Here is a 144179-nt window from a genome sequence, read left to right on the forward strand (position 1 = left end):
AATGGTGTTGGAGTTGTGCAGTTGTGGGTGAACAGGTAGTACAGGAGGGGACTAAGCATACACCCCTGAGAGGCCCCCGTGTTGAGGGTCAGTGTGGCGAATGTGTTTTTGCCTACCCTCACCACCTGGAGAGTGGCCCGTCAGGAAGTCCAGGATCCAGTTGCAGAGGGAGGTGTTCAGTCCCAGAATCCTTAGCTTACTGATGAGCTTGGAGGGCACTATGGTGTTGAACGCTGAGCTGTAATCAATTAACAGGATTCTTACATAGGTGTTACTCTTGCCCAGGTGGGAGAGGGCTTTGTGGAGTGCAATAGAGATTGTGTCATCTGTGGAACTGTTGGGGTGGTATGCTAATTGCAGTGGGTCTAGGGTGGCTGGGATGATGGTGTTGATGTGAGCCATGACCAGCCTTTTAAAGCACTTCATGTGGGTGCCATGGGGCGATAGTCATTTAGAGAGGTTACCTTGGCATTCTTTGGCACAGGGACAATGGTGGTCTGCTTGAAACATGTACAGTGGCTTCAGAAAGTATTCACACCCCTTTACTTTTTCCACATTTTGTTGTGTTACAGCCTGAATTTTAAACTGATTAAAATGGGATTTTGTGTCACTGATCTACACACAGTACCCCATAATGTCAATGTGAAATTTTGTTTGTAAGAATTTTTCTAAATTAATAAAATAGGTAAAGCGGAAATGTCTTGAGCCAATTAGTATTCAACTCCTTTGTTATGGCAAGCCTAAATAAGTTCCGGAGTCAAAATGTGCTTAACAAATCGTATAATAAGTTGCATGGACTCATTCTGTGTTCAATAATAGTGGTTAACATTATTTTTGAATGAGTTCCCCATCTCTGTACCCCACACATACAATTAATTGTAAGTTCCCTCAATCGAGTAGTGACTTTCAAGCACAGATTCAACCTCAAAAGACCAGGGAAGTTTTTCAATGCCTTGCAAAGAAGTAGATAGTAGATATGTAAAAAAATATATAAAATCAGACACTGAACATCCCTTTGAGCATGCTGAAATTTTTATTTGGCTTTGGATGGTGTATCAATAAACCCAGTCACTAGAAAGATACAGGCGTCCTTCCTAACTCATTTGCTGGAAAGGAAGGAAACTGTTCAGGGATTTCACCATGAGGCCAATGGTGATTTTAAAACAGTTACAGAGTTTAATAGTTGTGATAAAAGAAAACTGAGGATTGATCAACAACATTGTAGTTACTCCACAACACTAACCTAAACGACAGAATGAAGAGAAAGAAGCCTGTACAGAATACAAATATTCCAAAACATGCACCCTGTTTGCAACAAAGCACTACACAATACCCCATCCTTAACATATGTGAAATGGCGCGTTTCTATGTTTTGTAGTCAAAAAGAGAGGAAGATAGTGTTTCCAATTACATCATCAACCAATTAGTAGACAATTAATAACTGGTTAAAAATCACATGATGCACACATTTGCACACATGCACAGTTTGGAAATAAATCTTCCTCTATATTTGTTCATACAAAACATAGAGAAGTACCATTTTCACATATGTTGATGTTGGGCTGGTGCTGGAGATGATGAATATGAAGTAGAATGTTTTTTACATTTCCCTTTAAGTAATACTGCAAAAAATGTGGGCAACAAACTTTTTTGTCCTGAATATAAAATCCTTATGTTTGTGGAAATTCGAACACAACACATCACTGAGTACCACTCTTCATATTTTCAAGCATGGTGGTGGTTGCATCATGTTATGGATATGCTTGCCATCAGCAAGGACAAGGGAGTTTTTTGAGGGGATAATAAAAAACGGAATACAGCTATAAGTACAGGCTAAATCCAAGAAGAAAACCTGGTTCTGTCAGCTTTCCAACAAACACTAGGTGACAAATTCACCTTTCAGCAGCATAATAACCTAAAACACAAGGCCAAGTATACACTGGAGTTGCTTACCAAGACAACATTGAATGTTCCTGAGTGGCCGAGTTACAGTTTTGACTTAAATCGTCTTAAAAATCTATGACTCTCTAGCAATGATCAACAATCAATTTGACAGAGCTTGAATAATATTTTAAAGAATAATGGCAAATATTGTACAATCCAGGTGTGCAAAGCTCATAGAGACTTACCCAAGAAGACTCACAGCTGTAATCACCACCAAAGATGCTTCTATAAAGTATTGACTCTGGGGTGTGAATACTTATGTAAATTAGACATTCTCAACACATTTGCCAAAATGTCTAAAAACATGTTTTCACTTTGTCACTATGGCTATTGTGTGTAGATGGGTAATTTTTATTTTATCCATTTTGAAATCAGGCTGTAACACAACAAAATGTGGAATAAGTCAAGAGGTATGAATATTTTCTGAAGGCGCTGTAAGGATTACAGAGGAAGAGGTTAAAATGTCAGTGAAGACACTTGTCAGCTGGTCAGCACATGCTCTGAGTACGCATCATGGTAATCCGTTTGGCCCTGCGGCCTTGTGAATGTTAACCTGTTTAAAGGTCTTACTCACATCGGCTACTGATCACACAGTCGCCCGGCAACAATCACTGCTCTCATGCATGGTTCAGTGTTGCTTGCCTCGAAGCAAGCATAGAAGGCATTTAGCTCATCTGGTAGGCCCTTTTCACTGGGAAGCTCGTGGCCTGGTTTCCCTTTGTAATCAATGATAGTTTGCAAGCCCTGCCACATCCGATGAGATTCATCTGCATAGTACGATTCGATCTTAGTCCTGTATTGATGCTTTGCCTGTTTAGTGGCTTAGTGGAGGTCGAAACAGGATTTCTTATAAGCGTCTGCATTAGTTTCCCACTCCTTGAAAGCAGAAGTTCTAGCCTTTAGCTCAGTGCGGATATTGCCTGTAATCCATTGCTTCTGGTTGGGAAATGTACGTACGTCACTGTAGGGACGACGTCGATGCATTTATTAATGAAGCCGGTGACTGATGTGGTAAACTCCTCAATACCATCGGATGAATCCCAGAACATATTCCAGTCTGTGCTGTGCTACCGAAGTGCCAGCATCGGTTTGTAGTAGGAAAGGAAGGACTCTTAGTACTTCAATATGAGATCCTGTTATTGTTGGTTTTTTTCTTTCACCCATTCTAAGGCTTCATTACTCAGAAAAACAGGGAAACTTGACAATCTTGAGAAAGAATCCAGGGTGAGGTGATGCATTTGTATGGGTGGGAGCTTTTCTTCACAGGCTCGCACCCCAAAAAATGTAAACAAAATGGACTGAAACGTCAGCCCCACATTGAGTAAGGGCAACAATGCGAGGCTACAGTGAAATGGCAAGAATAAGCATTTTCTGAGAGCACCATAAGTGTTCTGAAAACACAGGGAAGGGGCTACTTGTGTGTCTTTTGGACATATATGGGATTGACCACAAGCCCCGAAAGAGTAAAACACACAAATATTTCAGGACCTTCGCAGTTCAGTTCAAATAAAGAAGAGTGTTTATACTTTCAGTAGTACTCTATACATAAACATTATTTCTCTAAATAGGAATATGTGCCAGCGGATTACCATCATTACATCTGTTTTCTCTTACTGCACTATTCTTTATTTTGTAAAATTATGCCTCAAAAAACATGAGCTCCTCACTAATCCTCTCACTTTCCACCTGGTGAATATGACCCAAATTCACATTTCCCCTGTGCGGCCAGTAGACCGGCTTTTTATTGAAGCCTACATGTAACAGAGCCCACTGACCTTGCAATGTACTTTGACTTGGGAGAGAAAAAGAGGGTAAATTCATCTTCATTCAGGACAATAACTATTCTTCAAACTTCGCTGTTGTGTTTTCTGCCTTTTCTATTTGCTAGAGTAGGGTACTCATTGTTTAGGGTAGTAATGCATATTTTTTTCTGTAACTAGGCAAGTCAGTTAAGAACAAATTCTTATGTACAATGAAACCCGGACGACGCTGGGCCAATTGTGCGCCGCCCTATGGGACTCCCAATCACAGCCGGTTGTGACACAGCCTGTGCCAGAGTGGTGTATGCTGTGTCAAAATGCACTATTAAGGGAGCCTGTAGTTTTGTTGTTTCATTTCATGTTTTAACAAACACTATTTCTATAAATAGTGGAAAGTAATGGTGCATAAACTGTACAGTATATTAATAATCGGCAGTGTGATACCACGGTCAAAGGGAAACATACCTGGGAATTCTGGGAAACTGAACAAAATGACTATAAATCTGCTGAGTTCAATCCAGCTGACGGATATAATTTCCCCTCCAGTGCATCCATTGTTGTCCATAATGACTACAAGACATATACAGTTCACATTTGATGTTCCCACATAACAAGGTCATAAAACAACAGGGAATTACAATTTCTTGCCTGTAATCCAAAACGACATGTTGTCATCAGAGGACTTGCTCTGGGGGTTATGCATTGCAGTGACTCTGTGGTCATGTTGATAGCGTATACATACATAGCTGGTAAATGTATATAAACAGGTAGACAAACAGTTCCTATTGGCCTGTGGGTTACTAGAGGGATGCTTTTTGGTTTGTGTTGAAGTTGGATGTGTTTCGATGTGATGGCTTCTTGTGCTTGGCTGGCTTGCTTATGTAACAGAGTTAAGGACCTGCTGTAAGTTCACTCCACAGCTAGCTTGAAATGTCGCTGATAGAGCTATCCAATCGGTACCTTTTGTATAGCTGATTTGGTTTGCACGTTGTCAAGAAGGGCAGTCACGTGTGTTGCAGAGGATCACTGGTTTGAGCCCTGTACGGAGACAGGGACAGCGGAGGAAGCTAAACTGTGATGTCGTTTAAACTTATGTTTTTCCATGAGCAGTGGCCCCGTACAATCTCATTAAAGGTAGACTCCGCGATATGACGTACATGCAGAAAGTAAACAGCATAGTGGGTCCATTTCTGCAACAACTAAGAGCGTTGAAGTGCGAGGCTCAACTTCGCTGTTTTGGTCCCCTGGTTCCACACTGAAACAGTGTGAAGCAAACCCATACAACATGCATAGATACTGTGTGTGACTGTGTGAGAACTAAGTTTTGCAATTCGCTCATCTCAATATCTGCGGTGCTGCTCGTAACGCCATTTTGCTGAGTCTACCGTTAACTTCCTGGTGTGGCTTTTACACCTTTATCCAGATTACTCATCAGGTCCAGCTGAAATGATAATATAATAACAGAGCTGCATTTTCCCTTTTCCTGTTTTTCTTTAGTAGTGACAACTCCTGTTGTGAGAATGAGTATGAACCTACTGAGTGCCATAATAATAGCCCACTTTGAAATAAATGACATATTTCACAAACCCATATATTATACACGTGTTTAGATTAATCTTGAAATCTGTAGGCTATTTGACAGTCCCTGTTATCACTATCAATATCCAGCTACCAGCTCCTGCCTTTAGGGGCCCTATTCTTCATAGACAAATCCTATAGAAAACGGCTGAAAGCACCAGACACCAGTCCCTCCCTGCCTTTTTGCATGATCCGCGCCAGGTTTTAGGGTGGCCCATTGAAAGCCAGCTGTTGCAGAGCGGGGAGCCGGCCCAACGTTTCTCCTCGTATTTTTTGGTTTAGGAGTCCGACTGGCGCTGGCAGAGCGGTGTGTGATTGGAGCAACGCAGAGACTGCCTGGAGCACAAGCCCGACGCACAGACACAGGCCCCCGAACTATAGTCGCATTGTAGACTGTTTTAGCATTGTATTGGCGACTTTCCGAAAGGCTTGACATCGTCGTGGAATACGACTGCATGTTTTATTTTTAGGATATGTGCTGATATGCTTCTCATTCGCCTCTTTTAGGTCTTTTAGGCTACAATAACCGTGCAGTTTTTGAATTCATTGTGTCCAATCGAAGGGAAAATGTGGATGCGTGCGAGGGGGATATGGGAAAAAAACTATTGATTAATAGTTCCGATCAGCATCTCGCTAAGGAACCGTTTGTCCGGTCCTTGGGGACGCATGGACTTGGAGAGAGAGAGAGATACCTGCCACAAGAAACAACACGATCTGTCCCTCGTAATTGGAGCATGCATCGGAACCACGTACGTCTTTGTGTTGCCCGCTGCGTATTCCGAGCTTGAGGGGGGCCTCTAGCCTGCTGAAGGGGTGACCACTCTCTCCGTGTTCGTTCAATGCCAAACTGAAATATTCGTCAAACACCATTTAGGACTGACTGTTCACCTCAAATGTAAGTATTCAAACATTGGCATAGCATTCCATCATCGCGTTTGTACACTTGTGAGCCTACTTGTGAGCCTACTTGTGAGACATGTGTGAGTTTTTAGAGGCTAAGTTGAGAAAATAGACACTTCATTCCTTACGATATCGGTGTGGTACAAGTCACTAACTGACATTTTACCGAATTTCACTCCATTTTAAAAACACTTACAGATTGCTTGGCATTGACATCGCTTGAAAATAAACCAGTCTCTGTGAAAATGAGGTCTGTCTGCTACTGCATTCTATAACATACCAGCCTAAAGATTGGACATTCTGAGAAAATGAAATAATTGCATTTTACCAGACATCAGTGGTTCTCACATTAAGCGACTCCGGGCCATGGGTTTTATATATATAAAAGTTGCATGAGGCTTATCCAGATGTGGTTTCTTCAACGGCCATCGTTGCTCTGAATTGGATTCAATTCGAACTATTGTGATGAGAAAAAACATCTAGGCTAGTTATACAATGACATGCAATTAATGAATGGATGGAGAAGAGGGCTACTAACTGAAATCTAGTATTATGTGTTTATTATGTCTGTCTCGGAATGAGGGGTTCTCATTCTCTCGGTTTTGATCATCAGAATAGATCTCACCTGTGATGCTGAGGTGTTGGGTGATTCACTGTAAAAGAGACAGTAGCATAGTCACCTTGGATTTGAAAGAAAATGACAATTTATGTGCATTATGGTGACTTGGCTATAATTCTTTTTCTAGGTAACACGCTTTCAATTACAGAAGTGCAGTGATACTGTCAAATAAATGTAACATCGCCCATTACATGTAATCCCGTGGACACAACGACCTAAGTCAGGTGCTGTCTTCATCGACCTCTCCACTCCACGGCAGTAACATGAGATAATTTCACTGAACATGTATAATTCACAGATATCTAAGCCAACCATGTGTGATGACACGCACACACACACGCCAGTGCCTTATCTTATTGCCCCTGAGAGCTCAGCATCTCAGGGCTTGTAAGTAAGCATTTCAGTGTAAGGTCTACACCCGTTGTATGTGACAAAAAAAATTAGATTTGATGTGCTGCCGTGAATAGAGAGAGGCCTAGGCTACTGAAGGCATCAAATACAGCATTCATTTAAGGGACAGGTCGAAATTTAGTTGGGGAGGGGAGGGGGGAGCTGGCCCAACTCAAGGTGTCATAAAAAATTGCACCCCCCCAACATTACAAATATTTTCACATGACCCTCCCCTTGTACTGTAAAATAAATTGGACACCCTCCCCTCCTCATAGAATGAACTCAAAAATAATGTTTACTACCGCAAATAACAATAACTGTAGCGACCCTGTTATTAAACCTGAATATTGACTTTGCCACATCAGCATGCACGGAGGAGTTCACTCTCCCTGCCTGTTTCATCACACTACGATCAGAGCCGGCTGCAGACAATTATCAGCTAGGGGGAAATCAGATTTTCAACATTTTGATGCCATATTTATAAATGTATAGAATATATGCAACACATTTTCCACCAACAGGTTTCTGTGCCAATGCACTACACAATCAAAGTACAAAGCATACCGATTTTGGGCACTTCAATATAATGTTTTACTTGTCCTACACCACAATAAGTAGACTATTCCAATCACGACAAACATAAAATATATCTCTCCCTACCTTGTAGGTTTACCCAGTATCGAAGGCTTAGTTTGACAATCTCCGAGTGTCATTCAACTTTTTGGTGTTCTGTAACAGATGTCTCTTTCCATGGCCGCTGCACAGTTTGGATTTTTTATTTAATTATTTAACCTTTATTTAACTAAGCAAGTCAGTTAAGACCAAATTCTTATTTACAATGACGGCCTACCCCGGCCAAACCCTAACGACACTGGGCCAATTGTGTGCCGCCCTATGGGACTCCCAATCACGGCCGGTTGAGGTACAACCTGGAATCGATCCAGGGTCTGTAGTGACCCCTCTAGCACTGAGATGCAGTGCCTTAGACCGCTGCGCCACTCGGGTTGATTTTATTTGTCAGAACTTTTTTTTATGCACAGTACAAAGATTTTTTAAGTCATCTGGATTGAACAATAAAGTCAAGGACTTATTTACATTGTGGTCCAATTTTTTTTTTTTTACATAAATACATATACAATTACAGAGATGCAGATAAAAAAATTCTCAACCTCCAGATGAGTATGAGGGGGAATTTTAGGGACGATTCTTCCAAGCTTGTTTTGGCTGGTCTGTAGCTTATTCTTTAGATGTTTAGGGCTGCTGTTGAACCATGATGTGCAGGCATAATCACAGTGACATTGGACTAGCGCACTTGCCAGAGTCTTTAGGGTGTCTATGGGTTGGGTTTCCATCCAGTTGGGTTTCCATCCAATTTTGGCAGATTTTAATGTGAATATTCTAAAATCTGCATAGAAACAATATATATGCGCAAGAAAATAGCCGCTCGGTAGGATAATTGTATTGTCCCTAAACAAGATCAATAGCAGAGCTTTTTAAGCTGAATGTCTCATGTCTTCGCTGTTCTTTCATGCGCAATGATGCACCTGCCCTCTCTGCTGCCTATCAGCTATTCCTATTTGTTCTTGTGGATTCAAATTGAAAATTGATGTGGCTTTTATGTGTGGTATGATTGCTAGTTAGCCTATTGCAAATCTGGACAAATGATCTACCAACCACTATTGTCATTATGAATGATGGATAGACAGGTAGACTATACTGACCTGTGGAATAGTAAAAGTTAGCGTGTGGAAAAGCGTAGTTTCTAAATGATTAGTCTAATAAACTATATATAACAGAGGTGATGCAGTAGCTTACCTGTAGACACAACACTCAACTCACTACAGGGAGTAAATGTTGTTTGTGTTGGCCCATTCCATTTTCTACACTGGTGATGTGGCCTATTTAACTTAGTCAAATCAGAATGGGGAACGCACTTGAAAATATAAGCATTTTTAACAAGGTTATTTGATAAAATACTGGAATGGCCTATAAGTGATGGTAAAATGGAAATCCTGTCTAATTTGTTTTCAATACCGGTCTAGAAACCGCAGGAGCATCGTTTACTCATGTCAGAGTTGGGATGGGGAATTCACTGGGACAAATGTCCCGTTGCCCCCCCCCCCCCCTTCTCCCTACTCCTCCGCTCCCCCGCCCCAGACGCTATCTCTGTAGGTTGGTCCATTTGTCCAGGCCCGGGGTCCCCAGGGGAAGTGCCGTCTCATCTCACATCGGCTTGAGTGCAAATGGCTTCCATGTATGCTAGTGTGATTTCTCCTGGTTTTTCGTAACTATCAATTTACATATCAAAGTGGCTGCATTTCAATGGCAAGAACTTGAGCTACCTTCCCCCAAACAGTTTTGTCCGGAGAGGGGATGGGTGGCGGTGTGCTATAGAATAAGAATGGTGTTGTTTATTGCAGACAACTGGACAACATCAATATTCTGTGTGTGTGTGTGCGTGTTCTTGTGTTGGATTGCAAATGCATATTTAGTTAGGATTGACAGAGTTGGTAGGCCGCCATAATTCAATCCAAAATCCCCAAAGTAAGTAGCAAAAATAGACGACTACTCGTTGCCGTGTTCACTTGGGGATTTTGGAAGGAGCTTATTTAAATATGTTGACTTGTGATTAATTTTTACAAAAAATGTTAAAACTAGAACATGATTTAAAATGAAATTAATTTAAACCTTTACAGCTCACTTTTAGTTTGCTATTTCCTCACATAATAAAAGTATAAAGTAGGGTTATACTTGGGATAAACACCAGAACCCCTCTCCTCAGCTCTTTAATAAAGATAACTCAAGGTGAAACTACACAATAGGCCTACATGCTTTAAGTGGCATGTTGTGTAATTAGTTTAGTAAAATAATAATATAATAATAATAATTCACGCTAAAAGGTCAGTAGATTTATATTTCAGGGCTGCTGTGTAACGAAACACAGTTTTTGTTAATTACACGTTTTACTGTAAATCAATACAGATTTCTGGATGCCTCTTCGAGAGCTTTGTGTAAAGCACTGTTTTGAGCAACCAATGGCCTCTAATGTTTCTCTGTTAAAGAGATCATGTTTATTTTCAATGCAATGCAGCTGTTGCTCTTCTGTGAAAGAATGCCTTGCTGAGTGTGGTCTTGCTGTGGTTATTATTTTGAAAATGTTTCTTTAATATCTTATCAAACATTACCTAATAGGGATGTCGAACACAATTAAATTGGGAAGAATCAGCACACACACACACACACACACACACACACACACACACACACACACACACACACACACACACACACACACACACACACACACACACACACACACACCTCCTCACAAATGGGTAACAATATATGACAGTCAAGAAAGAGGAAAAGCCTCTTCCCCTCCCTCATTCTTTCCATTTTCTTTCTTCCATTTCTTCTGGAATTTACATAGCTCAAACCCATTATTTGCAGCTCAGGTTGCTATAAATCAGGGTGGCCTATAGAGGAAGGAAGGTCCTAAAAATCGACCCAACTCGTGTAAAAATCAAATATACTGTTCTCTCAGCTACCGCACGGCGAGCGGTGCCGATGCACCAGGTCTGGAACCAACAGGTCCCTGAACAGCTTCTACCTCCAAGCCATAAGACTTGTAAATATATAGTAAATCTCTTTAGCTATTTTGTTAACTATTTAACTATCTGCATTGACCATTTTCTTGCACTAACTTGTATGTCTCATCACATATGCTGCTGCTACTCTTTATTATCTGTCACTTTATTCGTAGTTATACTGAACAAAAAACAAACACAACATGCAACGATTTCAAAGATGGGTGGGCCTATGCCTGGCAGCCAGGCCCACCCACTGGGGAGCCAGGCCTCACCAATCAGAATGGCTTTTTCCTCACAATATGGCTTTATGACAGACAGAAATACCCCGACACACACACAACCTCAGACAAACGCGCAGGTGAAGTAGTCGGATGTGGAGGTCCTGGGCTGGCGTGGTTATGCGTGGTCTGTGGTTGTGAGGCCGGTTGGACATACAGCCAAATTCTCTGAAACCAAGTTGGAGGCAGCTTGTCATAGAGAAATTAACATTCAATTCTCTGGCAACAGCTCTGGTGGACATTCCTGCAATCAGCATGACAATTTCATGCTCCCTCAAAACTTGAGACATCTGTGGCATTGTGTTGTGCGGCAAAACTGCACATTTTAAAGTGGCCTTTTATTGTCCCCAGCACAAGGTGCACCTGTTTAATGATCATGTTGTTTAATCAGCTTCTTGATATGCCACACCTGTCAGGTGGATGGATTATCTTGGCAAAGGACAAATGCTCACTAATAGGGATGTAAACAAATTTGTGCACAGCATTTGAGAGTAATACGTTTTTTGTGCGTATGTAAGATTTTATGCAATTTTTTTATTTCAGCTCATGAAACATGGTACCCACACTTTACATGTTGCGTTTATATTTTTGTTCAGTACATGTACATACCTACCTCAATTACCTCGTACCCCTGCACATCGACTCGGTACTGGTAACCCGTGTATATAGTCAAGTTGCTCATTGTGTGTTTATTACTTTTATTATTACATGTTTTACCTTTTCTATGATTTCTCTATTTTCTTTCTCTCTGTATTGTTGGGAAGGACACGTCAGTAAGCATTCCACTGATAGTCTACACCTGTTGTTTACGAACCATGTGACAAATACAGTTTGATTTGATTGATAGGACCTCAATCCGCAGTTGCTACAACCATTTTTTTTCACTTATAAATGAATGATATGTACCCATTGATTCATGAAGAATATAATGTATAAATGCCTCATTAACTTAGTTCAATTGTCGTACCCCATCAGTACCCAAAATATAAGTTTGTTTTACTCCAATGTTTGTAAACCAAGGTAAATGTGAAGAAACACTATATACAGTGCCTTCAGAAAGTATTCACACCACTTGACTTTTTACACATTTTGTTGTGTTAGACTGAATTTAAAATGTATTAAATTGAGACTTTGTGTTACTAGCCTACACACAACACCCCATAATATCAAAGTGGAATTATGTTTTTTGAATTTTTTAAACAAATTAATTAAAATGAAAAGCTGAAAAGTCTTGAGTCAATAAGTATTCAACCTGTTTGTTATGGCAAGCCTAAATCAGTTCAGGAATAAAAATGTGCTTATCAGGTTGCATGGACTCACTCTGTGTGCAATAATAGTGTTCAACATGATTTTTGAATGACTACCTCATCTCTGTACCCCACACATACAATTATCTGTAAGGTCCCTCAGTTGAGCAGTGAATTTCAAACACAGATTCAACCACAAACACCAGAGAGGTTTTCCAATGCCTCGCAAAGAAGGGCGCCTATTAGTAGATGGTTAAAAAGAAAATGCAGACTTTAAATATCCCTTTGAGCATGGTGAAGTTATTCCACTTTGGATGGTGTATCAATACACCCAGTCACTGCAAAGATGCAGGCTTCCTTCCTAACTCAGTTGCCGGAGATGAAAGAAACCGCTCAGGGATTTCACGAGGCCAATGGTGACTTTTTAAAACAGTTAAAGTTTAATGGCTGTGATAGAAGAACAACAACAACATTGTAGTTAATCCACAATACTCACCTAAATGACAGCCGGAAAAGATGGAAGCCTGTCAGAATCAAAATATGCATCATTTTTGCATTAAGGCACTAAAGTAAAACTGCAAAAAATGTGCCAAAGAAAATGCTTTGTCCTGAATACAAAGTGTTATGTTTGGGGCAAATCCAACACAATAAACGGAATAGAGCTAAGCACAAAATCCTAGAGGAAAAACAGGTTCGGTCTGCTTTCCAACAGACACTGGGAGACAAATTCACCTTTCAGCAGGATAATAACCTAAAACACATGGCAAAATATACACTGGAATTGCTTACCAAGATGACATTAAATGTATGGCTGTCTAGCAATGATGAACTACCAACTTGACAGAGCTTGAAGCATATAAAAAAGTATCTTAGAGACTTACAGAGGGATTCAAAACTGTAATTGCTGCCAAAGGTGATTTCTAACAGGTATGAATGCATTCTGAAGACACTGTAGCCTCAACATGGTTAAAACTATACTTTTGATATCATGTATGGTCAGTCCTTGCTTCCAACCTTGCATCCACAGATCTGTCTATGAATTTGAGAGTGGTTAGCTTTTTACAGAAACAGGGGCGGGGATTTCACCTTATTGTTTCAACTGCTGATTGCCAGTTTAATAGTGAAGAAGCCTTGCTGGCTGTTGCTCTGTGTGCCTGTTGATGTGGCTGGTCACAGAGACCCTGGTTAAGTCCCAAATGGCACCATATTCTCTATATAGTGTACTACTTTTGACCAGGGCCTATAGACCTCTGGTCAAAAGTGAACTAAACTCAGCAAAAAAAGAAACGTCCCTTTTTCAGGACCCTGTCTTTCAAAGATAATTAGTAAAAATCCAAATAACTTCACAGATCTTCATTGTAAAGGGTTTGATTAATGAACCATAAGCAATTAATGAACATGCACCTGTGGAACGGTTGTTAAGACACTAACAGCGTACAGACAGTAGGCAATTAAGGTCACAGTTATGAAAACTTACGACACTAAAGAGGCCTTTCTACTGACTTGGAGACAGGACGGACAGACCAAGTGCAGTGGCAGACCACGTGTAACAACACCTGCATAGGATCGGTACATCCGAACATCACACCTGCGGGACAGGTACAGGATGGCAACAACAACTGCCCGAGTTACACCAGGAACGCACAATCCTTCCATCAGTGCTCAGACTGTCCGCAATAGGCTGAGAGAGACTGGACTGAGGTCTTGTAGGCTTGTTGTAAGGCAGGTCCTCACCAGACATCACCGGCAACAACGTCACCTATGGGCACAAACCCACCATCGCTGGACCAGACAGGACTGGCAAAAAGTGCTCTTCACTGACGAGTTGCGGTTTTGTCTCACCAGGGGTGATGGTTGGATTCGCGTTCATCGTCGAAGGAATGAGCGTTACACTGAGGCCTATACTCTGGAGCGGGATTGATTTGGAGGTGGAGGGTCCGTCGTGGTCTGTGTCACAGCATCATCGGACTAAGCTTGTTGTCATTGCAGGCAATCTCAACGCTGTGCGTTACAAGGAAGACATCCTCCTCCCTCATGTGGTACCCTTCCTGCAGGCTCATCCTGACATGACCCTCCAGCATGACAATGCCACCAGCCATACTGCTGGTTCTGTGTGTGATTTCCTGACAGGAATGACAGGAATGTCAGTGTTCTGCCATGGCCAGCAAAGAGCCCGGATCTCAATCCCATTGAGCACATCTGGGACCTGTTGGATCGGAGGGTGAGGGCTGGGGCCATTCCCCTCAAATGTCCGGGAACTTTCAGGTTCCTTGGTGGAAGAGTGGGGTAACATCTCACAGCAAGAACTGGCAAATCTGGTGCAGTCCATGAGGAGAAGATGCACTGCAGTACTTAATGCAGCTGGTGGCCACGCCAGATACTGACTGCTGATTTTGATTTTGACCCCCCCTGTTCAGGGACACATTATTCCATTTCTGTTAGGCATGACTGATTAATTAGGGCCGATTTCAAGTTTTCATAACAATCGGTAGTCTGCCTTTTTGGTCGCTGATTATGTCCTATTACATTGTATTCCATGAGCAAACTGCGTGGCAGTCTGACCACCTGTTACGTGAGTGCAGCGTCAAAAGGACTTTGTGGCTGCAATGAGCCAAGTTAAATTGCTAGCTAGCATTAAACTTATCTTAAAAAAACAATCATTCTTCACGTAGTTACTAGTTAACAACACATGGTTGATGATATAACTAGGTTAACGAGCTTGTCCTGCGTTGCATATAGTCAATGCCGTGCCTGTTAATTTATCATCAAATCACAGCCTAATTCAACTTCGCGAAAAAAGCACATTCGTTGCACAAATGTACCTAACCATAAACATCAATGCCTTTCTTGAAATCAATACACGGAAGTATATTTTTTTAAACCTGCATATTTAGTTAAAATAAATGCATGTTAGCAGGCAATATTAGCTTGGGAAATTGTGTCACTGTTCTTGCGTTCAGTGCAAGCAGAGTCAGTGTATATGCAACAGTTTAGGCTGCCTGGCTCGTTGCGAACTGTGTTTCTTCCTAACAAAGACCGTAATACATTTTCCAGAATTTTACTTAATTTTGCCATAACATTGAAGGTTGTGCAATGTAACAGCAATATTTAGACTTAGGGTTGCCACCCTTTCGACAAAATACGGAATGGTTCCGTATTTCACTGAAAGAATAAGCGTTTTGTTTTTCGAAATGATAGTTTCCGGATTTGATCATATTAATGACCAAAGGCTCGTATTTCTGTGTGTTTATTATAATTAAGTCTATTATTTGATATTTCATAGAGCAGTCTGACTGAGCGGTGGTAGGCAGCAGCAGGCTCGTAAGCATTCATTCAAACAGCACTTTACTGCGTATGCCAGCAGCTCTTCGCAATGCTTGAAGCACAGCGCTGTTTGACTTCAAGCCTATCAACTCCCGAGATTAGGCTGGCAATACTAAAGTGCCTATAAGAACATCCAATAGTCAAAGGTATATAAAATACAAATGGTATAGAGAAAAATATTTGACGCGTCATAATTCCTATAATAACTAACCTAAAACTTCTTAACTGGGAATATTGAAGAACTGGGAATATTGAACCACCAGCTTTCATATGTTCTGAGCAAGGAACTTAAACGTTAGCTTTTTTACATGGCACATATTGCACTTTTACTTTCTTCTCCAACACTGTGTTTTTGCATTATTTAAACCAAATTGAACATGTTTCATTATTTATTTGAGACTAAATAGATTTTATTTATGTATTATATTAAGTTAAAATAAAAGTGTTCATTGTTCATTCAGTATTGTTGTAATTGTCATTATTACAAATATATATAAAAATTGCCCGATTAATCGCTATCGGATTTTTTTGGTCCTCCCAATAATCGGTATCGGCGTTGAAAAATCCTTTTCGGTCGACCTCTAGTTTATATAGGGAATAGCAAGCCATTTGGGACGCAACTCCAGAGGCAGTGGATGTAAATGCCAGGGGTGGCGTGTAAAGCGGTGCGTCTGTTTAGGGGTCAGTGGCCCTGATCATCCTGTCTCCCGGTCGTAAAGTGAACCCAGCACTCCACACACACACACACACACACACACACACACACACACACACACACACACACACACACACACACATACACATACACATACACATACACACACACACACACACACACAGAGAGAGACTCACCTGCCATCTTCAATCACAAGGGGCCGGTTTGACAGCTGTCTTGTTATGTTTCTCTGACACACTCACTGTCAAAAGCTAGGAACAAACAGATGGAGACTGAGCAAACGGGAGGAAATGAAGGAGAGAGGGGTGTGAGGAAGAGGAGGAAGATGGGTTTGTTTGATCAGTATTTAGTCTTAATCGCGAATGCCCATCATAGCTTTTTCATCATCTGTCTTCCTCCTTTTTATATCCACTTAGAAAAATGGACTGAGACTGGAACAAATTGCATTGTGTTAGGTTAGCTGACCAATTCGATTTAACGTATTCCTTTGGTATTTCTATTGAGAACAGGGCATCGGAAAGGGTCAAAATCTCCCTCACCACCCTCTGTGCTTTAAATGACAGTTAACTTTCCCCCACTGCTTCTTAAATGGATGTTTAATGATATGTTGAGGCCCTGGAGCTGAGCTATAGAGCAAATGAGCCCTGGATATGTTCACACCAAACAGCTCCCTCCTTACTTACCCTCCCTAGTCCTTTCAATACGGAACGCTTTTCCCACTGTTAAGAAAGCAAACCCCCTTGGTGTTGTTGAAGTCCTCATCTTCCAGAGGGGAGCAGAGGGGCTGGTAGTTCTTTGAGTGATGGATGATTTTTGGGTCCGTGTTTAACCCTTTGGAGTGTGTAAAGCTGCCCCAGTGGGATACGTGTCGCCGGGGTGTGATGGATGGGCAGGTGTCCTGAGGCTCCGACTATCAAGAGATTAGCAATGACCTGTGAGTTGCCTGGACCACCTTCAGAGATGCTCTTTGATGCTGTACCACCACTGGACTGGACGTTAGAATAAGAAGACACTGCTCTGAGACTTGTCTCAGGGGAATGGACACGTGATGTGCTTTATTTGGCGGTCTGACATACCTTCAGGTCACAGGAAGTGTTGCCCTTATACAGGTCAAGTGGTATGCTTTTGTCTTGGTAGGGTGGATTAGGCTGAGGCAGATCTGAGGCCTGCGACTAATTATGTTTTTTTTTGTTATCAATGATTTCTAGAAATGGCAAGTTTAGAATTTACAGGTCCCACGCAATTGGAGTCATGTTTCCCTTTCCTTTTTGAAGGATTGTTCATTTGATTGAACAGACAGACTTACATAAAACTGGACTTGAAGTGTCTTCTCCCAGGATTCTGCATGATTATCTTTGTTAATTTTGGCCATCGCCGTCGTTCTTTGCCATCACCATCCACACAGGTTTTAACATGCATCATAACTGGAAATTAGTCTAAACATAAATCAAAAATGCATTGATATTGTAATGCGATGCTTACTGGCGGCAGAGAAGTCAGGCGCAGGAGAGCGAAAACTGATTTACAATGGTTGTGTTTAATAACCATAAACCACCGTCAACAGAACAATACAATAAATGGGTCAAACAAAACCCGGTAAATACCAGCATACCGTGCACAAGCACTACAACAAACAATTACGGACAAGGACATGGGGGGGGAACAGAGGGTTAAATACACAACATGTAATTGATGAAATTGGAACCAGGTGTGATGGAAGACAAGACAAAACCAATGGAAAGTGGATCGGCGATGGCTAGAAGGTCGGTGACGTCGACCGCCGAACGCCGCCCGTATAAGGAGAGGGACCAACTTCGGCGGAAGTCGTGACAGATATGAACATGTATGCGTAAATCATTAGCATAAATTCTCTCATCGCATGAAGGTTTGTTATTTTAATATCTGCATACAAGTAAGACAAAGAATTTGCTTATCTGAGAGCCATTCACACTCCATCAAACCAATGTTATTCCTTTGAATTCATCTCTGGGGCCTGTTCTCATGATAGACACATTGCATTTCTTTGTAAAATTGTTTCAGAGGATTTGAGCAAATAACTGTCGGACTATACTTTTTTAACAGATGCCATGGGCTTTCTGGTCACTGATGACACATCACCATAATCCACATTCAGATATAATTACTTTTGGGATCTGTTTGAGAATTGTAATTTTTTTGTTATTTTAATTGTTGCGCTTCATTCACACATTGCATAATAAACTCAGCAAGAAAAGAAACGTCCTCTCACTGTCAACTGCAATTATTTTCAGCAAACTTAACATGTGTAAATATTTGTATGAACATAAGATTCAACAACTGAGACATAAACTGAACAAGTTCCACAGACATGTGACTAACAGAAATTGAATAATGTGTCCCTGAACAAAGGGGGGGTCAAAATCAAAAGCAACCGTCAGTATCTGGTGTGGCCACCAGCTGCATTAAGTACTGCAGTGCGTCTCCTCCTCATGGACTGCACCAGATTTGCCAGTTCTTGCTGTGAGATGTTACCCCACTCTTCCACCAAGGCACCTGCAAGTTCCCGGACATTTCTGGGGGGAATGGCCCAAGCCCTCACCCTCCGATCCAACAGGTCCCAGATGTGCTCAATGGGATTGAGATCCGGGCTCTTCGCTGGCCATTGCAGAACACTGACATTCCTGTCTTGCAGGAAATCACACACAGAACCAGCAGGATGGCTGGTGGCATTGTCATGCTGGAGGGTCATGTAAGGATGAGCTCGCAGGAAGGGTACCACATGAGGGAGGAGGATGTCTTCCCTGTAACGCACAGCGTTGAGATTGTCTGCAATGACAACAAGCTCAGTCCAATGATGCTGTGACACACCGCCCCAGACCATGACGGACCCTCCACCTCCAAATTGATCCCGCTCCAGAGTACAGGCCTCGGTGTAACGCTCATTTCTTTGACGATAAACGTGAATCCGACCATCACCCCTGGTGAGACAAAACCGCAACTTGTCAGTGAAGAGCACTTTTTGCCAGTCCTGTCTGGTCCAGCGACGGTGGGTTTGTGCCTGTAGGTGACGTTGTTGCCGGTGATGTCTGGTGAGGACCTGCCTTACAACAGGCCTACAAGCCCTCAGTCCAGCCTCTCTCAGCCTATTGCGGACAGTCTGAGCACTGATGGAGGGATTGTGCGTTCCTGGTGTAACTCGGGCAGTTGTTGTTGCCATCATGTGCCTGTCCCGCAGGTGTGATGTTCGGATGTACCGATCCTGTGCAGGTGTTGTTACACGTGGTCTGCTACTGTGAGGACGATCAGCTGTCTGTCCTGTCTCCCTGTAGCGCTGTCTTAGGTGTCTCACAGTACGCACATTGCAATTTATTGCCCTGGCGACATCTGCAGTCCTCATGCCGTCATATCGTCTGTAAGCTGTTAGGGTCTTAACGACCGTTCCACAGGTGCATGTTCGTTAGTTGTTTATGGTTCACTGAACAAGCATGGGAATTAGTGTTTAAGCCCTTTATAATGAAGATCTGTGAAGTTATTTGGATTTTTACGAATTATCTTTGAAAGACAGGGTCCTGAAAAGGGGACATTTATTTTTTCGCTGAGTTTATAAGCAGAGAGAACTATTTTTCTATTCCTTGTAGGTGGAGCGGAAGCTTATTTACTTTGTTTGTGCATTGTCCAAGTCCCGAACATAAATGTCAAGATATTGCTGGCATTTGACGTGAGGATTTTTTTCCATCAGAAGACTGTTATTGCCAATTTCAAATATAGTTTTTAGGGGTGGAAAACAATGCTTCCATAGACACAGCATCACTATCACCTGTGGTCTTCAGAAACCCCCCTTTCCTCTCCCCACCATGTCTAATGTCCATTTTGCTGTCTGTTTGTGCCACACATGGGGCTCGAAATGGAACCATTATGTTTCCAATGTGAGGGAGCCATTGTCAAAGTCCTTGAACGTTTGATTGGCAGCCCCCTGTCTGTCACCCAATCTGAGATACTATGAGCACCAGGAAATGATGGGAAGGCAACAAATGGAACCGATTATCCAGCTGGTGAGTTCACACTTTTAGTCTTTCATACGGCGCTGTCCATTTTTCTGTCTTTTACACAGCACTGTCTATCTTGGTCCATGATAGTGGTTGTTAGCCTGCACTGCACTGAACTAGAATGGCCTGATAGACAGCTCTCTCACTTGATATTTATTGAATGAATATTGTTCACTGCCCAGGTTTTCTGTGTTTGTGTTAATCCAATGACACTGTTTTTCAGAAATTTTGCAACCATTACCGCCAACAATCAGATGATATCATCTATCTTATTTTGCGCTGATTATTTGCCGTGGGTTGTTGTGGCCTGACTGGCCTCATAACAAAGAATTCACTCTTAATTCTATGTACTTGTCTCTGCGTCTGCATCTGCATGATGTTTGGAAAGAATAACATCCCAACCCAAATGGCATACTGAACAAACCGAACAAACCAAAGCAATTCTCCCATTCAGAGTCAGAGCCAGACTCCTTCATCCCCCCCCCCCTTTTTCCCTTCCTTGAGTTGTGATGATTTGTTCCATTTCAAAAGCGTCCTGAAGACCGAGCGGCTGCAGGCAGAGAGAGATGAGAGGGAAAATGAAAGAGAGAGGTGGTAGAGAGAGAGAAAGAAAGGGAGGGAGAGAAAGAAAGAGCTAGCGAGAGCAGGGCTCTGTTGTTGATCAGCCAAGCAAATCAGATCTTGATGATATTTGGAGAACAGAGTTGTGATTGCTGATTGCTCTGGCAGTTTTAATTAGAGAGTCGTAAGCAGCCTGTCTTCTCTCTGCTGAACACAGTTAACTATCAAACATACTTAAATGGAACAAATAATTACTTTGTTGATGGTTAGAGTAACAGAAAAAAGCGGAAATGTTTTTTGGCAATAGGCCCTAATTAAATATTTAATTTTATGTGATTGCAAACAGGATTTTGTAAAAGGTTTTGAGTAAATGATGTACTTGATGTACAGTATATGCCATTTACCTCATGGGCATGCCGCATATGATGTGCTGTATCTAATCCTACCCTACCCATCTTAATGAGGGAAATAATGTCATATCAAGAAGAAAAAAACGATGTGAAGAAACATGAAAAGATGTCTTTGAAGTTTAGCATACCATACACCATGCCTATAGGAAACCTGAGCTGAATCTTAAACCCAAACCCTTTCCAACCAATCCTTGCTTGCTATAGATTGAACAAGGCTTATTTTCAGCATGCGGGTTTGTGTCATGCGCTCCTGGACCTTTTGTTAGGACATTTTAATTACAGCCGAGCCTGGGTGTAATTGATCTGGGCTTAAAGGGATTTCTCTTTCCACTGAGAAAGGCCTAGTTGTTAATACAGGCCAGTGAATGCTTCCACCTCCACTTACAGCCTATACTTCAACTGTTATGGTGCAAACAAAGAGACGCACCGCAATAGGCTGATCATTCATTCACTTCCAGTGCCGTTATGTAGTTTAATTTAGTTACTCCTCCAGTGGGTAGCTAGCTTAGCAGTTAAACCAGACTAGAAGGCTGCACAGCGTATGGCTGGCTAGCACATCAGAGTACATTCACTTTACGTTTGTTTAGTAAGGCAGATTCTGTGCTTGATGTGTAATGAGTAAATTGGCCTCAGAGGAGTAGGTAACCCATCAGAGTACCGTTGGAAGTGAGACTTCGCCTTCGCCCAGTTCATTTCTAACTGCAGCAGTGTCACATCTGTAAAGAATGAGCTTCCTCTTCCTTTGCCACCTGCAGTGTCCTCCTCTTACGTTCCTTCTCTTACGGCGCACTTCTTCGCGGTTTCCGTGTTGTCACCCACCATTTTAAATGTTTCATCAGCCTGTTAGATAATGCTTCCCGATGACGGTGAATTATTGATGGCCTTGTTCCTATGAGTGAGACAGGGCAGGCTTTTAACTCTCTGAGCTGCCTGCCGCTGCCGACCTGCTGGGTGTCTTCAGAGGTAACTAAGGGACACTATACAAACACCCAAAGGAATGATGTAGGCCTAATGGGGGAGGAGGAGAAAAAAGAAAAATCTGAAGAGGGGGAGCTGAAAATAAAATTAAAAGAGGGCAGGACGTCTTCTGTTCCAGACCCAGTCTTCTATTCCAGTATTGGACTTAGCTACAGAATAAGACAAACTTTGCAGCGAAGAAAAAGCTTTGTATCCACTGCAGGTCTCTTGCTTTGTTTGAAGCATTGAGAAGGACTATAGCTGTTTCTTATTTCTCGATTTTGTCTGTTGTCTGAATGGAAGACACATTACATTTTTTTGCGATTCAAAAGATTTACATGTGTGAGAACCTCAACTTACAGTAAAAAATATCCATAAGAAAATGGGCTGGTTTAAGTATGACCCAGCGGTCTCTTGTAGGAATCTCTTTGAAAGCGAGAATTACATTATTAGCCAACAGACAACAGAGTAAACAGGTCAAACCAGTTTCTTATTTCCTCTAGGAAATGCATATGTTTTATACAGGAGGGTTCAGGATTGGCAATGAAATACAGCAGCTCTAACTTTTCCCTCCCCCAGTTAACTAGCTAGCTCCAGTGTTACTAGTTTACATTCAATAGATACAGTGAGGGAAAAAAGTATTTGATCGCCTGCTGATTTTGTACGTTTGCCCACTGACAAAGAAATGATCAGTCTATAATTTTAATGGTAGGTTAAAATTGTATAGAAAGACACCTGTATAAAAGACACCTGTCCACAGAAACAATCAATCAATCAGATTCCAAACTCTCCACCATGGCCAAGACCAAAGAGCTCTCCAAGGATGTCAAGGACAAGATTGTAGATCTACACAAGGCTGGAATTGGCTACAAGACCATCGCCAAGCAGCTTGTTGAGAAGGTGACAACAGTTGGTGCGATTATTCACAAATGGATGAAACACAAAAGAACTGTCAATCTCCCTCGGCCTGGGGCTCCATGCAAGATCTCACCTCGTGGAGTTGCAATGATCATGAGAACGGTGAGGAATCAGCCCAGAACTACACGGGAGGATCTTGTCAATGATCTCAAGGCAGCTGGGACCATAGTCATAAAGAAAACAATTGGTAACACACTACGCCGTGAAGGACTGAAATCCTGCAGCGCCCGCAAGGTCCCCCTGCTCAAGAAAGCACATATACATGCCCGTCTAAAGTTTGCCAATAAACATCTGAATGATTCAGAGGACAACTGGGTGAAAGTGTTGTGGTCATATGAGAGCAAAATGGAGCTCTTTGGCATCAACTCAACTCACCGTGTTTGGAGGAGGAGGAATGCTGCCTATGACCCCAAGAACACTATCCCCACCGTCAAACATGGAAGTGGAAACATTATGCTTTGGGGGTGTTTTTCTGCTAAGGGGACAGGACAACTTCACCGCACCAAAGGGACGATGGACAGGGCCATGTACTGTCAAATCTTCGGTGAGAACCTCCTTCCCTCAGCCAGGGCATTGAAAATGGGTCGTGGATTAGTATTCCAGCATGACAATGACCCAAAACACGCGGCCAAGGCAACAAAGGAGTGGCTCAAGAAGAAGCACATTAAGGTCCTGGAGTGGCCTAGCCAGTCTCCAGATTTTAATCCCATAGAACATCTGTGGAGGGAGCTGAAGGTTCGAGTTGCCAAACGTCAGCCTCGAAACTTTAATGACTTGGAGAAGATCTGCAAAGAGGAGTGGGACAAAATCCCTCCTGAGATGTGTGCAAACCTGGTGGCCAACTACAAGAAACGTCTGACTTCTGTGATTGCCAACAAGGGTTTTGCCACCAAGTACTAAGTTATGTTTTGCAGAGGGGTCAAATACTTTAGAAAATGTCACGTTACAGCACAGATGCTGTATTTTCGATAGAGATGCTACAGAAGGACGACAAATTGTCAGACAAGGCACTTCCTGTATGGAATCTTCTCAGGTTTTGGCCTGCCATATGAGTTCTGTTATACTCACAGACACCATTCAAACAGTTTTAGAAACTTTAGAGTGTTTTCTATCCACATCTACTAATTATATGCATATTCTAGTTTCTGGGCAGGAGTAGTAACCAGATTAAATCGGGTACGTTTTTATCCGGCCATGAAAATACTGCCCCCTATCCCAAACAGGTTAAAGGGATATTCAATAAATGCCGGTTCTTTGCGAGTCGTTTGAAACCCTCCCTGGTCTTTGTGATTGAATCTGTGGTTGAAATTCACTGCTTGACTGAGGGACATTACAGGTATGTGTTTGGTACAGAGATGAGGTAGTTATTCAAAAATATTTTAAACATTATTATTGCACACAGCGTGAGTCCCTGCAACTTATTATGTGACTTGTTAAGCAAATGTTTACTCCTGAACTTATTTAGGCTTGACATAACAAAGGGGTTGAATACTTATTGACTCAAGATGTTTTTGATTTTGAATTCATTTGTAAAAGATTCAAAAACATAATTCCACTTTGACATTATGGGGTGTGTAATGCCAGTGACACAAATGTAATCCATATTAAATTCAGGCTGTAACGCAACAAAAGGTGGAAAAAGTCAAGGGGTGTGAATACTTTCTGAAGGCACTGTATATTTAACCTTAGTAGGTGTGAAGTTCCTACCACGTTACTTGCAGGGGAATCTATCTGTTCATGTCCTGCAGCCAATGTTCTCACCATCTTTTCACATTTAGCAAACGATTGTTTGTGTGTGTGTACATGTGCGTTAATGCCCGCATCCGTGCGTATGTGGAGGAGTGCGTGAGCGAGAGAACGAGAACAAGGCGTGGAGGAGGAGTAGAGGAGGAGGGTGTATTTTAGTGTGAGTATATGAAGAACTGACTGATTGAAAAGAAGAGCTCTGTGTGACATTTCAGGGGTTGAGATGCTGCTCCTCTAACTGACCTTCACTGTTTAACTCACTGTGGGAAGGTCAGCCTCTTAATTTCACTACCAAGCTGGAGAAGGAGGGAGGGAGGGAGGGAGAGAAAGAGAGAAAGAGAGAAAGAGAGAAAGAGAGATCTAGTATTGGATAATGAAACTGACATTTAAAGGCTTTTTCCACTTTTTGATTCTGATTATTTGATTCTGATTCTTCCTGGGACAGAGAGAGGGGTGTAGTATTGGTTAAGGAAACCATAGAATTAGAATACTGGAATGAACATTAACTTTCTTATGATGGTCCAAAGGTCAACCTTGGTTTGCCAGAGCTGTGATAAGATATTGTGTAAAACAATGAATGTGAAGAATGTGTCTGCACTGTATGTGTGTTAGCTAGCTAGCCAGACAGTTTTGGATGAATGATTCCAAATTAACTACCAATATGCCAACATTCCATTCAAACAATGCAGTCAATCCACAGCCATACACTGGTTCAAATCAGTTGATGATAGGACATAGACAAGTTGTAAATACAACAAGTACTGAAATTGTATCATATAATAGCACTCAAAGCTTTCCAAGAAAACAAAATCTGAGACATGTGTGGTCTGTTTAAATATATTTTAGGGGCTATTTATACAGAAAATTGGTATATAACCCGTATAAACTGTATTTATAATTATATTATATTTTCGGTTGACTATAATTTCATTACACAATTTCTGATACATCACATGCCTTACTTTTATTTTCCTGCATACGTAAAATCAGGAAATGCATCACCTATGCCTCTTCTGCCATTCATTCCAATTAGACTAGTTTAGAATTTCTCCCTGGCCAAGATGGCTGCCATTTTCACCCCATTATGGAGCTTTGAGGGTTAATGACATATGCCCCTCTAGTAATTTAATAGAATCTCTATGAATGAAACTGACATTTAAAGGCTTTTTCCCCTTCTGATTATTCTGATTATTCTTTTTCTTCTTCAAATTCACAGATTACATTGGGCTCATTAAGCCCCTGTAACCTTTTATAAATGGGTCTGGAGGAGAAGCTAAAGGCTAAAGATGAGGAGGAATATTTTTAACAGGACATTTTTAAATGTAACCTAAGTCGATGTAATGTCAAGACAGGTTCCGAACTTAGTAATTAGGCAATGATCATTCTGATGGGTAAATATTGTAGTAGTGATGGTGGAAATTATGATGATGAGGAATAGTCTTTTCACAGTTCCCACACTTGTTTCTGCTCATTCAGTACAATACAATTCATACTCCTCTCTGCCTTTCGTACATCAATTTCCCACTCCTATTACTGACAATTATTTTTAATTTGTCCACTTTCTGCTAACCACAATATTTGACTTTGCTGTTTTCTAGTCTTTTTCTAAAGGCCACCTCTCTCCTCCCTCTCAATTTTGCCATCCTTCCCTCAATTTCACCATCCTTCTCACCATCCTTCTCACCAATCTTTCTCTTTCACTCTCTCTTTCTCTCTCTGTGCCCGTTGGCACTCTTTATCTATCATTTCAATCTGTTGGCAGAGAGCCTTGAAATTCACCAACCAACTGTCGTCGACCCTATGAAAACCATGCAGCTACCTGTTCATGTTTTTCACCGCTCCCCCCTTCCTGCCCCTGCCCCTGTCCCAAAAATATCTTATCAGCTCCACAGTGCTGAACCCTCCTCCCACCTGACTGTCATGCCTGACGAGCGCCTATCTCCATCACTGGCAGCCATGACAAGTGCTCTGTCTGCACCACTGACAGAGCTAAGGAAGTGACATAATTTCCCTTAGGAGAGGGGGAGGTGTGGGGGTAGCGGGGGTAGCGGGGGGAGGGAGGAGCGCAGCCCTAACCCTGACAGACAGGGACAGTTAAGACAAAGTGTTCCTGGGTAGCGTTGGGGTGCATAGAGGACAAATAATTATCTGGGGATCTTTATTTTATCAGTCAGTCCCTGTAGATCCCAACTAGAACACAAACTAACCTATTGTTGTCACGATACCAGAATTTTGACTTCTATATCGTTACCAGGGTTTAGTATCATGATACTCGATACCAAAATGATAGCACGGCATAAAAGAAGGCATATTCATCCAGATTGATGTTTTATCATTACATTTTAAATGTTTGATTTTTGAATGTGTCCATTAATTAAGGAATTATAAAATCATGCAATCACTTTGACTTGTCTAGCAATCTAACTACATAACATAATGGTAATCATTTATTTGAATGGTAAATCTCTTGATAAATTGGGTAAATCAAGATGTAGCCTATAGGCCTATTCACAATACAGGTGAATGCATATTCAGTAGGCGTGTAGGTGTGTGTGTGCATGTGTTGAGTTATTGAGATTGTTTTGGCTGATTCCATGGGGCTACAGATGAAAAACAATCTGTTTTCCTTCCATTTGGGACCGATTCTGCGTTTGGTTAATGATGTTTGTCCCCCATGAGACACTGTAGACGCGGAAGCCTATTTCACTTCCTCAATATCCCCATAATGAATCTAAGATAACTCAAGAAATCTGTAGTTCATTTTGATGTTTTGGCCGAGGATGTTTTAGTTGCACAATTTTATATCTAACTAAGGTTTTTGGTGCAGTATGTTTTCTTATGTAAACAGTCGGAGCTGCAGGGCAGGCCTGTCTCACTGTCAATGCTATTGGATAGAGAGAAATCACCATAGCTCTTCACCCCATGTTAGTGGGCAAATGGACATCATCTAATCAAAACCTAACCCTAATTTTACATGGTGTGACCCACGGGTGTTCCAAACTCTGCTTTAGACAAAACTGACTTTAAGACCCAAATGATCCTATTTACACTTTGTAGTGTAACATTTGGACACTAGAATAACTGTTTCGGACTCATACCGATGCCCCATAGCCGTTTTTCAAAGGGATTTGTTGCTTTTTGAAGTCAGTCACTCTTTAAGACTCAGCAGCATACCACCCTGCATCCCACTGCTGGCTTGCCTCTGAAGCTAAGCAGGGTTGGTCCTAATCGGTCCCTGGATGAGACTAGATGCTGCTGGAAGTAGTGTTGGAGGGCCAGTAGGAGGCACTCTTTCCTCTGGTCTAAAAACAAAAATATCCCAATGCCCCAGGGCAGCGATTGGGGACATTGCCCTGTATAGGGTGCCGTCTTTTGGATGGAATGTTAAACGGGTGCCCTGACTTTGGTCACTAAAGATCCCATGGCACTAGGGCCTCCTGAGTGGCGCAGCGGTCTAGGGCACTGCATCGCAGAACCCGGGTTCGATCCTGGGCTGTATCACAACCGGGCGTGATCGGGAGGCCCATAGGGCGGAGCACAATTGGCCCGGCATTGTCTGGGTTAGGGGAGTGTTTGGCCAGGGGGGGGGGCTTTACTTGGCTCATCACGCTCTAGCGACTCCTTGTGGCAGGCCGGGTGCCTGCAGGCTGACCTTGGTTGTCAGGTGAACAGTGTTTCCTCCGACACATCACTTAAGCAGCGCGGTTTGGCGGGTCATGTTTCGGCGGACGCATGACTCAACCTTCCAACCTTCGCCACCCGAGCTCGTTGGGGAGTTACAGTGACCAGACAAGATCGAAGTTGTGGATTAAAAGGGAGTAGGGGTGTTAACCCTGGTATCCTGGCTTTATTCCCAATCTGGCCCTCATACCATCATGGCCACCTAATCATCCCCAGCTTCCAATTGGCTCATTCATCCCCCTCCACTCCCCTGTAACTATTCACTAGGTCGTTGCTGTAAATGAGAATGTGTTCTCAGCCAACTTACCTGGTAATATAAGTGTAAAAAAAAAAAAGAAGAAAAAAAGACCCATGACTTCACTCAAAGTCAGTTCGAGGTTCGACCAAAGATGATCTTGACTGGGAGAGATGTGAGGCGGGGGAGACTAAGTGAATTAATTACGTTTTTGGCGACAATCAGCTTTCAAATCAGCAATATTTTGCATTATGGTTTGCATATTATCACACGAGAAAGTACTGGGTAGTGAATTGTTAACTTCAGCTGTAAGCTAGCAAGCAAAGTTAGCCTACAAAGCTGGAATATTCCGGTGTCTTCTAGCAATGTAAAGTGTTGTAGCCTATAATGGTCATTAATCTGCGAACAGTAATTAACAGTTTCAACATTTCTACATGCCGTGTTGCATTAGTCAAGTGTGTTAACTTCTGTGCAGTATAAGTGGTGATGTAGCCCGGACTCCCAGTGAGACTTGATCCTCTCTCAATCAATAGACGACGTGAGACACATTTGAAGTACCGAAAGTAACAACGATTCTAGATCCACACCATTTATCATGTTCTTGTTTATATAAAGTACCGAAGTTTCAGTATAGCTGCAACACTACCCAACCCAAAGCACCTCCTCTTCCACCATCTTCACATGTTGGCCTTTTTGTCTTGAACGTAGGCTGTTGTTGTGGGGTGGGGTGGACAGTTCCCCAAATGAGTTAGTCAGAGAGGGCTAAAGGACCGAAGCATTGTGCCTGTGAGGTCCAGACTGGAACACAGACAGAACACACATGCCCACATCTTTATTTCAACTTAAAGCTTCAAGCTTACACCAGTCCAGGACTACTTACTTGCTCTAGTTGTGTCCCAGTCTCACTTGATATGTATATATGCACTCTTTATTTCTCTCCCCTTCCCTGGCACTAACAATTGAACATAAATTAACATTCCTGCGGCTTTATTTTGTCCTTCTCTAAGCCTGTTGAGAATACTGGGGGGGGGGGGGGCGAACCCAGCAGGTCAAGCCATACTCACAAGCTGTCAATCATTCCCAGTGACCCTCCCACCCATTTCTTTTTCCTCCCTTCCCATTCTTCTCTCCCTCTCCTCGCTCTCTCGCTCTCTCTCCCATCTATTCAGTTACTACTTTCTTAGAAAACCCTGGACCCCCACTCTCGCTCTCTCTAGATTCTCTCTCTCTCTCTCTCTCTCTCTGGGCTACTCTTTTGCCGGTCGCCTCCAGCTTGAGGCAGCCACAAGCTTTGTCAAAGAAGCTTCACATTCATTCAGCCTGCTGCTGCCCCAAACAGCCTCGTATTTCATGCTAGGACATGTGGCCTGTCTCTTTCCATCCATTTATTCTAATTACATTTTAATTGCTTGCCTTCCCCTTTGAAATGCTTGCTTGTTTTTTTTTCTATCATTCCTCTGATAACATGAAACATTTGTTTGCACTGTGGTGTTTTTTCTCGATCCTCCAGACTGATGATACATTTGTCTCCTCGCTCTTCTCGCTGTCTATGGGTGGGGAGAGAAAGAAAAACAGATGTTCTAGATGTTTGTACGTCATTTTTCATCCCCTGTGATGGATTCTGGGTGTCTGGGATGATATACTGTTAATACAGGAAGAGATTCATTCCTATAGTTCCTTTATGGGGGAACATTGAGCAAAAAAAAGTACAGATGATGAGTTAATAACTTCTAATGATTCTAGAATATTTCAGGATTATTAAACTGTCAAGCCATAAGTCGGTTAAGGTTAATGTAGCTGGTGACAGTAAGTCATAACTGGGTTTGGTATACAATTATAACTATAGCTACTGCCATGGCGATGATGGTATTAGAAAGAGATGTGATTATTCCTTCCTGGTCGAGTAACAAGTAACCTCAATAATTCCCTCGCTGCTTGGAGGAGCTGTGCTGTAGATAATTTGTCCACATAAACACACTATCTCCCAGGGGTTAACTATGCCTCACTTACCTCTTTAAGTCATTTTCTGCTTGAGGAAGCCACCCAGCACCTACCACAATCTTCCCTTCCTTCCCCGACGTAAAACTATGATACGTCTGTCAGCACTCGCGGAAACCGTCTTCATGTTAATCGGCTAATCCTTTTATCTCAAGTCTGACCAAATCCAGTCCAGAAACCCCGCCAAACAAAACGGCTGGTTGGGGAGGGGGGGATGAGCTCCTCCGCTAGCTTAAGGGAGAAAGGGAACATGTTACTCAGCGGGGCGACGGTGCGGGTGGGTCTGAGTAGTACTGAGCACTGAGCAGGAGGAGAAAGGGGCCTCGGGGCAGGCTGTGCGGGAGGCAGGGAGGGAACCCCAGGCCCTGCAGGCCCTTCGCCCCCTGGTGTCTAGTTGGGATCAGCGGTTGAGCCAGCCCAGCAGGGCAGAGGGGTTAGTGGGTAGGGGGTATTGGGGAGGGGTGTACCCTCTACCCCATAAACCCCCTGTCTCTCCAGTCTCCACCGGTCAACCACCATGCGTCCTCCATTAAAGCCCCCCTTCCTTAAACCCCCTGCCTCCAGGACTCATATTTGCGGATGATAAATGTGTAAAACGCTAGGGGAGGGCGGCACAGTCACGTGTGTGTGGGGGGGGGGGGTGTATTTGAATGGAAACCATTTTTCTGCTCTCCTGCCTTAAATGCATCTGCAGGGTGACAGGACAGCCCTCACACGTCACTCAGACACCAGAGTACCAGCGATTATTAGCAAGGCTCATGTTGTTTTGGGCCGCTCTGAGACGGAGTAGCGTTTTCACTGCCGCTCCACTGTGTTATCTGATCTGGTGGCCTACTGCGGCTAGATAAGTAATTTCCGGACAAATAATCACATCTCACTCTCTCTATCTCTGTCTCTGTGTCTGAAAGCACCACCTATCTTCTAACTGATATATCATCATAGCCTCGTGTGTGTTAGCTTGGCGCCGCGCCGTACAACAGTTTGTGGCAGATTTGACCTCAAAGCAAGATAAATTACCCTTGGGTCTGTAGGCTATGTGCACTCTGTTTAGTTAGCCTGTTCAAAACAGGACTCTCCAGTCACCCATAGAGCCATTTTAAAGAATGAATCCATAATGGAGATTTAAATGATGACTCTGTATGCTAATGCATATAGAAGCTCCCAACACAATGTTTTCTGTGTGTGTGCTGCCATAAATATATCTTAGCAGTGCATTAGTGGAGCCCAGAGAGTGATCAGAACCAAGTGTTGCTCCGCTCAAATTTAGGTTCATTATAAAATAATCAAGGTAGTTGATGAGCGTCTCTGGAGAGGAGAACACAGAAACGCAAATGATCCTCTCGTGGCGCCTACCACGCTTCAAGGTGTAAAATGCTGCGTACTGTGTTCATGATGACATGTCTATATGGACAAGGTCACATTCTGGAAGTTAAATATAGATAGTACATCTTGAACTAGGTTAAGTCATGTGTTCCGGATAGTAGTCTCTTTGGTGTGTTTGTTTTGTTTTTGTGCAGGTGAAAGTGTGTGTATATGTATTTGCTTGCGTGTGTGTGTGTGTGTGTTCTTGTTTGCTAATGATGTTCACTACCGTTCAAAAGTTTGGGGTCACTTAGAAATGTGCTTGTTTTTTAAAGAAAATAATATTTTTTTGTCCATTTAAAATAATATCAACTTGATCAGAAATACAGTGTAGACATTGTTAATGTTGTAAATGACTATTGTAGCTGGAAACGGCAAATTTTTTATGGAATATCTACATAGGGGTACAGAGCCCATTTATCAGCAACCATCACTCCTGTGTTCCAATGGCACGTTGTGTTAGCTAATCCAAGTTTATCATTTTGAAAGGCTAATTCGATTACAGGCTCAAATTGGCAAGAAACAAAGAACTTTCTTCTGAAACTATTCAGTCTATTCTTGTTCTGAGAAATGAAGGCTATTCCATGGAAGAAATTGCCAAGAAACTGAAGATCTCGTACAATGCTGTGTACTACTCCCTTCACAGAACAGCACAAACTGGCTCTAACCAGAATAGAAAGAGGAGTGGGAGGCCCCAGTGCACAACTGAGAAAGAGGACAAGTACATTAGTGTCTAGTTTGAGAAACAGACGCCTCACAAGTCCTCAACTGGCAGCTTCATTAAATAGCACCCGCAGAACACCAGTCTCAATGTCAACAGGCAACTCCGGGATACTGGCCTTCTAGGCAGAGTTGCAAAGAAAAAGCCATATCTCAGACTGGCCAATAAAAATAAAAGATTAAGATGGGCAAAAGAACACAGACACTGGACAGAGGAACTCTGCCTAGAAGGCCAGAATCCCGGAGTCGCCTCTTGTGTTTTGGGGTTACTATTTAATGAAGCTGCCAGTTGAGGACTTGTGAGGCGTCTGTTTCTCAAACTAGACACTCTAATGTACTTGTCCCCTTGCTCAGTTGTGCACCGGGGCCTCCCACTCCTCTTTCTACTCTGGTTAAAGCCAGTTTGCGCTGTCCTGTGAAGGGAGTAGTACACAGCATTGTACGAGATCTTCAGTTTCTTGGCAATTTCTCGAATGGAATAGCCTTAATTTCTCAGAACCAGAATAGACTGACGAATTTCAGAAAAGTCTTTGTTTCTGGCCATTTTGAGCCTGTAATCGAACCCACAAATGCTGATGCTCCAGATACTCAACTAGTCTAAAGAAGGCCAGTTTTATTGCTTCTGTGATCAGAACAACAGTTTTCAGCTGAGCTAACATAATTGCAAAATAGTTTTCTAATGATCAATTAGCCATTTACAATGATAAACTTGGATTAGCTAACACAATGTGCCATTGGAACACAGGAGTGATGGTTGTTGATAATGGGCCTCTGTACGCCTATGTAGATATTCCATAAAAAATCAGCCGTTTCCAGCTACAATAGTCATTTACAACATTAACAATGTCTACACTGTATTTCTGATCAATGTGATGTTATTTTAAATGGACAAAAATGGGATTTTCCTTCAAAAACGAGAACATTTTTAAGTGACCCCAAACTTTTGAACGGTAGTGTACATGTGACATGGCCTCCATCCGGCGTATTTGACTTGTATTCTAACAAGTCTCTCTGGTGTGTGGAGGGCGTCTTCTGGGAGTTGAGCCTAACCTTAGCCGAGGCTGTTTGTGGTTCCCTTCGAGATAAGGAAGAAGCAGACAAAAGTACCTCACAAAGAAGCTGTGTCTCTAATGGTGTCCTGTCTGAGTCTGTGTGAGCGCGTTGCCTGAGCAACAGGGTCCTCTCTTGTGGGTATAAGGCAGTAGAGCTCTGGGGAGGAGATCGAGGGAGGCAGGGAGTGGAGGGATAAACGGGGTGAAGGTAGTCAGTGTAAACACTAATTCGCTACATGGAAAAGATGAGCCTATAGCCCAGGGATGAGTGCTCTGTCATCCTCTCTTCTACCCAAGAGTATTTCCTGTCAGAAGCGAATAATAAACACTAATGGTAGTCTTGATAGACTGAATAGCTCCAGTATTTTGTCAAACCTCTCCATTTGCCTGTCTGCATGGACTGAATATCTCACTATCTGACTGGTTTGACTGATGAATGTTTGTGGTCATTTTGGCAGATGCATATATCTGAAGTGACTTACTGTTATCACACATTTTCAGTATACATTTGTCTCACCATGAATATTCACCATTTGTACTGTGTGTTGAATATTCATGGTAATGCATCGCTCAAACCCATCTTGAAAGATGGCAGCAGTGATGACATAGGCTTTGTGATGATGATGTTGTCTCGATTTGCAGCAGTAGCTTTTTTCCCCCCTCTTTTTCACCCCAATCTTCCTCTCTGTATTTTCAGATGAGAAGATGACTGGTGAGGCTTCTCCTAAAACCACAGATCGCTGACTACTCCCAAGACTCCTCTGCTTTGTCGATTCTATAACCACAGTTGTTAACTAGAGGGCATCTGGAGACCTCTCCACACCCAGCAACAATGGCTCCTGCAGCGTGGAGGTGTTTAGTTCTCCATTGTCTACTGCTCACCCTAATTCATTTCCATTGTTCAGAAGGTAAGTCCTTACATGTCTGGATTTGAGTCCGATACATGGTGTGTGTGTGTGTGTGTGTGTGTGTGTGTGTGTGTGTGTGTGTGTGTGTGTGTGTGTGTGTGTGTGTGTGTGTGTGTGTGTGTGTTCCATGAAAGTATGTTTGCAGTCTTCTAATGGGAGTGAAGAGTTGTGTTATATGGTGAATTCACTTCCAAGATATTTTATCGTTGAAGGTTCACAATAGCACAGGGACTCAGTTGTAGATCTGAGTGCAGTGCACCGAGGCTTTTGTAATTCAGAAAAGTCCATTTGTTTTTATATGCAACTTGATAGGATGATTCTGTTCAGTCCTTGCACCTGGAGGCTTCAATCAAAGGAGATGGCATTTTGCCTAACAGAAGAGTTTTTGGAAAGAACTACTACCGGTTTTGTGTGTGGTTTTTAGGCATCTTGGGATTTTTTTTCTTTTTCATTTCCATGCCTTACTTTAGATTAGTACGTTTGGCTGTCATTACAAGTTTGTCAAACTATTCTCTCTGATATGTTCCCATCGGATGCATTAATATCGGTTGGTTGGTATTTCTGCTTAATGACAATCATTACATGTCTGTTCGGATTTACTCTCATTGTACTCAAAATCACATGCTAGCGTGCCAAACATTGATTACAGCCAAACGTCAAAGCATATCAACTGCTGAGATTTCTTTTGAATTAAATATCTCTTTGTCGTGTTTTTATTTCACACTTTCATAGATTTCAATAGTTTTTGGGGTTTTTTATATTTAAATCTGACTGTGAAAGATGATTTGTTAACTAAAAAGAGATGGGAATGGAACAATCGAAGCAGGCACAAGCATTCAGAAGGAGATAGACTCACTTTGTAGATGTATAGCATTTGAAGACGATACTAAATAACTCAAATCTTTATCCCAAGGAAAAAAGGACCTCAGAAAAGTTTGAAGAATGGGGCTCTGATTTGAGCTGCGAGATGGTCTGGGCTGAACGGTCCCGGTGATTTTCTTTTCAGGGAGTTCCTGCTTTGGTATGCAGCAAGTCAAGGTTTTGGGTTTCACTTGATGAAGGCGAGGGCTCTCAGGCCTATGAATGCATATTTGCCCATTTTTATCAAAGAAGGAATGTGTGTGGGTTTTCACATTGAAAACTATGTCGGATCCATCCATCCGCCACTCACCTTCACCCTGTGTGTGTGTGTGTGTGTGTGTGTGTGTGTGTGTTTGTGTGCCATTTTTTTAAGCATAAATCACATTTCCATGGATGTCCAACCTACAAAAGGCCCCCCTCTTAAAAATGACTTCCTCTCTTCAGTGAGGAGGAGATAGTATTATGACGTGGCCATGTACACCCAAAACAAAAACATTCCTTGTGCTTTGAAAATCTTTAATGGGTTATTGAATGCTTATTCTAGGTTTTTGTAACTAGAGGAATGGAGTCAGCGCAAATACTTGTGACTGTCCCCTCATTCCATCGAGTTAATTAACGTTTATGAAAAATGCCATTTGGTGGGTTTTCTAATTAGCATAATAGGGACATCATTGAATGCACATCATTGGAAACCATGGTTCAGTGGATGTGATTTTTATATTCAAATATATCTCTCTGTTTCTCTCTCTATTTATGCGCAATGGTTTCTAAAAGTTCTAGTAATGACTTCCGTTCTATATTCTTTATTGCTGCTTTTTCAAATTGTTATCTAACTTGTATGGCCATATATTGACTAAGTATATCATTCCTGGAGCAGCAAACTGGGTCAGGGATGGTATCATGTTACTGAAGGTTGGTTTTAGACCGCCCAGCCTGTAGATATGAAGATAGACGTTGACAACCAGATTCAGAGCAAGCCAAGCGCCAACCCTACAAAGGTAAGGCCAAGTTCCTCTCACAATGGCAGTTATTATGAACTTCAAAGAAAAGAAGCCAAGATTTGGGGGGGATTATGTTCTGCGGTTTATTTTGTGTAGATATTGTGTAGACGTTGTTCTGTTGTTAATACCAGGAGTGGAATAGGCCCCTCAACCGAAACATCCAAACATGTATGAAACAGAAAGAAGAAGATAAAGTCGTTTCTCTTCTGTGTCTGTGTCATCTCTTTGTGTAGAGGGGGATTAAGGATAATTCAGGAAACACTGTTTGTTTTGTTCCCAACAAGTGTTTGGATTGCAGGCAATATACAGTTTCTACACCAGGTTCTGTGTATTTGACAAGCATATTAAACTGAGGTGTCAATGTTTTGTCTATTCAAATACCAGCCTTTGTGAAAAGTGCCTAAGGGCTAAAGCAGACAGTGGTGTAATTATTTTTGACCTAGTTTATTCACATGACCCTTGTACATATTGAGAATTAGAGACTAACCTTTTCAGTCAGTGAAAATTGCCAAAATGTAGGCACTCTTAGTAGACATGGAGGACTTCCATTTTTACTTAAACTATTTGCACATCATTTTAAATTTCACATACATTAGATTGCATTGCTTTCAATAGCAGATCTTGCCTAAAAGTTATTATATTATTCTATCAACTCCCATACTTGAGTGATTTTATTCTATCAAGATGGTTATAAGGGTCAACTATAGGTCCCAACTCATCAAAATGATTGGACTCAAGCCATAATAAGCCATGGCTGTGAATTGATGGAATGGTCTCCCATGTGCCACACTGGTATTTCCAGTTGTCAGAGTGGAATGAATGGAAAGAAAGCATCGGGCCTCGATTCTCCACACTGGCCTCCAGCCATAAACGTCCAGTCTGTCATCTGACTGATATGCTTGGTTTGGTGTTTTTATAATTCATATCTGAACGGTACGGGTCTATGGCGGGGCTATCATGAATTATCAGTCGAGCCCTGGGAGATTCACAGATGACTGGCGAGACTGCGTGCTGTGAACATGCACACAGAACGCCCTCTGATTTATCCCTTTCCCATGGCACGTTCGGGCCCAAATGGAAGTCTTCCGTGAAACAAGACGGGTTTTATCGTTTGGACTTTCATCTAGCCGTGACCGCATGGGGGGTGTCGCTGAGAGATGGATCTTAACCATCACATTCTCAAATTGTTTATTATACTGCAGTCATCATTAGAATTCAGTCAATATTGGCTACAGCATATATAGCAATCCTTTCCCACACAATCCTTTCCCTCACAATGCTTTCTCGCTATGTCCATCTTTAAGATGAAATGTGTCTTTTTGAATGTAACCTTGCAGAATTTCCCATGAATAGGAGAAACTGGTAAACCTAGATACGATTTGTCCCCCCAAAAATGTATTAAAATGAGAAAAAGCTATATTGAACAGCACAGGATTCAGCATTTCATTCTGCGAAACAAAACACAATATCACCCTTGATGGGGTAATTTAGATTAGCAGTGATTTCCTGAGTGGGTCTTGGGAAACCAAAAGCAGCAACAAGAATGTTCCCATCTGTCCGTACGCGCAACTATGATTTAAGAGTGCAGGCCTTTGGGAGAGGAGAGGCCTAGCTTGCTTTTATTGTGTATTTAGATGTGATTGTAAAACTCCCTGTTATATGGCCCTATGATGAACAGACACTCAATCTATTAGGTTGGGAGCTAAGCCTCCTGACAGGTTGATTTCATTTGCTTAGCATGCCCCTAAATCTTGTTTGCTGGCAGCGACACAACCCAGCTCAATTCACACCCTCAATGTCTCAAGTGGATATAAACACACTGGACCAGATCCCTGCCTCACTTTTTCCACTCAAATGTGAGATCTAGAGCTAAAGTAAATGGAAGTTCCTCAGACTCAAACAACCCAACTCAAATAATGGTGGTGGCAAACTAATATTGTTCCCTGTGGTGTATACAGTGGAGAGGAGTTTCAGTTTAATTGAACACCCCTGCTTAAATGTAAATTCTTAGAGTCGGTTTTCACAAGTCACTTCCTTCCCAGGGCTTACAAATGTCATGACAAAGTAATGCATTTAATCAAACGTTCATGTCTGTAAAAACACGTAGGCTGTCTTTTTTTATATTCAGCATTAATCATGTATGAGACTTTAGAATAAGGAAGACGATTGAAGGTAATAACAATATGTCCGATTTTATTACAGTATAATTTCCAGTTCATATGGTAATATTTACATAGAGATGAATTGAAGCCAAGAGTATGTCATATTGAATCAACAATATACACAACATATAGCAAATACTAGACAACAAATAAGAACAAAGAAGATGTATTACAGGTGAGAACAAAGGCAAGAATAGTGATGATCAGTGTAAACAATGCAATCTGTCCTATTGCGGCATGACTATTTCTACCTGTGCTATTGAATATTTTAACTTGGCATTGTCAGCAATTTTCTCCTTCATCATGACATAGATTTTATTGTGTCCGGGAGAGTTTAGTTTAGAAAACATCATGTTTTTAAAAGGCAATTCTCGTAAGGCGCTTGTTGGATGCTTGTTTGATGGGGATGGCGCCGGAGGGGAAGGCAGCCGTCTTATCGGCTCTTAACTAACCATGCCATTTTGTTATTTTTTTTGCGTTGTTCGTAACTTGTTTTGTACATAATGTTGCTGCTACCGTCTCTTATGACCGAAAAGAGCTTCTGGACATCAGAACTGCGATTGCTCACCTCAAACTTCTTCAATTAGTCAGACGGGAGGGATATAGTACAAACACCCGACCAAGCCCAGATCCCCGTTATTCGCTAGAGAAGGAAACCGAGATTTCATGGAAAGAGATCCGGGTGCCTTGTGAGGATCAGGCGACGAGTGGCTAATCTGCCCTTGCCTTCCGTCCTGCTAGCTAATGTTCAATCGCTGGAAAATAAAAGGGACGAACTGAAAGCACGTTTATCCTACCAACGGGACATTAAAAACTGTAATATCTTATGTTTCACAGAGTCGTGGCTGAACAACGACATTAAGAACATACAGCTGGCGGGTTATACAGCTGGCGGGTTATATCTGCAGGACAGAACAGCAGCTTCTGGTAAGACACGGGCCGGGGGCCTATGCATTTATGTAAACAACAGCTGGTGCACGATATCTAAGGAAGTCTCGAGATTTTGCTCACCTGAGGTAGAAGTATTTCATTATAAGCTGTAGACCACACTATCTACCAAGAGAGTTTTCATCTGTATTGTTCGTAGCTGTCAACATACCACCACAGACTGATGCTGGCACTAAAACCGCCCTCAATGAGTTGTATACCGCCATAAGCAAACAGGAAAACGCTCATCCAGAGGTGGCGCTCCTAGTGGCCAGGGACTTTAATTTACGGAAACTTAAACCAGTTCTACCTAATTTATATCTGCATGTTAAATGTGCAACCAGAGGGAAAAATATTCTAGACCACCTTTACTCCACACACAGAGATGCGTACAAAGCTCTCCCTCGCCCTCCATTTGGCAAATCGGACCATAATTCTACCCTCCTGATTCCTACTTACAAGCAAAAATTAAAGCAGGAAGCACCAGTGACTCGGTCTATAAAAAAGTGGTCAGATGAAGCAGATGCTAAACTACAGGACTGTTTTGCTAGCACAGACTGGAATATGTTCCGGGATTCTTCTGATGGCATTGGAGGAGAACACATCAGTCACTGGCTTCATCAATAAGTGCATCAAGGACGTCGTCCCCTCAGTGACTGTACATACATACCCCAACCAGAAGCCATGGATTACAGGCAACATTCACACTGAGCTAAAGGGAAGAGTGACCGCTTAAAAGAAATCCCGCTATGCCCTCTGACGAACTTCCGATGAACCAAAGCATCAATACAGGACTAAGATCGAATCGTACTACACCGGCTCCAACGCTCGTCGGGTGTGTCAGGGCCTGCAAACTATTACAGACACAATCCTACTAGACGAGCTAAATAACTTCTATGCTCGCTTCAAGGCAAGTAACACTGAAACATGCATGAGAGTATCAGCTGTTCTGGACGACTGTGTGATCAAGCTCTCCGCAGCCGATGTAAAACCTTTAAACAGGTCAACATTCCCAAGGCCGCAGGGCCAGACGGATTACCAGGACGTGTACTCCGAGCATGCACTGACCAACTGCCAAGTGTCTTCACTGACATTTTCAACCTCTCCCTGTCTGATTCTGTAATACTAACATGTTTCAAGCAGACTCCCATAGTTCCTGTGCCCAAGAACACTAAGGTAACCTGGCTAAATGACTACCGACCCATAGCACTCACGTCTGTAGCCATGAAATGCTTTAAATGGCTGCTCACATAAACACCATCATCCCAGAAACCCTAGACCCACTCCAATTTGCATACTGCACCAACAGATCCACAGATGATGCAATCTCTATTGCACTCCACACTGCCCTTTCACACCTGGACAAAAGCAACACCTATGTGAGAATGCTATTCATTGAGTGCCCTCAAAGCTCATCACTAAGCTAAGGACCCTGGGACTAAACAGCTCCCTCTGCAACTGGATCCTGGACTTCCTGACAGGCCGTCCCCAGGTGGTAAGGGTAGGTAACAACACATCCGCCACGCTGATCCTCAACACGGGGGCCCCTCAGGCGTCCGTGCTCAGTACCCTCCTGTAATCCCTGTTAACTCATGACTGCACGGCCAGGCACAACTCCAACACCATCATTAAGTTTGCTGATGACACAACAGTGGTAGGCCTGATCTCCGACAACGATGAGACCGCCAATAGGGAGGAGGTCAGAGACCTGACCGTGTGATGCAAGGACAACAACCTCTCCCTCAACGTGATCAAGACAAAAGAGATGATTGTGGACAACAGGAAAAGGAGGACAGTGCACACCCCCATTCTCATCAACGGGGCTGTAGTGGAGCAGGTTGAGAGCTTCAAGTTGCTGATCTATGCATAGTAACTTTAATAACTTTACCTACATGTACATATTAACTCAATTACCTCGACACCAGTGCCCCCGCACATTGACTCTGTACCGGTACCCCCTGTATATAGCCCTGCTAATGTTATTTCAACCCTCTCTTCAAAGGGGGTGACACTCTAGACCCAAACTGTTATAGACCTATATCCATCCTGCCCTGCCTTTCTAAAGTCTTTCGAAAGCGAAGTTAATTAACAGATCACTGACCATTTCAAATCCCACCGTACCTTCTCCGCTGTGCAATCCGGTTTCCGAGCTGGTCACGGGTGCACCTCAGCCACGCTCAAGGTACTAAACGGTATCAATACCGCCATCGATAAAAGACAGTACTGTGCAGCCGTCTTCATCGACCTGGCCAAGGCTTTCGACTCTGTCAATAACCGTATTCTTATCGGCAGACTCAATGGTTTCTCAACTGACTGCCTCGCCTGGTTCACCAACTACTTCTCAGACAGAGTTCAGTGTGTCAAATCGGAGGGCCTGTTGTCCGGACCTCTGGCAGTCTCTATCGGAGTACCACAGGGTTAAATTCTCGGGACGACTTTTCTCTGTATATATCAACGATGTCTCTCTTGCTGCGGGTGATTCCTCGATCCACCTCTACGCAGACGACACCATTCTGTATACATCTGGCCCTTCCTTGGACACTGTGTTAACTAACCTCCAAACGAGCTTCAATGCCATACAACACTCCTTCCGTGGCCTCCAACTGCTCTTAAACGCTAGTAAAATAAATGCATGCTTTTCAACCGTTCGCTGCCCGGACCCGCCCGCCCGACTAGCATCACTACCCCGGACGGTTCTAACTTAGAATATGTAGACAACTACAAATACCTAGGTGTCTGGCTAGACTGTAAACTCTCCTTCCAGACTCATATTAAACATCTCCAATCCAAAATTAAATCTAGAATCGGCTTCCTATTTCGCAACAAAGCCTCCTTCACTCACGCCGCCAAACACACCCACGTAAAACGGACTATCCTACCGATCCTCGAATTCGGCGATGTCATTTACAAAATAGCTTCCAATACTCTATTCAGCAAACTGGATGTAGTCTATCACAGTACCATCCGTTTTGTTACCAAAGCGCCTTATACCACCCACCACTGCGACCTGTATGCTCTAGTCGGCTGGCCCTCGCTACATCTTCGTCGCCAGACCCACTGGCTCCAGGTCATCTATAAGTCTATGCTAGGTAAAGCTCCGCCTTATCTCAGCTCACTGGTCACGATAACAACACCCACCCGTAGCACGCGCTCTAGCAGGTATGTCTCACTGGTCATCCCCAAAGCCAATACGTCCTTTGGCCGCCTTTCCTTCCAGTTCTCTGCTGCCAATGACTGGAACGAATTGCAAAAATCGCTGAAGCTGGAGACTTATATTTCCCCCCACTAACTTTAAACATCAGCTATCTGAGCAGCTAACCGATCGCTGCAGCTGTACACAGGCCATCTGTAAATAGCCCACCCAATCTACCTACCTCATCCCTGTATTGTTTTTATTTACTTTTCGGCTCTTTTGCACACCAGTATTTCTACTTGCACCTCATCTGCTCATCTATCACTCCAGTGTTAATTCGCTTAATTGTAATTGTAAATGTAAATGTAAAATGTAAATGTAATGTAAATGTAATTACATTGCTACTATGGCCTATTTATTGCCTTATCTCCTCACACCATTTGCACACACTGTATATAGACTTGATTTTTTTTCCTATTGTGTTATTGACTGTACACTTGTTTATTCCATGTGTAACTCTGTGTTGTTGTTTGTGTCGCACTGCTTTGCTTCATCTTGGCCAGGTTGCAGTTGTAAATGAGAACTTGTCCTCAACTAGCTTACCTGGTTAAATAAAATACAAATAAAAAATGTACTGCTGCTCTTTAATCATGTGTTATTCTTATCTCTTACTTTTTTAAAGGTATTTTCTTAAGTCTGCATTGTTGGTTAAGGGCTTGTAAGTAAGCATTTCACTGTAAGGTTGTATTTTTTTTTATTTTATAGGAAGAAAGGGGATCTTGCCTTTATCAAAGGGAAAGTAGGCATATATTGCATCCGTAGTGTCTGAAGAAAATTATTGCAATTTAGAGAAGAATTTGTCGCTGACGTTCACTTTACACTGCAGGCGATTTTGTAGGTGTTTATCATTCATTTTTTGGCAGCATTGAATATGATATACACCCCAGATGTTAATTATTTTTAAAAATGATATCAGCGGAGGAAAAATTAAAAGGAGTGAAGTAATTCAAATGAATTATGATAGGGTGAGTGTGTGTGTGCGTGCGTGCGTGTTTGCTTGCATATTTCTGTCAGTGGTGTATTTGTGTGATAACCTGTGCAGGATAGGTTAGTCTACATACTGATTACTATTCTGTGTGTGTGTGTATTTGCGTCTCATTGGGCTTGGTTTATTTCCATTATGTTTTATTAGCAGCAGCGCTCTTGTTTGTGTACCTCTGTCTGTCTGCTAGGTCTGTATACTCAAGATGGTGAACGAACACCACTCTGTAGCATGTAATAGTAAATCCCCCAAGGCTAGGGAGGCTGTGCCATGGAGCATGACCACATTTTCTTTCCAGGAATTAAATGTCACCTCGGGGTGGGTCACCTGCAAACAAAAGGGCTGCTGGGCGATTTGCAGGTATAAACAGCCCAAGATAAGGAACCCTTCTACTGCTGTGCAGGAAATTGAATAAGTGTGGTTAGAGATGGAATAAACTCCCCCGAAACAGGGGACTGAGAAACAGAGAGACTGAGAGAGAGAGGCACAAAGAGCGTTTTTGTTTGCCTGGTACGTTATCAGCATATTCCTCCGTTGAGTGCGCAGGGCTGCCAGCCCGCAATGGCTCCTCATCGAAGTGAAGGAGGGGGGGGGCAGGGAACCAGGAAGCTGTCTGTCATCAAGGTCTCCCCATCTGGCCAATCTCTTATCAGTGGCCAGGCTGCTTGTTGCTCGTATTGACCGGTGGAGGAGTGGAGGGGGCAAGGTCATCACAGTCATCACACTCTAGTCAATCAGTGGTCAGTCAGACAGTGTTCCCGAGATAGTCAGGCTGTCGGGTTGGGCTACTGCATTGGAATGTGTCTGGATTCTGTTTGTCTCTCACTTCCTTGACCAAACTCTAAAAGGGTCACCTACAACGACCTTATATGGGATGTTGGAATGTTATTTCTATAAAATGATTATACAACGGGTGGGTCTAATCCTGAATTCTGATTGGTTAAAAGTGCATTCCAGCCGGTGTCTATTGCACAAGTTACCACTGGCTAAATCTATGACATTAAAAGGCCTATTTACTCTGTTCCATCTGACTGCGCATCTCATCAGCCCAGGCAGGGAAGTTAAAATCTTGATCTCCTCTATAAAAAGCATCTAGACATTATCTCACATTTCTTTTAGACAAACATTTAGTTTTCAACAGTGGAGAATTGTATAAACCTTGCTGTCTGTCTCTCAGACATTTGCAACAATGTTTCAATATTCAAATTCAATCTCCAACTATCCCATAGTAATGAACGTGTGGGGTTCGGGAGACCAGAGAGAGAGGCAGGCAGCGTTTCTCAGCCTGTCGAAATCATGAATCAGCTGACATCATTTTATGGATATATACAAAGAAATGTAAATTGAAAAAAGGTAAAATGAAGCGAAGCGCAGCTAGTTTGTAGTCTTTCCAGCTTCAATTTGAAGTTATTGTGTTAGCTGTGTTGTTTCCTAGCTCCTCTGAACAACAGTGTCCTAACGAAAGAGCACATTTTCCATGCCAGGCGAAATCGTGCCTTATTAGCTCCTTGTTTTTGATGTATCCAAATAAATGTCACTAGAAAACAGCTTAAACAAATGCAGCTACTGTTGTTATTCTGTCTGCGCTGTTTGACGTGACTGTAAGTTAGCCGTAGTTGGCTTGCTAGCATGCAAGGGATAAGAACTTGCCAGCCAGTATGGCAATGGAACATTTAGAATGAACGACTGTCCATAGATACAGAACAAAAAGACTGAACGACTGGGTCTTGTCTCTGGCAACCGAACCAATTGAACGAACGACAAGCCGGCTTGGGTAGCAACCCTAGATTTGTTTCGGGACTATATCTTGTGGAAGGATGAAATGGTATGGATAAATTAATCAAAATAACGTTTTTAATTAAAATATGTACAGTTGAAGTTGGAAGTTTACATACACCTTAGCCAAATACATTTAAACTCTGTTTTTCACAATTCCTGACATTTAATCCTTGTAAAAATTCCCTGTCTTAGGTCAGTTAGGATCACCACTTTATTTTAAGAATGTGAAATGTCAGAATAATAGTTGAGAGAATGATTTATTTCAGCATTTATTTCTTTCATTACATTCCCAATGGGTCAGAAGTTTACAAACACTCAATTAGTATTTGGTAGCATTGCCTTTCAATTGTTTCACTTGGGTCAAATGTGTCGGGTAGCCTTCCACAAGCTTCCTACAATAAGTTGGATGAATTTTGGCTCATTCCTCCTGACAGAGCTGGTGTAACTGAATCAGGTTTGTAGGCCTTGTTGCTCGCACACGCTTTTTCAGTTCTGCCCACACATTTTCTATAGGATTGAGGTCAGGGCTTTGTGATGGCCACTCCAACACGTTTACTTTGTTGTCCTTAAGCCATTTTGCCACAACTTTGGAAGTATGCTTGGGGTCATTGTCCATTTGGAAGACCCATTTGCGACCAAGCTTTAACTTCCTGACGGATGTCTTGAGATGTTGCTTCAATATATCCACAGAATTTTCCTTCTTCGTGATGCCATCTATTTTGTGAAGTGCACTAGTCCCTCCTGCAGCAAAGCACCCCCACAACATGATGCTGCCACCCCCGTGCTTCACTGTTGGGAGGTGTTCTCCAGCTTGCAAGCCTCCCTCTTTTTCCTCCAAACATAACAATGGTCATTATGGCCAAACAGTTATATTTTTGTTTCATCGCACCAGAGGACATTTCTCCAAAAGTACGATCTTTGTCCCCATGTGCAGTTGCAAACCGTAGTCTGTTTTTTTATGGCGGTTTTGGAGCAGTGACTTCTTCCTTGCTGAGCGGCCTTTCAGGTTAAGTTGATGTAGGACTCATTTTACTGTGGATATAGATACCTTTGAATCTGTTTCCTCCAGCATCTTCACAAGGCCCTTTGCTGTTATTCTGGGAATGATTTGCACTTCTCGCACCAAAGTGCGTTCATCTCTAGGAGACAGATCGTGTCTCCTTCCTGAGTGGTGTTTATATTTGAACCAGACTTGTGGACATCTACAATTTCTTTTCTGAGGTCTTGGCTGATTTCTTTTGATTTTCCCATGATGTCAAGCAAAGAATCACTGAGTTTGTAGGTAGGCCTTGAAATACATCCACAGGTACACCTCCAATTGACTCAAATGATGTCAATTAGCCTATCAGAAGCTTCTAAAGCCATGACATCATTTTCTGGAATTTTCCAAGTAGTTTAAAGGCACAGTCAACTTAGTAAACTTCTGACCCACTGGAATTATGATACAGTGAATTATAAGTGAAATAATCTGTCTGTAAACAATTGTTGGAAAAATGACTTGTGTCATGCACAAAGTAGATCCTAACCGACTTGGCAAAACTATAGTTTGTTAACAAGAAATTTGTGGAGTGGTTGAAAAACGAGTTTTAATGACTCCAACCTAAGTGTGTGTAAACTTCTGACTTCAACTGTAAATCATTATTTGAATATGTTGGTAACCCGTTGTATAGAAGTGATAATGCCCTCAAAGCCGGTGTTTGGAAGATATGCCTAACAACACCCGTGCCAATATATCCTCCAAACACCAGCTTCGAGGGCGTTATCACTTAATTGTACTCTTTCAGGAGTTGAATGTAACATGATTGTACTGTATGTCAGGAGTTGAATTGAGCCTTCACTGTAATGATATGGTAACACATTAGTATTTGTTATCATTAATATATAGTGTACGGCTTTCACGGCTGTGTTTCTGCATGTATGTGCATGTGGCGTATTTGTGCGAGCGTGTGGGCGCGCGTGCATGAGAGTGTTCCCCTATCATCTGTGTCTTTTCCTTATCCAGCGAGCGATGCACAGAAGTGGGTTAAGTGCCTTGCTCAAGGGCACATCGGCGGATGTTTCACCTAGTTGGCTCTGGGATTCGTACCAGAGAGCTTTCGGTTATTGGCCCAACGCTCTTAACCGCTTGGCTACTTGTAGTCCCCCGGTTCTGGTTAGTCCCCAGTCAGCCCTACTGTTCCAGCCTCATTATTAAGAACCGATTTAATCCCTGTTCCAGTCACAGTTCCTCCTGACATACTCTGTCAATGTGCCGTACTGAGGGAGCCTCTTGGGCCGGGCTCAGAACACACAAACACACACACGTACGCACACACGCATGCAGGGCCATGTGATGAGGAGGGGACCCCCCTTAGGGAAGCACCTGACTGGTTCCGGGACTTGAAGCAGAAAGCCCAGCTGGGGTTTAAATGTGAGGGGTTAGGAACGGGGCTTTGGCTTTGAGGACGTTTAAGGATGCAGCACAATCATTCAGGGGAGATAAAGAAACTACGCCCTTGCTACACACAGGGGAGATTTTCCTTCTATATTCTCCTCTTTCTGTGTGTTTCATCAACTCTGTGGAAAAAACATGCAATAATATGCTAGGCCAGCTTGCAGCAGTGAACTAATTATTGATTCTCTCCCTTGTGTATACTGAATAGGTTTTTCATAAACTCTCAACCAAAGCCTTTTGCGATTTTAATGTTTAACGCCTGTGACACATATTTGTGTCTTTGGACGCTGAGACTCTTTGGACGCTGAGACTTCACTTTAAAATGTTTACCAGGCTTCCCGGGTGGGTGGCGCAGTGGTCTAATCTCTGTTGTGCCACCAGAGATTCTAGGTTCGAGCCCAGACTCTGCCGTGACCGGGAGGCCCATGGGGCAGTGTACAATTGGCCCAGCGTCGTCCGGGTTAGGGAGGGTTTGGCCGGCAGGGATATCCTTGTCTCATCACGCACTAGCGACTCCTGTGGCGGGCCGGGCGCAGTGCACGCTGACCAGGTCGCTAGGTGTACGGTGTTTCCTCTGACACATTGGTGCGGCTGGCTTCCGGGTTGGATGTGCGTTGTGTCAAGAAGCAGTGCGGCTAGGTTGGGTTGTGTTTCGGAGGACGCATGGCTCTCGACCTTCGCCTCTCCCGAGTCCGTACGGGAGTTGCAGCAATGAGACAAGACAGTAGACACCATCAATTGGATACCACGAAACTGGAGAGAAAAAGGGGTAAAAGATTTTAAAAAATAACAAAAATGTATACCAAACAAAAACCATTGATTTCAAAGTTTAACAAACCATAACTCTATGCACAAGGATTACTTTTAACAATTTCCACTGAACATTTTACAAAAACACATTTACAGGTAGAACTGTGCAGATAGAAAGTTTGGTAACAGAATAAAACAGAGGGAGATTTTATCGTAATTATGTTACTAAAATGTGCATCATTGCATCTAAATGTTTTGTTTTATTTATTTACTGTGTAAATGTTTTAACGTTGTCATTGTGCATAGAGTTGTATGGTTTGTTAAACTTTGAAATCAATGGTTTTTGTTTGGCACACTGTTGTAAAATGAAAAATGGGAGTCTCAGCGTAATTCTGTCACTGTGGAATTGTAATTCTGTCACTGTGGAATTTCCTTTACAAAAAAAAACCGTTTGATTTGCCAAGCTCTAATAATCCAACAGGCGTTTGGTTTGGATAACGATCGACAAAAGGAGACATTTTTCTAAGACATGTTTTTAACATGGTGTCATCTCTGTCATGAAGAGCTAAATTAATGGCTGACCCTGCGTTGGCCTCAGAGGATTAAATGCGTTAGCTATGTAATGATGTTGCTCCCCGTTCTTAAATGGCTTCCTTTTGATGTGTCTTAAAGGTCAGAGGTCAGGGCAGTCCCATTGACAGAGAAGATGACCTCAGTTTAAACAGGGCATGTTCGATAGTTAGTTGTAAACAAAGAAATAGAATTTCACCCATCACAGACCCATTGGCTTGATTGGAAATTCCCACTCTTGTAATTCTAGTTATATGGTTATACTCTTTCACTTTCCCTCATAGCTTGGAAAATCAGATGTCATCGAGGGATGTCTTTAGCTTGAGTTGAGCCTGCTGCTGTCTTTGAAGAACCCAAACAGTCTTTCGCCTAGATGCTACACTGAATTTGTGAACTGTCTGGAACTGTCATGTTTTGCCATTGCTGACTTTGAAGACAACAACAAAATCAGGTTAAGCACTAAAGGGCGCTTGGTGTAAAAAATAAGGACTATAGGAACATCACTCACTCGTGCGTCACTTTTGTAGTGGATTTGAGGTTTAGGTTGGGATTTAAAGGAGGCTTGCAAGTTAGCATGCCTGGAGCACCTGGGCTTGTGAGCAGGAGAGAGAAAATAGGGACGAGGGGAAATGAGGATGAGAAATGCCACATGAGCGTCTGCCGTGACAGGGTCTATCTCAGTCACACACATGTACACACGCCCACACAATATCTCCAATATCTCCAATATTTCCAAGCGCTTAAAAGATGCCACCGGGGGGGGGGGGGGGGGGGGGGGGGCTGACTCTATCATGCTTTAGTCCCAGTGATATGACAAATCCTTCCCCTTTAGTTCTCCAGAATGAGACACGCATCAACATCCCGTGCATGTAATGCTCTCCTGCTCTCCTGCAATGCCCACCCACTGTTTTCAGAGGGGGAAAAAATATAGAAAACACAGTCTAGGAGATGAATGGCCACGGTCATGAATACCAAGAGTGATTTTTGGAACCTGAAGCACCACCATTGTATTTCAGCCATATTAAAGAGAGAAATTCCTGAGAGCATGGCTTTCACCACAAAATGGACTAAGTGACTTATCCGGTTCTATTTTCGAATGCTTACGGTATATTGGAACCTGGAGGTGTTTGATAGCAGTTATTTGTCTGGGAAAGTAGCGTTTAGCCTTTGGGGTCTGCTTTGCGGTCTTGTCTGACATTGTCTTTAGAAACTATTCCCAGCAAGCTAGAACAGAGACGGAAAGAGAGAGAGGGGGTGAGTGTCATGGGAGATGGTGCCATATGTCCTTGTCGATTGTATTATTGCAGTTTTGGTGGTTGTAATGAAATATGGGCCTGTTGTAGCGGGGTCATGCCTGTACAGAGTATCTCCTGTGCAGATGTTATTTTGCAACTCCCCAAATCTCCTTCCTCATCTCTCAACTCACTCCCATGTGTTTTAATGTGTGTCTTCCTTTTGGATAGCATTTGGGAGATTGTATCACAGATAGCAAATGGCAGACACCAGCAGCTACGCTATTTATTGTATGCTACCAGACACCAGCAGCTACGCTATTTATTGTATGCTTCCAGACTCTAGCAGCTATGTAATTTATTGTATGCTACTGAGGGATATGAAAAGAGACTTGTATGAAATATTTTTTCAAAATATAATACTTTTCTGTCAGCTTAAGAATGTTGTGTTTACAATTTGAGACTAGTATTATTTAATAAAGAAGGGGTTAATTGCAAGTGCCCTTTAGAAGACACCATGATTTTCTTCATAAAAGTACTTTATTTCGAAATGAATTCAGCCTATTGTTTTTTAAATCCTTCCTTGGCCTGCAATCAACAACTTCCATTGAACAGATTAGAAATACTGCAGAGGAGTACAAAGAGAGCAGAATTTGTTTAAAAAAAAACATGTTGCCGCTTTGTTCTCACTTGTTAAGTATTCAAATATGCTTTCGATTTTTTTTTTCCTTCTTCTTAATTCCCTTTGGAAAATCGTGACTTCATCTTTGGAAAACATACTGTATGCTCGCTTGCCCTCTACTCTCGCTCCGGATATTAGATTATGGAGGCATCCAGCGCAGTTGGGAGGAATGCTTGACTTTGGAAGATTCCCTCTTTCTTCCCGAGACGTAGGCTACCAGTAATATTGAAGAATAAAACGACCAAAAAAGGCAAACAATTTTGAAGGACTCACGCTGTGTCAGCGGTGGGGCCACTCTTATTCTTCTAAAGGGTTACACCCTGCTTTATCCTGTGGCGAAAGCGTCCCTGTCAAGCCTAGGCCCAGAACAATGGGGGCCAGCCTGGGGGAACAGGTCCATTTGCATGCAGCTGTTTGACGTTTCCACGACCACAAAGACCAATCAAAGAGGCCTTAATGGAGGATGACAAGCGTCAACCAACGCCTAGCTGTGCTCTGTCTGTCTGTCTGTGAAGGCTCTTGCGGCCCTCGCCACTCTGTCTGTACCCCCCCACCCCTCCAAAACTGGCCCACTTTTTGCCAGACTGATCAAACATTCCGGTACTCTTGCGGCTCCTCAGTCTGAGTCTGAAGTCCTCGTGGAGAGCGGAGGAGGGGAGTTTTGGGGGTTAAAGGTTGTATAGGATAGGCCTCTTAAAGGACAAAACAATCCTGGGAAAATGAGGGGTTAGGATGAGGGGCTAAACATAACTGTGACTGTGTGTCATGGTCTGGTGCTCTGGCCAAAGCCAATAGCTTTATATCAAACCTTAATTGTCTTTTTATTTTTTTCTCTCTTTTTTTTTCTCAGGGGTTTAAAAGCATCAGACGATGGCAGCGCGCCACTGGCTGGGCCTGTATTTTTCAGATGCACCCATCTGCGCTGTGGTGCCACTTTCAATTTCAAGGGTGTTGATAGAAAACAAAATATGTATTATGGAAAGGATTGTTGCCAGTGAATTATAGGCTGCGTACCGAAAAAAGGAGAAGAGACTCCACACTTCCATAATACAACTCATTGCGAGTCCGTATTGGCCCCCTGTCTGCCTACTCTGTGCTCACTTGAGCTCAAATAGCAGGCTTACCCGTTGGCTGGTCAGGGGGAGGAATCTGAAAAGCCTATTTTCTATCCCCCAGTCAGACAGTCAGTCACTGACCAGAATGCCTGATAAGGCGTCGCCGTGTCAACAGGGCCAGGAATAGGGGATCACAGCCAATTATGGCACAGAGAAAATGTGTACAGCGGTTTCCATGGCAATTCAATTGCACATTCTATTTAGTATATTATATACTGGCCTGCTGGATGCAGCCGTAGGATTAAGACTGGGGCGTTTATGGAATTTTGGGTAACGATTAATTGTCATGCAAATGACCATAGTTATAGTCATAATTGTATTTTTGTTTGTTTTGAGCTTATCATAATGCACCTTTGAAAAATAGCTACGACCTACCTAATGAATACAACATAGTGTTGGTGACACCCCCATCTAAAAAATGTATAGGTTTGGCTGCTTGTAACTTTTGGAAAAGAAGCTTCTTCCGACTATGCTCGTAAAATGATTGCAACTTTACCCTTTTCATGTAAAAATGAATAATTGCTATTGGGTAAACTATCTACTTGAAAATAAAGTTGAATCCCTCCCCCCTCTTAAAATAAACGTATTAAGGCAATTATGATAATACTTTTTTTTTGTTCACGTTATTGTTAATAATTCTTGACCTTGCGACTAGAAGGTTATATCTGACATTTTGGTCAAAATTGTGTCGTTAACATAGTTGCTCTTTAGGTGGTCCTTTACATGTGAGATATGTCAGATAAAAATAAATATAGTTTACTGTAGAATTTTTTTGTTAATTATCTGAACGTTCTATCTGCACAAACACCTTTTCACTTGCTGCCATACGGTTCTATCTGCAGTCTTAATAACACAATGATGGATTGTCAATCAAAAATAATTGGATGGAGGGCGATATACTTATTGAGTCATGAAAGAGGAAGACATCACAAAAACAGTTCTGAGATCTGGGACTTATTTTAAAAAAAAACAACAAAAAAAAAACATACATTTTGCAGATAGAACCTTGGGACTCCCAAGTCCTTGATTATTCATATCATAGGTTCTGGTCCTCTTTTTCAATTACTTCGATTTTTTTTCTCACAATTTTTCTGAAGAATGGCCATAATGTAAGCTCTCTATGGGCAAAATAAATAAATACAGGTGCCTTAGAGCATGTTTAAGGTCCTTAGAGAGGCATTGCTGTTTTTGACTAGTTCTATAGCGATATGAAAATCTCCATGGAAGGGTTATTTTAAAATTACAAACGTTTTATTGATGACTAGCAAGTAGTTTACATACTTTGGGTGTCAAACACCAGAAAAATATATCAGTTTACTCATCCACAGCTAAGCTTTAGCAATGCTGCTAGTTATCCATAGGATATAGTGTATTTGTCATTTTCACTTTAACAAATGTGTGATGGACATGAATTCATATATTTGACGATGTGACTAGAAAGAAGGGCATTCTCTTGATTTAATCATTGCATTTTTGTACTTTTCTATTGAAATAATTGTAACATTCTGTGCCAGATAGAATCTTATGGCTGAAGCCAGATTGACATTTCAGAGCCACAAGGTTCTAGCTGCGATTGCACCCCCCCCCCCCCCTAAAAAAGACAGATTTTCAAATATCTTAGGATTTCGATGCTCTGCACTTCAGGTACATTTAGGGTGAGGACCAGAATGGGTGATCAAAAGAAGAATTCACTACAAAACAGTTCTGAGATCTGGGATGTGAAAACTTTATTGCTCAATATCTCAGAACTATGCTTTGGGCAATTCATTATCGGTTACGCGATTATATGGTTATTGTGCCAGCCTTATGTAGGATGATTTAATGTTAGTCTGAAGGAGCGATAAAGAGAGAGGTAGCCTTGCGCGGTTCTTTTCTTTTTTTACACACACACACACACACACACACACACACACACACACACACACGATGTGCTATAGATTTTCCCTCCTGTTTTCTGAACTGTTCTGAACTGCAGCTGGCTGCCCGACATGCTTGTGTCCTGTGGCAGTTCTTTTCCTACCACTGCAAAGTTGGAACAGAGAAGTCAAACAAAGTTACACAGAGCCATGAGATGAAAGGCTTTTCACACTTCCTCAAGACATTGACACTCATGCACACACAAAAATGTTTCTCCCCCCGCGTAAACCTCTCTGCCCCATTTAACTTTTAATAAAAGTCTCCAACATTCACAGTGATGTTCCAAAAAAATCTAAGTGGATACATTGTAAATGTATCATACCCGAGTGGCACAGTGGTCTAAGGCACTGCATTTCAGTGCTAAAGGCATCACTACAGACACCCTGGTTCAAATCCAAGCTGTATCACAACCGGCCGTGATTGGGAGTCCCATTGGGCAGAGCACAATTGGCCCAACGTCGTCCGGGTTTGGTCAGTGTAGGCCATCGTTGTAAATAAAAATCTGGTCTTAACTGACTCGCCTAGTTAAATAAAGGTTAAATAAAAATGATAAATAACGTACCTGTGTTTTCCATTCTGTTCACATCTGTTCACTTCATTTACACAGGCAGACCAATTATTTTCAGTAATTGGTCTTTTGACAAATCAGATCAGCTCTGAAAAATATCTGATGTGAAAAGAATTAAGCTACCTGTGTAAACGCAGCCAAAGTGTTAAGAATGCTTTGAACGAATGGTTATTGAAAGGACATGATGTGCAGTCTTCAAACAGAAAGAAATTACTTTTTACTTCATTCTATTATTTTCCCCCAAAGGAAACAAAACAAGATTTTCTCAAAACATTAGAACTTTTTTTAAAGGGATTTTTCATGATACGTATCCAATTACCGAGAGGTAAGTAAGTCATTAATGAGATCCATGCTATCTGAAGGTAGTGGAGAGACCAGGCAATTTGTCCTTGTGTGCGCCCATAACAGTCAAGATACTCCCCCTTAATTGATATACTGTTGCCCTATGGCCAGATGGATCTATACTGTACTGGGGAAGAGGAGGCAGGCGAGCCCCAGGCTTAATCAATTGCTAGGCCTCAATTGACAGCAGCTGTGTGTGATCAGACCATACAGTAAACTGTAGTTCCCTGATAGATGGCCCATAACTAACTGTTGGACAGAAGGGAAAGGAGGGAGGGGAAGTTACAGTGAGCTACAGTCCACTCTAAAGGAGAGTTTTTCCATTGAGAAACTTTAAAACCCCATGAAATGTATTCTTTCTTTCTGCTTTCTGTAGCCTCTGCGATAAAGCTGTCACTCCCTCTGTGAGGAATGGCCATGAAACCCGTTCATTAGTTTTTGTGGAAGTTGAAGCCGCACGGGGTAGTTACAGTAGTTATAGCAGTTAGTTGGACTACGGCACATACATCTCAACTAAGCAGAATCCACAGACCAATTAGCATACATGTTTATCATTAGTATATTCATGAATGCACATATATTGTAATCTGAAGTGGACACATAGCATTCTGTTGTAAAAATGGTTCATGCATAAAAAAGCATTTCCCACTGAGAGCTTGTTTGGTGCCTCATGCTTCTAGTCGAGTCTCAGAAATTCTCATCTCTTGGCTTACAGGTGCTTTATATCCACGTTTGTATGCAAACCTTTCTCGACACTCGTCAGTGTTTGTCTGCGACATTTGTGGAACCTACACAGAATACCATTATAATAGAGCAGGGCATGGTACCACTACAGGCTAGAATGACAAGCAAATAGACAGACGTGAGCCGAGGTCGAGGTCTCAGGGTAGTAGGAGTTTCAAGCCGAAATCACTTCAACTTTGAGCCATTCGTTCAAACAATTGCTAATTGCGTCATGCCCTGGCTGTCAAATTGTGTATGGGTGCAATTAGCAGGCGGGTGCAAAGTAAACCTGAGCTGGTTAGTGTTATTACTTGACAATGCAGAGGAGCCAATGGGAGCTCTGAGAAGGTAACGGGCTGAAAAGAGACTAATTAGCAGAGTAGTGCAGTGGCAGAAAACACAAATGGCAGCTGAGCTGGCCCCTCAGAGAGGCAGACTGTTGCCGCGGACAACAGTGATTATTGACAGCTCATGCAGTGCTACTGCCTTGCACTTAGTCCTTTAACGGAACACCATTTGCATTTCTGAAAGTTGAGGTGTTTTCTTAGGGATTGGTCTCGAAATAAACTGCATACCTGTTTGTTTTTTTCTTCTTTCCTTCCTATTTTTCTTTCTTTAATTTATCTATTTCTTTCTTTCTCTCTCCTCTGCTTTCTTTTAATATCTCTTTATATGTATTTCCATGGTATTTATGGCTTGACGTTTTATTGCTTTTAGGGAAAAAAGAGAGTAAAAAACAACCTTTTCGATATACTTTGTTGATGGGAGGAACAAAAACTGATCAAAATAGTTAATTTTCCCCAAAGCACAGATATTTTGCTGGTGTTCACATCTGCTGAGCTCCGCATATAGATTTTTCCTCTTCTGTGGATTTTTCCTCTTCAGTGTCTTCTATCATCGACACTAAAATGGATTAAATTACATTCCATGCTGCTGCTGGGAGATTCAGGCTCTTTTCTGCCTCTTGCTCTACTGATAGAAAAGCTAAACAAGTGAAACAAAACACAAATGAGGGAGTTTGTACCCCATTGTCGAAACTAACCATTCAAACTTAATCGAACCATGGTCCTGAAGGAGGAATTGAGAGAGAGATTTTGGGTTCTATAGTATTGTGTTTAGGTGTATTTGAATTTGTTTCTTGGGTTGTTATATGGACTTTTATACAATGACTATACAACTTCGATGTCTTTGCCAGAAACAAAGAGACCTTAGAGAAATTGGTAATTCAATTGAACTGTATTTTTCCTCATCCTTGTTGTATGTTATAATTCTTCTGTTTTAAACCGTTGTAAACATTGGATGAGTGGTCTGCAGTTACTAATTAAATGGATTGTCTTTTGATGCTCTGCAGTCTGTACTACCTCCTAAGATATCAAATTACTCCATGTTATTGGGTACTTTTGGCTCCTCTTGGCTCCCATTCCTATGAATGCAGTATATTATAGCAGTTTTGTACAGCACTTTACCTAATATCTCTTTTACGTTCTCCCCCCTCTCTCATCTCTCTATCCCTCCCTCCCTTTCGCCCAGGGTTCGGTCGTGCGGCCCTGCCGTTTGGCCTGGTCAGAAGAGAGCTCTCCTGCGAAGGATATGCCATCGATCTCCGCTGCCCCGGTGCTGATGTCATCATGATCGAGACAGCGAACTACGGCCGCACCGACGACAAGATCTGCGACGCAGACCCGTTCCAGATGGAGAACGTCAACTGTTACCTCCCCGACGCCTACAAGATCATATCACAAAGGTAAGAGTCAACTGCTACCCCACCCAAGGCCTACAAGATTGTATCTCAAAGGTAATAGAGCAGGAAGGTCTCGTTACACAATATAACCTGGAGTTAGTTAGGGATGTGTGGTATGTGATTCTAGAGTCCAGTCTAGTGATTCTGGATCCACTATTTTTCTATCAAAACAAAGTGGTTTGGTTTGGGTGGTAACCCTAATATTACTAGACTAGCATTTGTGTTACTTTTTCAACTGACCAAAAACAGACAATTTACCCACACTTCCTTGACTTTTTTAATAATCAGATGTTTTTGTGGGTATTGTTGTGGAACTCTAGACCGTAGAAACTGGACAGGGGGTCATTAGTAGCAACCCTAGACCATATGCTCTATGCATCCCTGCACCAGTACCACTGCAGCTGCTCAACCAGCCAGCCAGCCAGCCAGCCAGCCAGCCTGTCCGTCTCAAAAGAGTCACATGAACCTCCTTCTTAATCCCTCTGTTTCGAACATTCGTTTTTTTGTTCCAACACTCGTACTGCATTGACACAGCCCAGCACCCAGCCCTGTGCAATGCCTCTACCCCCCTCATAATACATATTAGTAACACTCTCCCAGGACATTTAGCTGCAATACTGCCACTAGGCTGCACGCACCACTTTAAATTGACTGCCAGCCCGGAAGTGTGTATTTAAAGGACCCCAGATTAACGTTTCATAAGTCAGCAAGAACCCCGGCTCACCTACCGAAACACGCCGCTACCCTGCCCTGACCGGTGTGCTACTGAGTGTATGTAGTCATCCACCTTAGGAAATAGGTCCTGCCTGCTGCCTTATCCATCCGCATCCACAAAAATTCCCATGAGCTCTTGAATAGATAATAAAGACGTCCCATATTTAGCTTGTCACGCTACATTTACTGCAGTGTTTGTCTCAGCCGTTGCACACGGACCAGACAGAGACAAAGACAGAGAATGCTCACCGTGTCCCTTGATTTGTCTGTTAGTGCTCACGTGCTGGTTTAGCCGACTTGGGTTCAAATACTGTGTGATATCTTTCAAATGCTTTGAGCATTTCCCCTGGCCTGCTTTGAGGTCCAGATGGGTGATTTTGCAACAATTCTATTGGTTCTATTGCATCAGACAAGTTCAATCGAGCCCGGATAAAGTGTTTGGAATTATATCAAATACTATTTTATCCCATGTCTGCATTGTTGCCTAGGCTAGAACCCACTGAACTCCACTTCAAACTAATCTGTTAACAAAGGCTTTAGGAGAGTCAGTGGAGGTGGTAAAGAGCCCAGAGCCCGATCATGCTCTACACCACTAAACCTACTGTAGCTTGTGTGCGTTACTCTAATGTAGTAGATCAGAGGAAATGAGACATGACAATAATGAGTATTGATACAATAACCTGGGGTGGTTCAGGCAGCAGCAGGCAGCAGGCCTAAGCCACAGAACAGCCAGCCTGATGATGCGCTAGTCTGAAGCCTTGTTATAATGGATGCTGGCTTAAACAATGGAGGTAAACACACTGCATAAAATGAGAAATAGACTGGTGGAGGATTTGTCTGTTACCATGGATGTCACTATGGGTTTATATGTTAAATGTTTGTTTGTCGTTTAGCAGACAATCTTATCCAGAGCGACCCTGTGAGAATCAAACCCACAACCCGCCATGCTCTACTGAGCCAAATGGGATAACTGAGCCACACGGGATTACTAAGTATTTAAATCATTTAAAAGACGCCATCAACCCATTGGTCATAAGCAGGAAAACATACAAATATGATAAACACAAAATGATGATAGGTGAAATTATCACTGTTTCAGTGGACAGAAATCAGTGTTAACACATTATGGAGGTAATGAGTCATTTTTCTAGAAATTAACTTCTTTGGTTTCATAAATTCTGGTGTCATTGGAGTAAAAATCACAAGACTGTAGCTAGCTAACAGATGAATTGCAGGGATTTGGAATGAAGGGGAAGTTCTGGAGAGTTTTTCACACCCTTTCCCATGCAGCTCTAATCTCTTCCCTCAGAGTAGGACAGGGTAATAGCCCTGGGCTGGGGATAATGACATTTTTTCTTCATTATTATTTTCTGACGAAGGGAAGTGGATAAGTGTAGCTCACATAACAGACATCACTGTCTGTCTGCCTCCCGGACAACCTCCCGTAAAGTCATTGTAATAGTGGTGACGATGACGACGATGATCTGCCGGCTTCAATTCTACATTTGATGACGGGGACAAACAATGGGAAGAAATAGAAGACTATGATTAGTCTACCGACCGTTACATTAGTTGGAAGTAATTGTCCAATATCTCAATGCAAATCACATACTTATATGCAGGTTGTAATAGGCAGCAAGTGACTGGTTAATGAACACAGCAATTTTACGCATGTGCGTCTTATCTGTACGTAATTGTATTACACGTGGATTTCCTACAAGGTCACTGGGTCACGGCTAAGTTTTGTAGCAGGTCTGATAACAACCTAATTTGTTCTTGGCTGTCACACTAAAAGCTGTCCTTTTCGGCTTTTGAGGGACAGCTAGGCTCTTTGCTTCGGCGGTGATTCTGTGCGAGATCTGTCCAACTTGCACGACTTTGCATTCGACCTTCTCAAATATTTATCACTAAACCGGTCTGCAAATTGTTAAGTCGCAATTTTTTTTTATATATATATTTTTTTACTTGTCATGGATAACTGTTTGCTTCTGCTGTTGCTGCTGCCTTCTCAATCCTTCAGTCTCAAGAGAGCTTGATTGAAGTGGGGACAATTTCATCCTATATTTATACAAAATCAGTTATTCTATTTCCCCCTCCATCTCTCACTCTGTTGCACTCGCAAAACACAAACACACACAATTGAAACCGTTTTAATTTAAGGGTAGCACATTCAACTTCATAGCCAAGGTCAACTCAAGTTATGAGGCAAATAACTAACTCCCATAGCAAAGGCTCGGGAGCCTCCCATAGCAAATAATGGTGAGCATTCTGTGTTTCGGTTGACCCGCTTGAAACAGCCAATTACCCTGCCTGTTGTGTACAATTGAAATTGTTCTCTGTGTGGGTGAGTGGTCTCAGTGGGTACATGGCTCTGATAAGGTGACATTCTCATCAACATCTCATAATATACTCCAGACCGGTCTTCAGCTCTTCACAGTTCTCCCACTCTTTATTTTTATGTCTGTGTGTGTGCGTCTCTCTGTATATCTATTTACTGTTTCTCTCTTTTATTTATCCCCCCCCAAATGATTCTTCTCTTCCTCCCTCAACTTGTTAAGTTGGCGTCGACAGTACAGCATATTGAATCAAGGCCCTACTCTGATGAATAGGATTTTCATATCCTTCACCACAGCAATGCCGCAAACTTGATTTGAATAAGTGTGTGGAGGGAAAAGGGAAATGGCTATGTATTATTCATGTGTTTCTCTCACCCTAATACCACTCCTGGGATGTTATAGTAGTTTGTGTCATTGCTGAATTGTTTGTGATCCATCTTTTCCCAGGTGCAATAACCGTACCCAGTGTGTGGTTGTGACTGGCTCTGATGTGTTCCCTGACCCCTGCCCTGGTACCTACAAGTACCTAGAGGTTCAGTATGAGTGTGTCCCATACAGTAAGTATTCACCCTTTAATTATGCAGTGCTACTTTGTGATGTTTCTTCAACCTATTGCTAGGTTTATCACAACCATTGCTTATTTAGTGGGATCCTGTTGGGGGGGGATATGTGTTATCTTGTGTGTAATGTTTGTTTGTAGTCTATTATTAAACGATATACAGTTGATACCAAAAAATATGTAGTATTTACTTAGTTTTCTTTAAAAATCAGACTCTTGTAACATGCAACCTTTTTTTCTGTTATGTTTTATTTTCTGAAGTAATACTTTGGCTTTACCTCTTCATTTCTCATCAAATGTTCCTTCCTCTCTTGTGTCTTTTCCAAATTAACCTCTATGCTTTCTCTCCTTCTAAGTTTCAGTCATTCTTGTTCCTCGGTTGTCTCACTAGGATCTTTCCCTGTTCCGTTTGTTGCTGCACTGCTTTAATGAAGGAACTCAATATTGTTCACTTGCAATTGTATTTTTTGGCTCATTTGGGAAATTTCGCCTGTAACATTAGCAACAAGTTATGTTCTGTGGTTGGCCGAAGCAGACTTTGGAATTTAGTTTAGATTTGTGTCTATAAAGTTTTTGTGTAAATAGTGCTCCATTCAATCCTGCCAAAAATAACTATTTTGCTGTTTCTCTAAGAACTTTATCTGATTTTAAACTGAATAGCGATTTCAGAAACGCTACAATGTTTCTTTATGTCAAACAATTCATTTGAAAGTACTGTGGCCTGATTATTACCGATGCGGTCAGTGACCAGGCTAAAACATATTATTTTGATGGCAAGAAAAGCATGGAATCGTGATCGGTTAAACAGTGTTTGACTCCAGCCCTAACCTGTGTGCTTTCATATTATAGGGCATGATAATGTCCTATTTTTTCCCCCAGTATTTTTCTTGTTCCCCCAAAACAGGCATCTCTTGGTCCTCTATCGATCGTGTCCTCTAACCTTCTCTGCTCGTGTACCTGGTAGTTGACTCACGATAACCTTTCTCTCCCTCTTGCACTCTTTCTTGTTTGCTTTCTTTCTTTTCCAACGCCTAAAATAGAAGTGGAACAAAAAGGTAAATGAGTGGTCCAGTCTTACCCCCCCGTCCCCCCGTCCCCCAGCCCCCTGTTATGTGGTGTTCAATACAACCCTCCCTCTTGTCTCCTCTCTTCTGATTGCCTCTCTAGTCAAAACACCCGCCCCAAACCCCGATAGGGTGTTGATTGCGACTCTGGGAGACAATTAGAATTTCAAAGGCATTTTTTTTTAAAGCAGTCTAGAGGATTGAAAGATATTTCTGGTCCAGACATGAACACATGACATCTTATCAGAACGATCATCACTGACTCATGAGGTGGATTACATTAGGAATGATACCCCCGCTTACCTACTTAGTATGAGAGTAACTATTTGTTTTTGTTTTTATATAAAGTTTAGTATTGTCTTCTGGCTTAGTCTTGTTCTGCTTGGCAATACCCTTTGATCACACCCATAGCACGTGATGGTCACCTGCCTTTCTCATCTACAACCAATCCATAGGATTCCAATGGGACACTTGCCATGACCTCCCTCACCCATCAAAGGTTTCTTTTTTTTGTCTGTTATGACGTAGAGTTCCAGCCTCTACTGTTGTTGTCCTGTCTTCTCCCAAAGCTCCACATTCATCATTTTATCCCAGCTTTGCTGCCACCTCCATCCAGAATATGTCATTTGGTCTCTCCACAAGACGTGAAGTCTTATCCCTTATCATTTTGTCTTCTGTGTGCTTTTTCAGTAAGCATGTGCAGTTCGGCCATTTACACAGTCAGTGTCACAAGTTGGAATTAAAACAAGTTCCAGTATACACTTCAGCCCTAGCTACCTCTCCCATCCCTTACATGTCTTGCATTTACAGGTTTTTTTCCTCCTTTTGTTAACTTTTTTTTTGTCCCACACAGTTAACGTGTATGGCAGACAGACTCTATAAGGAAGCAAGTCCTTTATTCACTTCTGCACTTTTATGTTTCCCTCTATTCACAAGCAATGGCACTCAGCGCTAGTTCAATGACAGTGCCACACGTCTTTGTCCCACACTCTACTCAGACAGCAGCGAAAACTATACACACTACAATACCTTGAAGAAATATTTGTGTTGATACTCTGCTTATTTTCTTTACTTAAACCCATCTTTCTGTCTCCCTCTCCCTCACTAGTTTTCATTTGTCCCGGGACCCTGATGGAGGTGGGGGAGCCCACGTTTGTGTTTGAGGCAGAGCAACAGGCGGGGTCGTGGTGTAAAGACCCCCTGCAGGCCAGAGACAAGGTGTTCTTCATGCCCTGGACTCCGTACCGCACCGACACTCTGATTGAGTACAACTCCCTGGAGGACTTAAAAAATGGCCGCCAGACTACCACCTATAAACTCCCACATCGAGTCGACGGCACCGGCTTCGTGGCCTACGACGGAGCCATCTTCTTCAACAAGGAGCGCACGCGCAACATCGTGAAGTTTGATCTCCGCACACGCATCAAGAGCGGTGAAGCCATCGTGGCCAACGCCAACTATCACGACACTTCGCCGTACCGCTGGGGCGGCAAGACGGACATAGACCTCGCCGTCGATGAGCGGGGATTGTGGGTAATCTACGCCACGGAGCAGAACAACGGGCGGATGGTGGTGTCACAGCTCAACCCATACACGCTCCGCTTCGAGGCCACCTGGGAGACGGCGTACGACAAGAGATCCGCCTCCAATGCCTTCATGGTGTGCGGCGTGCTGCACGTGGTGCGGTCCACCTACGAGGAGAACGAGAGCGAGGCGCCCAAGAGCCACATCGACTACATCTACAACACCAAGCTGAGCCAGGGAGAGTACACGGACATCCTGTTCCCCAACCAGTACCAGTACATCGCTGCTGTGGATTACAACCCCAGAGATAACCAGCTGTACGTGTGGAATAACTTTTACATCCTGCGCTACGACCTGGAGTTTGACGCGGAGAAAGACCCTGCTGAAGGTACGTCTCAGTCACGGTGTGGCCTGTTTCAGATGAATCCTGACTTGAGATCTGCATGTGTACATTGAATTTCACAAACCTAGTTTCAATAGATGATTGCTGTAAAGTTACAAACACATATTTCAGTTTAGTATACAGCCCTTTGTGTTGTGTTTGTGTCAGGTGCTGAACATATTCCTGTGTGTGTGTGTGGGGGGGGGTGTATATAAGTCTCATGATGACAGATTTGTTTATTTTGAACACAATACAGGTGTGATTCAGAGAATAGTGGGGTTTGGTTAGTCCTGGGGAAAGGCCTTATTAGTAAACAGAAAATTACAGTTATACCTTGGAATGGGGTATAACTCCCTTAGGGGGCTTCGCAGTCTGGCACGAGGCATCCGCCGGAAAGCCTTGCTTCCTTTATTACCATAAGGCAAGCTCAAGCACTCCCTCTCCACTTGGACCCTATCAAATTCTCTAATCTCAGGTCTTATCCCAATCCATTATGAGCAGTGGCCTTGTGAACTTCCCTTTAATGCCCCGGAATGGGATTCTGAAATATTGCACACGGTATGACAGAAGGTTATCCCATCCCCACTTTCCTTGCCTTGCCTTTGGATCCGATTCGGACATCTGTTGCTATGGCTACCCTATCAACCGTGTTGTTGACGGCCCCTCATTTACCCGAGATTGAGACAATCTCCATCATTTTGTGGGGGTTGGTGTTAAAACCCAGAGTTAAGGTACCGTGTGGCTAGGTGGCGGTAATGCCGGTAAATCATGGCCCGGATGACAAGGTTGGAATAGTGACATGAGCGCTGTTGAAGAGGGAAAAAAATAGAAAGGACCATCCGCCGAAATTGATATCTATCAGACGGTGTAGGGTTTTAAATGAATCTGTGAAGTGTCTGAGGAGAGACAGACGTGCGTGTCATCAGACAGGGCTCTTACATCACGCTGTGTGATAATGGGCGTAATTACCTGCCTGTAGCCTCCTTATCCCTAAAAACTAGGCTAAGTCCCCACTAACGCACTGCACTCGACAAGGAACTATCAACTCTATACCATGCTGGCGTGACGTTGGGATGCAGCTTCCTCCTTATCACTGAGAGCTCGGCTAAGTCCCCGCTAACGCACTGTGTAAGTCACCGTGGGGGGGGGGGGGGGGGACATGCTACCACGCTGACGTCGGGGGGGTTCAAGTTGGAGTAAAACGATATTGAAAACGGAGTGATATTCGGTTAGTGAGGGTCCCAGGCTAGATTAACGTTAAGATTGTGAAATCTGATCCCCGACCTCTTGTGTCCAAGGGCAACGTATCCGCGGACACGCTGACCACCTGTCAACACGTCTGTTTGTTTTCCCTTTGCTCCCTCTACATGTATATCTGCCCAGCAGACAGACAGACAGACAGACAGACAGACAGACAGACAGACAGACAGACAGACAGGTAGGCAGGCAGGCAGGCAGGCAGGCAGACAGACAGACAGACAGACAGACAGACAGACAGACAGACCGACGGTGGCCGTGAGCTCTTGACATGAAGGTCAGAGGTTGAGTCTCTCTGTGTGCCCAACCCAACCAAAGCACTCAATTAAGTAGACTGTGTAGAATAGAACAGAATAAATACTAGAACTCTAATGAGCTAGTTTTCCATGGCCGAAATGGCCCGTTTTGGATGCTCAGGTTAAGATGAATGTAAACTACCCTCAATGTCTTATAACAGCCACACGGAAAAAGAGAAGAGGAGTCCGCATGGCAGTGCATTTCCAATCAAGGGGCTTCACAGTGTTCTGTTATCACAGCTAATGCTACAGCAAACGCAAAGACCAGAGAGCCAGACACGCAAACAAACTCGCTGGCTCAGCTGCATGCGATAGACGTAATGATGAGAACAACCACACAGTACCTACACAGTTGTTGATTATTTGACCCTATTTAGTTTAAGACTCCTTGTTCGAGCTACAGTTCTGCTACTGGAATTGAAACGTATATATTTGCATTTATAACTGGCCTATGCATATCAATAAGTGGTAGTGGTTAGAGCTGACAAGGTAAAAATCTGTCATTCTGCCCCTGAACAAGGCAGTTTAACCCACTGTTCCTAGGCCGTCATTGAAAATAAGAGTTTGTTCTTAACTGACTTGCCTAGTTAAATAAAGGTACATTTTTAAAAAGTGTAATTTTATGAAACCATTGAACTGCTCATAGAGGAATGCAGATAGAGAAGCAAGGCTATGCCAGCTGCAAGATTCCACTAGGCTTTTGTGAATGGCACAGGTAGGCACATGAAAGTAAATGGTTCATGTTTAGTACAGAGAGGAATTAAACAACCTGTTCTGCAGAGTGATTGTGTGGTGCTAAACGAACGACTCTCTCACTGATACCAACAAGCACTTGAGGTGCAGAGAGAGAACTAATTGTGTCCATTAAAGGAAAAATCCACAAATTACTATAATTTACTGTGTTAAATAACACTGTGAACAAGTGTTTCATTTTGTCGTTATAATAAGGTTGGTAGCAACATGTGATTGTTGTGGAAGTCTGTTGCAGCTCAAGTCGACTACAAAACCCACAATGCAATGATCTTTCTACGGGCTGGCCGTGTAGCTAGGGGATACCTTACATTCAACCAAAATGTGTCTTCCACTTTTAACCCAAGCCCTCTGAATCAGAGAGGTGGGGGAGGCATGCCTTAATCGATGTCATTGGCGCCCGGGGAGCAGTTGTTGGGGGTTAACTACCTTGCTCAAGGGCAGAACGGTAGATTGTTCCATCTTGCTTATTTAAACCAGCGACCTTTCGGTTAATGGCCTATTGCTGTTAACCACTAGGCTACCTGCCGCTCTAGCAAACATAGCTTCACACAATAATACGAAAGTCAATATCAGCATGTGAAGTAGCTAGTTCGCTGTAAAATCGCCTAAACAAACTGCGCTATCAATTTAGTAGTCTACAATCTCACCATGTTCAACCTGCAGATCGATGTGCCTTGCAGAGTGAAGTCTGACATTGGCAACGGCAATGCAATGCACCCTGGACTGAAGAGGCAGACTAATAGGAGAAATATAGTGGACCCTCTGTTAAATTACACATTTATCGAGGTAGGAATATCGCAAAACTATGATCAACGGCTCATTTAAGAGAAGACAACCTCCCACGTAATGACATCGGCCAGTATTGAAATCTGGCATGTATGATAGATGTGATAGGTGATTTAAAAGTCATATTCATATTAACTTCTAGTGCAGTGAGAGAAGATTTATTGTAATGCTACATCATACCAGCTGAATTTCTCCTTGCTTGAACAGCTATAGCTCAGATGTACATGAAAACATTAAATTAACCTGGGAATTGATATAACCCAGAGATGAAAAAAAAACGATATAAAATTAAATATGGATGTATTTTTCCATATAAACAGTTGAAGTCGGAAGTTTACTTTTTTTTTGTAAATGAGAACTTGTTCTCAACTTGCCTACCTGGTTAAATAAAGGTGAAATACAAATAAATAAAAAACATAAACCTTAGCCAAATACATTTAAACTCAGTTTTTCACAATTCCTGACATTTAATCCTAGTATAAATTCCCTGCCTTAGGTCAGTTAGAATCACCACTTTATTTTAAGAATGTGAAATGTCAGAATAATAGGAGAGAGAATGATTTATTTCAGGTTTGATTTTTTTTCATCACATTCCCAGTGGGTCAGTTTACAGTTTGCATACACTCAAATAGCATTTGGTAGCATTGCCTTTAAATTGTTTAACTTGGGTCAAATGTTTCGGGTAGCCTTCCACAAGCTTCCCACAATGAGTTTTGGCCCATTCCTCCTGACAGAGCTGGTGTAACTGAGTCAGGTTTGTAGGCCTCCTTGCTCGCACACACTTTTTCAGTTCTGCCCACAAATTTTCTATAAGATTGAGGTCAGGGCTTTGTGACGATCACTCCAATACCTTGACTTTGTTGTCCTTAAGCCATTTTGCCACAACTTTGGAAGTATGCTTTCTGTTTAAAGGCACAGTCAATTTAGTGTATGTAAACTTCTGACCCACTGGAATTGTGATACAGTGAATTATAAGTGAAATAATCTGTCTGTAAACAATTGTTGGAAAAATTATCTGTATCATGCACAAACTAGATGTCCTAACCGACTTGCCAAAACTATAGTTTGTTAACAAGAAATTTGTGGAGTGGTTGAAAAACGAGTTTTAATGACTCCAACCTAAGTGTATGTAAACTTCCGACTTCAACTGTAGACACACCCTATGTGTTTTAATAAAATCAACTATATGCATTGACCTTGTCTGATGCTTTCAGCACTCTATTTGATGAAATAAGACACAAAAGTAACTTCTATTGGCATTTCCAACTATGTAAAAAATAGCCTACATGAAACCAACAAATAAAAACATTGCAGCCTGCAGGTAGAAAATAAATATCCTATGAATCACATTGGCTATGCATGGCCTGTCTGCAATGAACTTAAAACATTGTATCAACTGTTGTCTTGGGTTTGGCCTGAAGCTTGCTCTAGCAAACTTGCCACATTGTATAGAATATCAATACAGAACTGGTTAGATGACGGGGATGCTAAGCTACAGGACTGTTTTGCTAGCACAGACTGGAATATGTTCTGGGATTCATCCAATGGCATTGAGGAATACACTACCTCAGTCATTGGCTTCATTAATAAGTGCATCGATGACATCGTCCCCACAGTGACTGTACGTACATATCCTAACCAGAAGCCATGGATTACAGGCAACATCCGCATTGAGCTAAAGGCTAGATCTGCCGCTTTCAAGGAGCGGGAGACTATTCGCTTAGAAGAAATCCCGCTATGCCCTCAGACGAACCATCAAACAAGCAAAGCGTCAATACAGGATTAAGATTGAATCCTACTACACTGGCGCTGAGGACTTGAAAACTATTACGGACTACAAAGGGAAACCCAGACGCGAGCTGCCCAGTGACGCGAGCCTACCAGACGAGGTAAATGCCTTTTATGCTTGCTTAGAGGCAAGCACCACTGAAGCACCAGCTGTTCTGGATGACTGTATGATAACGCTCTCGGTAGCCGATGTGAACAAAACCTTTAAACAGGTCAACATTCACAAAGCCACTGGGTAAGACGGATTTCCAGGACGTGTACTCAAACCATGCGTGGACCAACTGTTAAGTGTCTTCACTAACATTTTCAACCTCTCTCTGACTGAGTCTGTAATACCTACATGTTTCAAGCAGACCACCATAGTCCCTATGCCAAAGGAAGCGAAGGTAACCTGCCTAAATGATTACATGCTTTGAAAGGCTGGTCATGGCTCACATCAACAGCATCCTTCTGAACACCCTAGACCCACTCCAATTCGCATACCGCCCCAACAGATCCACAGATGACGCAATCTCAATCGCACTCCACACGGCCCTTTCTCACCTGGACAAAAGGAACACCTATGTGAGAATGATGTTTATCGACTATAACTCAGCGTTCAACACCATAGTGCCCACGAAGCTCATGACTAAGCTAAGGACTCTGGAACTAAACACCTCCCTCTGCAACTGGATCCTGGACTTCCTGACGGGCCGCCCCCAGGTGGTAAGAGTAGGCAACAATACGTCTGCCACGCTGATCCTTAACACTGGGGCCCCTCAGGGGTGTGTACTTAGTCCCCTCCTGTATTCCCTATTCACCCACAACTGGGTGGCCAAAGATGACTCCAACACCATCATTAAGTTTGCTGACGACACAACAGTGGTAGGCCTGATCACCGACAACGATGAGACGTCCTATAGGGAGGAGGTTAGAGACCTGGCAGTGTGGTGCCAGGACAACAACCTCTACCTCAATGTGAGCAAGACAAAAAAGCTGATCGTGGACTACAGAAAAAGGCGGGCCGAACAGGCCCCCATTAACATTGACGAGGCTGTAGTGGAGTGGGTCGAGAGTTTCAAGTTTCTTGGTGTCCACATCACCATCGAACCATCATGGTCCAAACATGCCAAGACAGTCGTGAAGAGGGCACGACAAAACCTTTTCCCCCTCAGGAGACTGAAAAGCTTCTACCCCAAGCCATTACACTGCTGAACAATTCATAAAAATCAAGTGTAGCATAGGTTGTGCGCTCTGCAAACAACGTATCCACTCCGACAATGAGAACGGTAAAGACTGAATGAGAATATAAGCTATTGAACGCATTAACAGAAATTAACCTTAAGCAAAAAAATGTATTATAGGAATTAACAGTAAATGCACTACTGTGATATACACCGTATATGCAAAAGTATGTGGACAGCCCTTCAAATTAGTGGATTTAGCTATTTCAGCCACACCTGTTGCTGAGATGTTTATCCAACATTGGCAGTAGAATGGCCTTACTGAAGAGCTCAGTGACTTTCAACGTGGCACTATCATAGGATGCCACCTTTCCAACAAGTCAGTTTGACAAATTTCTGCCCTGCTAGACCTGCCCGGGTCAACTGTAAGTGCTGTTATTGTGAAGTGGAAACGTCTAAGAGCAACAACGGCTCAGCCGCAAAGTGGTAGGCCACGCAAGCTCACAGAACGGGACCGCGTAGTGCGTAAAAATAATCTATTCTCAGTTGCAACACTCGCTACCAAGTTCCAAACTACACACTGGAAGCAATGTTAGTCGGGAGCTTCATGAAATGGGTTTCCATGGCCGAGCAGCCGCGCACACAAGCCTAAGATCACCATGCGCAATGCCAAGCTTTGGCTGGAGTGGTGTAAAGCTTGCCGTCATTGGACTCTGGAGCAGTGGAAATGCGTTCTCTGGAGTGATGAATCACGCTTCACCATCAGGCAGTCCCACGGACAAATCTGGGTTTGGCGGATGCCAGGAGAGTGGAGGCTGTTATAGCAGCAAAGGGGGAACCAACTGTATATTAATGCCCATGGTTTTGTAATGAGATGTTCGACGAGCAGGTGCCCACATTCTTTTGGTCATGTAGCGTATGTAATGGGGAACTAACAATGAAAGGCAAACAATTCACAAAATGAATTATGAAACAATGAATGTGCACAAATTGGCAGGAGGGAGCGCATTATGGAGCGAGATATGCATTGTGCATCTTAGCCACACTCCCCTTCTTCTTAGACTGTGCCATCCCCACGGCCTCCGCAATGGATTAGTCTCAGCCTCCGCAATGGATTAGTTCACTGAGATGGGCGCGAATAAGACAGGTGTCTTTTGCCATAAAAAAATATAGATATATTTGCTACTGCTCGACTAAAAACAATCTTGGTCGACAGCCTATCGACCAAACGATTGACCAGTCAACTAATTGGCGTCAGCCCTATTTAAGATTCATGGGGACCCACAGTAAAAGTTGTCAGTTGAACCGAATCACTACGATTCTGTGCTTTACAGAGATCTGTAGTCAGTATATTACCACGACTGTGCCTTCTCCTACTATGCCAACAACCTTTGCATCCACCCTTTTTGAAAAGCTCATCCTGCGGAAGCCAGGTAAAGCCGATTTATATATCTATATTAGGTGTTTTAGGGGATAAGACAGAAACCAAAACAAATGGACCTGAATGTTTCCAAATGTATATTTTGTGTGCATATATAACTGTGTTTGTTACCTGTATAATTCCTCAGATATATTCAAAACTCCAAGGATTCATTTGAATTTGCTACAGGGGTATGAGTTTCAGAACACATACATGTGTTGAAGAGTGAAACTCCTCTAATGCTTTCCGAACACACAGGACACCAGTGATCAAAACGTTGATAGTCCACCTCCTTAGAAGGCTGACTGTTTAAGAGATCGTACTGCTCCGACGTGACAAGAAAATGTGCCCCTAAGTGCCACCCTTTACAAAATGTGTAGGGACAAACTTACAAAGGTATTGTCTGAGATTCCTCAAAGACATCGACTCGGGACTTGGTCTAATTAATTCCAAAGACTAATCAGGGGAGCCAATAATTGCCAGGGGCATTTCAAAGTAACGAGGGGAGAAGGGAGAAAATGTATTTGCCTTCGAGGTAGCATTGATCTGAGGAGTAAAAAAGAGGAGTGTTAAATGAATGCCTTCACAGAGAGGAACAGGGCCAATGGAGAACTGTGGGGTTTAGCCACATGGAGAGATCCAACAACCCAAGGAGAAGAAAGGCACAGCTGAGTCGCCGACCATGCCACTGCATACATGGAAAAGGCTAGTTAGTGAGATTATAATCGACTAGATCTCCTTCTGCCTCACAAAACGTGCTGATGTCATAAAGCGCCTCGTCTTGCCTCGCTCTATCGACGTTCTGCTCATTCAATCTGGCTGCTTATAAAACTCAGTTATGCATATTTATTTGAATGCTTTTTAAACTTTGCGTCGACGTGTGGCACGATGAAGAAGCACTTGCTGGGCTCATTAATAAATTGTATCGTGACTGACACACAGTGAGGCTTTTGGGATTGGGCTTTATACTCTTTGAAGCAGAGAAACAAAGGGAATATTTACCAGATCACGTGGGTTGGTCCTTGCCGCTTAGTGGATCAGAAGGAATTAACACATCAGCAAGGAGAGTCATGCAGACCGGAGTCAAGGGTGTGTGTGTGTGTGTGTGTGTGTGTGTGTGTGTGTGTGTGTGTCAGAGGTCAAGGTGCCAGGCGGGTAGTTGGAACGACTCCATTTGTTCCTCTTGTTGCCATGGCACAAGTCTTCATGAGTCTGACTTCCTGATTGGTGGATTGGAATATGTTACTTAAAGTGGACATTTTAAAGAACTGGAAGAGAGAGTGTTCATAGCTGTACAGTATATTTTGTGCTAGCTACCTTTCTCTCTCAAAGTGGCTCCATGGCCTGGTGTCCCTACCGTAGCTATGAGGTGGCCCCAGTCTTCAGTTTCAGCTCTCGTAAATCAGATCACATAGATCCAAATCCTGTCTGGCTGGCAGTAGCAGGGCTTTTTCTGTCTCTTGATCTTTAAGAACAACTGTCAATAACGCCCACAGCAATGCCACAGCAATGCTTGATGTGGTAATCGCCCTAGTCCAGTAAATACAGGTAATAAGCACACATTAGGAGGAAAACAACCTACGCCTTTTCAGTTATTTACTTCATCCACTGTGTGATTTTTTTCTGCCAGAATGACCCATGAGTTATTCCAAATTGTACTAAAGGCAAAGCCGGGAAAAACCTGTCTTCCCAGGGCAGAAAGGGCTATGTGACCTGAGGGTTCACTTAGACCCATTACAGGAGCTACTAGCTACACAGAACTGTTCACTTCAGCGCGTCACACAGGCTCAAGCAGAGCAGGATGAGACTGCATAAAAACAAGCGTATGTAATATTCATGTTTTCTGGGTTTTGTTGTTTCTCTCTATCATTAGCTACTGGTCTGGCGTAGGGATCTTCAAAAAAGCAACACCACAGTTGTGGCTCACCAGTATTGCTGTTTACTCCCTTTTTAAGTTTGAGATATTCAGAGAGAGAGGGAGACTGTCTGGCTGACTGGAAATGGCTAAGCTTAAAACGCACGGATGCACACACACACACACACGTTAACACTCGCAGACACACATACATTCTCACACACACACACACACGCCCACACACTCACTCACCCTCACACCATTCGTTATTCATGGCGTTGCAGTGTAGGCTGGTGGTGCGTTGGTTGTGTCGTGTCCAACAGTTTGGTACAGGCTGTTTTGGCCTCTTATTGCAGTCCTCATAGATGGCCAGATTCACACTTTGAAAAACACTGTGTGAATTAAGAAACACCGCCACAAAGTTTTGGAGGATTCTGACATTTGGAAGTTCATTGAGACTTTGCTTAATTATTGAATCTATTGTTACGCCGATGTAGTGGCACTCAGTATTTGACATTTTCATTCAGTCGATCAACTATTTAATCAACCCTTTCATTTCAACAATCATTGATTTCAAAACAAACCTTGAATTGTCGTAAAGACCGAAATAGCTACTTTCTGCAGAGAGAGAGAGGAGAGTCACAAGACGTTTGTTTCTTCCATGCCACAGACACACTGATGGCCCGTTATTATGTTGTTTCCCTGTCAAACTTTCTTAAATAACCTTTTCATGTCGTTTTCTCAATTCTTTAGAGATAATGGCAAACGTGTCCTTTCCAGAGCCATGAGAAATCTGGCTTTTCTGGAGTTGGGACTTGGCCTTCAAACAATAGGGCTAGCTTAGACAAACAGCATACAGTAGCTATGCCTCTGATCATCTTGTTAGTATTTCATTTTTGGAAAGTAAGAAAAGTGCCCTGCGGTGATGTTAAAATATAGAACTCTAACTTCATCTTTATTTATCATTAGTGGAGAGTATTGCTTAACCCTTTCCTCACTCCCTTGAAGTGCCTTTGCTGCCGATTGTGTATAGTTCATTCTATTTAGTTTTTGCAAGTTCCGACATACATTTTTTTGGTGGACAGTGTTGCCTAACCCTTTATTTGCTTTCTCAATGGCCTCCATTCCACTGCTGTCGATTCCATTATATCTAGTTCATTCTATTCAGTTTTCAAAAGTTCCCAAAATTCCCGACACCGTGCATTTTTCAGAGTGCTACTCAACCTCTGAGCACCTCATGTTATTTATAACAGACATCACTCAACATATGCCACCCAGAGTGTCCTAGCCGTCTGCCTCCCCACCCAGAGGGACTTTAACTAGCTCTTGAGTGAAATGACAGCTAATTGAGGTGGCCCCTCTCTGGCCTGAGTGCTAGCAGAGGACACACAGCTTTCAACCACCATCTGTGAAATGACTCGTCATAATCAAAAGAAAATGATAGAGTGCGGGAGGGCGGTGGATGGAGACATCAAGAGAAATGTAACAGGAAGATGGTCCTCTTTGACAAGTGGTTTAGATTTGGTATATTTATCTTATGTGTTTATTTATTTATCTGTCGCTGTAGAGAGGAAGCGGCCGAGAGGTCAAGTTCGGGCACTAGTAAACTACAACTAGACCAGAATTCCAGTGCTCATCAGTAGCTATGATAGTCTCCTTAGAATAGTGACTCTGGTATGAGTCTTTTTCTCTCAGTATGGTGTTTTGTAGATTCCCTTTAAGTCTTTATTCTCTCACAGCCTCTTGCCTGTCCACAGGGAGAGAGAACACCACCACACAACCTGCTGCGGCATGAATGTCAAATATTCATAAGAGACCTCCTCTCAACATCTGTTCACACAACAATGAACTGGACATATGTCAGACGCTCATTTGCATCCACGCTCAGTGCTCAGAAACGTGAGTGAGCGAGTAGCTGACCGACAGATGGACGCACAATGAAGGAATGAGTACAGCCCAATTAAACACTGCTCCTGCCAGGGGAGAGAAGGTCATTGAATGAAATGTCATAACACAACAACATTGCAACAAGGCTGGTTGATAGGCTGGTTGATCCTGGCTGCCATTTTCTTTCATCCGAAATGTGTCGCTGTCTGGGCCACTTTTTTCCCCCTCCCCGTTTTTCTGAGAAGCGCGGCGTCCGGCTAGATTTAATGCTTTGTTGTTTATGCATTCTGAGGTCTTTCTCAAAAAGCCTGTCATAAACACAGACAGACACAGACAGGGCTTTGTAATGAACTTCCAGATTTCACTGAAATGGAAACACAAAACAAAGACGACCAGTCTCCTGATGGTCTGATTAGCTCCAGAGCTCAGACTCTAAATGTGGGCATTCTCACCATTCAGGTCGGGAGGAAATGGAGATATGTGTTTGATGATGGGGTGTCAGATAGCATGATATTGCCTTTTCCCTGAAGCACCATGGGCCTCTGAAGACGGCACTGCGGGACTTTCACAGTAGCAGACCTCATTCTGGGAAGCTGCCTCTTATCAGCCCCAGCGATCGTGTGGCCGTGGAAATAATATAAGATCAGTAAGGCAAGAGGCAACCAGTGTAGTCATGCACACAGTCACTGTCTCACATACGCGGGTTGCAAGCATACCCAAGCATGCACAATAAACTGTTTTCTATGTACTCTTTTTATATCTATTTTCCTATTTGCCTCTTTCATTCAAATATACATCTACTGTACATTCACAGTTCTGTGATCACACAAATGGGTAGAGACTGTAAAAAAGGCTACAGACTACACCTTCTTGGTTACTACACACACCTACACAGATGTTCTTTATAGCTGTGCATTGAATACAGCAGCAGAGCATTATCGCTGAGGTATGGTTTTTGCCCAGAGCATGGCAGTTTAGTTTCCTCACGCCGGCTTTATCAAAGAGAGAGATGAAACGGACAAGAAAAAAGTCAAATGCAGGCAGGCTTTGTCTTCCCTGTTGACATTTAATCAGCCACTCCCAGGACAGCCAGGCAGATGCTGCTACACTACCTGACCTCTCGTTATTTTGGGGATTGGGTAAAGATAAAAATAGCTGAGATAGCGTAGTGCTGGGGTCGCCCCTGGGTGCACGTTTTGGTTTTTGACCCAGCACTACACTTCTGATTCAAATAACCAAAGCTTGATGAGTTTGTTATTTGAATCAATTGTGTAGTTCCGGTGGGGCCCCAGGACCGATTTTTGTGAAACCTTGGTGTAGTGTTTGCAGGTTTCCTCCTCCTAACTTTGTGCTTTCTGTGCTGGAGCAGAAACAGAACAGAGGGAGGTGGAGGTGGAGTAATACCTGAGTGCTGCAGTAGACTCTTTGTCTCCAGGAATGTATAGGCGTCTCCAGTTGATGTGTAGAGTAGAGCAGCCATCCCTTCTAGAGGTCGACCGATTATGATTTTTCAACGCCGATACCGATGCCGATTGTTGGAGGACCAAAAAGGCCGAAACCGATTAATCAGCCAATTTTTTTAAATAATTTTTTTTACTGTATTTATTTGTAGTAATGACAATTACAACAATACTGAATGAACACTTATTTTAACTAAATATAATACATCAATAAAATCTATTTAGCCTCAAATAAATAATGAAACATGTTCAATTTGGTTTAAATAATGCAAAAACAAAGTGTTGGAGAAGAAAGTAAAAGTGCAATATGTGCCATGTAAGAAAGCTAACGTTTAAGTGCCTTGCTCAGAACATGAGAACATATGAAAGCTGGTGGTTCCTTTTAACATGAGTCTTCAATATTCCCAGGTAAGAAGTTTTATGTTGTAGTTATTTTAGGAATTATAGGACTATTTCTCTCTATACGATTTGTATTTCATATACCTTTGACTGTTGGATGTTCTTATAGGCACTTTAGTATTGCCAGTGTAACAATATAGCTTCCGTCCCTCTCCTCGCTCCTACCTTGGCTCGAACCAGGAACACATCGACAACAGCCACCCTCGAAGCGGTGTTACCCATGCAGAGCAAGGGGAACAACTACTCCAAGTCTCAGAGCGAGTGACGTTTGAAACGCTATTAGCGCACACCCGCTAACTAGCTAGCCATTTCACATCGGTTACACCAGCCTAATCTTGGGAGTTGATAGGCTTGAAGTCATAAACATGCTTGAAGCATTGCGAAGAGCTGCTGGCAAAACGCACGAAAGTGCTGTTTGAATGAATGCTTACGAGCCTGCTGGTGCCTACCACCGCTCAGTCAGACTGCTCTATCAAATCATAAACTTAATTATAATATAATAAACACACAGAAATACGAGCCTTAGGTCATTAATATGGTCGAATCCGGAAACTATCACCTCGAAAACAAAACGTTTTTTCTTTCAGTGAAATACGGAACCGTTCCGTATTTTATCTAACGGGTGGCATCCCTAAGTCTAAATATTCCTGTTACATTGCACAACCTTCAATGTTATGTCATAATTACGTAAAATTCTGGCAAATTAGTTCGCAACGAGCCAGGCGGCCCAAACTGTTGCATATACCCTGACTCTGCGTGCAATGAACGCAAGAGAAGTGACACAATTTCACTTGGTTAATATTGCCTGCTAACCTGGATTTCTTTTAGCTAAATATGCAGGTTTAAAAATATATACTTGTGTATTGATTTTAAGAAAGACATTGATGTCTATGGTGAGGTACACGTTGGAGCAATGACAGTCCTTTTTCGCGAATGCGCACCACATCGATAATATGCAACGCAGGACAGGCTAGGTAAACTAGTAATATCATCAACCATGTGTAGTTAACTAGTGATTATGATTGATTGATTGATTGTTTTTTACAAGATAAGTTTAATGCTAGCTAGCAACTTACCTTGGCTTCTTACTACATTTGCGTAACAGGCAGGCTCCTCATGGAGTGCAATGTAAAGCAGGTGGTTAGAGCGTTCGACTAGTTAACCGTAAGGTTGCAAGTTTGAATCCCCGAGCTGACAAGGTAAAAATCTGTCGTTCTGCCCCTGAACAAGGCAGTTAACCCACCGTTCCTAGGCCGTCATTGAAAATAAGAATGTGTTCTTAACTGACTTGGCTAGTTAAATAAAGGTGTAAAAAAAAAGTTGTAAAAAATCGGTGTCCAAAAATACCGATTACCGATTGTTATGAAAACTTGAAATCGGCCCTAATTAATCGGCCATTCCGATTAATCGGTCGACCTTTAATCCCTTCTAGTGGTGTGGAACTAAAACAGTGAAACTACCTTGAACTTTCCCTGCTGACTGATGTATCTGATGTATGTCTGAAATGTATGAAGGGAGTTCAAGGTAAGGCTGGGTTTTATGAAAGCTATAACCACCACTCTTCTCTCTCATCCTCTCCTAGTGCCAACTACAAAAGATGTCTCCCTCTCATCAGCCCTGCCTGAGACCACCACTCTCATCACCACCACCACGTCCACAGTCAAAGGCCCAGTTAACACCACGATTCCGGCTGACCCCAGGGATGGGAGAGAGAGAGAGGCGGGTAACCCAGCGGAGGACCCCCATGGGACGGCTGACCCCACCGCCCCAGAGATCCCCCCCACCCCCAGGCGCTTCTGTGAGGGAACAACGAAGAGAGGCATTTCCTGGCCCCAGACACACACTGGAGTCACCGTAGAGAGACCCTGCCCCAAAGGAACCAGAGGTACTATCAGGAACTAGGAGGTTGGGGGGGGGGGTGTGGAGGTGTGTGTGTGTGTGTAGTCCTCTGTGTATGAATGTGTTAGTGCTTATTAGTGTGTTTAGACATTGTCTTTCACATAGCCTACCGTACATTGGACAAGGTCCCAAAATGTGATATTCATTACCTACAATATGCTAATAGGGCCAAACAGACAATATAGGAAGATAAAATAAACAGTAAGAGAATGTACAATGTGGTGGCGTAAGGGGATGTATATTATCATTGTTTTTTCAATAATATGGAATGCAGACATGCAGGACATTAAGGCTTACGAAGAATTCAGTAATATATACGGTACAGAGCAGTGGCGGTCAATGCAGTTTAAGATGAGGGAGGATGATTTTCTTTTCATGAGCATAGCCTTATTTCTATTACAGCATATTGGATGACTCTCATTCATATTCCATTCACCCAGTTCAATGTAACAGCGATAGGTTTAGGCTACTACATGATACTGAATGTCCCCTATACCCCACACACTCTTGCATGCATTTAGCTGATATAGGGTGTAATCATTAGCCCAACATCTGCAAATTAGTGTTTCTGTTGGACATATTCAGGTATGTTTATCCCTGTTGTGTTCCATTTGCTTCCGTTTTTAAGATTTTTTTCCCCAACCGAATTGGCAAAATGAATACAGTGAGGGAAAAAAGTATTTGATCCCCTGCTGATTTTGTACATTTGCCCACTGACAAAGAAATGATCAGTCTATAATTTTAATGGTAGGTTTATTTGAACAGTGAGAGACAGAATAACAACAAAGAAATCTAGAAAAACACATGTCAAAAATGTTATAAAATGATTTGCATTTTAATGAGGGAAATAAGTATTTGACCCCTCTTCAAAACATGACTTAGTACTTGGTGGCAAAACCCTTGTTGGCAATCACAGAGGTCAGACAATTCTTGTAGTTGGCCACCAGGTTTGCACACATCTCAGGACGGATTTTGTCCCACTCCTCTTTGCAGATCTTCTCCAAGTCATTAAGGTTTCGAGGCTGACGTTTGGCAACTCGAACCTTCAGCTCCCTCCACAGATTTTCTATGGGATTAAGGTCTGGAGACTGGCTAGGCCACTCCAGGACCTTAATGTGCTTCTTCTTGAGCCACTCCTTTGTTGCTTTGGCCGTGTGTTTTGGGTCATTGCCATGCTGGAATACCCATCCACGACCCATTTTCAATGCCCTGGCTGAGGGAAGGAGGTTCTCACCCAAGATTTGACGGTACATGGCCCCGTCCATCGTCCCTTTGATGCGGTGAAGTTGTCCTGTCCCCTTAGCAGAAAAACACCCCAAAGCATAATGTTTCCACCTCCATGTTTGACGGTGGGCAGCATTCCTCCTACTCCAAACACGGCGAGTTGAGTTGATGCCAAAAAGCTCCATTTTGGTCTCATCTGACCACAACACTTTCACCCAGTTGTCCTCTGCCAATGAACATCTGAATGATTCAAACTTCAGACGGGCATGTATATGTGCTTTCTTGAGCAGGGGGACCTTGCGGGCGCTGCAGGATTTCAGTCCTTCACGGCGTAGTGTGTTACCAATTGTTTTCTTGGTGACTATTGTCCCAGCTGCCTTGAGATCATTAACAAGATCCTCCCGTGTACTTCTGGGCTGATTCCTCACCGTTCTCATGATCATTGCAACTCCACGAGGTGAGATCTTGCATGGAGCCCCAGGCCGAGGGAGATTGACAGTTCTTCTGTGTTTCTTCCATTTGCGAATAATCGCACCAACTGTTGTCACCTTCTCACCAAGCTGCTTGGCGATGGTCTTGTAGCCCATTCCAGCCTTGTGTAGGTCTACAATCTTGTCCCTGATATCCTTGGAGAGCTCTTTGGTCTTGGCCATGGTGGAGAGTTTGGAATCTGATTGATTGATTGCTTCTGTGGACAGGTGTCTTTTATACAGGTAACAAGCTGAGATTAGGAGCACTCCCTTTAAGAGTGTGCTCCTAATCTCAGCTCGTTACCTGTATAAAAGACACCTGGGAGCCAGAAATCTTTCTGATTGAGAGGGGGTCAAATACTTATTTCCCTCATTAAAATGCAAATCAATTTATAACATTTTTGACATGCGTTTTTCAGGATTTTTTTGTTGTTATTCTGTCTCTCACTGTTCAAATACACCTACCATTAAAATTATAGACTGATGATTTCTTTGTCAGTGGGCAAACGTACAAAATCAGCAGAGGATCAAATACTTTTTTCCCTCACTGTACATCCCTGATCATGTGTAAACATAGTTCACTTTCATAGCAGCCACATTTTATTCCCTATCGCATCTATGCTCTCTCCTCCTCTAACCTTTTCCCTTCGCTTGTGGACTTCAATGCACAACACATGACCAGCTGTATGTGACCAGGCAAAAAAATCTTTACAAGCAAAACCATATCATAACCGCTACACACAGCCTACATCGTTGTCACCATATTAGCTAAGGTAACATCGTAGTCAACAATTAAACTACAATTGTGCAGTGACGTTAGTGTACAGTCAGTAAGCAGTTTAGCACTTACACCGGCACGCCCTGGTGGTAATAAATGAGTAATACCAAATGCTTACCTTAACTTGGAAGAGTTCCAGTATTGTGTTGGATAGTCATAGCCAGCTAATAAACATAGCATCCCTCTGTTTGAGCAGGGTGTTTGAGTAGGCTAAACTAGCCAGCTGCATTTGCCAGCTAAGTGAAACTGAAAGGGAAAAAAATTACTCTCTCTCTTGCTTCTCCTTCATTTTGGAAGAAATTAATTTGTTTAAAACTGTTAAAGTATTGTCTTTCTCTCTCTTTGAATCAACTACTCACCACATTTTATGCACTGCAGTGCTAGCTAGCTGTAGGCTATGCTTTCAGTACTAGATTAATTCTCTGATCTTTTGATTGGGTGGACATGTCAGTTCATGCTGCAAGAGCTCTGATAGGCTGGAGGACGTCTTCCAGAAGTCATAATTGCTGTGTAAGTCTATGGAAGGGGATGAGAACCATGAGCCTCCTAGGTTTTGTATTGAAGTTGATGTACCCAGAGGAGGACGGAAGCTAGCTGTCCTCTGGCTACACCATGGTATCTACTGTAGGCCTTCATTGCAAAATAGTGTGTTTTTATAAATCATTTGGTGACGTGATTATATTTAGTATCGTTTTATCTAAAAAAGGATAACTTTGTAAATGTTTCAAGTTTTATTTATTTTATAAAATTCAATGAGGAGGATGGTCCTCCTCTTCCTCCTCTGAGGAGCCTCCACTAGTACAGAGCATCTAATGGCAACTGTATTAATTGACAACCAGCAATTAGACCAGTGGTATATTCAATTTTTCAAGATTTTTACATCAACAAATAACCTTAAATGTATTTAATTTTCATCTCGTATCAAAATGAAAAGAAAGCAATAAATAAATGTACCTAATACATTTTATTTTTATTTTGGGGGGGGGACCTCGCTGCAGTTCCCCTGACATAACCCCAACTTTGAATACCACTGAATTAGCCTATAAGAAGACAGACAATGATTCCTACAGTATAAAGATGAACTGTATGAGAATATCTCACTGCTCAGTGTCCACTGTTAGACAGTACAGAGCTGGCAACCTTTCTCGTTCCTACTGGTCAGCCACTTTTTGCATCATTGCTTTTTTGACCACGGCTGACCTCAGTCGTTTGTTTTTCCTGAGAAACATGTTGAGAGGAGGACAGGAATGGTAGGAGGGTGAAGAGTTGGCCTAACCTCTGTTAAATACATTTTGATTTAACCTTTATTTAAACAGGCTATACTCATTGTGATGCAATCTCTTTTGCAAGAGAGAACTGTTCAAGATGGCAGTGGTCAGCAACGTTACAAAAATGTACACAAATAAATGCACACAGACATTAAAAACAGACGATAGGGTTGTGTAATGGTTGTCTTTGTTGTGCGTTTCTCCAGGCATTGCCTCCTACTTCTGCACGGTGGCAGGGGGGACCTGGAACCCAAAGGGCCCTGACCTCAGCAACTGTACCTCCCACTGGGTCACTCAAGTGGCACAAAAGGTTGGTCAACAATGTCCCCCCCCCCATGGCTCTGGTGACAGGGAGGGAAGGAATAAAACACGTCAACTTTCCTCTTCTACTTTATCAGAAAGGGCACGGTGTATCTGTCATTTTATGGCATCTTGTTGGTTTTAACACTAAATAAGGGGCTTGCCCATACATATACTGTATTCCACTGAATGCCTTATAGATGTAAACAAAATACACATTTAATGCACGTCTTTATATTTTTCTTGCACACTGTGGATTGCTTTCTGTGGGCTATAGCTAGCAGCATTAATATTGATTTGAGTTTAAATCAGTATGTGATACATTACCTGTACATTACCTGACTCTGTGATGCCTATCATCCAAAGATGTTTCACCAATGACCATGAGCCTTTTCCTGCTGTGCTGTTTTCTTCCTTTATCCACATTAAATCAGTATTATAAACTGGGTGGTTCAAGCTCTGAATGCTGATTGGCTGACAGCCGTGGTATATCAGACCGTATACCACGGGTATGACAAAACATTTATTTTTACTGCTGTAATTACTTTGGTAACCAATTTATAATAGCAGTAAGGCACGAGGGTTTGTGGTATATGGCCAATATGCCACGGCTACGGACTGTGTCCAGGCACTCCGCGTTGCGTCGTGCATAAGAACAGCCCGTAGCTGTGGTATATTGGCCATATACAACACCCCCTCTTGACGTATTGCTTATGTATCCATTGTTGGCACATAGTTAACATACCACATACCAGGTACAGTATTTAGTAGGAAACAAGTAATTAAAAGCTTAAACAGGACCTTTAATATTGCAGTTTTTTCTCCAACTCCAGATCCGTAGTGGGGAGAATGCGGCTAACCTAGCCAATGAGCTGGCCCACCACACGCAGGGTCCAGTGTTCGCCGGTGACATCAGCTCATCAGTGCGTCTCATGGAGCAGCTGGTGGACATCCTGGACGCTCAGCTCCAGGAGCTATGCGAAAAGGACTCAGCTGGGCGTAGCTTCAACAAGGTAATATAAAACAATTTATGTCATTTAGCAGACGATTTGAGTGCATGAATCTGAGTATATGTGACCCCAGGTAGGCTAGTTAGTACGAGAGCCGTACACTGTATAAACGTACGTATATCTCTGGGTGGGTAGTATTTCCTCCTCTCCTGCCCTCCCTTTGCTCCACCTTTGACTCTACATAGGTTAAGCCACTCATTAGCCCTCCCCACACTTCTCCTTCCAGGTGAGGTTAGGGGGAGGAGGGGGAGGAGAGGCCGGCCCAGCCCATAGGGGGAGCTGTGGCTGTGGAGAGGGAGGAAGCTCATTCTTCCAGCCCCCCCTCTTCTTAGTAATTACTGGGTTCTGAAACGCAGCCTTCTCACCTGGCAGCTCTGACTTAGAGCTGATGGATAGCAGCCCCCCGCTAGCCAACACAAAGAATAACTCCTCTCTACCATCTCCACCCTCACCAACTTCTAAAACCAAAGTTGCACCCCTGGAGACGGTCATATGGAGAAATGAATTAGTTTTACAGTGCTATTCAGAACCTAAAAGTGAAATGATTTGTTGTCTTTGTTACTTTTGGGTTAGCTAGTCCTAGACTGAATCTTTCTGTCTATGTTCTGGCTGTACTCTCTTAAAACTGCACAGTACTATACTCCTGCAGCCACGATGTAGCTAGCTGTGGGAATAATGAAGCAGTTTCCTTTGACTGAGACGGAGACCATTCAACAAAAGGCTCGACAATAAAACCCAAAGCTGGCACTGTTATAACCTCAGTGCCCTAGAATCCAAATGACCATCTCCTGCTTTGTTTATTTTTTCAGTGCTTTATAAAGCATTGACGTGTCTTTGGCTATGCCGGATTAAGTGATATGACATGCTATTCTATAAAACCCTTTCTCTGTAATTAATATTACCTGATTAAGCAAATCATGTAAATGTAATTAACTAGAAAGTCGGGGCACCCCGAAAGAGTGTTTATAGAGCTGTTATCTTCCGAATAAACTCTTAAAGACCTAGTAATATTTTACATCAATAGCAGTCAATATTAATCGTCACCTTATTTCAGTCTCATCTGAAAGTTGTAAATTCTTGATTGTCTTCACAAACCCTGGCTTACAAGTTGAATCAGCAATACAAACTTTGGTTTAATTATTTATTTACTAAATACATAAATAATCACACAGAATTACATATACACAGAATGCAAATGATGTCATACAGAAAACATCCCTGGTGGACGGAGCCGACATGACTGCTGGTTACACAAAGGAAAGGGTGTTGGGTTTGAGTGAAAGAGCGGGAAGACTGAGGAACAAAGGGAGAAGCTATGCTATCGTAAATACAGTATCTTATGCATTCTAAATTACCACCCATTTGGAAAAGGAAAATGCAATAAATATTTACTCCGAGCTGCGCCTCAATAGGTTGGTTGTAGATGGAAAGCCGTGTTGCCCAACCGATATCTTCCTGTCCTCGGAAGAATGTCTCTGGTGGTAAACTGGCTACTTGGCAGTGTCGTGTTGTTTGTTAGGAGAGATCCTTTGTCCGTCCTTTCCTAGCCCACGTTTACAGTGGCCGCTGCTAACTCAACAGCTAGGAGGTATCACTTCTGTGGTGAATAAGAGTTCAAAGTTCATACCATTCGCAACCAAAGCTCACGCTGAGGTTGGCTTAGTTCTGTAGTTGACATGTTAGTCCTTTTAACGTGGAACCGTCGTCCTCACGTCCATGGAACAGCTTATTATCTGAATCCTTCTGACATTGGACCGTCACCCTAATGTACCCGGAACAGCTTATTATCAGAATCCTTCTGACATCGGACCGTCGCCCTAATGTACCCGGAACAGCTTATTATCTGAATCCTTCTGACATCGGACCGTTGCCTTAATGTACCCGGAACAGCTTATTATCTGAATCCTTCTGACATCGGACCGTCGCCCTAATGTACCCGGAACAGCAAGTTATTCGCCCTTTTAACGCAGAGGCTGCAGGCCTCGCGTACCCGGAACAGAAGGTTACATTTTCATCAAGGGCTTATATAGTGGAGGGAGAGAAGGGTGTGTTTCATAGTTTATAACCCATGTCTCTTCACAGGGGCGGGCCACTGATTGAGCAGAGCTCTAACCTTATGAAAACCCAATTCTCTCATTTGGAAGCTAAAATTACATTTCATCTTTTCACAAATAGTTTCATATTTAAACATTTAAATTACACAACAATTCCATGTGAATCTGATAACTATAATGTGTAGACTTTCCACGATACAGTTTATGTCATCCTATCATTAATAAGAATGTCTCAGATGACAACCGAACTGACATCATATTCTTTAAGTACCAACGCAAATTTAAACTGGTTGGATTACCAAAATATGGTTCCTTTCCCCCCACCTTTTGATCATCCCCGACTCTCTATGTTTAACAAAGGCTTTTCAAGAGTCCTTCAGTAGAGTCAAGAGAGGAAAAGGAGAAAGGTATTTATGGGGGGGTCATAAACCTTACCCACAGGCCAACGTCATGACAGCATCGTTAATGCAAAGCGTAGGAATTGTATCTCAGCGATTCCCCATCTACAACGCTATGCTGTACAGCTCTGTCTTGGCCGGCCAAGCCCTTGTAGTTATGTAAGCTAGATACATCTTCCGAAATACATTTTAGAATGATGCATAATATACAGCGAGCTTCTTATTTCATCTACCTAACATAAGGTTTATATATTATAATTTCCATCCTGATTCAAGTGGGGTAAGTGGTGTATTTTAGGATATCTGTATTCTAAAGACATAGACTAACCTCCTTTTCCCTCCAAGCTCTTTGCTTCCTAATAGTATGCCTCTTGTTCTTAATCCTCACTTTGTGTTAAAAAGCTTCAAAAGAGAGAGAGGACTTGCAGGGCATATATGAAGGTACTGTATATCTGCTGGTTCCACATAGACACCTTTGCATCTTAAAGTATCCACAATATGCTCAGTAGCATGAAACATTGGTGTCTGTCTGTCTGTGATTATCTGCTGGCTTGTCTGTATGCACAACGCATCTGCTTCTCAACCTGTCTCTCTGCTTGTGCATCTGACAGCCTGTCTATCTGCCTGTGTGTCTGCTAGCCTGACGGTATGTCCATCTATCTCTCTACCCCTCAACTCACCTGTGTGTCTGGTCTGTCGATCTGCCTGCCTGTCTGTCTGTCTGTCAATATCTCTGCCTGTCTGTCTGTCTATAAGTCAATATCTGTCCTATCTCTTATCTCTCTCTATTCCCCTCCCTCTTTGTGCGTTGTATGAGTAATTGCCTTCCCACGGCCGTAATTGTAGCTCCCTGTCAGCCAGAAGTTTGATCAAAGTGGCAGTGTACTCAGTTTTTCACTTGCTTACGCTTTACCATTTCCAGCCTCTCCTTGTTCCTCCTCTCGCTGACAAAAGTGCCAATTTTTGTGTTTGTTTGATGGATTCATTTTCAGTCCCATTAATGTGTTTGTGTTCATACAGGATTTGTTGGGTCTTTTCATTCCTTTCTCTCTCCATGCCATTTTCCTTTCCTCAGAGTTTATAATCTGAGAGCAGGTCCTGTTGAAAGAAGCGGTTCTGGCGTAAACACACAGGGGGCCTGCCTTGCACGAAACAAACCAGCCTTCTCAGACCTCTGTCTCTCTCTTTAGTCTCTAAGTTTGACTGGTGGGAGCATTCTTCACCATGAGTTAGGGCTGTTTTTACTGAGGTCTCTTTTACTGTAAGAAATTGGGTTACACTGCATGTCACCGTCAACTTGATTTAAGGGTGTCTTCTTTATTCATCAATAGGCAATGTAAGTGAAGTCAGCACCACCACCACCCAAGCATTTCCAGCTCACTGTAGGGCATCTTGGGTAACACCCTTGTGATTGGTGTGTGGTGGGACCGCCACCCAGGCGTGAATTATATTTATTAAAGAGGACTCAATCAGAACAGAGGTTTTTTTTCTTTCTTCGTAACGCTGCCACAAATTAAAGACATCGATTATTTGTATTTCTTTTTTGTTCCTCATTCTTCATGCCTACAAGGAAAGGGGTACTCACCAGGAGGATGGACCCATTGAGTGTTGATTTGTTTGTCTGGGGTGTAACGGCCCTAGCCCTGAAATCACTACTGCTACTCTGACTCCTTCTATCTCTTCCTATCCTAACCTATCCAACTCTGACTTAGCTCTAGGTAATAATGGTAGCCAGCCATGTGGTTGGTTTACTTGTTGTGGTGATTGGTTAATCATCAGTCTGGTTTGATAGCGAGGGGCTACAGTGTTTATTCGCCCCACTGGTTAATCCTGACAAAAGGGTAATTGTGCCTATGGTCAATTAGTGTGTGTGTGGATGATAATCACAGCTTTGCACTAATTGGTACATTGAGTGACTGTTGTTATTGGCTAATTACCACTATAGTGTAGCCTGGGCCTCTGCTGTGGTTAATGTCACCTGTGGTTAAATTGTCACTGGTTTATCGGGTCATGGGTTGATATGGATTTGTGGGGAAATTATGCTGATGGATATGTTTATCTGTGGGGGTAGCGCTGCTGTGTGGGTATGGATATCAGCTATATGGGAGTCATCAATTGGCTAGCGTTAGTGTGGGAATGGATATACAGTGCATTCGCAAAGTATTCAGACCCCCTTTTTCCACATTTTGTTACATTACAGCCTTATTATAAAATCGCAACAAAAAAATTCTCCCTCATCAATCTAACCACAATACCCCATAATGACAAAGCAAAAACTGTTTTTTATTTTATTTTAGCAAATGTAAAAAAAAAACTGATATCACTTTTACATAAGTATTCAGCCCCTTTTACTCAGTACTTTGTTGAAGCACCTTCGGCAGCAATTAACACCTCGAGTCTTCTTGAGTATGACGCTACAAGCTTGGCACATCTGAATGTGGGGAGTTATTCCCATGCTTCTCTGCAGATCCTCTCAAGCTCTGTCAGGTTGGATGGGAAGCGTCGCTGCACAGCTATTTCAGGTCTCTCCAGAGATGTTTGATCGGGTTCAAGTCCGGGCTCTGGCTGGGCCACTCAAGGACATTAAGAGACTTGTCCTGAAGCCACTCCTGCATTGTTTTGGCTGTGTGCTTAGGGTCATTGTCCTTTTGGAAGGTGAACCTTCGCCCCAGTCTGAGGTCCTGAGCGCTCTGGAGCAGGTTTTTATTAAGGATCTCTCTGTACTGTGCTCTGTTCATCTTTCCCTTGATCTCGACTAGTCTTCCAGTCCCTGCCGCTGAAAAACATCCCCACAGCATGATGCTGCCACCACCATGCTTCACCATAGGGATGGTGCCAGGTTTCCTCCAGACGTCACGCTTGACATTCAGGTGAAAGAGTTCAATCTTGGTTTCATCAGACTAGAGAATCTTGTTTCTCATGGTCTGAGAGTCCTTTGATGCATTTTGGCAAACTCCAAGCAGGCTGTCACGTGCCTTTTACTGAGGAGTGGCTTCCGTCTGGACACTCTACCATCAAGGCCTGATTGGTGGAGTGCTGCAGAGATAGTTGTCCTTCTGGAAGGTTCTCCTGTCTCCACAGAGAAAGTCTAGAACTCAGAGTGACCATCGGGTTATTGTTCATCTTCCTGACCAAGGCCCTTCTCCTCCGATTGTTCAGTTTGGCCGGGCGGCCAGCTCTAGGAAGAGTTTTAGTGGTTCCAAACGTCTTCATTTTAAGAATGATGGAGGCCACTTTGTTCTTGGGGACATTCAATGCTGCATACATGTTTTGGTACCCTTCTCCAGATCTGTGCCTCGACATAATCCTGTTTTGGAGCTCTACAGACAATTCCTTCGACCTCATCGCTTGGTTTTTGCTCTGACATGCACTGTCAACTGTGGGACCTAATATAGACAGGTGTGCACCTTTCCAAATCATGTCCAATTAATTGAATTTACCACAGGTGGACTCCAATCAAGTTGTAGAAATATCTCAAGAATGATCAATCAAAACAGGATGCACCTGAGCTAAATTTCAATTGTAAATACAGTACCAGTCAAAATATTAGAAACACCTATTCATTCAAGGGTTTGTTTTTACTATTTTCTACATTTGTAGAATAATAGTGAAGACATCAAAACTATGAAATAACACAAATGGAACCAAAAAAAGAGTTCAACAATGCGAAATATATTTTAGATTCTTCTAAGTAGCCACCCTTTGCCTTGATGACAGCTTTGCACAGTCTTAGCATTCTCTCAACCAGCTTCACCTGGAATGCTTTTCTAACATTCTTGAAGGAGTTCACACATATGCTGTGCACTTGTTGGCTGCTTCTCCTTCACTCTGCGATCCAACTCATCCCAAACCATCTCAATTGGGTTGAGGTCAGGTGATTGTACAGGCCAGGTCTGCTGATGCAGCACTCCATCACTCTCCTTCTTGGTCAAATAGCCCTTACACAGGCTGGAGGTGTGCTGGGCCATTGTCCTGTTGAAAAACAAATGATAGTGCCACTTAGCGCAAACAAAAAGGAATGGCGTATCACTGGAGAATGATGTGGTAGCCATGCTGGTTAAGTGTGCCTTGAATTCAAAATAAATCACTGACAGTGTCGCCAGCAAAGCACCCCCATACCATCACACCTCCCATTGCTTCATGGTGGGAACCACACATGCGGAGATCATCCGTTCACCTGCTCTGCGTCTCACAAAGACACAGCGGTTGGAACCAAAAATCTAAAATTTGGACTCATCAGACCAAAAAACTGATTTCCACTGGTCTAATGTCCATTGCTTGTGTTTCTTGGCCCAAGCAAGTCTCTTCTTATTATTGTTGTCCTTTAGTAGTGGTTTCTTTCCAGCAATTCGACCATGAAGGCCTGATTCACGCAGTCTCCTCTGAACATTTGATGTTGAGATGTGTCTGTCACTTGAACTCTGAAGCATTTATTTGGGCTGCAATCTGAGGTGCAGTTAACTCTAATGAACATCCTCTGCAGCAGAGGTAACTCTGTGTCTTCCTTTCCTGTGGTGGTCCTCATGAGAGCCAGTTTCATCATAGCGCTTAGTTTTAGTGTCTGCACTTGAAGAAACTTTAAAAGTTCTTGAAATGTTCCATATTGACTAACCTTCATGTCTTAAAGTAATGATGGACTGTTGTTTCTCTTTGCTTATTTGAGCTGTTCTTGCCATAATATGGACTTGATCTTTTACCAAATAGTGTTATCTTCTGTATACCACCCCTACCTTGTCACAACAATTTTTGTTTTAATTTAACTAGGCAAGTCTGTTCAGAACAAATTCTTATTTACAATGACAGCCTACCCCGGCAGCACCCAGACGATGCTGGGCCAATTGTGTGCCACCCTATGGGACTCCCATTCATGGCTTGTTGTGATACAGCCTGGATTCAAACCAGGGACTTTAGTGACGCCTCTTGCACTGAAATGCAAGAGGCAAGACCACTGCGCCACTTGGGAGCCCTATAAACACAACTGATTGTCTCAAATGCATTACGAAGGAAAGAAATTCCACAAATTAACTTTTAAGAAGGCACACCTGTTAATTGAAATGCATTCCTGGTGACTACCTCATGATGTTGGTTGAGAGAATGCCAAGAATGTGCAAAGCTGTCATCAAGGCAAAGGGTGGCTACTTTGAAGATCTCAAATATAAAATATTTTTGTTTAGCACTTTTTTGCTTACTACATGATTCAATATTGTATTATTATTTCTTAGTTTTTATGTCTTCACTATTATTCTACAATGTCGAAAATAGCAAAAATAAAGAAGATACCTGGGATGAGTAGGTGTGTCCAAACTTTTGACTTGTACTGTATGTGGGGCGGTAGCGTAGCCTAGTGATTAGAGCGTTGGACTAGTAACCGAAAGGTTGCAAAATCGAATCCCCGAGCTGACAAGGTACAAATCTGTCATTCTGCCCCAAACAAGGCAGTTAACCCATGGTTCCTAGGCCGTCATCGAAAATAAGAATTTGTTCTTAACTGACTTGCCTAGTTAAATAAATGTAAATAAGGTATTTCTGTTTTTATTTTTAATAAATGTAGCAAATTTGTCTAAAAACCTGTTTTTGCTTTGTCATTATGGGGTATTGAGTGTAGATTGATAACAAAAATATATATTTAATCCATTTTACAATAAAGATGTCATGTAACAAAATGTGGAAAAAGAGAAGGGGTCTGTATACTTTCCGAATGCACTGCAGATAAGCTACATGCGAGTCATCAATGGGGCTAGCGTTAGCACTGCTGTGTGGATATGATATAGATAAATATGCTAAGGTACATGGAAGTTGTGAACTCTCCTGCACAGGGTCACAGTGACCTCCATTTTTATCAACATTTGATACTTTTTCTCGTGAGGGTTTGGAATGTTTTGCTTACTTACTGCTTATCAGCCAAGCAGGAAATGAAAGGATTGCCATTGAAAACAAGCAGAATTATGCCCTTCTTTACTTTGACTGCTACCCATGAAACAAATGGATTCATTTTCTTGATAACATTTTCCCCTCTAGGAAGGAAAAGCTGCACATTTCAAGGCCATAATGACCAGATCCTGTTATGGAATATATTTATTGTTAGCAAAGAGGAAAGATAATTGCTCTTTGGGAAAAATAAGATGTTAAAGAACAGGAACTGAGAGAGTACTATTGTGGAATAACTGCTCCATTCATTTGAAAAACATTTGGTTTGTGTTTGAACTTCCCCTCTGGCACAGTTTTGTTATTCAAAAGAAAATAAATGGGTCTAAACCAGGAAAGTGGGGAGACAACATCCTGTAGTTTTTATTCTGTGACCACCATGCCATCTTTAAGTAATGTTTTAATTTGAATGAATCTTCATATCATCTTTTAATTCCATTGACTGTATTTGTTGAATTTTTTGGTTGTCGCTTGTCCTTACTTGCCATCAGCATCATATGCTTTTCTTGCCCCCTTTCTGCCTGTATGCTGCAGGCATGAGTAGAAGTTATGAGGTATCCATTTTTTTTAAAGCGACAAAGGTCTGACATTTGACTTGTTTCCACGGATACAGGCCATTGTGGATACGGTTGACAACCTCCTGAGGCCGGAAGCCCTGAAGTCCTGGGAAGACATGAATTCCACGGAGCAAACGCACGCCGCCACCATGTTACTGGATACCCTGGAGGAAGGAGCCTTCATCCTTGCCGACAACCTGATTGAGCCCGCTGTAGTCAAAGTGCCTGCAGACAACATAAGTATGTATTTTTTTTTTTTCTACCCCCCCTGCCCATCACTCATAAAAAGGAAAAACTAGACAGACACGTCTGCCAGTTACAATCCACAGTTTTAATGATTATTTTCCTTTGTATTATCTCCCCCTGTCTTGGAAGAAAATTACTTTGACCTCAGTACTAAAATTGCCTTTTTTTCTACAGTTTGTTATGTTCAAGGAAGTGGAAGTTAACATTCACAACCATTCTGTAGAAACATACTTCTGCTAGACCTCAGGGCTTCTTTTCCATGGGCTTATTCATTCTAGACAAGAACCTGGACAGCTATTCCTCCAGGAGAGAGGCAAAGTGGTTTTTAGAAAGACCAAATTTAGTTGAAGTCACAGTAGGAGGTTTGATGTCTCGCTCAGCGCCAGGCAAGCTAATATGTTCTCACAGGCAGTTTATTAGCAATGTGATCTCATTCATTTAAGTCAGCTTTGTGCAGTGAACTGTCATTTTCCCTACACAAGCCTCTTTGTTGCCATGGTTATGAGTTCCCCGCTGCCTTTTTCTTGCATAGTTAAGTAGGGGCATTGAATTTGTTCTGCAAGATGAACTGTCTGGTCTTCTCATGGAAAATCAATTGAATCATTTGATACAGTACATGACCAAAAGTATGTGGACACCTGCGCATCGAGCATCTCATTCCAAAATCATGATCAGTTGGCGTTCCAATTCATCCCAAAGGTGTTCGATGGGGTTGAGGTCAGGGCTCTGTGCAAGCCAGTCAACTTTTTCCACACTGATCTCGACAAACCTTTTCTGTATGGACCTCGCTTTGTGCACGGGGGCATTGTTATGCTGAAACAGGAAAGGGCCTTCCCCAAACTGTTTCCACAAAGTTGGAAGCACAGAATCGTCTAGAATGTCATTGTATGTTGTAGTGTTAAGATTTCCCTTAGCCTAGTCCGAACCATGAACCACAGCCCCAGACCAATATTCCTCATCCACTAAACTTTACAGTTGGTACTATGCATTGGGGCAAGTAGTGTTCTCCTGGCATTCGCCAAACACAGATTTGTCCGTCGGACTGCCAGATGGTGAAGCGTGATTCATCACTCCAGAGAACACATTTCCACTGCTCCAGTCCAAAGGCGGCGAGCTTTACACCACTCCAATGCTTGGCATTGCGCATGGTGATATTAGGCTTGTGTGCGGATGCTCGGCCACGGAAACCCATTTTATGAAGCTCCCGACGAACAGTTCTTGTGCTGACGTTGCTTCCAGAGGCCGTTTGGAACTTGGTAGTGAGTGTTGCATCCAAGGACAGACAATTTTTACGCGCTACACGCTTCAGCAATCGGCGGTCCCGCTCTGTGAGCTTGTGTGGCCTACCACTTCGCGTCTGAGCCGTTGTTGCACATCGGCGTTTCCACTTCACAATAACAGCACTTACAGTTGACAGGGCAACTCTAGCAGGGCAGAAATTTGACAAACTGACTTGCTGGAAAGATGGCATCCTATGACGGTGCCACATTGCAAGTCATTGAGCTCTTCAGTAAGGCCATTCTACTGCCAGTCTTTGTCTATGGAGAGTGCATGGCTGTGTGCTCGATTTTATAAACCTGTCAGCAACGGGTGTAGCTGAAATAGCCGACTCCACTCATTTGAAGGGGTGTCCACATACTTTTGTATATATAGTGTATTCTATACGGTAGCTATGTCCTCTAACCCTGCCTTAACCCTTTGTCAGTAAATGGTAATTACAAGCGGATAACAAAAAACAGATGTACTGCAGCCTGCTAATGCAAAATATAATCATTTGCCTATACACGCCATGTATAGTTAATCGTTGCAAACAGGCTCTGTTTATGTGCTTTCAGCACACAGGGCCTCAACAAAAAATAGTATTTCTACTAGTAGTAATATAGCTAGTAGAACTTTCCCAATCTCCTCTGACAATGCTATGTGAGGACTGAGGCTCCGGGACAGTCTTCTCTGCAGCTCGCCTGAAGAGCAGCAGGAGAGAAGCCCAAAAGGATCCTTACTCCTAATTAACATAGTTTCCTGATTCAGGCTGAAACACAAATGGCACCTTGAGGCGAACGTCAAGGGCAGGAGGAGAGAAAAGGGAGGGGTAAGGGGGGGGGGGGGTGTTTAGGATAGAGGGAAAGAGAGAAAGAAGGAAGGAAGCGAAGGAAAGGAGAAAAAACGTCAGAGGGAGAACAATTCCTCATCTCTGTGTGTCAAAAGCGATCTGTGGTGAGGAAGTTGAGGCTGGTTCTGACAGGAGGGAGTGTGCTGATACGTGCGTCCTCCTGACCCCTCCGTAATTTCACACATCAAAGAGAGAGAGAGAGAGCCATCCGGCAGCTGGCACAGCACAACGGAGAGGAGAGAGAGGGGGGATAGAGAGAGCAAGAGAGAGGGCAGGGGGTTTGCTGCAGGAATCTAGCAGGCTTTTCAGAGATTTGCTCACTGGCAAGGCCAGAGTTATCTGAACCCACAGGGGGAAGAAAAAGCCCAATGATATTTTTTATCTTATGAATATTTGACATTCATGCTTCAGCAGGTTGGATGGTGCTATGCTCTCTCTCTTTCTCTCTCTTTCTCTCTCTCCATAAGGAGCTCTGTAGGCCAGGGTTACGGGAAGCAGCTCAGATCTTTTTTATAGTAAATAGTGCTGGATGGGATATTGACAATGAGATTGGATTCTCTAGCTGGAACACTTGATCTGGTTCCTCCCTTCTTTCACACTTCCCAACCTTTATGTCGGAGCTCTATTAGAAACGGTGTGTTACTATTGAAACGTGACCTATCAGTTATGTATACCACTACCGTTCCCTTCTTCCCCTCTCCTCCTCTTCCCCCTCTCTCCGTCTCCTCCTGCTCCTCTCCCGCTACCTCCCCCTCTCCTCATCCGCTTTTAGTGCTGGATGTGTATGTGCTCAGTACTGATGGCCAGATGCAGGACTTCAGGTTCCCCCAGACCAGCAAGGTTGGAGCCTCCATTCAGCTATCTGCAAACACAGTCAAAGTCAACAGTAAAAACGGTAACAAAGGGGGGAAAAAATTTATGAATAAAATGAATGAATGTGATCATACTGAAGGAGCATTGCCCTGCACTGTGACAGTGGCTGAAGTATGGAAATTAGAAGCAATTTTATACGTTCACAATGCCACCATAAATCTTATTGTAGTGTATTTTTTCCCAGGTGTGGCCAAGCTGGTGTTTGTCCTCTATAAGCACCTGGGCCGGTTCCTCAGTACAGAGAACGCCACGCTCCGAGGAGGAGGAGGACGTAACCTTTCAGACCTGACCGTCAACTCACACATCCTGGCCGCCTCCATCACCAAGGAGTCCAGCCGCGTGTTTGTGTCCGACCCCGTCATCTTCACCCTGGAGCACCTCGACGTGAGTCCCCCTTCCCCTTGGAGAACCCTGGAGCTCTAGAGTCAGGCCGTGGTGTGGTTCAGTGCAGGGGGAAATGGTGGGAAAGAGAAATGGCAGTGTGGTCTTTAGTAGTTGTGGGGGATAAATGCCAGTTTCATAGGATACAGCTAGCGCGGCTGTAAAATATAAGTGCGTGTCAGATTCTGTTAGTTTACATAGAAAAGCTATCGTGTTTGTCATGCTATGATATGTCAATATACTGTAATTGTTTATAATTGCACTTGACACCGACAGACAAGGTGGATCCATCCATAGGCCGAAGCAGGCTAACTTGAGTGCTATCTTGTGTATTCCAGTACTTAGCTTTTTTGCTACCGTAGTTATTTGCCATGGCAGGCTCGTCTGCCTGCTGTTATTGACCCTTGATGGAAAATGACATATGCATATAGTATACGTATGTAGGAAGCATATGTACTCTAAAGTAATCTGTTAATTGTTTTAAACAATGCTTATAATGTTGTTTGTGGTATTTAAGAGGTTTCCATGTTTGTTTGTTTTTTATTATTGAGAACTACTAAAACCCTAACTTTTAGCTAGTTGTTTTAAACAATTGTCATGGGTGTCGTAGGGATGAGACCAAAATGCAGCGGGAACGTGTATACTCATCTTCTTTTATTCGGCAGAAAGAAGGATAACCAAAACAAAAGTATACAGAAATAACGACGATAACAGTCTTGTCAGGCACACAGCTAAACAAGGAACAACTACCCACAAAATCCCATAGAAAAACACCCCTCTTAAATAGGACCTTCAATTAGAAGCAACTAGCAGCAGCTGCTTCCAATTGAAGGTCAACCCAACAAACACCACATAGAAATAGACATACTAGAACATAACCCAACAAACCCCGAAACACTCTAAACAAACACCCCTCTCAAAACAGAACATAGCCCAACAAACCCCGAAACACTCTAAACAAACACACCCCTGCCACGTCCTGACCAAACTACAATAACAAATAACCCCTTATACTGGTCAGGACGTGACAACAATGTTCATGTTTTTGTTATTTTGTTACTTTTCTTTCTGTAGAAGGAGCACTACTACAACCCCAACTGCTCATTCTGGAACTACTCTGAGAGGAGTATGATGGGCTACTGGTCCACTCAGGGCTGTAAGCTCCTGGACACCAACAAAAGCCACACCACCTGTTCCTGTAGTCACCTGACCAACTTCGCCATCCTCATGGCCCATCGAGGAAATGTGGTGAGTGGCCTTCTGTGGGATTTTCTCATGTTGTGTGCTTGGACTCTACTGTATGTATGTATGTATGTTCCCATCTAGGGATGGTGAGTGGGTGGTTCTGATTTAAACTGAATCCCAAATCAACCCCTAGCCAGCCCCTAACCCCCAAGACACTTGTGTAGATTGGAGATGTCTAAGAAATATGGTGGAATTTCCCCAATACTCTGTGGAATTGTAACCATATTGCGGAGACCTATCCAATCCTCTCAGATCTCCATAAGGAGCTAGGGGTTGATTTGGGATTCAAGGACACTCGTAGTGGCTCTGCCCCAATCCCCCCCGTCCATTGTATGTATTTTATGTACGTAAATATGGCTAGAGTAAGATAGTCAACTCAGAGGCTGATTAGATTTGAGGTGGGGGGTTGAGGGTTGAAGGAATGGGGGTTGAGGAGAGGAATGCTGTTAATGTATGTGGAGAGAAACAGAAGGAGGCTGTCACTTACTTTGCCGGGAGTAAAAAGCGAGAGATCGCAGACACAAGATAGTGAAAGTTAACTCTGCCATTATTGGAAATAAATTACATTTTACCTATGTTCCGTGACTAATAGCACTCACGCACACGCACATCCTACACGGGGAAACGTACACGGCAACCCGGTTTCGTGCTTCTCTATTTTCCATTTCCACTCGACGACGTGAAGTGGGTGAGATCCATTCGCAAGCAAAATGCAATTACAATCCAATTACATGATAAATATCATGTGCTGTGAGCATCTACCCAATAATAAACGTGGAACATAAGTTTGTGGTGTATATAATAACATGTCCCGACTCATGAACTCTTCCCACGTCTTCCCCTCGCAAACCCCGAACATTAAAACCCTTCACCACAAGGAAAAAAGAGAGCCTGTGGTTTAAGCCATCCCTCAGTCACACCAACCCAAATACTCACCTCAACTACAACTCCTCCTGGCCTGCCCTTAATAAAATGAGTCATGTCACGGAACGGATTACCTCATGTTCAGACCACTATCCCTGAGTGATATTCTGTATGGTGAAGGCTTCTGTTTTTGTATATGGTCTTATAGCCTACATGTCCATATTGTAATGTGTTCATTTTCCTGGGTTGTGACACGCACTGTAATCAACCCTTCACCCAGCGACGATACAGAGCTTTGTGACAGCTTACTAATGACTTTTTTTACATTGGCCCGGCACACGTACGAGGATCTAAAGACATGTCATCTGTTTCCTACAGTAGATGTTGAGTGATTTCCCTCAGTGAGTCAGGACATCATGTTATGTCAAGGTTCATTGATGGGGACATGAAGTCTGTCATGTTTTAGGTTTTTCCGGCAGGTTATTAAGTGTAAACCCTCCCTGCTGGGTTGCTGTGTGTTTCTCATTGGTTAACTAGATGTTGAGTTAAATCCCTGTATAAATCCCTGCTTATGTCATATTAGCTCCAAGTTATTGGGTTTACTTAAGATTATTTAACGCATACATGTTGGGATGGCATTTGTACAAAGGGGCCTGAGCCAGGAAGTTGGCGGCTGTACTGTACTAGATACTGTCTTCCTACTCATTGTATTCCCTGACCATCTGAATAAAATAAAAAGGTGATCACAACAAAAAAAGCTTTTGGGTTTTAACCCCCCCCCCCCCTGTGTTTATGTCATGTTAGGTCCTAGATTCGTCAGGTTGTTGGTTCTAACCCTCTCTGTGTCTCTCTGTCCTGTCCACCAGGTGGAGGGGAGCGTCCATGAGCTGCTGCTGACGGTGATAACGCGGATGGGCATTGCTGTGTCTCTGGTGTGTCTGGCCATCAGCCTGTTCACCTTCTGCTTCTTCAGGGGCCTGCAGAGCGACCGCAACACCATCCACAAGAACCTCTGCCTCAACCTCTTTATCGCCGAGCTCGTCTTCCTCGTGGGCATCAACATGACTGAACCCAAGGTAAGGAGTATGGGCCCCCCTCGAGTATCAGAGTGAGCTTAGATGCACAATTATTTTGTTCCCAGGGGAATATGCTCCAGTTATCTTGTCCTACTCTTCCATTGACTCAATGCAGTTTCAATGCCAGTGTCCTTCTACCTCTGTGTGTGTAACCTCTAAATGTGTCCCCCTCCCAGCTGGTATGCTCCATCATCGCGGGCGTTCTTCATTTCTTTTTTCTGGCGGCGTTTGCCTGGATGTGCCTGGAGGGCGTGCAGCTCTACCTCATGCTGGTTGAGGTGTTTGAAAGCGAGTTCTCCCGCAGGAAGTACTATTACGTCTCCGGATACCTCTTTCCCGCCGTGGTGGTGGGAATCTCGGCCGCCATCGACTACCGCAGCTACGGGACACAGAAGGCGTAAGTAACACCAGATGTCATCTTTAGGCAGGGTCTTTGTGATCTTGCTCGACTCCGAATGCAGTAGTTTATAATATGTTTACGTTAGGGCTGTCAAACGCTACAAACATTTTATTGAGTTAATCGCAGGATTTGCTGTGATTAATCGTAAATTCAGAATTTGCCTGAATTGAGCTGTAATTTAAAAACATTTTCTACAAATGCATTACAAGATATTGACGTCTTGATTTTGTCCAAAGTAATGGTAAGCAAAATAGATTGATAAAACACCCTTTCTTTAACCTAAATGGCAACTTATTTTGACATCGCATTGTTGTTTTTAGCTGTATAGATGATGTATTTTGGATGTTTTCAGTGTATTTTTAATGCTTTCGGACAACACGATTTAATTTTAAAAAATAAATAAATTGCACTAAAATTACAAATAGTTAGCTCGAGTTAACGGATTTACTCTGACAGCCCTATTTTACGCACATCCAATAACCTTCAGGTGCAGGGTACGAAAAGTTGAGTCAGAAGAAGACCTTGAAGTGGAAACGTTGCACAATAAAACTGTGGGAGCATTCAACAGTATCTATCTTCCTTTCTTTGTGCGGAGAGCATCAGGTCTCCCAGACCAGCCAGCTCCATATCAAGACTCCTTTTCTTCCCCACAGTGCTAATGAGAGCTACATCACAGGCCCTAGTCTCCCTCTCCCTCTGCCTCCTGGCAAATTTATACCCTGTCAGAGAGGAAAGAGAAAAGCTGTGAGCAAAACCACTACATTAATGAATTCTCTGGCTGGTTGGTTGTGCTGGTCTGGTATTTTCTCTGAGCTTTTTTTCTCTCTTGCCTTTGCGTCTTCAAACTTTTATTCTTCAGTGGCCTTTATCCAAGAACAAGCCTTATGATTTGTCGTAAGCCTTCCTTAAATTGGGTGTTTTTTTTTAACATTTTGTGGCTGTAGCGCAACGGTCCCTGTATTTGAATTAACATATTCTCTGATAATACATACAGTAGTTTCAGCACAACAAATCTTGTTGGAACTATTTGTGACCACGTTTTGACTGTTTAGAGTCTTAACCTATAGCCAGACTGCTCTCTCAATTGTAGACATTGGTAGCCTCTGAAGTCGTGCAGGCAATACAAGTGCTGTTGTATGGCTCGCAGCCAGAATGTGTTCAAGGTCAGGTTCTCTCTCTTCTTTGGTCAAGAAGGTAAATAAATCACTATTTTATTGCTGTAGGAGCTATATAATCATGCCATCTATCTAGTCTAGAAGCCTGGCTGGTTAGTGATCGGTAGGATACGATGTAACAACCTCCGCTGTGTTCTTAGAATGTAATTGCAGAGATGTTACAGTCACAGTTGGCGTGCCAGAATTGCTCATTTGCTCTTGAGGGATGGCTATCACCTGATCACATGACCATGTTCCATTGCAGCTGCTGGCTGAGGGTGGATAACCACTTCATCTGGAGCTTCATAGGGCCTGTCACCTTCATTATCATGGTAAGCTAACGTTATACTGTGTGTGTGTGTGTGTGTGTGTGTGTGTGTGTGTGTGTGTGTGTGTGTGTGTGTGTGTGTGTGTGTGTGTGTGTGTGTGTGTGTGTGTGTGTGTGTGTGTGTGTGTGTGCGTGTGTGTGCGTGTGTGTGTGTGTGTGTGTGTGCGTGCGTGCGTGCGTTGGAATGTAAATCCGGTATGTGTTTTAATATGTCTATCTATCCAAAAATGTATGTTTTCCTCAAAGAAGTGTGAAGTGGGAAAAAATACGTGGACATTTTTTTTTTTTTTTTTTCGTCTGGTCACTTAGCTCTTGCTTTCGCTGATCAATTTGCGTGAAAGGAAAGTGGTCCATTATATCTGACATGAGGACATCAGCAGTCATTCAGCTGTAAAATCCTATGAAATCAGTCTAGTCAAGTGAGCAGCAGTCAACAGCTTAGCAGTTTTTTTTGGTGGAAAGAGTTGCGCATTGTGGCAGAATTCCTCCCTTTCACACACTCAGTCGAGGAGGAGGAGGATAAGAGACAATCTCAGGCATGAAGGTCATTTGCTCAGTTAGACAAAGAGGGGGTTGAGGGAGATGGGGAGAGACGGATGAACATGGAAGTAATGAGTGGGTGGGCCAGACAGCCATTACCCACAACCCCCTGGCCCTGCCGAGGATCATGACGCATCTGCAGCCAATCCCTGTTCCACGGACATCTCCGTCTTCACCTCTTAATATTTCATGCAGGCTGCATGGAGTTCACACACACACACATACATTTGTATTATTCACACAGAAGACACGTGTAAATGTGTACGTACTGTGTTTATACAGCACATGCCGTGCATAGATACCCAAGAAAAAGTGTGTTCTGGTTTCTGTAGATAGTGGGATGCGGGGGGGAATTAAGGACATGTACAGTTCGGTGCCTCCCTGCCTGCCTCTATGCCTGCCTACCTACCTGCCTGCCTGTCTCATCAGATCTGTGTCGACACTGGTGGCTGTTTTAATGCATCTCCCACCACTCGACTCATGCAGACCTAAATCGGCCCTAGTGGCTAGGAGACAAAACTCCACATCTCTCTGATCTAAACCCCCTTATTTGTATTTTCTCCTCTCCCTCTATCCCTCTCTCTGTCTCTGCCCTCTTTCTGCCTTTCTTCCCACATTATTGGTTTATTTTTTTTTAAAGGGAAGTACATAGCTACGGCTCTACTGGTCTGGTGTATTCATGTTTTAGAGTGGACAGCTTTCATAAAATTCAGCCCACAAATATATTGTATTTAATAAACTTGGGACCGTATCTCTACTAGAACAGTATTGCTTTGTGTTCTCGCAATCCCAGGAAGTTTTTGTCATATATTTTCTTTGATAAAGATTGGTCAGGTTTCAGAATAAATAGGCTGGGGGGCAGATTATGGTGAAGATTTTAATAACTAAAACTGTATTTTTTTTTATAGAAGTATACAAATAATATATAATATATAGTGAATATTTACTGAATAGTTATTTTTGGTGAGGTTTTAATGAGGTAGAAACAGAGCCAAATGTAAGCCCCCCGCTTACAGAAAAACATCCTGAAGTCATGGAAACCTTTCTGAATGTATAGCTTAGAATATGGAGCTGTTTTTCCTGGCTCTAGACGTTTGTTTAAAAAATATGGCGCTCTGCTCTGTCTTTTCCACCCTCTCTCTGTTCTGTTCTGGCCGTATTAGATTTACATTCTCGCTCGCTCTCTCTTTCTCTCTCGATGAGGAATAACACTCTGCGTTTGGCACCAGCCTGCTTGGCTAAGTAAGGCCTGAGGTTGTGCGTTGCATCAGCCATAGGAGTGGGAAGGGGCTTCCAAGGCACTTTATCATAGCCAATTTTAGTGGAGCTGGAGACCGAAGCTAAGCTACAACCTCTCTATTCTCACTTTTGGGAGGCAGTCTGTTTTACCATTTGCACTGAAGCTTGAAAGTTTCGTATCCCTCTTGGTAAGACGTACTAATGTTGACGCTTGCGATTGTGCCAAAATCACTACAGGTTAAGCATAATTACCATGCATGATCTCAGAATGTCACTAAAACATGCAGGTGACATGCTGCTAGTTACATTTCGGAGAGTTTGTCCTGTTTCTGTGCGCAAATCACCCTTTTTTGTGGTTTAAGTTGCCGCGAAATGTAGGCGACATGCATTGCTGCTCATACCATGAAATGAACGCCGTGCTCCAGTGTGACGCGTTAAGCTTGCTGTGCCTCTGTTTTGACAGCTCAATCTCATCATCCTGATAGTGACCATGTACAAGATGGTGAAGCACTCCACTTCCATGAAACCCGACTCGACCCGGCTGGGCGGAATCAGGTGAGGGGGGGGGGGGTCTCTGGAGGTGATGTGAAAGCTGGTATTACTGGTTGTGTCAGCTCAGTTTTAAGTGAGAAAACAAAGCGTTGTGTGCTGTCCTGTTCCCAGCCATGGCCTTGCATGTGCAATATTAAAGGGTGTGAATTTGGTGTATTTGACCTTAGAATTACACCTCAATAACCCATAACCGGAGTGGACAAATATATTTATTTCAGATTCTCACGTGTTCCCTTTTTAGTTGGTGTTTATGAGGGCAGTGTTTGCGCTATGCAGGGTTTATATTGCCACTTTTATTTATTCAGAACTGCATCCCTGAACTCTTGTATTAGTTGCTCCTGTGTTGGCATAATTTTCAGGTTCCTCTGGAACCCTAGCTCAAGTATATATGATTTAAGGGTGGGGTGGAGGAACTGGACCTGTGCCCACATCTTTATTCACACATCCACTCAATCCAGCAGATTGGATAAAAGAAAAGTCTCTAGCCAGTTTCTTGTCCTAAAATACTTGTTAAACAATAACTCTGAGACAGAATGACATGTGCCAGTCCTGTGTTGTGTTTGGACTTTTTGTAATAAAATATTTTTTAATTCATTTTGTTTTTCGGCTTTTAATACCAGCAAAATTGTTTAATTGACCTCTGAACCGTGCTACCCTGGTTAAGAATGTAATTTAAAGAGAGCCTGCGTTCAATGATAATGGCTAATTCAAACAAATCATTTATTCAAAGGACCCAAAACTCATTAACTGTCATTAATTGGAGTCCACCTCTAATCGACCACTTATTTACTCCCGCAAAGTTAGATTTGGTAACTTTCCACAAGACTTTGAAATGGTCAGTTAAAGAGCCAGCGTTTTTTCAAATAATGAAAAATTTACACAATGACACAAAAGCACAACTAATCTGTAGCATCTCTCTCTTTAGGTTTGTATTCTCTAATGTCCCTGGATGTTCTTTGAGACTCGAAGACGTGGTACAATGGTGTTTGGTTTTTCACTAGTCTCCTCTTTTCTCTTTCTTGTCCAGGGTTGCTCACTCTTTTTCTCCTGTGCATCGATGGCTCCCTTTGCCAGCCATTGCCAGAGGGAACTTACCATTGGTTATCTGATTTCCTCTAGGCTTTTCCTGGACCTCCTGTGAGAAACCTGCTGTGTTTGCTGTTTCTGTTTAACCAGCCAACCCTGAGGAAGGCCAAGGAAACGTAGTTAGTTAGACTCTGTCAGAGACTCTGTGGAAGTTCTCATTCAAAATCTATATATCAGCTTTTAGGAGTAGTACTGTATATACTGTATAACATGTCCAGAAGGAGAAATAGAGAGGGATAATAGCACAGCCTCCTTCTTTCCCCACAGAACAAATCCGTAGGAACCAAACAGAGAGAAACTTCAAATCAATGAAAGATGAAATTAGGGAAGTTACCTAGTTTATTATTAATGATTATGAACAATATTGTGTGTGTGTGTGTGTGTTTCAGATCCTGGGTGCTTGGAGCGTTTGCCCTGCTCTTTCTCCTGGGTCTGACCTGGTCGTTTGGCCTGTTCTTCCTCAACGAATCCTCCGTGGTCATGGCGTACCTCTTCACCATCTTCAACACTCTGCAAGGGATGTTCATCTTTATCTTCCACTGCCTCCTCCAGAAAAAGGTAAGGATTTAATACATATGACATATACGAAGATAATGCTACAACATTTTGTACATCAATGTTTGAATATAAGTTTTCCTCACCAGAGGTGGGAAATAACCTTTTTTTATGTCTAGTTTCTCAAAGAAATAAGATAACAGAAGGTATCTTTGTGTACTGAAGTCCAATGCAAAATATATACCTTTCAGTCCGCTGTCTACTGTCTCTTGACATTTAAGACCATCTCTGATAGAAGTAACACCTCTGTGTCATATTTGTCCCCGTGCAAAATCCCCCTCCTTATGGTATTTGAATGTGTCACCGTGGTAGATGTGATAGGGCTATCTCCAAAGACACGCCGTTTGAACGGCTGCTGTCGGCTAGGTGGCATTTGAGAAATATATTTATTTTGGGGCTTTTTGTTGCAGGATAGAGGCAGCCTCCTCTCTTTTTTCTCTCTGGAGGACCCTGCACTGTTGTGGCGTCTCTGAGTTCACTGTGTCTCTGTCGCTCTGCCCTGATCTTGTGCCCGCTGCAGGTCCGTAAAGAGTACAGCAAGTGCTTCCGTCAGTCCCAGTGCTGCGGAGGTCTGCCTTCTGAAGGGTCCCACAGCTCGGCCAAGACAGCCACGTCTCGATCCACCGCACGCTACTCCTCCGCCACACAGGTACAGTACATACTAGGTACAGTACAGCAGCGGGAAGTTGAATTATATATACCTTTTTTCTGTCCTTTCTTTTGAGAGGGAAAGGAGAGTTCTTTTCCTGTTTTTTTTCCTTCTCCTGCATGCTAGCACGTCGAGGAGCAGCATGAACACTGGAATAAACTTTCTCTCAACCCTTTCTTTCTATTGAGAGCAGTACTGTAGTATACTTCAGTATAGCTTTATAGTCCCAGGGGGAAATTGGTTTGCGGCATAGAAGGGAAAGGCTTTTTTCTTCTGTTGCATGCTAACGTAGAGGGGAGAGTGTTAGTGTTGAGTTAAAGGTGGACATTCCAATCCCCTTGTGTGAAATAGCCTTCCTTTCTTTCCCCTGAGAGTGAAAGGGAGCGCCTACGCCTTGTTGTCCTGTTGCATGCTAGCATGTAGAGGTAACACGGAAGGACATCAGTGTTGAAGGTCATTCCAATACACTGTGGCTGCGTCCGAAATGACACTCTATTCCCTACATAGTGCACTACGTTTGTAAAAAAAAAAAAAAAAAGTGAATAGCGTGTCATTTCGGATGCATCCATTTTGTTTCCTGCGTCAGTCTTGGAAGTGGTTCTTGTAATCCATTGTGTTTGCTTGATGCCTCCACAGAGTTGTGCTCTTTTTCTGTTGCATGTAAAGGGAGCTGACATCGGTGGTGAAAGTTATTCTGACACAATGTGTGTGTTGTTCACCTCCTCCACAGAGTCGTATCAGGAGGATGTGGAACGACACGGTGAGGAAGCAGTCCGAATCCTCCTTCATCTCCGGAGACATCAACAGCACCTCCACTCTGAACCAGGGTAAGACACCGTCCCCTCTGTCCACACTGTCTCTATTTGCACATGCTGTATTCTCTCTGTTATGCGACCTTGAATAGACAACAAGTGCCAGAATAGATCTGGCAGATGCAGATTTAATTTGTATGCATTTAACTTTTATTTAACCAATCAATGATGGATGATGCTCTACATTCAGAGGCAGCTTTTTGATAAACTGATAATTGTTTACTCAATATGGTCTAGTGCTTGTATACGTCCTGATTTAAATAAACCACAAATAACAAATTCAATCAATTATTTTGAACAAGTAAATAAATACACGCTCCAAATGTTTTTAAATGAGTCAAAGTTCACTTCAAACATGCCTTTTGATGGTCGACCTGCACAACTGCTACTTGTTGGATGGGAGAAGTGTTATGTAGCTATTTAGTCTGGCTTCAAGTGGTAGTGATGAGAAGCTGGTGTCTGCTTGTGTGTTGAACTCTGGGAGACCCTGGCAGGCTACAGGAACTGGCTGGCTGCACTGACTCATCCTCACCCTGACCTGATCCTGCTGATTTTTAGCCATGAGACGACGGCGGGGGGGGGGGGGGGGGGGGGGGGGTACAGAGAGCGAGAGAGAGATGGGATAAGGAGAGAGAGAGAGAGATGGGATAAGGAGAGAGAGAGAGAGATGGGATAAGGAGAGAGATACAGAGAAAAAGCTTGGGAGAGACGGAGAGAGACGGGGGAGGGGAGAGAGAGACAGGGGGGGGGGTTCAACTTCCCTCCTCCTTATCAATGTGGGACATCAGCATTAAGATAACTCCTAATCGCTCCTGATAAGAGATGAGATATAAGAGATTAGTTTTCAGTGACTGGACATTGCTATTAAATATTATACTTTTATACAACGCATGGGTCTAATCCTGAATGCTGATTGGTTAAAACCGCATTCCAGCCAGTGTCAATACTTATTACGTATACTATATACATTTTGGAGCACAGTGATGTCAATAGATACCGATGTGTAGTCCCCACATCATCGGTGTGGTTGTATTGACTATATTATATCTGCTGACTGCAGAGTGGATACTTGCAATTACTTGTATTATATGGCTACTGTAAAAAAATACTGAATATTTTGACCATGAATGGTTAATCATACTGAATGATTTGACTCACACTTTATAACCTACTGTTGTGTTTACTTATTAGTCAAATATTTGTTTAACAGATAAAGTATTTGGCAATGTTGTGAGTATTGTACTGGAGTTTTTGGCACTATCTGGTGGTAAAGCAAGTGGCTTTGTTTACAACAGACGACCGACGCACTTGTTGCGGATGATATTTATTGCTTGCTGTTCTGTGAAATGAAGTCTGGAGAATGCGGTGTGTAGACATTATTTAAACATCAGCTACTCAACTAACCAGCGCCATGTATTTACTGAAGGAGCACACTGCTGAAACTCCTATACACAGCTCTCTTTTTCCTCTGGTGTCTTTTGCCATCTTCTTTTTCCCTTCTTTACTCTCCTGCCTCATCCTTTCTATAATAATATTATGATACTATATAATAGCCTTTCCCCTCCCTCGCTCACATCCTCTCTCTCTCTCTCTCTCTCTCTCTCTCTGTTTCTTGCAGGATTGACTGACAACTACATCCTAAGTAACCCTCTCTTTTTCTCCTCTCTTCCTGCCTCGTCTTTCTTTCTTTCTTTCCTCCCTCACGCTTTCCTTCTCTCTCACAGGGATGACTGGCAACTACCTGCTAACTAACCCTCTGCTCCGAGCCCACGACCCTAACAACCCCTATAACAACCTGCTGGCTGAGACGGTGGTGTGCAACACCCCCTCCCCTCCAGCCTTTCACTCACCAGGTGCATGGTGACCTCTAACCTTTCAATGTAGATCTGTGTTTGAAATGGCACCGTGTTCCCTATGGTGCCACCTTGACAAATTTGACTCGATTAGTGCACTATATAGGGAATAGGGTGCCATTTGGACAAACATTTGTTTTGTTTTTGTGTGTGTTTGAAACTAATTGAAATAGCGGGACTTTGTGGGGCTGTGGGCCCCTACACAGCATGAATTGTTGAGAAGTCTTACTCTATGTTTTAGAGTTGTCCTTTCTTCTCTCTCCCTTTCTCTCTCTCTCATTACCGAGGCTCTTTATTTAATCTTTATTTAGCTAGTATGCAAGCTGCGCTTTGTAACACAGCATGAGATAAGGTTGAGAATGGTCAATGCTATCTTATCGAGACTACTCCAACATTCATTTATAGGAAATCGAGATGAATTTATTCAGAGTTTATATATTATATCCTATTATTTACCATTCTCCTCCTTCGCCCTTTGATGATACCTTTTAGAGCAGGTTCAATAGCATTCTTTATTTATTTCTTTACTACAAACCCCAATCCCCATTTATTTGAATGCTGTCATTGTCTGTGTAGCGTGACCCAGATACCCTCTCTGTCAGACTAAAGGAGGAAGCCAAGCAAAGGAACAGAAAAACACGGGAGCACATGACGCAATGCAGGCAGAATTATACCCCTCAGATATGCAGAGGCATTTGATGATGAAAGAGGAGCGGATGGAAGGAAAGGAGGCAGCACCAGGATGAATGTGTGGAGGGAGGGAAGGGGGGGAAGAAGGATACAGGAGAATATACAGAAACTGCAGTCGCTCGCTCTGATTTGGCAGGTCGCCGAGTTCACTCGCTTCACAATGAGAACACTGAGAACACTTTTAAGTCACATTTTCTGCCTTTTTTCCCTGGATGAGGTTGGAAAGAGTTCGAGAACCTAACAAACCGATTGTCACAAAAATCACACATTTCATGATATCATTAGGATTTAATTACAATCATGATATCAATGAAATACCAGTATGATCAAAACACCACAAATGTAAGTGGAACCTACAAATACCCCTGCTATGTAGCAAGCAGGCAGTGCTTTTGAGACATCATTTTTTTTCATGATAGGGTAATTACAGTATAAGCTAACTTATTCTAGTTGAGCAGTGGTGAATGAAGTGACTGTCTATTTAAGCGTTTATTGTATGCATCAGTGTCATCATCCCTTAACCTGCCGAGACACATCATCAGTCAGTCCTCCCTACAGGCAGATTTTATTTATTTTACTAGGCAAGTCAGTTTAGAACAAATTCTTATTTTCAGTGACAGCCTAGTGGGTTAACTGCCTTGTACCTTGTCAGCTCAGGGATTCGAACTTGTAACCTTTCAGTTACTAGTCCAACGCTCTAACCACTAGGCTACACTGCCACCCCGGTTAGTCATGTGGAAATACACGTGAGACACACAGCCGCGAGGGAGATACTCCACATACTTGCATCCTCAAACATCACAGAAACTATCGTTGGCGACTCACAGTTGAAGAACATGAAAGCACTCAAACATTATTAGTAACTAATTGAAGAACAGGAAAAGTTGAAGAATTGACCTGATAGATGTTGACTGGTTTGGGTGTAACTCTCTAACAGACAGATGTCAAGTGGTGTTATGTGATGATGAATCACCCAAGTGTAAAGTGTTGAAGAGGCTCAAGTTGAAAATGCTGTAGTCGTTATAGATGAGCCTCTCCATCCTGAAGTGTATTAATACGAAGGTAATACAGTGCAGATGTTCATTTGATGCAGTAACGGTAAAGAGAACATCTTGGGCAAATCTCCGTTGGAATCTTTCCCAGAATGCAGCTGTCTGGCTCCGGCTGTGTCCAGTTAAATTCTGTTCACATCACTTACCCCCCCCCTCCCAGTAGACAATACACAGCAAATTGGCCGGTGTTGATTTTGCTGTGTACCATTTCTAGTGTTGATTCAGGAGTTAAAGAACAACTGCCCCTAAAAACTGACTTCTCATTCAGAAAACAGGCTGTGGCATCAATACGAGTCAGAAACATTTATTATATTGTCAAAATTGACTACAAAGTGCTAATAGGATACATTTTGGTCATAAAGGCAATCTAGTCCAAAACAGAGTTTTGTGAGACTTGTAGTTGTGACTGCAGCACAATGTAAATGAAGGTTGGGTTTGTTTCAATCTTGCCCACAGCTGACAGCACAAGTAATCATCAGTTCGTAGTGAAGCAGCACACGACCCTATCTAACTGCCTGTGGTAAATTTGGGTTGACTTTGGATATCCCTATGGGGCTAGTTAGGGACCGTCAGCAAATTACACAATGTATATGGGAAAATATGTTAAAATTCCAATAGCTCCAAAGTTCAATGATTTAAACCCCTCAAACCAATTATAGATTGTAGAGATAGGCTATCCAAAGTCAAACCAATTCTTAACCAATCCAATCAGTTGGTAAGATTTATTGCACCCGTTACTGAAATGTTTGTTCCAGTTTAAATGGTAGTATTTTCTGTCAAGTTTCCTAACCCTGACAGTCATTCTGAATGCAGGTTGCGGAGAACAAAAATTCCAAGTGTTAAGAATTACACGTCACAGAATAATGTGACTTGCAGTCCTGATGTTGCCTGTAAACCAGGAGTTTCCTAACACCACTGTGTTGGGGTAAAACTAGGCCATCAAAGTTAAGCCTTATTATATACAGTATGTAATGTATTGTCATAAAGTTGAATTGTAAAATCATTCACCTGGGTGAAAGCCACATTCCTTTAAAAGGAAAGAATTCAACAACCATGTCATTAACAATTTCAATCATGGGGCATAACTCTACAATTCACTCAAAGAAAAGGCACCATGGGAAATATGCAAACTAGGCTTTACACAAGGGATCATCAACTAGATTCACCCGCGGGCCAATTTTTTCTTGAGCGGATGGTCAGGGTACCAAAACATAATTACAGATCATTTGTAGAATGCAAATTGACCGCAAGAAGCTCAAACGTATATCATATTTGACTAAAACATAGTAATTTCAAACCTTGCTTACATTAGCAAGCCAGGGAATACTTTGGAACAGATGTCCAAAATTAAAATCTCTTGGAGTTTATTTGCTTTAAAGTCTTTTATGTCCAACAATAAAAATTAAAATGTGGGGGGGGCCAAATAAGGCCTCCAGTTGAGGAACCCGGCTTTCCACCATATTCACCCCAAATGACTTACTGTAACAGTGTTTTTGTTTAACACTAATAGGAGTTAATTCTATTCACTGTGAGTGTTAATTCTAGTTTACATGTGAATAACACTGGCAAGTGTGTTGCATTAACACTCAAAATGTAACACTAATCAGAGTACCTTTTACACTCTGTAGAGTGGGACCATATATACTCTAAGATAGTGCTAAAATTAACTCCTTTAAGTGTTGATTTAAAACTGCCAGATGTACTGTGTACCTGTCTGCATTCAAATGACTGGCCATACATTAACAAATGCAAAACCTGCAACGGGGCTTTTCACTCTATTTCAGAATGTTTCCATATTCTCCCTTTCTTTGCCCTCACACTTCTCCCCCATCCCTTCCTCTGTGTTCCCACCTTTCACTCTTTTTCAAAATTCTTTGATGTCTGTTTTCACATTCTTTTCTCTCTACCAAAGAGAGAAAAGAGATGCTCCTCATCTCCACGGCAGTGTGTGTCACAGCCCAGCTCCAATTGTGTTCCTCCATCTCCCTGTCAGGGTCTATTCAGACTCATTTAACTGAAATCTAAAACTTCAATCTCCCCCTTTTTGCGGGGCTTGAAGCAAAGCAGTAACTAATCTGCAAAATACATCTTTGCCTTTTCTTCATCCTCTTCCTTCGCTCATTTAGGCTCATCCTCCTATTCCCCCTCTTCTTCATCTTCTGCCGACTTTCTTCTAGCCAGTCTTTGGTCTTCACAAGAGGTTATCAATGTGATCTATTGTGTACAAAGTATTTCTTTCCCATCTGGGAGAAGTAGATAGATAGAAACCTGTTAAATCAAATCATCCCTCAATCACATTCTAAGCAGAGAGAGAAAGTAATGATATGATAGTGTACCTGCCATTTTAGAGTTTAAGAGGCTGTGATTGCTTGCTGCTGAAACCCCTCCACCTGCCAAGTCCTGGATTCAGTTGTTCACAGGATTTGTTTTCAATAGCTTTCTCAAAAGTTTTCAAATTATTTCAAATTGATCTGTAAATGAGAGTTGTACTCAAATAAATCAGTCACTTTTTGAGGGGACCCAAATCTGAGACCGACCGACTGAATCCAGGCCTGATTTTTGAAGCCTCCTTGTTCCTCTTTTGTGTTATTTGAAGTAATTTTCGATTTTTTTTAAGCCGCAATAAAAAAGCATATGTTTTACTTTTTTTTTTTGCATATCAGCAGTTCTTAGGCAAGATAGCCTGAGCAGACACACTTGATGTGAGTGGTGGTAAAGTGAGTCGTTGCACCGTGTCTGTGTGTCGTGGTGGTGTTGGGGGCTGTGCTTGTGTGGCTCCTGTGGTGAACGAGATGGCCGATGTCTTTGTTCGACATTACTCCTCCTTTCTTTTCTTTTTTAAGGGTGGAATGAATGTTTTAGTCATTGTCACTTTTTTTTAACCTCCACCTCCCCCCACAGCGTTTTCCCCTCTCATAACTTCCGTGTTATGATGTTATGTTGATCTTGCTATGTCGTTGTTACCTGGCTAGCTACATTATCTGTGTGTTGTTGCTGGATGTGTAATGTTCCTTTTTTTTTGGGGTTTCTCCTTTCTCATTTGTGAAATATTGTTCAGGATATCTTCTGTATTGTTTGTGGTGTTCAGACATGATGATGCTAGATGGAGACACACACACACGATAGAAAACGACAGTTAAAGAGATTCAAATTTGAAGTACAGTAAGCGTCAAAGTATTGGGTAAGTGACAATAATGCATTGTAAATAATGTGTTGTGTGATTTTGAAGTCACTTTTATTGTAAATAAGAATAGAACGTATTTTCTAAAGTTGTCTACATGAATGTGGATGCTGCCGTGATTACGGATAGTCCTGTATGAATTATGAATAATGGTGAGAAAGTTAGACGCACAAATATCATACCCCCAAGACATGCTAACTTCTCCCCATTACATTAACAGGGGAGGTTAGCATTTTTTGGGGGGGGGTATGATATTTATGCCTCTGTAACTTTCTCACTCATCATTATTCATGATTCATTCAGTACTATCCGTAATCATGGCAGCATCCACATGAATGTAGAAGTGTTTCGAAACATATTCTATTCCTAATAAAAGTGACTCCAAAATGACACAATAGATTATTTACCATTCATTTCTATTGGGCACAAAATAATCTGACACACAAGCAAAACAAACAGCCGATGCATCCAACAAGTTTGTAGAGTCACAAGCTTGATGGAGGCATTGCGTGCTACGTATGAATATGGGACCAAATACTACACTTTTGACCACTTTAATACACAAGTGAATTTGTCCCAATACTTTTGGTCCCCTAAAATGGGGGGACTATGTACAAAAAGTGCTGTAATTTCTAAACGGTTCACTTGAAATGAATGGAAATACCCTTCAATTAAAGCTGACCTTCTTCACCTTAACCCCATAGTCATTGTATCATTGTAAATTCAAGTGTTCTGGAGTACAGAGCCAAAACAATAAATAATGTCACTGTCCCAATACTTTTGGAACTCACTGTACTTGAACCTCTTTAATTGTATATTTTATGAACATATAAATATTATATAAATCAATGTCAAATATCCAGATAGCAAAGGTTGCAAACACTTAACAGTGAGGTGTCCTGAGCAGTATCGAACTGTATTGTATTGTATTATTGATTTGATATTGATTCTTAACTTTAAAACAGTGATATCTAATCCAGGTATCGTGCTTCTCGTTGCAGGGCAGCATTCTCTGACCCACAGCAGGGACATCAGTGCCATGGACACCCTACCACTCAACGGAAACTTTAACAACAGCTACTCCCTGCGTGACCAGGAAGACAACCAGGAAGACGACTATGAGGACATTGTGGGCGTGGTTGGGGGAGTGGTCCACGGCCCGGGGGACCTGGGGGGCCTCAGCCTGGATGACGCCGCCTTCGAGAAGATGATCATCTCTGAGCTGGTGCACAACAACCTGAGGCCCCGCGGGGCCCCCAAGGGCCACAACCCCCATAGGGATAGCAGGGACCAGGCCCCTCTCCAGACCAGGGTGACTGTGGACAGGGATAGGGGTTGTGGGGGTGGAAGCGGCAGCGAAGATGATGCCATAGTGGTGGACCACGCTGAGGCTTCGTCCCCCCAGAGAGGTAGTATAGTCGGGGTAGTAGGTGGAGGTCACCCCACCCTAGAGTTGCTGCTGCATCCCCACCATAAGGAGCCGTTAGAGGCCCCACTCCTGCCCCAGAGGACTCACTCCCTGCTCTACAGCGCCCACAAGGCCCCCAGGAGGGCTGTGGAGGGCCCTGGGTGCCACGGCTCAGAGACAGTGGGGGCAACAGGGGACGGGGATTCCCAGTCACCCAACAACAACAGGGACTCCCTGTACACCAGCATGCCCAACTTGAGAGACTCTCCCTCAGCCTCACCCTACCCCCCCGATGAAGATGATAACCTGTCACCTTCCCCCAGGAGCGAGGGGGAGGACCTGTACCATAAAAGCATGCCTGAGCTGGGCGACGGGCCCCAGCCACTGTCCTACTACCACATAAACCGGGGCACCAGCAATGGGTGCATCGTACCCCCCAGCGCTGAGGACTGTGTACCCGAGGGAGAGGGCCCCCGGGACGGACAGATGCAGCTCATTACCAGCCTCTGAGCAGATGGATGGAGGAAGGAGAGGAGAGGAAGCACTTCTCTTGTGTTTTTGCACAGGTTTGAACATATGTATGTGTGTGGGCTTTGGTTGATGTCAAGACTATTGCCAGCCCTCATCGGTCCTCCCAGTCCTCCATCTCTGCACTCCTAATGACCCGTCAGAGCAGGAAGTGAAATGTTTGTGGGTGGTAGGGAGGAAGGAGATGGATTACTTTTTCACACATAAACTTGGTCACACACACAAACATCCTCTGAAACCGTCTGTCTGTCTGTGGACTTGAACTGCTCTGCTCTGCTGTGGGACTACAGAGAGGTAAATGCACAGACCACTTCAAGTGTCAGAGAGAAGTCTGTCTGGCGCCATTCCTGTCCAGCCTGCATTTGTATTATATTGAAGAAGAAAAAAAACATGGTTTAGAACTCCAGGTTTAGAACTTTTGGAACACTGGTGAAGTGTTCCTGGAGGGGATTCCAGAATGAATGAGGGTGAGTATCTGTTGGGTCCTGGACTCTATAACGTTCTAGAGTCATTCCACTAAATAGGGAGGACTGTCAAACAAAGAACCACTAATTCAGACTCAGGCCTTATATTTTCTCTATTGCACATTTAACTGTTGTCAGAGTAATAGCTAAAGAAAATATATTTTGCTGTACCACAAGTGTAAAAAAAAAAAATTATGAAAAAATGTTATGGCAACCAATTATACAACATTTCAATGTTGAGAAGATTATTCTAAAAACAGGTTGCTCAAATCAGTTTTTTCCTCTCACTTGACTCATTGTGGTATGTTTGAACATAAAAAATCAAATAAAAAAGGCATTTTTTTTAAAAATCCCATAAGAAACCATACTCACATCTTCGCTTGTGAAGTGCTTTTTGCTTTCATGAATTAAGACTTTTGCCAGTAATATTTTGTGTTAACACCATGCCAAGCACAGATTTGGCGTGAATTTGGTCATTGTGTAATTTATTTTACTTGAAAGAAATTGTCAGGTTTCAAAAAATGTGTCAACGCGATATTTCAAGTTTTACAAGCATATTTCAGCCTTTGACACTAATTAATTTATTAACAGTTATTGAAAATTTGAAAAAGTAAAATGGTTGGGAAGTGTGACTTGTTTCAGCACTGTTTAGGTTCATATCGTTTATTTTGTAAGATCCCATTGTCAGCTTATATAAAAATTCAACTCTTGTTTGATATCAAATAAATGTGAGACTTTTTCTTGTTTGCAAATGTCTGACTATTCTTTCTTTCAAGTCCAGACATGGCTCATGATGATGATAACTGTACGCTTCTGTTTAGACCTGCAGCCATGGAGAGAAATGGCAAAGGCAGAGTTATCAGATTTATCCTGCTCAATAAATTTCATTCAAGTATTATTGCCTAGTAAGGTCTTGCAGCAAGCAGGTAGGTCCTGGTTCAAACTGGCCACCCAGTTGTTGTTAGTAGACGACGTACGTCTGCTCAGTTCAGTATTTAACTGTGACATACACTTCATTAGACCATGTGAGATGCCAATTCTCTGTCAGACTTTGGAGGGAGAGAGGGAGAGCGAAGCGGGGCCCAAGGCCAAGGCAGAGCAGAGTTGAGCTGCTAAGTCCACCATGGCTCCCTGCCGTGGTGTTTGAATGTCAGCCTCTGCGTTTACATAGAGCCATCCAGATCCAACAGGCCCAGGGCCGGGAGACATTGAACAGGTCTGTTATATTATATGGAAACTTGGCTTCACGTTCGCTTATAAATCAGATGAAATCCAAAGCTGATGACCAGGACCCATGCATACAGTAGTACAGTCAGGCTCTCTCGGACACGCAGTCCATTTGGACCGTGTCTTGTCTGTAGAGGCAGCTTTATCGTAAACCGTTAAATCCGAGTGGCACACAATCAAATCCCCCTTTCTGACACCAACAACAACACAACCGGGTACAAGACGTGACGGTGTCATTTTTGTGTCTGAATCCCCCATCTATCTGTGTGTTCCTAGCTCAGGCAAAATAATGATGAATGAAAAATCTGTGCCTCCCTTCTCTCGCAAGGCTTTAGGGGTTGTTTTCTTTTGCATATATATTGGTTCATTATCTCTAAGTAATCTGTCTGATAAATTAGCTTTCTCACCTTATCACCTTCAAGACAAGTGCTTTGTAATATCAACCAATATACTGGTGATCATGTTTTTTCCCCATGTTGAGTGGGAGGAAGGCTTTTGAGGGGAGCATGGGTAATGCTGTAATATACACTTATGCACGAGGGGGAGGGGTAGGGAGCAGCTCCATGTTCCTTTGGGACACAGTCACGTGCCATTGACGAAAGAACAAGGACCCTCAATGATGTCACCATTCACGCTCATAGCCGTCAATCATCCCAGCTTTCCAACCACGTATTACCTTGGATTAGACTATATAGATGAGTGATGACACACTATTACACGTATTACCTTGGATTAGACTATATAGATCAGTGATGACACACTATTACACGTATTACCTTGGATTAGACTATATAGATCAGTGATGACACACTATTACACGTATTACCTTGGATTAGACTATATAGATCAGTGATGACACACTATTACACGTATTACCTTGGATTAGACTATATAGATCAGTGATGACACACTATTACACGTATTACCTTGGATTAGACTATATAGATCAGTGATGACACACTATTCGTGAAGCAAATGAGAAGTTGTCAAAGTTTGTTAGAGATGAAAGAACTTTACTAATCAACCCATCTTTAATCTATAATCAGACAATCCTGGAGCTTAGTTTCCACAGGGCCCGGTCGCAAATGAAGGCGTAATAAGCCAGAGTCCGAACAGACATGGTGTTTTCATTTGGGTCCGTTTGATGTTGTACCCGCTGGTGATTTGGACATTATTTCATGTCCATCTTCAAAAGACATCAAACAAGATGCTTCATTCAAACTCAGATCACAGACCCTTTATGGTGTGTGTGTGTGTGCATCCTAAACGTGATATAAATGAAAATGAACATTCTGTCTATGCCAACATTTTTTTTTTTTAATGATTTGACCATTTCACCAAGGTCTTGCTAGGAGAAAAACACAAAGAAACGGTCATATTAGGATGAAAAGGGCGTTCTTGCGGACAAACGTTTGTTAGAGAGGGATAGCAAACTTTAGCCAAAGCGGGAACTATGCATAATTACATTAGTACAGTCACAAGCAGAAGGAGTATTATATTACCTCAGGGCCCCTGTAAATGCACAGCTTACATTCCTCTACATTTCACTCTGCAGCAAAAAGATAAAGAACATCTGAATGTGGCTCTCTGCGTCATTCCATCCCTGCCATCACTCTCCTGCTACACCACTGCATTCTGCATGTGGTGTATGCTATATTTATACAACCAAAAATGTAGGCTTCTTTGAATCAAAATAATTGATAGTTAACACAAACAGTAAAACACATGGATATTTCATTTGTTCACCATTTCTGTTGTGGTGATGACTTCAAGGTATATGTATTGTGGGTATTGCAATGGATTTGTAAGCCTTATTTTTATCTGATTGAACAAAAGAAAAATGCATGGTCTGGACAAAACCTGCAGCTCCCACGCTCAGTCTCAATGATTAAGATAAACGGTATTAAGTAACAATAACCTTATTGAATCATACCCAGCCTGTTTCTCTGCCTGGTAACCTAAGAATAATGCTGAGTTATGGGAAGTTAATGTTGTGTCTTTGTGTTATTTCATGTTCCGCTAATGCATAGCTTTTATCAAGTATCTTTTATTCATTTAAATTGTATTTTGCTGCTTCAAGGATACTGTGACCAAAGCTTGACCCTCTAAAACAGAGACAGACAGGAGGTACAGAGACAGAGAAACAGAGACAGACAGGAGGTACAGAGACAGAAACAGAGACAGACAGGAGGTACAGAGACAGAGAAACAGAGACAGACAGGAGGTACAGAGACAGAGAAACAGAGACAGACAGGAGGTACAGAGACAGAAACAGAGACAGACAGGAGGTACAGAGACAGAGAAACAGAGACAGACAGGAGGGACAGAGACAGAGAAACAGAGACAGACAGGAGGTACAGAGACAGAGAAACAGAGACAGACAGGAGGTACAGAGACAGAGAAACAGAGACAGACAGGAGGTACAGAAACAGAGACAGACAGGAGGTACAGAGACAGAGAAACAGAGACAGATAGAGAAAAACATGAGATGAGGAGAGAGAGAGAGAGAGAGAGAGAGAGAAAGAGAGCGAGCAAGGGTAGATAGAACAGGATCATAGAAAATTTGTTCTGTGAAAGTTCCCAGAACATTCATTAGGTCGCGGTCCAAGTTCTCATAACACAAAAACTGTCCATCCGTGCTGATGAGTATAGAATGTTTGTATAAAGCATTTACCTAATGTTGAAAGAATGTTCCTAGAACACACTAATAGAAACATTGTAGAATTATCCCCCCCCCCCAAAAAAAATTGTGTTTTGGGAACATATCTTTTGTGTTGATTGTACAATGTTTCTTTTAGGGTTCAAAAAACATTCACCTGATGTTACAAGAATGTTCCCAGAACACATTTCTTCTGTTCTGTAAAGGTTCCCAGAGTGTTTTAGGCTGGGGGAACATTATGGGGATATAAACAGGAGATATGTTCGCAAAACACTAAGACTGTCCAGATATGCTGACATTCAGATAATGTTTGTATCAGCGTGCACAAAACATACCTTTGATGTTGCAAGAATGTTGACAGGACAGCCTTTCTGAGTTCTTTAACGATTCCCAGAACATTTAATTAGGTTGTGGGATCAGTGTGGGTACATTACAAGAGAGGTTCCCAAAGCACAAAATATGCTTGGTTTTGATGACATTCATGCAATGTTTATGTTAGGTTGCAGATGACATTCCTATAATGTTCTAAGAATGTTGACAGAACACTTGGTCTAAGTTCTTTAAAGGTTCCCATGACAATTGATTAAGTAATGGGAGTAGTTTGGGATGCTGTAAGAATATTTGTGTGATATTCACATAGGTTGCATATATCATTCCCACAACATTGCACAATGTTCCACAATTTCCAAGTAAGTCCGTTTTATGACGTTCAAGTGTGTTTTAGGTTTAACATAATATTTTATTGATGTTCACGCAATATACAGTTTACCTTGTCATGGAGGTCCTCAGAACATTTAAAAAAAACATTTAGAAAATGTTATATTTAAGTTGTACCTAATATTAGCACAACATTAATAGCATGAAAAAGGATAAGAAACAGATTGGAATATATCCATCCCCATTACAAGGAACTCAAACCGGCTGCGCGAGTGCGCCATCGTGCAAAAATGTATTTTGTCCCCCCACACCAAATGCGATCACGACCGTCAGATTAAAATATCAAAACAAACTCTGAACCAATTATATTAATTTCGGGACAGGTCTAAAAGCATTAAACATTTATGGCAATTTAGCTAGCTAACTTGCACTTGCTAGCTAATTTGTCCTATTTAGCTAGCTTGCTGTTGCTAGCTAATTTGTCCTGGGATACAAGCATTGAGTTGTTATTTTACCTGAAATGCACAAGGTCCTCTACTCCGCCAATTAATCCACACAAAAAACGGTCAACCGTATCGTTTCTAGTCATCTCTCCTCCTTCCAGGCTTTTTCTTCTCTGGACTTGTGATTGGCAACTTTCATAAATTAGGTGCATTACCGCCACTGACCTCGTTTGTCTTTCAGACACCCACGTGGGTATAACCAATGAGGAGATGGCACGAGGGTACATGCTTCTATAAACCAATGAGGAGATGGGAGAGGCAGGATTTGCAGCGCGATCTGTGTCACAAATAGAGCTGACTTCTATTTTAGCCCTTGGCAACGCAGACGCTCGTTGGCGTGCGCGAGCAGTGTCGGTGCAATAATTGAATAATATTGATTTCTACATTTATATTGCAATGCTCACGCATGCGACGCGAGCGGTGTAGTCAGCCTGTTACACATTTTACACAATGTGTTATTTTTAACAGTTAGTCTGAATTCTTTATTTCAGACTGGATTAATAAATCTGGACAAAATAAAGACATCCTCTCTTTTAGTAGATTTGATCTGAGCCTCAATTTCACAAATTTTTTCTCTCTAAGAAACATAGGTAAGAATATGCGGGATTGAACCTGCACTATTCAGCTCTGCAGCCAGATCATAAACCCTTTGTGCCACTGTGTAAGGAGGCCTTCACTGGGTGGGTGCCTGCCATCTCTGTCTAGATGGGAGGGCTAAGTATGAGGAAGTGAAACTATGAATGTGTTTGTGTTTATCCTTTGATATACTGGCCAGTGTTATAATCCATATTTCATCAATTTACAGTTATATGCATACTGTCATAATTGCACCCTGATCCGATAAGCTGCACCTGTGACAGAGGGGAAGTGTATTTATTTGGGTGCTATGGGGTGGGACTTCAAGTCTCCTGGGATCTGGGCCTGTGAGAACATGTGAGAGGGTGTCTCCATGAGGAGCCCTTTTGTACTGCCATCCAAACCATGATTTATTTGTTATTTTCAGCCTGAGGGCCATGTAAGAACCTATATTAAATCTCCCTTTACTTTTCTCATGACACAATGTGGTCCTGAGTTTCATTCAATATGGTCCAGGCAAATGCCATCAGGGGATATCTGTGGTATTGCAGGGGGTTTTCAGTCTAATTATGGTCATTCAGGACACACCATTTCTGAGTTATTAAAGGCCCAGTGCAGTCAAAAACATAATTTCCTGTGTTTTATATATACCGGCCAGTTTATTAGGTACACCCATCTAGTACCTGGTCGGACCTTCTTAGGGACATTCAACAAGGGGTTAGAAACATTCCACAGGGATGTTGGTCTATGCTGACGGTACATTCATGCTGCTAGCAGCCCGTTCCATCTCATCCCAAAGATGCTCTATCGGTTTGAGGTCTGGGGACTTCGTAGGCCGCTCAAGTAAACTGAACTCTCTGTGATGTTCTAGGAAAGGTTTTTCCATTCCTTAATTGTCCAGTGTTGGTGATCGCGTGCCCACTGGAGCCGCTGTTTTTAGTGGATAGGAGTTGAACCCGGTGTAGTTGTCTGCTTCAATCCGTGACAAGAATCGTCGAGTTTTGTTTCTTGCTGAGTCTTGCTTGCTGAGCGTTGGGATTTCTTTTTACAAACTGTCTGTTTTTTACTAAATGCCCCAAGCCTGGATCAGGATTCCGTCATGACACATATGAGGTACTTCACGGCTGAACTCTACCATTTTCAGTCTGTCCGGTTTAAAGCCCGTTTTCCCTACAGACACACAGCGACCTGGGGATTGTGCGTCGGGGTGCCTACTGCTATAGGTGCTCACAAAAAAAATACAGCGAACTGTATTGCAACATTCACTGGTTCTGGGACAGCTCTTGTCTCCCCAACAAATACAGAAATGAACACCCTGGTGTAAATCTAAGATGCCTTAAAGCTTTTGGTAAAGTGGCTAGCTCTTTGCACCATACCTCCTCCACCACTACCCAGAATAACCCCACCTCATTTCGTCTCAGAGCTCTCAGAGGACGTGGACTGTTTCAACATCACACACCATGTACAGTGTCCCACACATGACAAAGGCCATGTTCTGGACCTCTTGTGCTCGACAGGCTTTGCCCCCAACAAACTGTGTAGCCTGGATCTATCATCTCTGTCCATCCTGCCATCCGTGTATTGTGGCCGTCCCCTTAAGTCTGTCAGCACATCAGTCCTAGAAAAAACAAGCTTCAAACACACAACCCTGATCCTCTTCTTTCCTCAGCCGAGGAGCTGGTGTCTCACTATGACAACTCTTCTCCTCCAGCCTTGACTCTGTTGCCCCTCTGAAAACTCGGACTGCCTCCCTCTCCTTATCTGCTCCCTGGTTTACCCCTAAGCTGCATTCTTTGAAGTCCACTGGTCGACAACAATTAGAGTCGACAAAGGCTCTAATTCAAACCTGGTCTCAGAGTCCACTCAGAGGCCTACAAGGAGCATGTCAAGGACTTTAAGGACTCTCTCTCCCAGGCCAAATCCGTCTACTACGGCAATCCCAGAACACTTTTCTTGACCTTAACATACTATTCAGGCCCCTGGATTCCTACCCCCTCACTGGCTCTTTAGAGCTTTGCAATAAGATTCAGGGATTTTTTTCAGCTAAAATTTACATCCATCTACCAGCAGCTTCAGCTAATCCCACCCTGCCCCATCCCAGGTTGTGGCTAACACTACCCCCACAGCCCCCAACTGACTGCTGTTTCTCTGCTTTCTCTCCTGTTGATGCAGCCCACATCACAGAGTTGGTCACCAGATCTAAAGTCTCCACCTGTTCACTGGATCCCATGCCCACATCTCTGGTGAAGGCATGCCTACCTTCCCTGTGCCCTCTCGTGGTGGACATTGTGAATTATTCTCTACTGACTGAAACTGTTCCTCCTTCACTAAAAGTGGCTAGCTACAATCACGCCTATCCTAAGAAACAAGGACTGGATCCAGATAACGTGAACAACTACCGGCCTATTTCCAACCTCCCGTTCTAAGGTGAGCATAAGCATAGGCCTATATATGAGCCCAAGCCCTAAATAATTAAAATAAGGATTGTGCCAATACACAGCCTACACATATCATGCACTGCAGAAAAACATTTAAAAAAAAATAATATTTAATATATTTGGTACATCCACTACCGGTCAAAAGTGTAAAAACACCTACTTATTCAAGGGTTTTTCTTTATTTTTACTATTTTCTACATTGTAGAATAATAGTGAAGACATCAAAACTATGAAATACCACATTCGGAATCATGTAGTAAACAAAAAAGTGTTAAACAAATCAAAATATATTTTAAATTTGAGATTCTTCAAATAACCGTTTGCCTTGATGACAGCTTTTCACACTCTTGGCATTCTCTCAACCAGGAAGTGCATAGGAGATGTTGTACCCACTGTAACTATTAAAAACTACCCTAACCAGAAACCATGGATAGACGGCGGCATTCGCGCAAAACTGAAAGCGCGAACCACCGCATTTAACCATGGAAATATGGCCGAATACAAACAGTGTAGTTATTCCATCCGCAAGGCAATTAAACAAGCGAAATGTCAGTATAGAGACAAAGTTGAGTCGCAATTCAACTGCTCAGACACAAGACGTATGTGGCAGGGTCTACAGACAATCACAAACTACAAAAACAAAATCAGCCACGTCACCGACGTCTTGCTTCCAGACAAACGTAACACCTTCTTTGTCCCTTTGAGGATAATACAGCGCCACAGATGCGGCCTGCTACCAAGGACTGTGGGCTCTCCTTCTCCGTGGCCGACGTGAGTAAGACATTTAAACGTGTCAACCCTTGCAATGCTACCGACCCAGACGGCATCCCTAGCCGCATCCTCAGAGCATGCGCAGATCAGCTGGCTGACAACGAGACAGCCTATATGGAGGAGGTGAGGACACTCACAGTGTGGTGTCAGGAAAACAACCTCTCACTCAACGTCAACAAAACAAAGGAAATGATCGTGGATTTCAGGAAACAGCAGAGGGAGCACCCCCCTATCCACATCAACGGGACAGCAGTGGAGAAGGTGGAAAGTTTTAAGTTCCTTGGCGTACACATCACAAACAACCTTAAATGGTCCACCCACACAGACAGTGTGGTGAAGAAGGCGCAACAGCGCTTCTTCAATCTCAGGAGGCTGAAGAAATTTGGCTTGTCACATAAAACCCTCACAAACTTTTGGACAGGTGTGTTTTATACAGGTAACAAGCTGAGATTAGGAGCACTCCCTTTAAGAGTATAAAACACACCTGGGAGCCAGAAATCTTTCGGATTGAGAGGGGGTCAAATACCTATTTCCCTCATTAAAATGCAAATCAATTTATAACATTTTTGACATGCGTTTTTCTATATATTTTTGTTGTTATTCTGTCTCTCACTGTTCAAATAAACCTACCATTAAAATTATAGACTGATCATTTCTTTGTCAGTGGGCAAACGTACAAAATCAGCAGGGGATCAAATACTTTTTTCCCTCACTGTACAGCACCCGATGTCAATGGAAGGCCAAAAAGATAATCAAGGACAACAACCACCCGAGCCACTGCCTGTTCACCCTGCTATCATCCAGAAGGCGAGGTCAGTACAGGTGCATCAAAGCTGGGACCGAGAGACTGAAAAACAGCTTCTATTTCAAGGCCATCAGACTGTTAAACAGCCATCACTAGCACATAGAGGCTGCTGCCTACATGCAGACTTGAAATCATTGGCCACTTTAATAAATGGATCACTAGTCACTTTAATAATGTCACTTTTTACAAAATATGGCATCCAATACTGGATAAATGGTCTAGTCCCGCTTCATAACTTGGTTGATGATCTGCTGCTGCTCTGTGCTGTACTCCACTCAATATTTATTTTTGGCTTAACTTCGCTGCTTGTAATGACTATATGCTGTCTTCTTATACATTTATACATGTACCACCTAATAGGATTTAGTTTTATTTTGTGTATGTGTGAGTTAAGTTTTGTTTTGTCCTCTAAATTGGCCATCCCATTCAACAGTACAATGAATGTCAATGTTTGTATCGCTGTCTTTTTTAATTTATTTTTTATTGGAAAATAATAAACATATTGTAAAAATAATGCCACTTTAATAATGTTTACATATCTTGCATTACTCATCTCAAATGTATGTACTGTATTTTATACCATCTATTGCATCTTGCCTATGCCGCTCGGTCATTGCTCATCCATATATTTTTATGTATACATTCTTATACCTTTCCTTTACTTAGATTTGTGTTTATTAGGTATTTTTTGTAGAATTGTGAGATTACTTGTTAGATATTGCTGCTCTGTCGGAACTAGAAGCACACGAATTTCGATACACTCGCAATAACATCTGCTAAGCATGTGTACGTGACCAATAAAATTTGATTTGATTTGTGGAATTTACTTCCTTAATGCATTTGAGCCAATCAGTTGTGTTGTGATCAGGTAGGGGGTATACAAAAGATAGCCCTATTTGGTAAAAGACCAAGTCCATATTATGGCATGAACAGCTCAAATAAGCAAAAAGAAACGACAGTCCATCATTTCTTTAAGACATGAAGGTCAGTCAATACGGAACACTTCAAGAACTTTGAAAGTTCCTTCAAGTACAGTCACAAAAACCATCAAGCTCTATGATGAAACTGTCTCTCATGAGGACAGTGACCCAGACTGCAGAGGATAAGTTCATTATAGTTACCAGCCTCAGAAATTGCAGCCCAAATAAATGTTTCACAGAGTTCATGAAACAGACACAGCTCAAACTGTTCAGAGGAGATTGTGTGAATCAGGCCTTCATGGTCGAATTGCTGCAAGGAAACTACTTCTAAGGGACACCAATAAGAAGAACATACTTGCTTGGGCAAAGAAACATGAGCAATGGACATTAGACCGGTTGAAATTTGCCCTTTGGTCTGGAGTCCAAATTGGAGATTTTGGGTTACAACCTCCGTGTCTTTGTGAGACGCGTTTGGCTGAATGGATGATCTCCGCATGTTTATTTCCCACCGTGAAGCATGGAGGAGGAGGTGTTCTGGTGTGGGGGTGCTTTGTTGGTGACACTGTCAGTGTGTTAACCAGCATGGCTACCACAGCATTCTGCAGTGATACGCCATCCCATCTGGTTTATGCTTAGTGGGACTATCATGTGTTTTTCAACAGGACAATGACCCAACACACCTCCAGGCTGTGTAAGGGCTATTTGACCAAGAAGGAGAGTGATGGAGTGCTGCATCAGATGACCAGCCCTCCACATCCCCGACCTCAACCAATTGAGATGGTTTGGGATGAGTCAGACCGCAGAGTGAAGGAAAAGCAGCTAAAAAGTGTTCAGCATATGTGGGAACTCCTTCAAAACTGTTGGAAAAGCGTTCCAGGTGAAGCTGGTTGAGAGAATGCCAAGAATGTGCAAGCTGTTATCAAGGCAAAGGCTGGCTACATTGAGAATCTCAAATCTAAAATATATTTGGATTTGTTTTACACTTTTTGGGTTACTAGATGATTCCATATGTGTTATTTCTTAGTTTTGATGTCTTCACTATTTTTCTACATTGTAGAAAATAGTAAAAATAAAGAAAAACTCTGGAACGAGTATGTGTGTCCAAACTATTGACTGGTACTGTAAATCGGCAAGACTTGAAAATGGCTGTCTAGCAATGATCAACAACCAACTTGACAGTGCTTGAATAATTTCAAAAAGAATAATCCAGGTGTGCAAAGCTCTTAGAGACCTACCCAGAAAGCCTTACTTTCAAACCCTTTGACTTATTCAAATGTTTGCAGATTTATAGAAAATTAAATACAGAAATATCTGGATTGTACATTGTCATTTTTTTGTTCTTCTAAAAAAAATCTAAAAACATGTTTTCACTTCATCAGTATTGGGTATTGTGTAAAGATCTGTTTAATCCATTTTGAATTCAGGTTGTAACATATCAAAATGTGGAATAAGTCAAGGGGTATGAATACTTTCTGAAGGCACTGTATGTGTGAGCCTGCCTGTGCATTGTGTCATCTGTCACAAATCATCCCAGTTTGAGCACAATACAATTGTCAAACTGTCAGCCCTCATATGAAACACTTCCACTGACTTAGAAACAGGTCTACAGTTACCTGTCAAACTGATTACTCTGTAAACACTGCACACGGGTGCGTGTTTTCGTTAGGCTCTACGTTTGTATGTGAGCGCGCGTGCATGTGTGTGTCCATGTGTCTGTGTTTTTTGGGGCTTTACCCATGCTGTGTGATGGAGGAAATGCATTCCCCTGAGCCAAGGACGTGATAGCACATTACACCTCTTATACTAAAGCTAGTACAGCCACACCAGCAGCCGTCATACAGGCAAGGCCAGCTGTAGGGTATTTATTTTCTGAAATGTGATAACATTTGCCTCCAAACTACAGGTATTTGATGCAACTGTGAAAACGGAGAAGAAAACATCGACTCTATTTCTGTTTGAAACGGAGAAGAAAATGTTAAATAAATTGTTGTATTACTAATAAAAGTTTATATAGTGTGTGATAAAATAAATTGTGAAGCACAACATGATAAACACACTGGCAAAAACATCCAGCTTCTGCTTTAATATGTGGAATATTGTAAGAGAAAAAAGTGTATTTGATAAGAAGAGCCTGGACGATGTGGAGTGACTTCAAACTTATACGAAAAACACATTTGTAGTTTAAATATGACTAATGTCAGTCTCACTTCACAGCACATCAAAAAATGACATCTAGGAGGATATGTGGTTGTCAAACGTGTCACTGAGGAGTAAAAGGACCTTTGACATATGAAGGATGCATTTTTACATTTTAGCTGAGTTGTCCACCAAGTTGTCATATGGTTTTATATTTGAGTCAGTTAAAATTGGTTAGTTCATATTTATGATGAAGTTCTATCTAATGGTTATTTATGACTGATTTTCAGGGTTAGGGTTAGAGCTAACCCTAACCCGAGCTAATCCTAACACTAACTAGTGATTCTGATGTAGTAGTCTACAGTGCATTCGGAATCTATTCAGACCCCTTGACTTTTTCCACATTTTGTTACGTTACAACCGTATTCTAAAATCGATTCATAAAATGTTCACCCTCATCAATCTACACACAATACCCCATAATGACAAAGCAAAAACAGGTTTTTAAACTCAGCAAAAAAAGTAACGTCCCTTTTTCAGGACCCTGTCATTCAAAGATCATTCGTAAAAATCTAAATAACTTCACAGATCTTCATTGTTAAGGGTTTAAACACTGTTTCCCATGCTTGTTCAATGAACCATAAACAATTAATGAACATGCACCTGTGGAACGGTCGTTAAGACACTAACAGCTTACAGACAGTCGGCAATTAAGGTCACAGTTATGAAAACTTAGGACACTAAAGAGGCCTTTCTACTGACTCCGAAAAACACCAAAAGAAAGATGCCCAGGGTCCCTGCTCATCTGCGTGAACATGCCTTAGGCATGCTGCAATGAGGCATGAGGACTGCAGATGTGGCCAGGGCAATAAATTGCAATGTCCGTACTGTGAGATGCCTAAGACAGTGCTACAAGGAGACAGGATGGACAGCTGATCGTCCTCGCAATGGCAGACCATGTGTAACAACACCTGTACAGGATCGGTACATCTGAACATCACACCTGCGGGACAGGTACAGGATGGCAACAACAACTGTCCGCGTTACACCAGGAACGCACAATTCCTCCATCAGTGCTCAGACTGTACGCAATAGGCTGAGAGAGGCTGGACTGAGGGCTTGTAGGCCTGTTGTAATGCAGGTCCTCCACAGACATCACCGGCAACAACATCACCTATGGGCACAAACCCACCATCGCTGGACCTAGACAGGACTGACAAAAAGTGCTCTTCACTGATGGGTCGCAGTTTTGTCTCACCAGGGGTGATGGTCTGATACGCGTTTATCGTCGAAGGAATGAGCGTTACACCGAGGCCTGTACTCTGGAGCGGGATCGATTTGGAGGTAGTGGGTCCGTCATGGTCTGGGGCGGTGTGTCACAGCATCATCGGACTGAGCTTGTTGTCATAGCAGGCAATATCAACGCTGTGCGTTACAGGGAAGACATCCTCCTCCCTCATGTGGTACCCTTCCTGCAGACTCATCCTGACATGACCCTCCAGCATGACAATGCCACCAGCCACACTGCTGGTTCTGTGTGTGATTTCCTGCAAGACAGGAATGTCAGTGTTCTGCCATGGCCAGCGAAGAGACCGGATCTAAATCCAAGTGAGCACTTCTGGGACCTGTTGGATCGGAGGGTGAGGGAAAAGGCCATTCCCCCCAGAAATGTCTGGGAGCTTCCTTGTGCCTTGGTGGAGGAGTGGGGTAACATCTCACAGCAAGAATTGGCAAATCTGGTGCAGTCCATGAGGAGCTGATGCACTGCAGTACCTATTGCAGCTGGTGGCCACACCAGATACTGACTGTTACCTTTGATTTTGACCCCCCCCCCGCCTTTGTTCAGGGACACATTATTCAATTTCTGTTAGTCAAATATCTGTGGAACTTGTTCAGTTTATGTCTCAGTTGTTGAATCTTGTTATGTTCATACAAATATTTACACATGTTAAGATTGCTGAAAATAAACGCAGTTGACAGTGAGAGGACGTTTCTTTTTTTGCTGAGTTTAGAAATAACACATTTACAAAAGTATTCAGTACTTTGTTGAAGCACCTTTGGCAGCGATTACAGCCTCGAGTCTTCTTGGGAATGACGCTACATGCTTGGCACACCTGTATTTGGGGATCTTCTCCCATTCTTCTCTGCAGATCCTCTCAAGCTCTGTCAGGTTGGATGGGGTGCGTCGCTGCACAACTATTTTCAGGTCACTCCAGAGATTTTTGATCGGGTTCAAGTCCGATCGAAAATTGGACCTTTAAGAGTGTGCTCCTAATCTCAGCTCGTTGCCTGTATAAAAGACACCTGGGAGCCAGAAATCTTTCGGAATGAGAGGGGGTCAAATTCTTATTTCCCTCATTAAAATGCAAATCAATTTATAACATTTTTGACATGCGTTTTTCTGGATTTTTTTGTTGTTATTCTGTCTCTCACTGTTCAAATAAACCTACCATTAAAATTATAGACTGATCCTTTCTTTGTCAGTGGGCAAACATACAAAATCAGCAGGGGATCAAATACTTTTTTCCCTCACTGTACAGCACCCGATGTCAATGGAAGGCCAAAAAGATAGTCAAGGACAACCACCACCCGAGCCACTGCCTGTTCACCATCCAGAAGGCGAGGTCAGTACAGGTGCATCAAAGCTGGGACCGAGAGACTGAAAAACAGCTTCTATTTCAAGGCCATCAGACTGTTAAACAGCCATCACTGACACAGAGAGGCTGCTGCCTACAGGCAGACTTGAAATCATTGGCCACTTTAATAAATGGATCACTAGTCACTTTAATAATGTCACTTTTTACAAAATATGGCATCCAATACTGGATAAATGGTCTAGTCCCGCTTCATAACTTGGTTGATGATCTGCTGCTGCTCTGTGCTGTACTCCACTCAATATTTATTTTTGGCTTAACTACACTGCTTGTAATGACTATATGCTGTCTTCTTATACAGTTATACATGTACCACCTAATAGGATTTAGTTTTATTTTGTGTATGTGTGAGTTAAGTTTTGTGTTGTCCTCTAAATTGGCCATCCCATTCAACAGTACAATGAATGTCAATGTTTGTATCGCTGTCTTTTTTAATTTATTTTTTATTGGAAAATAATAAACATATTGTAAAAAATAATGCCACTTTAATAATGTTTACATATCTTGCATTACTCATCTCAAATGTATGTACTGTATTTTATACCATCTATTGCATCTTGCCTATGCCGCTCGGACATTGCTCATCCATATATTTATATGTATAAATTCTTATACCTTTCCTTTACTTAGATTTGTGTTTATTAGGTAGTTTTTGTGGAATTGTGAGATTACTTGTTAGATATTGCTGCACTGTCGGAACTAGAAGCACAAGAATTTCGCTACACTCGCAATAACATCTGCTAACCATGTGTACGTGACCAATAAAATTGTATTTGATTTGTTGAGGTAGTCACCTGGAACGCATTTCAATTAACAGGTGTGCCTTCTTAAAAGTTAATTTGTGGAATTTACTTCCTTAATGCATTTGAGCCAATCAGTTGTGTTGTGATCAGGTAGGGGGTATACAGAAGATAGCCCTATTTGGTAAAAGACCAAGTCCATATTATGGCAAGAACAGCTCAAATAAGCAAAGGGAAACGACAGTCCATCATTACTTTAAGACATGAAGGTCAGTCAATACGGAACATTTCAAGAACTTTGAAAGTTTCTTCAAGTACAGTCACAAAAACCATCAAGCTCTATGATGAAACTGTCTCTCATGAGGACAGTGACCCAGACTGCAGAGGATAAGTTCATTATAGTTACCAGCCTCAGAAATTGCAGCCCAAATAAATGTTTCACAGAGTTCATGAAACAGACACAGCTCAAACTGTTCAGAGGAGATTGTGTGAATCAGGCCTTCATGGTCGAATTGCTGCAAAGAAATCACTTCTAAGGGACACCAATGAGAAGAAAATACTTGCTTGGGCAAAGAAACATGAGGAACATGAGCAACTATTTTCAGGTCTCTCCAGAGATTTTCGATCGCGTTCAAGTCCGGGTTCTGGCTGGGCCACTCAAGGACATTCAGAGACTTGTCCACTCCTGCTTTGTCTTGGCTGTGTTGTCTTGGCTGTGAGCTTAGGGTCGTTGTCCTGTTGGAAGGTGAACCTTTGTTCCAGTATGAGGTCCTGAGCGCTCTAAAAACAGGTTTTCATGAAGAATCTCTCTGTACTTTGCTCCATTCATCTTTCCTTCGATCCTGACTAGTCTCCCAGTCCCTGCCACTGAAAAACATCCCCACAGCATGATGTTGCCATCACCATGCTTCATCGTAGGAATGGTGCAAGGTTGCTTGGCATTCAGGCCAAAGAGTTAAATCTTGTTCATCAGACCAGAGAATCTTGTCTTTAGGTGCCAATTGGCAAATTCCAAGCAGCAGGCCAATCTACCGTCTGGCCACTCTACGGTAAAGGCATGATTGGTGGTGTGCTGCAGAGATGGTTGTCCTTCTGGAAGGTTCTCCCATTTCCAGAGAGGAACTCTGGAGCTCTGGCAGGGTGACCTTCAGGTTCTTGGTCACCTCCCTGACCAAGGCCCTTTTTTTAAACCTTTATTTAACTAGGCAAGTCAGTTAAGAATGACGGCCTAGGAACAGCGGGTTAACTGCCTTGTTCAGGGGCAGAACGACAGATCTTTACCTTGTCAGCTCGGGAATTAGAACTTGCAACCTTTCGGTTACTAGCCCAACGCTCTAACCACTAGGCTACCCCTTCTCCCCCAAATGCTCCGATACAATCCTGTGTCGGAGCTCTACACACAATTCCTTCGACATCATGGCTTGGTTTTCTCTCACATGCACTGTCAACTGTGGGACCTTATATAGACAGCTGTGTGCCTTTCCAAGTCATGTCCAGTCAATTGAATTTACCACAAGTGGACTCCAATCAAGTTGTAGAAACATCTCAAGGATGATCAATGGAAACAGGACGCACCTGATCTCAATTTAATTTCTAGTCTCACAGCAAAGGTCTGAATACTTATGTAAGGTATTTCTGTTTTAATTTTTTTATCTACAAAACCTGTTTTCACTTTGTCATCTTGGGGTATTGTGTGTAGATTGATGATTCATAAATTAAAAAAATATTTTTTTTGAATAAGGCTGTAAAGTAACAAATTGTGGAAAAAGTGAAGGGATCTGAATACTCTCCGAATGCACTGTATAGTCTCTTTTTGTATCAAATAGTCTTAGATTTTCTGGCTTGTATAGCTCCATATCTGAATATAAGCACAGACCCAGCATTACTGAAATGAATTTGACTAACCTTACTACATTTTTTCAGGGCTTGCATTCTCAGGGCAATGAGTGGATCAGAGGAGGAATCTCACAATAACCTCTGGCTTTGTAGCTGTAAAAGTTTATCAAAACAAACATATTCCCTCATGTTACGGAGCTAACAAATAAAGTGACCTGTGTGTGTGTGTGTGTGCGTGTGTGTGCGTGTGTGTGTGTGTGTGTGTGTGTGTGTGTGTGTGTGTGTGTGTGTGTGTGTGTGTGTGTGTGTGTGTGTGTGTGTGTGTGTGTGTGTGTGTGTGTGTGTGTGTGTGTGTGTGTGTGTGTGTGTGTGTGTGTGCAGGGGCAGTGTGCAGGGGCATCACCCATTATTTTAGATGGGGCATAAAGATGGAGGCAGGGTGGTTTAGAAGAGCCATAATCATGATGCCTAATTCTATTTAAAAATAAAATAGAAATTCTGCAAAGGTTATCTAGCATACCTCTTTACCTGTTTAATTGTCATTTTGATGAGGGTGTTATTCTGACTGTTGTAAATCACACATCTCAATATACTGCACTAACCTGCCTAGGATATTACATGCAAATTACAACACAGTGCATGGGATCATAACACACATCATCAATGCAGGCACATATCATATGGCATCATAATTAATACACAAATATCATGATATTATCATAAGGTGCCAGATTACATTTACACATGTTTTTCTCCTTCATGTCTAAGCATACCTCTTGAGCTGTCTGTATGCCCCTTACTGATGGTTCTTTTTTTTATATAAACTAAATATGCTTCTCTGCATCTCAGATAAAATCTGGGTTAAAGACTGAAAGGAATGTCAGTTTTATTCAGTACATTTAATAACTGCTTGATTTTCCAACAGGCATGCCTACTAAGATAGTTAAGACAAGCTACTCTAAATTGATTGAGAGCCTGAAATGGCTAGGTGGCTAGTTATGAGGTTGGAAGATTGGGAACCTATCTAGCTGGCTCGCTAAAGCCAACTACATCAAATGGCTAGGTGGCTAGTATAACAGAGAAACAACAAAACATTTTTGTTTTATTTATTAATCAAGAAGGAATCAATAAGATACATATCTTGGTCAAATTCATTTACAAACATACCTCCTGCCGAGTGTGTGTGTGCGGGGGGACTCTTTGCCTGGTCCAGTCAGTGTGCCCCCTCCACAAAATACAGTGGACAGATTTTTTATAAATAATTATGATGATAGCGCTGTCTTGCGTCTTTTTTCCTCTTTTCTTAGACTCCACTGGATCAATGAAAAGAGTTCACAGCCCCTTAGCAGCGGGATACCTTTGAGTTATTCTCCACTTTTTACAGGGACTTATTCACAGCTAATTTACTTACAATAGTTTCAACCACGTACTGAGACTGTGCGCCAAAAAATACAGTACAGTACAGTCAAAACCACGTGGAGATAATCGCCAAGCTTGGGAAATCAATGTTCTGGTGTGGAGCTATTGCTTTCCAAGCCTAGGCCGACTCCAAACAATTATCCTTATTCAATCACAAGTGTTTCAAGATCACGGTGGCAGGCTATAAAGGCAGTCACTGTTAAAGCAGTAGGATATGCCACTGTAATTTGACCATGGACTGTATAGCCGACATCAAATGTATTTGATTATACTCTACTGCAGCAGGACAATAAACCTTCATGATATGAACTTAGGAGGATTGGCTTTTGTATGGTACATTATGCTCTACATGCTTCTCTATCTGTTCTATACACTAACAGATACAGTAGAACAACATACGTGTGTATACAAACATACATATAGACGTTAAACGTGTGTATGTCAGCCCACACAATTCACTTTGTTTTGAATATGGATAGATAGCTAAAGGGTAGGGTTTACTCACCAATGTAACAACACAGTGTGGTCAAAGTCTTAATAACTTAGTTAAGTCACAATCTGGTTACCTGTAAGAACAAACATAGTTATGTTTTGGGGTTATTACATATTTATTTACTTATTTCGGGATATCTTCTAAACACCCACCATACGCTATTTCTCAACGTCATATGGAGAATCTACTCTGCTACCGAGTTCGTATGCTAGCTCGGTATCTATCTCAAGCTGGCTAACATTATTCACTAGCCATGCTAGCATTTAATTACATTCCAGACCAAGTGTTGGCGGTGGTGAGCTACAATCCACCAATCACAGGAAGTGTGACATAAACAGAAGCAGATGGGGAACGTGTGGCCTGAAAGCGCGAACCACTGCTTTTTATCAGGGCAAGGCGACCGGAAACATGACCGAATACAAACAGTGCAGCTATTCCTTCTGCAAGGCAATCAAAAAAGCTAAGCCTCAGTATAGAGACAAAGTAGAGTTGCAATTCAACGGCTCAGACACGAGAGGTATGTGGCAGGGTCTACAGTCAATCACGGACTACAAAAAGAAAAACAGCCCCGTCGCGGACCTCGATGTCTTGCTCCCAGACAAACGAATACAACTTCTTTGTTCGCTTTGATGACAATACAGTGCCACAGACATGGCCCACAACCAAAACCTGCGGGCTCTCCTTCACCACGGCCAACTTGAGTAAAACATTTAAACTGTTAACCCTCGCAAGGCTGTCGGCCCATACGGCATCCCTAGCGGCTTCCTCAGAGCATGCGCAGACCAACTGGCTGGTGTGTTTACAGACATTCAATCAACCCCTATCACAGTCTGCTGTTCCCACATGCATCAAGAAGGCCACCATTGTTCCTGTTCCCAAGAAAGCTAAGGTAACTGAGTTAAACGACTATCGCCCCGTAGCACTCACTTCCGTCATCATGAAGTGCTTTGAGAGACTAGTCAAGGATCATATCACCTCCACCCTACCTGACACCCTAGACCCACTCCAATTTGCTTACTGCCCCAATAGGTCCACAGACGACGCAATCGCAATCACACTGCACACTGCCCTAACCCATCTGGACAAGAGGAATACCTATGTAAGAATGCTGTTCATTGACTACGGCTCAGCATTTAACACCATAGTGCCCTCCAAACTCGTCATTAAGCTTGAGACCCTGGGTCTCGACTCTGCCCTGCGCAACTGGGTTGTGGACTTTCTGACGGGACGCCCCCAGGTGGTGAGGGTAGGAAACAACATCTCCACCCCGCTGATCCTCAACACTGGGGCCCCACAAGGGTGCGTTCTCAGCCCTCTCCTGTACTCCTTGTTCACCCATGACTGCGTGGCCATGCACGCCTCTAACTCAATCATCAAGTTTGCAGATGACACTACAGTGGTAGGCTTGATTACCAACAACGACGAGACGGCCTACAGGGAGAAGGTGAGGGCCCTCGGAGTGTGGTGTCAGGAAAATAACCTCACACTCAACGTCAACAAAACAAAGGAGATGATCGTGGACTTCAGGAAACAGCAGAGGGAGCACCCCCCTATCCACATCAACGGGACAGCAGTGGAGAAGGTGGAAAGTTTTAAGTTCCTCGGCGTACACATCACGGACAAACTGAAATGGTCCACCCACACAGACAGCGTGATGAAGAAGGCACAACAGCGCCTCTTCAACCTCAGGAGGCTGAAGAAATTTGGCTTGTCACCAAAAACAATCACAAACTTTTACAGATGCACAATCGAGAGCATCCTGTCAGGCTGTATTACCGCCTGGTACGGCAACTGCTCCGTCCACAACCGTAAGGCTCTCCAGAGGGTAGTGAGGTGTGCACAACGCATCACCGGGGGCAAATTACCTGCCCTCCAAGACACCTACACCACCCGATGTCACAGGAAGGCCAAAAAGATCATCAAGGACGACAACCACCCGAGCCACTGCCTGTTCACCCCGCTATCATCCAGAAGGTGAGGTCAGTACAGGTGCATCAAAGCTGGGACCGAGAGACTGAAAAACAGCTTATATCTCTAGGCCATCAGACTGTTAAACAGCCATCACTAACATTGAGTGGCTGCTGCCAATATACTGACTCAAATCTCTGGCCACTTTAATAATAAAAAATTGGATGTAATAAATGTATCACTAGTCACTTTAAACTATGCCACTTTATATAATGTTTACATACCCTACATTACTCATCTCATATGTATATACTGTACTCTATACCATATACTGCATCTTGCCTATGCCGTTTGGCCATCGCATATCCATATATTTATATGTACATATTCGTATTCGTTCTTTTACACTTGTGTGTACAAGGTAGTTGTTGTGGAATTGTTAGATTAATTGTTAGATATTACTGCATGGTTGGAACTAGAAGCACAAGCATTTCGCTACACTCGCATTAACATCTGATAACCATGTGTATGTGACAATAAAATTTGATTTGATTTGGCCATGCAGCATGCTTTTTACAGACTTTGTGTCTGTGTTATCTAGTGTGAAACTATTAGCACGGCAGGCTCTGGTGCCTTTCCGTGGGCTCAAAACGAAAGAGAAAATCATACCTGCGTGCTCTAATTTTGCAGGACCCAGTAGCGGTACGTGGGTAAAAACACTGGGGAAGTCACGCCAGAAAAAAAGCCATATTACAACCTATGTGTTGTGATAATTGCGTTGTTTGCTCTATAACCTGTTAGTTCATATGTCTTGGCACTGTCATACATAGGCCTAACACCGAGACAATAAGACACAGTGGCAAAATAAGTTCAACCACACTTTGTTTCATCACAAAACGGTAGAGCAACCCCTGTCCGGTGAAATTCACAAAGCATATTGCATGTGACAAACAGTTACATGATCTAAAGCATGCTCAAGCAAGTTAATGTTTCCAACATTTTCGTACCACTAAATAACTATTGATTTAGAACCACGGAGAGTTACCGCAAGTCGCAAAGAAAACAGGAGCTGCCTCCACTATTCCAGCACCATGTCAAATTGAACATTTTAACAACATCAAATCACCTATAATTAGTGTAATACAGCTTCAACTAAAAGATACCAAAAACGATTTAGTCCAATCAGAGTAAGCTAAATATGATGTGAACGTCCATGGTTCTGATTTGTGTGTGTGTGTGTGTGTGTGTGTGTGTGTGTGTGTGTGTGTGTGTGTGTGTGTGTGTGTGTGTGTGTGTGTGTGTGTGTGTGTGTGTGTGTGTGCGCTGCTGACTCACCCTACTTGTAGAGACACACCGATGCCATCCTCCTCTCTTTCATGTTGACGAAACAGTCTATGATTCTGTCATACAGTACACGCTTTTAATTTTTGTTGTCCTAGGCTACCTAGCAAAAATGGTTGCTAACTAGCCTAACTTCCTTTCATGGGCAACATTACCCTTCTGCGTCTATCTACATATTGAACATACATCCTCTCAGGCTAGGGGAAAAATGTGTGAATTTACAGTTGAAGTCGGAAGTTTACATACACTTAGGTCGGAGTCATTAAACTCGTTTTTCAACCACTCCACAAATTTCTTGTTAATAAACTATAGTTTTGGCAAGTCGGTTAGGACATCTACTTTGTGCATGACACAAGTCATTTTTCCAACAATTGTTTACAGACAGATTATTTCACTTAAAATTCACTGTATCACAATTCCAGTGGGTCAGACGTTTGCATACACAAAGTTGACTGTGCCTTTAAACAGCTTGGAAAATTCCAGAAAATGATGTCATGGCTTTAGAAGCTTCTGATAGGCTAATTGACATAATTTGAGTCAATTGGAGGTGTATCTGTGGATGTATTTCAAGGCCTACCTTCAAACTCAGTGCCTCTTTGCTTGACACCATGGAAAAATCAACAGACAGCCAAGACCTCAGAAAACAAATTGTAGACCTCCACAAGTCTGGTTCATCCTTGGGAGCAATTTCCAAATGCCTGAAGGTACCACATTCATCTGTACAAACAATAGTACGCAAGTATAAACACCATGGGACCTCGCAGCTATCATACCGCTCAGGAAGAAGATGTGTTCTGTCTCCTAGAGATGAACGCACTCTGGTGCGAAAAGTGCAAATCAATCCCAGAACAACAGCAAAGGACCTTGTGAAGATGCTGGACGAAACAGGCACAAAAGTATCTATATCCACAGTATATACGAGTCTATATATCAACATAACCTGAAAGGCTGCTCAGCAAGGAAGAAGCCACCGCTCCAAAACCGCCATAAGAAGCCAGACTATGGTTTGCAACTGCACATGGGGACAAAGATCGTACTTTTTGGAGAAATGTCCTCTGGTCTGATTTACCATAATTTTGTTTTGCCATAATGACCATCATTATGTTTGGAGGAAAAAGGGGGAGGCTTGCAAGCCGAAGAACACCATCCCAACCGTGAAGCACGGGGGTGGCAACATCATGTTGTGGGGGTGCTTTGCTGCAGGAGGGACTTGTACACTTCACAAAATAGATGGCATCATGAGGGAGGAAAATTATGTGGATATATTGAAGCACCATCTCAAAACATCAGTCAGGAAGTTAAAGCTTGGTCGCAAATGGGTATTCCAAATGGACAATGACCCCAAGCATACTTGCATAGTTGTGGCAAAATGGCTTAAGGACAACAAAGTCAAGGTATTGGAGCGGCCATCACAAAGCCCTGACCTCAATCCTATAGAAAATGTGTGGGCAGAACTGAAAAAGCGTGTGCGATCAAGGAGGCCTACAAACCCGACTCAATCACACCAGCTCTGTCAGGAGGAATTGGCCAAAATTCACCCAACTTATTGTGGGAAGCTTGTGGAAGGCTACCCGAAACGTTTGACCCAAGTTAAACAATTTAAAGGCAGTGCTACCAAATACTAATTGAGTGTATGTAAACTTCTGACCCACTGGGAATGTGATGAAAGAAATAAAAGCTGAAATAAATCATTCTCTCTGCTATTATTCTGACATTTCACATTCTTAAATACAGTGGGGATCCTAACTGACCTAAGACAGGGACTTTTTACTGGGATTAAATGTCAGGAATTGTGAAAACCTGAGTTGAAATGTATTTGGCTAAGGTGTATGTAAACTTCCAACTTCAACTGTATGGTTTGATCAGAATCACCATTATAATCATTGGCCAGTACGGAGAATGAACCCTTTCCTGCAGTGGGCTAAATCAGGTTAACACAGCCAGTGAAATATCAGGGCGGCAAATTCAAAAACAACAAAATGTCATAATTCAACTTTCTCGAACATACAACTATTTTACACCATTTTAAAGATACAATTCTCCTTGATGTAACCACATTGTCCGATTTCAAAAAGGCTTTACAGCGAAAGCAAAACATTAGATTATGTTAGGAGAGTACATAGACAAAAATAATCACACAGACATTTTCCAAGCAAGGACATGTGTCAATAAAACCCAAAACACAGCTAAATGAAGCACTAACCTTTGACGATCTTCATCAGATGACACTCCTAGGACATTATGTTACACAATACATGTATGTTTTGTTCGATAAAGTTCATATTTATATCCAAAAACAGCATTTTACATGGCGCGTGATGTTCAGAAAATGTATTCCCACCAAAACGTTCGGTGAATGTGCACATCAATTTACAAAAATACTCATCATAAACGTTGAGAAAATATATAACAATTATTTTAAGAATTACAGATAGTCTACTCCTGGATGCAACCGCTTTGTCAGATTTTAAAATAGCTTTACGGAGAAAGCACATTTTTCAATATTCTTAGTACATAGCTCAGCCATCACAATGAGCTAATCAGACACCCGCCAAGTTCGAGCCAACCTAAACTCAGAATTAGTATTAGAAATATTCTCTTACCTTTGCTGATCTTCATCAGAATGCACTCCCAGGACTGCTACTTCCACAATAAATATTGTTTTTGTTCGAAATAATCCATATTTATGTACAAATACCTCCGTTTTGTTCGTGCGTACAGATCACTTACCCAGAGGCATAACGCGCGAGCGCGGAACGAGAGAAGAAAAGTCAAAATGTTCCATTACCGTACTTAGAAGCATGTCAAACGCTGTTTAAAATCAATCTTTATGGTATTTTTAATGTAAAATTGCAATAATATTCCAACCGGACAATAGCATATTCATTCAAGAAGAAAAAGAAGGAACGGCGTGCTCGTGTGACTGCGCATATCCAATCCCTTTGTTGCCAGGCAGACCACTCAGTAACTGAGCTCCTATACTCTGCCCAGTGACAGGAGAAGGCTCAAACCACTTTCTGAAGGCTTTAGACAGCCAATGGAAGCCTTAGGAAGTACAACGTCACCCCACAGACACTGTAGCTTCGATAGAGAATCAAAAGAAGAACTACAATTCTCAGACTTTCCACTTCATGCTTAGATTTTTCTCAGGTTTTTGTCTGCCATATGAGTTCTGTTATACTCACAGACACCATTCAAACAGTTTTAGAAACTTCAGAGTGTTTTCTATCCGAATCTACTAATAATATGCATATTCTACTTTCTGGGCCAGAGTAGTAACCTGTTTAAATTGGGTACGTTTTTCATCCGGCTGTGAAAATACTGCCCCCTAGCCCAGACAGATTAATTCCAAAACCAACGGCATCAAGAAAATAACAACTTGGGTACAAAACCAACAAGTACTTACAAACAAACAATACCACACAAAGACATGGGGGGAACAGAGGGTTAAATACACAACACGTAATGAGGGAATGAAAACCAGGTGTGTGGGAAAACAAGACAAAACAAATGGAAAATGAAAAATGGATCGGCGATGGTTAGACGACCGGTGACGTCGACCGCCGAACATCGCCCAAACAAGGAGAGGAACTGACTTCGGCAGAAGTCGTGACATGAGGCCACTAGTCATTTGACTGCAGGAAAGGGCTATGTAAAACCACAAGTCCAAATCCCTATCTCCATCCATGGCTTATTTAGGAAAGGGACAATTTTAGCTAGCTAGCTAGTGACCAGAGGACAACAACATGAGATGCAGCAATCATCTTTTTCTGTAAATTCCATTTAGCTTTTGATGTGATGTGATTGGTGTGAAACCAAAACCAAACTGGCTTCCCTTGACATTTTTGGTGCACCAGGACCATTCACAGTCGAGCTAACTCAGTTTAGCTCAATGCTTATTGGCTATTATTTTATCCTTTTTTAAACAAGGGAGGCTAAATGTTTGAGGGCTTCCTTTGCATTCAATGCTATGGGCGGCAATAATGCCACACTCTTTTTGACCAGACAGCATCAGATAGATGGGCTACACATACAGAGACAGAGGGGTGCTGTTTCGCTTGCTGGTATCCTTTCTCAGGTGAGATACATTCAGCCTCTTGCAAATTTTAGGACTATAATGAAATGCAGAGACACTAAAGATTAATTATGTTTTTGTCTTTTTTTCCTTCAAATTCTTTGGAGGGAAGCATAGCTTCCCTTGGTATCCATGTATACACGCCACTGGTAGTACCTCATCTGTTGTCCTTTTTGTTTTGTCAATTTTTCGGTATATTCTCCGTGAAGTAGGCTACGGGAGTTTTGTAATTTTTTCCACCTTGACGGACATCTGGAATCTATCTATTTGGTATTTTCGCCTCCCCCTGGCGTGGGTAGCTGACTCAGCCTGCACGCTTTTAAAAGTTTTAACATCGGCTGGACCCCAGCC

At 42.6% G+C, this 144179-nt stretch overlaps 1 protein-coding gene across 6 annotated transcripts; it reads left to right on the plus strand.

Moving 5' to 3' along the window:
- The first annotated feature begins 5529 nt into the window (after positions 1–5529).
- On the plus strand, positions 5530–117422 carry adgrl2b.1 (adhesion G protein-coupled receptor L2b, tandem duplicate 1). 6 transcript variants are annotated; one of them, XM_029725427.1, is made up of 23 exons: positions 5530–6177; positions 34669–34879; positions 57648–57861; positions 61356–61465; positions 63640–64443; positions 79084–79386; positions 83347–83450; positions 84274–84453; positions 87305–87343; positions 93441–93624; positions 96513–96635; positions 96798–96997; positions 98069–98242; positions 99970–100179; positions 100356–100576; positions 101999–102065; positions 104304–104395; positions 105868–106036; positions 106554–106682; positions 107413–107509; positions 109219–109347; positions 113753–113791; positions 115272–115355. In XM_029725427.1, exons 2-22 carry the CDS (start codon positions 34804–34806, stop codon positions 113788–113790), a joined length of 3663 nt encoding a protein of 1220 aa, XP_029581287.1. In that variant the 5' UTR covers positions 5530–6177; positions 34669–34803; the 3' UTR covers position 113791; positions 115272–115355. The 6 variants fall into 6 exon arrangements, with proteins under 6 accessions (XP_029581287.1, XP_029581288.1, XP_029581283.1 ...); XM_029725428.1 differs by having other exon boundaries at positions 5531–6177; positions 113756–113791; XM_029725423.1 differs by lacking the exon at positions 113753–113791 and having other exon boundaries at positions 5531–6177; positions 115272–117422.
- Positions 117423–144179: the final 26757 nt, after the last annotated feature.

Source organism: Salmo trutta, chromosome 31, assembly GCF_901001165.1.
Source record: "Salmo trutta chromosome 31, fSalTru1.1, whole genome shotgun sequence".
Classification (NCBI taxonomy): Eukaryota; Metazoa; Chordata; class Actinopteri; order Salmoniformes; family Salmonidae; genus Salmo; species Salmo trutta.

Coding starts and splice junctions, on each gene's coding strand:
- adgrl2b.1 (XM_029725423.1), top strand. CDS start 34,804: ATGGCTCCTGCAGCGTGGAGGTGTTTAGTTCTCCATTGTCTACTGCTC. Junction 102,066..104,303: donor CTGTCACCTTCATTATCATG/GTAAGCTAACGT, acceptor CTGTTTTGACAG/CTCAATCTCATCATCCTGAT. Junction 107,510..109,218: donor CACCTCCACTCTGAACCAGG/GTAAGACACCGT, acceptor TCTCTCTCACAG/GGATGACTGGCAACTACCTG.